Below are 121896 nucleotides of genomic sequence, written 5' to 3' on the forward strand. Positions count from 1 at the left end.
GTTTCTGTACACTACTCCTACAGATTTTATCCAAAAATCACGCAAATCGGTAGACAGTATCTCTACAGTCATGTGATCGACACGTATATGTCCGATTCTCCATATTCCATCCTGATTGGCTACAATTGGCTTCCAAAGTTTGCAGGATTGCCCTGTTTTGAACAAAATGCCTCAAATCATGAACACAGCGTGCAATCTTGGTGAAATTGGGCGTGCACGTTCCCACTATAACAGGGCAATTTGTGTGGCCTGGTGGAGACCTGTGCTCGGAAGAGCACTGCTTCTAGTTAGTTGCACTGTACTTGGTGTCAAAAGGTGCATTGAATGAAAATGTTATTTACAGGGGTGAATTGTGCAGTAGACTGATATAACCACATAGGTCTAGCATCCCTATATGGGTATGTCATTAGTGGCAAACACTAATGGAAAATAGCAATTCTACAAGCTCACAGTGCGATGCATACCGTTACTGTACCAGCTGGATACACTGTGTACAGTACGATTGGAAAATCAGTCAGATTGAAAAAAGGAGAGCTTGTTTTTTTCGCTGTCGACCCAGCACTACAAAACAGACTTACTGTGGCAGGTTCTACACTGCGGACCACTGTCGGTGACTTCATCCATGTCTTCAGCCATCTCTCCCCCAAAGAGATCAGACCGCCCCTGCTGGTTCACTGCGTTTGAGGACTCTTGGCACTGGCTTCTCTTACAGGTGATACAATGATGCTGCGACGCATGCCGTGGAGAGAGAGAAGAATGGGCTTTCCTCGGCACAGTGTGCTTCCTCACCAACACTTTGTTCGGACGCTCGCAGCTTCTGTCCAATCCGCATTCTTCGTCCGAGTCGGCAGCTTCGTCTTCGTATGACTTTGGGCTGTGAGCTTTGCCCCTGGTCGTCGTCCCCTTTGCTATACTCGTACCGCAGCAGGCACACATGAACTTTTTGGAACTCGCCAGCCTCACGTCCCCGGCTCCCTTCACGACATGGCAGGACCTGTCTGTGACTTCTGTGAGCATCCTGCTAGGATACATGTGCTTTGGGAAAAGATCCAAATCTTCAAGGTCGGTGGAGAACATCTCATCCCTTGAGGAGAGCTCATCCAGGGATGGGCTGAGGACGCTCATCCGCTCGTGGGTGGAGGGTGTGCGTAGGTAGGGGTAGTAGTACGGGGACAATGGGGAGGAGAGGCAACCTGATGTGACGGACTTTGGCGGTCGTCCGCGAAGCAGCGGACTGTCATCCAGCAGAGCTCCGCTCGTCAGGACCTTTTCGAAGGGCAGCTTGAGGATTCGGTTCCTTAATTCATCATCCACTTCGTCTGGAGAGCCTGTGCGACCTTCTGCTGCGTTGGAGAACTTGTCTTTGGTCGTCACGCCTTTGCAAGTCTGTTGTTCGGAGGAAGAGCGAGAGAGTGGCTGCCGAGTTGAAGTGTCTGTGTTCCATTTCAAGAGCTCATCGGCGTCACGCCTGCAGATGTCCGTCTCGTCTGGAGAGCCTGTGCGACCTTCTGCTGCGTTGGAGAACTTGTCTTTGGTCGTCACACCTTTGCAAGTCTGTTGTTCGGAAGAAGAGCGAGAGAGTGTCTGCCGAGTTGAAGTGTCTGCGTTCCATTTCAAGAGCTCATCGGCGTCACGCCTGCAGATGTCCGTCTCGTCCGATTGCTTGTCCAGGACTTCTGCTTCGGGTTTTTCGGGAGCATCATGTTGTTGAAACACTTCATTGTCCTCGTGGACAGATGAGCTATCAAGGGGCATGTCCTCCTCTTCAGAGCCCACTGACCAGCAGCCCCGATGGCCCAGATCCTCTAGGCTTCTACGGCTGGATTCTCCATCATAGACCGCTGCGGTGGAGTCACTTAACGTTCCAGTTGGAGACAGCAAATCGCTGCCCTCTCTGGCACCACAGGGGGTACATCCATGTGGGGCACCGTCCTGCTCTTTGTTCCTCTTCTCCTCTTCTGGGGAGAAGATTCTAGAAGACTGGGATGCAACACCTGAGTCGAGCTCCTTCTCGGCTCCGTCCCTCTCACCACCAGTCCCAAGCTTCCCCAAGCATTTGATTAGCTTGGCGATGGCGTCACTGGGGTCAGTTTGAACCTCGGAGCAGGCCATCTCGCGGTGCACATGAGACTGGGGGGTGTATTGATGATCTTGATAATATTGTTGGTGGCGAAACGGTATATCGCCACCCGGAGGCAGGTACTGGAAACGAGGCTCAAACATCCGTCTGTAGTCCATGGGATGCATCTGGCCTTGGGGGAGAACAAACCCCGGGTACTGCATGTATTGGTAGGGGGGTACGTATGGACGTCCAAAGTTATAACCTACACAAGACAAAAGGGTGGAAATTAATAACGAGGTCCTTTTAACAGGCAATTTAATCCATTTTAACCTGAATTCTAGTGCTCTTTTGGGAGGACGCCATGTGAAAATCTGACACAATCTAAAAAAAGACAAACATTTTATTTTATATAGACTGGGAAAGACAAAGGTATTATGGACATTCAGACTTGTTCTACGACTTAGCGGTTTAGTCCAAGATTTTTTTCTTTTTTATAAATTTGTATTCCACAGTCTTGCAGAGACACAGCACCGGTGCAACTAGAACTGCACTCTGACGAGGTGCCAACTTGTGTGCCAGCAGAGCGTGCCATAAAGTGCGCTCACCACTGACATCACCAGGAATGCTGGTCCCACATTGGCAGTTAATGATGACGTTGCAGAAATGCTGGTCCTTGATTGGGCTACGGGCTTAACACACAGACACCTACATACATACCTACATGCGCAGCCGAAAGCAGTAGGCCTACTTGCCCCGTTGCCCGCTCTATTACTAATACTTTCGTGTGGATTAAAAGATATATAATTTAATGTCACCTCCAACTTTTCTCCTGCTCCCAAATACAGCAACTACAGGTGCTGAACAAGAAATATGTACAATGGAAAAGAAGGGACGTTCGCACACTGTTCTGTAGCTCACTATAGAAATTGTTATTAAGGCGACAACGACAACGTTTCGATAAGTGAGCGGACTTCCCTTCTTCTCAACAAGTTTCATACTTACAGTACGTCACTGACGGGCCAGAAAAGAACCTGCTGGTGCAAAGACTGACAGTAACATCTAGGCATAGCAGTAGACCTACCTCCAGGCAGTCCATAGAGATAGGGGTTGAGAGGCATGTTCCACTGCTGGTAGGGGTATGGTTGAGATGGAGGCTGAACGTAGAAGAAAGGTCTGGGATGCTGAGGGCGTTGCTGTCCGTTCCCAGCTGAGTGAGGTTGATCTACAGCGGGCAACCAGTTAGTTTGTCAGAAACAAGTAAGCAAATGCTCACTTCAGTTATGTTTGGCCTTGCATTCAAGACTGATTTATTCCAAACATTGTTACACACCCGCCACTCCGACATGTCTCCATTCCGAAACTAACCCCATCTCTAACCCTTACCCTAAACTTAACCTCTATGGAAGTGTCGCCACTCCGACAATAAGAAGTCAATTTCGGCGTGGCGACATGTCGGAATGGAGAGCGACACCCTAATGCAGCATGTTTTCCACAATAACAGACCAGGCTGTCAGGTCCGATATTCAGATCCAAAACAACTTTACATAACGTTATGCATTTCCATTCTGGTCTTTCTCTGCTAATGTCAAGCATGTGGTGTCAGCCTGCCTAGATGATGGCCTATGTTCCAAACGTTTTTTGTTTGTTTATATACATACTCATACATAACGGGCACGGGGGCACACACACACACACACACACACACACACACACACACACACACACACACACACACACACACACACACACACACACACACACACACACACACACACACACACACACACACACACACACACACACACACACACACACACACACACACACACACACACACACACACACACACACACACACACACACACCGCTGTGCCTGATTCACTGCCTTTTCTGCTATTATTTTATGCTCTTGCTTTTCTTTCTTTTTTGCCTTAGTTAAATTACTTGTTCATTTTCGGTAAGAACTTGTGCTTTATTATTGCTCTGTAAAGCACTTTGAGCTGCATTTCATGTCATGAAAGGTGCTATACAAATAAAGATTATTACCGGTATTACTACTACTAGGCCTACTACTACTACTACTACTAATCAACATCAACCAAGGTGGCTGCTGAAATATCTTCACATGATTAAAATCCCCGTTTAGGCCTATAGAAAACTATAATTATAATTATTTCCAGTTGTATGAGATTTAAAGGAGTGCTTTTACATGTCATGCACTTACAGATTTGTTGATTAAATCACCTGCTTAGAGATACAATTCAGGGACCATGCAGTGTATGTGTGTGTATGTGTATCAGCAAGACATTAGCGTATGATATTATAGAAAACATGAAGTAGTCTGATGTTTGGAATAATAAACAAGTGTTGAATAGAGGTTAGTAATGGTTATCAGTTGAGTCAGGAGGACTTAACATTGTCTAGCCCAGTGTTGATTTTACAAAGTTTTAGGTTAAGTCTATTTTTTTATAAATTACCCATGGGTTATAGCGGTTCTCAACCAGTGGTCCGGGGACCACCAGTGGTCCTTGAGGGTGTTCTAGGTGGTCCCCAGAAAAATGGTGGAGGTGGTAACCAAATGGACCCTTACCACCTTAACGCTTGAGTGTAAAATGAAACCAAATTGGTTTCTTTTTGTGCTCTCAAGAGTTAAATTATTGTTAAACATCTGCCTTAGACCTACTTGATTTACAATAATTGACAATATAGAGAATGTAGAAGATTATTTGACCAACGTTTGCCTGTTATCTCTCATGGCACCATGTCAATACAGCATGGTAATGTGGACAGATTCTTATCCAAAGGTTAACAACATCTTCTAAGTTTTGGGTCTGAGAGGCTAAATCTCATCAAATGGTGATCCATGGCTCAAATGCCAAATAAATAATGGACTTGACATGAAAAAGATTGAAAATACACTGGGCAATATTACAAATAAATAACAGTAGTTTAACATTAATCTGGGGGGATAAAAAATAAACATTCTACATTGGGAAACTTAAGTAAGCATTACCGTCCATCTTCAAGTGCGTGATGAAACTTTCTCGAAATATAGACAAGTAGTTCTTAAAACAATGAGAAGCAATAGCCACCTCAAACACTGAACATTGTTCCCATGTCAGTATGTAATATTGTACACTTCTTTGTATTGTTTGGTTCACACCCGTCTACCTGAACGCCCATCTAATCTGTAATAATGTGTAACACCTGCCTGACCGTTGGTTTTTTGTTTGCCATTCGTCAAGACTTCACGTTTCCTTCCTCGTTTTCTTCGCCAGAGGGCGGTATTTCACTTTTGCAAGAGAAAGACAATCAAGTCAAGTGAGGAACATGGTCAATATAGGATACCCTGGAGCATTGGTTCTCAAACCTTTTCATGTCAAGAACCCCCAAATTGACACTTAGTAGCCCACGGACCCCCATTTGAAAAGATATATAAGAGAACATTTTTACGGCTCTAGCAGTGTTTTCGTATTTCCATTTTTCAATAATACTCCACTACATCTCATAAGCAAATATTGTACTTTCTTCATTTGTATAATTTTATTTTTTTATAATTTGAAATCTTTGGTTAACTACACAACAAACGTGTATCAACCTTTTTCACATCAAGGTCCATTATTTATTCTGCATTTGACCACCATTTGATGAGATTAAGCCTCTCAGACCCAAAACTTACTCTTAATTTATTTTGGTTGTCTTGAATAGCATTTTGTCCACAATTCCATGCTGTATCTAGATAGATGTACCATAGGAAAGATAACAGGCACACGTTGATCAAAATAACAATTCTACATTTTCTAATTGTGTAGACTTCAGATGTTTAACAATAAGTTAACTCTTGAGCATAAAATGAAATCAAACCATGGACCTACAAGTCCATTTGATTTCATTTTACGCTCTTAAGAGTTTAAGATCTATATAAGGATCCATTTGGTTACAAACTCTCCTGGGGACCACCTGGAACCCCCTCAAGGACCAGTTGAGAACCACTGCTCTAGGCCAGGGGTTTTCAACAGGGGGTCCTCCAAATCCTTGTGTGATAGAAACCTTTTATCTCCTTTTTTTATATTAACCACATGAACCCCAGAATCCATATTCTGAGAACTTTAGCCAAAAAATAGCAGATCTACAAGCTCACAACGCCTCGCGTTGTGAGCTTGTAGATCGGCTATTTTCGGCAAAGAGGTTTGGTGTAGAGGGGGAAAAAGAGCAGACTAAGTACAGAGTGAAAGGTCAGGTTTATTAAGTATTGACGGTTCAAGTGGTTAAATATCTTAAAACACAAATTGACATGAATCCAAAATACACTGATTTGCGCTGTCAAACAATGAAACTATATGGAATCTATGAACAGGTTGTGGGGGTCCCTGCTTCATCTCTCTCTCTCAACTAAGGGGTCCTTGGCCTGAAAACGTTGAGAACCCTGCTCTAGACTTTGTAAATTGGTCCCCAGTCAGATCAGTACTTGGACCATTTTTTCCCATCCACATCGCTCCCAATTTCTTGTACCAACACCATTACAAACCAAACCATCAAAAAATAAATAAAGAAAGAAAGAAAACACAACAGGAGTCAGTTTCAGGAACGTTTTTGGTATGTTTTTTTTTTAATAAATTAACGTTCATTCAAAATACAGTGCCAAAGGAATATGATGCAGCCAAACATGCTAGTAAAGTTAACTCATGAAGCACCTGTGCTCATGTGGGTTCTTTTTTTATTATTTCTTTTCTAGTTTTTTTTTTTCCTACTTTGTTTTTTGTTCTTTTAAAAGGTTGGAGGAGGACCCCTCCTCCTCTCACCCACCCACCCACCCACCCACCAAACCCCACCCACTCCACAACTGCTAGTGGTTGCCGGGACGATTTCCATAGCAACAAGCTCTGGGCCAGCCCTCTCTCCTCTCAAGACCCAATCAGCAGCAAAGATTCCTCAAAAAACAAAAAAACACAAAAAAAAACACTCAAAAATCTGATGGGAAAGAGAATTATTTCTACACACAATCACACTACAGTAATGTCTGGAATTAGATTTAAAAAAAAGGGGGAGGGGGGAGAAAAAGAGACTACTAAAAAATAGACTAAAAAATTCCCCTGCCCCCACACTAGAACAGTTGTCTTTTCAACATATGAAAAATATATATATTTAATATTTATATATGTATCTCAGCAGCTTGGGAAAAAAATGCATGAGCGCCCCCCCCCCCCCCACCCCCCAAAAAAGGAAAACAAAGAAAAGAAAAACCAAAACTATGGTATTTGTAATTGAGAGTGGAGTTGTGGTTGTGTGTTGCGTTCTTGCAGAGACAAAGAGCACAAAAATGAACGTAAAAGAAGAGAAAAAGACAGATCGGGAGGCACAAAGCAAAAGGAGGAGAGCTGGCAAAAATCAAAAGAAAGCCATTATGACGCTGGTGATATGGAATGAAGTGTGTAAACTGACAGACGTGTGTAGGGGATGGGACGATAAGCTATATTATCGTTTATTGTGATAAAAAACACTCACGATAATCATATCGTGGAGATTTAATTTATCGTGATATCGTCCTCCGTCATGCACTGGGATCAATTCACCTTTTATTTGCCAAGCTGCATACCATTTAAACCCTCTATAATTGGTAAAAAGTATAATATAATATACGTAGTTGATAGTCTTTTTTTTCACTCTCTACCAAATGTCTTTGCCAAAAAATAGCCGATCGTTGCGACGTGAACTTGTGAGCTTGAACAAATGTTCCGCCCCAGGATGGATGTTGGGGATATTTTGATGATCGCGATAATATCGTAAATCGTGATTTCTTTGGTCACAATCATCGTGACATGACATTTTCATATCGTCCCATCCCTAGACGTGTGGAAGATCTGTGTAGACGTACAGCAATGTCCTCAATGTTCATATTAACTAAGAATGGACCCTCAACTCTTGAGTGTACAAATGGACCCTTCTATTACTTTTGACACTGTTAAAAGGAACACTGTATCTTACACTGTATTCTACTGTGGTTACGACTGTGTCGCTTGCCAAAACAAATCTACAGGCTTTGGCTAGTCTCGCATCGCCAGACAAGAAAATCAGAGATCGATCTCTGCCTACCGACTCATCTGTTGATATCTAAATACAATGGATGGGCTAAAGTGGGTGGAAACCATTCCGGAAAAAAAAAGACAAACGACAGCATAACAGCAGTGGCGGATACAGAACGTGTGTGATGACTGGGCCTGGAAAAATATATTTTAAGCTTAAAGGGCCACTTCACCTCTGGTACAACCAGATCTTATTTTATTGTTGTTTGGGACACAATCAACACAATCCTGAGTTATTCTTTGTGTTCAATCTGTGTTTTGAGATATTTTAGTATTTCAGCTGTGCTAGTGATGCGTTTTGCATATGATGCAGCATGATGATGCAAAATGCATCATATGATGCAAAATGCATCACTAGCACAGCTGAAATACTAACATATCTCAAAACACAGATTGAATACAAAAATTAACTCAGGATTGTGTTGATTGTGTCCCAAACAACAATAAAATAAGATCTAGTTGTCCCAGAGGTGAAATGGCCCTTTAAAGGAGTAGTTCACCCCCAAAATGACTTTTCTTTTGTCTCCATGGCGTGAGTAATCAATAGGGGAAAAAAAACATTTTGGGGGTGAACTACTACTTTTAAAGACTGAATGATGACTATTCTGTTTCTCACAAAAGGAGTTGGATGGATGGAAGGAGAAGTGACAGAGGGGAGGTGCTATAACGGAGTAGGAGAGGGGGGTTAAGTGACTGGACCTGCAGTCACCCCCACGTAGAACCTCCTCTCCCTCGCTTCCGTTTCACCCCTCCTCCGTCCATAAGTTCCTTGAAAAAAATATATAACTCAACCTCCATTCGACTGGTTCTTAGTTAGAGGGGTCACGTATCAGTCTTGGACATCCAAATATGTTTACTCGTCATGTGTAGTATAATGGAGCATGTGGCTCTTTTTTACAGGGTGGCTCTGTAGTGTAGAAGGTTAGCCTTCCGTAAGAGCGTCTAGACCTAATCTCCTAAACTGCTGGACCATCATTTATATACTTTTTGACATAATGGAAGTCAATGACTCAATAGTGCTCATCATATCAGGCTGAAACTGTGACCACATTTGGAGTCATACATCATAGTTATGTCTGATGGGGAGGAAAACATGGTTTCAGGTTGGGTTATTCCACGGTGAATGCGTGGAACCCATTAACTACCAAGTCGGCTCCAAGTCTCTGGGACTGGATCTCCTGGACCCGTCTCACTACATCAGTGAGTAAGAAGAAGCATGCAACGTTATTAGGGTTTTCTGAGTAGATTCATCAAGTCTAGGCTGTCCAAAACTAGAATTTGAAGCAGATGCAGAGTGTGTTTGGATGTGACCTGGGAGAGAGCATCTACTGAACTCTGGATTGGAACTGCCTCGGGTGTTGTTCAGAGTTCATAGAACAAAATGTGATGAGTTGTGGATGGAATCGTACAGACATTCTGGATTACCCAGAGACTATATTTGACAAGGAGATGTTATCAGACCTCACTAAAAGAGTTCTACATTCAGGGCATCAACTGTGTTGGATCTCTGTGCAAGCGTTACTTCTCCACTGCTCATATACCTTATGCCTTAAGATAAGTTCACAGACATGACATGACAGAAGGCGAGTGAATGGTGAAGGTCCATGATGTGATAAAAACGACTGTCGTCACAGGACGGCCACAGGTTGTAAGTGGGTCTTTCCCAGGGCGTGACCGGTGACAGTGAATTACTTATTATTTTCAATAGCCGTCACTTTTTCACATTACGGTAGCACTCATTACATACTGTAGGGGTGGCTTGAGGCGGCACAGAGTTTCTTCTCTAATCTTAAGACTTTGTTCAACCATTTTAACCTTAAGGCATGTCCATACTTTGACCGAAATGTTCGGTGAGTTGTGTTTTCCAACGTGCAAATTCCCAAACTCATTCGGTCTAATGCTTTTCAGAAGTCACGAGTGACGTCATTTTGTAGTCGAACCGGACCTTTTGACCGAAAAGGGCGGTTTCGGTCAAAGTATGGACAGGCCTGTGTCCCTGTTCTGGGGGTGTTCCCCAACTTGTACCAAGCTCAAACGAGTGTAAAGGTCAACAGATGGAAAGAGAAAATGGCCTGAAGTGAGTTCGCTTCACGACAATTCAGTTTGCTCAAATGGTTATGTTATGCTCCACATGACGAGTTAACAGATTCAGATGTCTAAAATCAGCTAAATTACTGTTTAATTAAAAAAAGATTCCCCTACAGCACGTTCATAGCGACCCCCCCCAAACAGGTTGAACCTCATCATCTTTCCAGGAAAAGAACGCCACGCTCTCCCAATAGGAGTTTTTCAACAGTTGTTGACTTAAATATAGAGAGCAGTTAAACCTATTTAGACCTGGAACACCTATTCGTTGCTATCCGGGAACACATTTCTGTAACATTCGCTGTTTCTATATATATATATATATATATATATTAGGGCTGGGATGCGATTAAAAATATTAATCTAATTAATTACAGGCTCTGTGATTAATTAATCACAATTAATCGCATTTTAATCGCACATCGATATTTGACCTGAAAAGCATTTTTTTTAAGGAAAACACATTTTGTTGTATGAGTGAATCAACGGGTGAGTTTCTTAAATCTAAATTTCGCATCCACTGGGCCAAGCAAAGTGCTCTGATCGGCTTCTATTCCCTTTGCGTTTCTTGTCTCTTCTTGGTTGGTGCGTCGCTATGATTGGTATGCCCAAAACTGAAGGTTCTGTGGTGCAAAAACTAACTGCGATTAAAATGCGTTAATTATTTTAATCGCATACATTTTCTGTAATTAATTAATCGCAATTAATCAGTTAAAGTCCCAGCCTTAATATATATATATATATATATATATGTTTTTCCATACAACTTAGGTCAGGACTTAAAAGGCATTTTTAGAATGGGCCTCAGGTCTGAATGAGTTAAGCACTGAAGAGAGAGACAGAGAGGTGCAGTGGACAATGAACCTGCCAGTGGTGAGGCAGAGGGTGACAGAGACATGGATGAGGGTGGGGGATTGGTACAGTTGCCCATCGTCATTCCATGGTGGTTTGTGTGGTTTGTGTGCTTCATAATCATCATCATCCCCACAAATCAGTTGATGTTTAGATTATCACATTGTAGACACAGTATGTTAGAGAGCCTGTTTTAATATCTCATGTGATGTCACATCTGAACAAAATAAGAAAAAAGAAAAGAACAAACAAGAGTTTTTTTTTCTTCAGATTACTAATATTTACTTTTAGTTTTGGAGGGGGGAGAGGGGTTTTATCTCCACAGCGACAGCTGAAACCGCAGTGAAAGAAACTGTAGCCCTGTCGAGCACCTCAAGACCCCTCCGAGAATGCACACAACATGAGACCCTTTTACCAGGCTTAACACAGTACTGATCCATCCTGTAGATGGATAGGGTACCAGGGGGAGGTTCAAGAGCTATACGTGCGGCAGAGACACCATCTCCCCATCCATCTCGAACTCCTCCGCCCCGTCGGGCGAGAAGAGGCACGTGGGCAGCTTCCACGGCGACTCCTCCAGGCAGGAGGGGTAGAGCTTGCCCACAGCGCAGCGGAAGTCCTTGCCCAGGTCCCAGAGCACGCGCTCGGACACAGGCTGCATCAGGTACCAGCGGTCCAGCTCCACGTCGTACTGGTAGATGGCGTACTTGGCGCGCTCGTTCATGTGCGTCTCGCGCATGAAGATACACAGCGAGTTGAGCAGCACCACGGCGCGCACGCACGGGTCCGAGTAGCGCTTGGCGGGGATGTTGGCCGCCAGCCGCCACTCGTTCTTGTTCACGTCGTAGATCTCCACAGTGACGGACGAGCCGTCGACGGTGCTGGTGGGCAGGCGCACGCCCGAGTTGCTGACCACGTGCAGGCCGCCCACGTAGAAGATGAGGTCACCGAACGCTGCCGCCGAGGCAAAGCATCGGCTCGTCTTGCGCATGGCCATCTCCACCCACGTGTCGGCGCGTGGGAAGTAGCAGTACATGAGGTCGTGCGTCATGACGTAGATGCAGTCGTGCGCCGCCACCGACACGCTCCAGTTCCAGGCGAAGGGCAGCGGGCTCATCATGCTCCACTCGTCCCTCTCGCGGTCGTAGCGCTCCACCGTGCGCTTGTTCAGCTCGCCGCCCACGCTGTCGCCGCCGATGGCGTAGATGTAGCCCTCGCAGTGGACCAGTGAGGGCTTGGTGCGCGCACACAGCATGGGCGTCTTGGCCACCCAGGCGTTCTGCTGCGCGTCGAGCCAGAAGAAGCTGTCCACCGAGCGGAACACAGCCTGCAGCTTGGCCCCCGTCTTGCCATGGTGGTTGGCCGTTAGCGTGCTCTTCAGCGGGATCTGCCCGCCGGCGATGTAGACGTCGTTGTCCGGGGTGACCAGCGTGCCGACCTTCTGCAAGTCCCCTGGCGGGTTGCTGAGCTTGTAGACCTTCTCGGCCTGCGGGCTGTAGCACGCCACCGTGTGGGCGTGGCTGATGACGTGGCCGCAGTCGCTGGGGGACTCGGCCGCCGCCTCCACGAAGATGAGCATCTCCTCTTTGGTCATGCCCAGACGGGGCTTGAAGAACTTGGGCATGGACTTGTAGAGGCCTTGCACCACCACCGACTTGTCGTTGGGCGGGAGGCCCTGGAACCAGGCACGCTGCGTCACCTTAAAGAGTAAAGACACACAGTAAAGACACATTACTCTAGTCTTAGCTTCGTTACACTGGCTCCCAGTTGTTTTTAGGATTGATTTAAAAATATTTGAGTTGTTTATAAAGCTCTCTCTGACTGCCTGCCTAGATATGTTCCAAGCTGCCCCCTCAGGTCTTCGAGTGCTGACCTGCTCGATTTGCCTACAATGACAATTAAACAATATGGTGACGCAGCATTCTGCTTCTACGGGCAGACGGCTTGGAATAAACTCCCAACACAGGCAGCGTCTGTGGATAGCTTTAAAGCGCAGCTCAAGACCCATTTCTTCACTCTTGCTTTTAGTTGATTTTAAATCTCTGTACTGTTATTCATGTCCACACTGTCTTGAAAGTTTTTCGTTATTATGGTTACGTTTTAAATGTTTTAAATGTTGTTTTGTGTTTTAACTGTTCTTTTCTGCTTTATTGTCAATCATTGTACCTTTTCTGTTAAGCACTTGCGCTTCACTTTTGCTCAGTATAGCACTTTGAGCTGCATTTCACGTCGATGAAGTTTATTATTATTAGTATTACCTCGGACAGCGCGTCGATGCGGATCTGGCTGAGCACAGAGGACAGGTGCTGCGAGCGCGCCTCCATGTTGTACTCCAGCCACAGCATGGCCGCCTCGCGCACCGTCTCCTCCTTCTCCACGTTGAGGTTGTCGCTGCTCAGCACGTCCACCAGCAGCTCGTGCGAGAGCTGCAGGAAGGCCTCCTGGCGGTAGACGGTGGGGAACTTGTGCTCCACCATGCGCTTGGCGCTCTGCTTCAGCTCGCTGCAGCTGAACAGGTCGCCGAAGCTCAGCAGGCGCACGCAGTTGTCCGCGTTGATCTTCTTCACCAGGTAGTCCCGGCACTGCAGCAGCACGTCCTCCACCTGAGAACGGAGGAAGGAGAGGACAGACAGATGGGTGGTTAAAAAGACAGGATCAGAGAGACAAGCACACAGACAGAAATATGTGTGTTTTGGAGCGGTTGTCTGGGCCCCCAAAAATGTCAAGGCTCTGAAGCGTGGCCTACATCTGGCCTACATCTTCGCACAAATGGGTCAAGGTTTGTTGTACACCCAGTAGTTGGGGCGAATTCGATACTTCCGTGACCGCGAGAGCAAAGGTCCGTTTCTCAGTGGTTTTGTCAACTATGAAAGTTAAATAACAAATTGAGCTCCCATGCCCGCTAAAAACGGCCAACAAAACTATGGTTTAGTGATGAGTCATCACTTTTCACAGTCTTTTGGGGTCCGTCGTAAGTGAATGAGACTGAAAATGACCCTAGCTGTCAAACATTTTCCCCGCATTTTTGAGAGGGACATGGGAGCTCAATCTGTTATTTAACCTTCATAGTTGACAAAACCACTGAGAAAGGAACCTTTGCTCTCGCGGTCACGGAAGTATCGGATTCGCCCCAACTACAGGGTCACATTGGCCAAGCTTTGCGTGACGCTTAATGTAATTAATTCATGAATAGCAAGGCTCACTTCAGACTAGGTGTGATTATTTATTTCTTATAAATAAACCAAGAGTCGGGCACCTGGTGGCCTAGTGGACCGGGCGCATACCATATAGGCATTGCCATTTCGGCATCAATGCCTGTCGGCGTCGCCGGTTCGATTCCCGATCCGCGCGACCTTTGCAGCGTGTCGCTCCCTGTCTCTCCCCCATTTCCTGTCAGTCTACTGTCCTATCCAATAAAGGCAAAAAGCCCAAAAACAAATCTTTAAAAAATAAAAATAAACCAAGAGTCAACACAAAAGAAGCTTCTAATGGATTTTTATGATGGACTAAATCCATTAGTCTGCCCTATATTACACTTAGAGTAATAATAATCATTCATGCTCTTCGGCAACGTATGAATGGTGCTAGGTTGCTAGGAGACGGATACAACCGGAAAATAATGTCAGCCTAACATCTTTCTCTACGTCCGGCTCAATGTTATGACATTTTGAAAAATCCATTCATCTCTGATTCTTTTCCCAGATTGTGTTTTTTGGGTTAGGGCTTTTTTCTACAGACCCTAACTAAATTAACGGACAATCGTAAATACTTCTTTTCTTTTCCAGGTGAAAGAAAAGACCGCATCCGCCCAGCCATGTGTCTTTTGTTTACATCCTTGTCACATGGTGTGTTCTTGTTGCTTAGTACGCCCACAGCGCCCACGGCGCAAATGTTGCCGTTTCCCCGCACGAAACACGCACAGCGTATATTTTGGGGGGTCCCACGCGCCTTTTTGGGTGGGACCTTTACAGTTATGTAAAGACATTTCACACCAGAAATGTAGCACATTGCATATCTTGACTTACACTAATAATGGAGGCAAGATGTTATATAAATGTTAAATAAAAATGCCATTTGGTCAGGAGAAAAAGTAGTATTACCATGCAGTAATGTTGCATTGGTAATATTGTTGACAAATCTTTAATAAAATATACTAACTGCACTTGCTCAGAGTTAGTTAACAATAGACTAGCAAAACAGTCGATCACCAGTGACTTTATGAATGAACATACATCAACATAATCATGTTATTCAAATTGCAAAATAGCTTTACATTGTCAGGTAGGCTATTTACCTTTAAATATTTACCTGTGTCTTTGTTAAACATTGTTAATTGAGCAGCCTAAATAAAACCACCTTTCTGTGCATGATTTGCATGAAGTTGAAAGTATTCAACTCATGTAGGTTTCTATTGCATTCATTAATTGATATATAGATCAAATACGATCTAGTCTGTATATTCATTTATAGAGGCTACAGGCTACTCATTGTTAACAAACCATTAATGTCTTCATATATTCACAGGCGATAAATAACTCGTTCACCTTTAATGTTTTTGACAATACACATAGTCCTCATAATTCCTTCATTCATACTCATTTAGAGATAGAGTGGAACAGGCAGCCCAGTATTCTATTTTCATTATTTTGAATCTTTACTCTAAAGCCCAATCATGGTCAATGTATGCTTCAGTTCATTGTACTACGACCGGTCACAAGTTTTGACATTTCCCGACTTCGCTTAAGTGCAACACCGTCGTATGACGAAGTATAACACGGGCGTCATACACAACAAGCTGTCGCGGGGGCGACCGCAGTTTAATAGTATAATATTATTGATTCACTTGATTAAAACCGTGGTCGCGTCGCGCAGAGGAGAGGAGCGACAACAACATAACAACCATTTCATTCTCACCATCGTGGCTGCTATGACATGTGAATTCACCTCAGCGGAGTGTTTTAAAAGTTTATCTTAATATATTACCTGTTCGACTACTACTCGTTGCACGGCAGCATTGTGGGGGCGACTCCGACGACTCGCACAACACGGCCATTCTCCGTTTATCTTCTTTATAAATTAATCAGATTAATATCGCCGTTTTACAAACCAGGCGGCGATAGCTATGAGATGAGTAGTGTACATGCTGCACGCGCTGAAAACCAAAACAAACTCATGGCATCCGGTTCAATTCTTCTTCTGCCGAAAAAACGAGCATATCTTCTGTTCTAGTGCTCCCCAGCGCCATGCGCCCCATTCACACACCATTCAAGTGGTGCCTGGGAGGAACTACACGGCAGGTTGCAAAAATGTTTTGCCTAGTTTGATGCAAAATGTGTTGTTATACCACGGCGCGCACATCTCCCGAGGTTGCGTAGCAATGAGGGGAAATATCGTACCTGCGTAAAGACACTTAAAATGCGTGCTTTGTACGCAAAATGCGTACAGGTTGGCAGGTCTGGATTAGGCAGCGGTCTGTTATAGAGCGGAGCGGTCTGTTATCCAGAAATAACAGACCGCTGATTTCAGCAACTGACCAATCAGAATCAAGCATTCAAACAAGCCGGATAATAAAGATAAATATAGTTTACTGTTCAACGCGTCGTGGGCACCGGGAGACATCAAAGAGTTTGACGTGTTGGCACGTCGTGGACCTCCTATGAGATAATGGGTCAAATAATGGGCAGAATGATTGGAAGTCATATGGCCCATATCGCCCCAAGGTGAACTGACCTGTAAGAAGCAGGCGGTCTCGTACAGGGGCTCCACGATGCTGTCGTTGATGGCCAGGTTCCCGGTGTAGGCGTAGGTGATGATGACCTGCAGCGTGATGGGGTCCACGTTGTGCAGGTGAACGTGCGTCTGATTGCTTTCGCTGAGGCCGCCCAAGAACATGGCCCTGACGGACGCAAAGACAAAAAGAAGAGTTTTATTCTGTATAGCAAGGGTCTAGCATAGCTCTCGGTCTCAGCAGAACTACATGAAACAGGTTTCCCTACTAAACACAGACCTGTAGCTGCCCCCTCTCTCCGTTTCAAAGAGAGGGCAGCACTCTATCCTTAGAGGGAGGGAGGGAGGAAGAGAGAGAGAGAGAGAGAGAGAGAGGGAGGGAGGGAGGAAGAGAGAGAGGGAGGGAGGAAGAGAGAGAGGGAGGGAGGAAGAGAGAGAGGGAGGGAGGGGTGGTGAGTGAGGAGGAGACGGAAGAGTAACCAGGGGAGTGAAAATAGAGTGGGAGGGTGTGTGTGCTGTTGCCGGATAACAAGGGTGTGTGGGAAAACACTACGGAAGAACTGGAGATGGAAGAGCAGAGGTGGATGATAGAGGAGTACGTTCATTCTTCAGGAAGTTTTTCTATGATTTTTTTTTTAATGAGCAGATCTACTGTAAATGCGTCACAATGAGTCACAGATGCGTTGTGAGGTTGTAGATCGGCTATGTTTACAATTTGTCACAAAGTATATAGGGTTTAAAGTGATTAAGGGGGGGGGCTCTTATCGTGTGCAGATGGAACCCCACACAACACACACACACACTAGGGATGGACATTTGGACACTTTTTGTAAACTTGTATAGACATAAAAAAGGTAGACACCAGATTTCTACTACTGCCTGCTGGGAAGGTCTCCTACTCAAGTACAAGATGAGAAGGGGGTGGAGCTTAGTGATGTATGACATCGTAAAAGTTTTCTGTGATTATACAATAGGTAGAGTTCCAATGAAGCTACCTGATTGGTTGAAATAGCTATCTACGAAAAACGACCGCACTGTGCTTCAAACAAGCATTACACCTGCTTATGAACTCGACTCCGCCTCGTTCCTACAGCAACGCTGTTGTGCCGATAATCATAGTGTTAAAAAAAACCCTGATCATTGTCACTTAGTCGTGGGTGTGGCCCAGCTGATTGGCACCAGGCACACCTGGTGAGCCCATATAGGCTCTGGCAGCAATACAGAGCAAACATTTGCCTGAAGCCACACTATGGGACCCACGGCTGAGTGCTTGATCTGATGCATTATAGTTCCTTTGACATTGTTTTCCTTTGTGTATTTGTTAAGTTTCTTTACAATGGTTTATGTATGCCATTGTTTATTTGAGTTGCTGATTGTTATTTTCTTTGAATTTTATACAGTCAAAATCCTCATCAACATCTTCATTCTCACCCGTCTACAAGTCTACAATAAACAGCTTCAAATGCTAAATGGTCTGGTCCTTATGCTCTAATCAGCATACTGGTGTAGGGGTACATAACTGAACTGTGTAGCCAGTGGTCCCATAGTGTAGGCTAGGTAAAGACATTTTACACATAGTAATGCACACCTTCGCGTGTAATATTGCTTAATTGTATTGACTGAAAATCAGTAACTAATGTCCAATGCTGTAAGCCAACATAAAAGCAGTCTATATTTTACGCTGATATCTTTTGACATATACAAAGTCTTGTAAGTAGAATAGCCCATGGAGGTTGTATGCTCCCTATTATGAATGTTTCAGAGATTGTACATGTTTATTCTTGTGTAACAAATGCATTTAGGGTGGAAATTCTGAATGCTGGAGCCAGGGCCTGGCCTACGGCGCCATACAAGCTAGAACTGGCCCTGCACACATCATCTTATTATGCAACCACCTGCTTACAAAGTGAGGCCCCAGGTTCCTACAGGGGATTCTTCCATAGCAGTACAAGTTTAAGTTGATAAACACACACACACATGCACACAGGGGTGTCGCACCAGATTATGGGCCCTGGGTACAAGGATTCACTGCGGGCCCCTCATGAATGTTCTTCATAGGGGGAGGGTGTTTAACCCATTTAGACTGGGAACACATTATTGCGCATTATTGAGTGCTGAGTGCTTGAGTGCTAACTGAGTGCCACGCTGCGAGCTTATAGATCTATTTTTGAAAAATCGTGAACATTTGTGCAAGTCTTTAAATATTTCAACTTCTTCTAAGGTTTTTTGAAAAACCTATGTTTCTATGTCAGTGGTGCTCAAACTTTTTCATGTGAAGGACCCCCAAAATGATATGTATTTGTCCACGGACCCCCATCTGAAAATATTTAGTTCCAGGGACCCCCCCAGAAGAAAGATTTGAGTTACAAATGTTCACTTAAAAAATATATATGTTACAGTTAGATTGGGTAACTCAGTTAGATCGTGGTAAGAGCACTCGTTTTGTCGTTCACCACACACCCCTACCACCACCTGGATCAATTCACTTTGATAGTCTCATCAGCGCACCTGTGTAATTCTGCGTAATCACCATGAGATGGCGACAACAGCCATTCACTTGTGTAGTCACTGGCGTCACTCGTTTGCGACCCCTCTTTCTTTGTTTATCTACTAGCCTAGACTCAGCTGTGTTTAGCCATTAGCTTACTATGCCTAACTCTAACCCTAACCCTAACCTCCGTGGGGTGAGGCGCTATGATTCCTGCTGGATCAAAGCGACCGCTTGTTCCGCCCTGCGCCGCACGACGAGCGCTCCGGTTCTCGATCTGATTCTCGATCTAGCGGTGACATATATATTGAAAGATTTGCACACATTGTCACGATTTTTCAAAAATAGCAGATCTACAAGCTCGCAGCGCGGCACTCGGTGCTTGTATATCTGCTATTTTTGAGCGGTGGTAAACCGCTCCATAGAGTGGCTGTGCATGTGTCTGTAGCCTTTTTCCTCAGCGTTTTGCCATAGCAAAACGTGTGTGTGTAGCATAGCCTGTATATCCTAGACTCAAATCCTAGTCTGAAGACGTTATGCAAGCACGACCGCTCACTTCACATGTGATTGTGAGCGGTGGGTGTGATTTTTCAATAGCTAAATATAAAATAATTAAGGCCCCTCCACCTTTCCCCCCCTTGTGACGCCCCTGCACACACACACACACACACACACACACACACACACACACACACACACACACACACACACACACACACACACACACACACACACACACACACACACACACACATATTATTCATTATTCATTGCAACTGTAGGAGGTAAGCTGATGATATAACCTGTGAAGTGTACATATGCACTAGACAAGTGACACTCAGACGGCTTGGGGCATAGTTTGACTATTGTGATGATATAATAATAAATAAACGCTGTTAGAAATATACACCATCAACCAGGGAGCCCGATTCATTCATCTTGATATTTGACTTATTGTCCTTTACTCCTCTACCGTTATATTCAAAGTCGTGGACTCTTAGTAAACGTCATGTAAAGCTTGACCAATCCTCAAGCCTAAACCTCACCAAACGTAGAGGATTAGTTCCAGACGGACGGACAGACATACATTGTCGATTAATAGTTTAGTTATAGATACTAGTAAGACACCTCAGGGTGACTTGCGACCTCAGGGTGACATGCGACCTCGCCCGCCATCTGGCCAGTGATGTATATGGGACCAGTTACTCATATGGAGACCCCTTCATGATAGCTATGTTATGTCAAAACATGCCCATATATGGACATTACCAAATATGGGCATTCCCATATTTGGTATATATCCTTAATAATGTCCTTTATATTGACAATATAGGAATCTCCATATATGGGCATAAAACGTATGTTAATTAGTAATGCCAAGCAGGGCCTTGGTGAGTTAGGGCCTTGGTTTGACTTTGATGCCTGTGGATCTCCATATATGGGCATAATGGGGTACCCTAACATTCTTATTTTCGGCCATGGATCAGAAATCTCCATGTACGGGCATAAAAGTTTTTTTTTTCTTTTTCTGGGAATGACCATATATGGACTTTTATACCCTGAGAGATCTCGTAGCTTGTCTGACTGTCAGTACAGGAAGTGATGTCACGCATAAAAGGTTTTTTTCTTTTTCTGGGAATGACCATATATGGACTTTTATACCCTGAGAAATCGCGTAGCTTGTCTGACTGTCAGTACAGGAAGTGATGTCACGTGACATCCTTTTCATGCCCATATACGAGTCATTCTGTACCACATCACTGTGACTCACTGACATCACACTAACATCACTTCCTGTACAGCCAGACAGACAAGCTACAAGGTTTTTCACTTTCAGGGTATAATATGACCTTTGGTCGCAAATAAAGAATCCAATGGGAAAACCCTTGAAATAACACTAATATGGTGATGACGTCATCATCACCATAAAAGCCAATGAGGGACCAGCATTCCTGGTGACGTCACCATCAATAGGTGCGACATGATAAACGTAAAGGGTGATGTCATAATATCGATGCCCGTAGCATATCCAGATGGCCATAGATGGAGACAAACGGGCATTAGGGGTGGCTCGGTATCGACATTTTGTTATCGCGGTAACAGTCTTCCCATTTACCACCGGTATTGCGGTAATTACCGCACCCCCGTATCTATTAATTAAGGTTCGGCGATAAGCCAAAATATTCCAATCATCTGCCCAGAATTTGCCGCTCCACAGCCTGAGTTATACATCCCCGAACAGCACAGCGGGTCTGGCTTGGAAAGGAGCAGATCTACAAGCTCACATCACGTCGCATCCGCAACGCGTTCTGAGCTTGTAGATCTGTGCGCTGTCGGGTTACTATAGTAACGTATGCTACGGGGGCTTTTCAGAGTAGACACAGTACGCTGTGTGTGAACAACAACCACTGTCAACCAGATGAGAGACGTGCAGATTGTGTACCATTGATTTTGTAAACTCACGTCTCAAATCGCATTGATTGAGTGAAAGGTTTGGTTACACACCTCTATTCAGAAAAGCCCCCGACAGGTTTTAGTTACAAGACTTGACACAAAAGGTTGTAAAATCGCAGACGGAGTCAGCAACATGTTGGAAAAAGTAGAAGCTGGTTTCATTTTCGGTTTTAATCCTCGCGGCTTGCGCTCTGTCCGTATGAATAAAAAACACTGCCACAAGGTATGTATAAACATACTTGTGTCGTGTGGATAATGGAGAAAGTTTAACACAGCTGCCTGCTACGAGACTGCTGCTCCATGTGTCCAGTGGGGATTTCTCTGTCTCTGTGACGGCAAAACCGAGGGTCTAGCGTTAGTTTCATTTTCGATGAAAAGGAAACTGATGGCCCATTAAGCTTCCAAACATGTGGTACGCGGCCCAGAGCAGAGCGGCATGGAGCGCATGCGGTCCTTGCTTCTCCCCCGTTTTAAAACTTGCTCGTTCTCAATCAAAAATTGCCTCTTTGTCTTTTTTGACCGCGGTAAGGACCCTGACCGCGGTAGGCCGCGGTATACCGCGGTACGGTACTAACGTCCCCAACCCTAACGGGCATATGTCCGATGAGGATTGATGGATTGATGAGCTTCACATGATATAAGACCAGACTATAAGTGGGCCAATTTCCATGATTGGTCAGGTTTCACTTACTGTAAAACGGGTGAAACCTATGTGAGAAAAACAAGTCTGTTATCGGTTCAAATTTTTAATCAGATTTTTTTTTATATTGTCGGTTAGTTGCCCTTTAGTGCCGTATGTGGATTTTTCCCTATTAGCTTTTTATGTGGACGCCGGCCCGTTAATAAATCTCACCTGAAATAGGAGCTGCAGGTGGCCAGGACCATCTTGTGGCAGGGGAACTCCGAGTCCTCCACCAGCAGGACCACGTCCGTGAGCAGCTTCTGCTCGTAGAAGAACTTGAGCTGCTCCAGCAGAGAGACAGCGTAGTCCGTGTTGACCGGCTGGCGCTCACCTACTTCCGACATGGTCCCGTCCCATGAATCCCGCCCCAGGTTGGACAAAGGTCTGGGCTGCCGGTTAGGAAACCGGACTCACACCCGAGCAGGAAAAGAAAATGTATATTATATATGATGAAGACAAGAAGAAAAGGGGTTTGGGGGAGGGGGGGAAGGAGGGTGGGGGGGTGGAGTGACACCAACACCTCCACTGGTGCAAGTGGAGGCGTTTACAGCTTTCACTAGGGGGTCCAGGGGACCCTAATGAGCCGGCTCCTTTTTTAATGAGCCGGCTCCTTTTTGTAATGATGGGAGGTTAGAAAGAATGGCCGTCTTTCTGTCTTGTCTTGCGTGTTCCTTCCTGGGAGGTGGGCAAAGGTTCTGAAGGTGCCCCTCTGCAGCTGAGAGATCCAGGTGGCGGTTGGTTGGCACTGAGGTTGTCGGTCTGGTTCGCCGGGTTGTCGCGTGCGCCCCCTTGTGTTGAATGGTTGTCTCTGTGAAATGTTTAGGGGGGGGCTGGAGGTAGAGGGACAGCCACTCCGTCTGGTTTGACACCGCTACATCAGTGCATGTCTGCAAAGACAACAGGGACAAAGAGACAACTCAAAACTAAACTCAACAGAAACTGGATGGAAAGTTGACAATCAATTCTCATTCTAAACCCAGTCATTCATTTTCACACACACACACACACACACACACACACACACACACACACACACACACACACACACACACACACACACACACACACACACACACACAGTATGATCAGCTGTGAAAACGGTACCGTTCCTATCCCCAGATTGAGCCTGAGAAGCAGGCTGTGAAATTAAATGTCTGTCTATATACCAACCCCCCCCCTCCAACTCCCCTGCACACTGTGTGTGCTGTCAGATCCCTGCATATCCCCAATCCATTCCTTCTTTCCACATGAGAAAAATGCACCATCAACAATCTTGCGTCTCTCCCCTGACAGGTCACCTGCCCCCCCCCCCCCCCCCCCCCCCCCTCCCCCTCCCTCCATCCTTCACTCTAGAAGACTGCACAGACAGCCAGACGCTGTAGGGTTGCCTTTAGGGGAGCGACTCTGAGCGGAGTAAAAGAGCTTGCACTGCCTGGCAGGCAGAAAAGCTTCATCATGGAGACGGTCAGACACTAGAAGGGTGCATTGGCACTACCCTCACGATTCAATTAGATTACGATTCACCAGGTAACGATTTGATTGGACTCTACGATACATCACACTTTTCTATATTACTGCACAATATCATCAGTCAATACAAGCAGTCATATATGCTGAACAACATTTTATTTCAACGGTCATACAAGGAGATATGGGTCATAATTCATATCATGCCTCTAAGCCTGTCTAAGGTATAAAGCCGGGCATTCCCAGATATGGGCTTAATATTGATGGGCTTAAAAGGGATTCTATTTGTGTGGTTGCCCCAACAGGGCATCATCTGGGAATCAGATGTAGAGGTCAGCTCCATAGTCCATATATGGAGATCCAGTCGTCTCGATATCTAGGGTTTATGACGTCTGACATCATACATACAATCCCTTTTATGCCCATATATGGAGATCCCTGTCTGTAGAACCAACCGTGTGCTGTGAGACGTGTGCAGTTTTATGGGCATATTGGTTGGATCGGCAGTTCAACTGAAAAAAAAATGTTTTGTACAACTGTACATCAGGGATCTCCATAATGTATGGGCATACAAGGGACAAGGACGGAATGTGATGTCACAATGTGATGTCACAGATATCTAGGGTTTGATCTTTGATGAGGTGATGTCACAACAATGTGATGTCATAATGTCAACAATGTGACAACAGCTATAGACTAATATACATTGAAACGTAACAGCAGGTCTACGGATCTACGGACAAGATGTGACGGTTTTCATAGCTGCATTGCTGAATCGATTATTTCTGACACCACTATCAGAGAGTGCCATGTTACAGTATGTGCACTTTGGTGTACCCCACAGTCAAGAGTGGTGGCTGGCAGTGAACCCCCCCCCCCCCCCCCCCCAAACACACACAGGCAGACACTTAAAAGAAAAAAGAAGCCTCCAGTGAAATGTGTCAGTTGTTAATGGGGTACAGAGCAAACCATAAAATGTACCGTTTCCATTTCATCAGACACAAAGGAACACACTTTCGGCTGAATGACTACAGCTCCTCCACTCCTATCCCAAATGACTTCAGCCTTTCTGGCAGGCTGCCACCATACAGTGCCCAAGGCACTTTTACTATCCATACATCCGTAGACGTAAAGTGCTGCAGTTTACAGCAACACCAATAAGGATAATACAAACACTTGCTTCTACAATGTCAGCTATTAAACACAAAGCACCATCTAAATTATACAATCAGGAAAAAACACCTCCCCACTGATGGCACTTAATTTTCGAGAAAGGCAATGTTACCATCATGTGCTTAAACTCTGTTGTACTGAATTATTTTGTACTGACTAAATGCATAATACTGCACATTGACAGCTGTCAACTCAAGACCTGAATAATTTCCACTACTCCGCTGTCTAATTTATAGCATTAGCAGGGGTTGACACTAAGGCCTCAGAGGAACTTGCCCGTCGGGCAAGTACAGGTCATGTTCTACTTGCCCAAAGGTCATGTCCACTTGCCCGAAAAGTAAATCGTCCATTATAAAATGATAGGTAGGGATGCGGTATCGGTACTCGTGGTATCGGTACTCGCCCCGATACCGGCCTAATTTGCGGTATCGGTACTCGTCAGATACTGCTCACAAAGCGCCCGAGTACCCTGTGTGTTCCGCCACTTCGCCTTTCTCTCTCTCTCTTAAAGTATCAAAAGTAAAAATACAAAATGTTTGAGCATAGTAGATCTAGAAGATCATGCACAGTACAGGAATTTCCATGGGCTAAACCTTAAAAAAAAGTGAAATGTGTGGCAGTTGTGCCATGTTCTGGGAAAGCAATGCAATTTAATGTGTTATATACAGCCATAAAGTGAGGAACATCTGATAAAAAAAAAAAACGAAAAAAAAAAAAACAAAAACAAAAAAACGTAATTTAAAGACATTTTGTATTGTTAATTGTACTCGTATCGGTACTCGGTCAGCAAAAAAGTGGTATCGGGACATCCCTAATGATAGGTACGATTTTAATTGCCGCGGCTCAATTTAACAATTATTTCTTTACTTTCTGGGGCTGTGCGATAAAATGTCATACCTCAATACCTCCAAATCCCAAATACCTACATAACTATGATTGAATGTGTTTATGGTTTCACACTTATTATATTTTTAGTGTAGCAACAGTAAAAACAGCACATTCTAGGTAAACGGTGCTCTTATTTTACATTTCACAGACAAGAAGACAGAGCGCTCTGGCCACGTTTAGGTGTTTAGACAGATATCTGGTGGTGTGTTTACTGTTTATAGACGGTTGCGTCCCCTCTCAAATGAGCACTTGCCCGGTCAGGCAACCTGAAAGCCAACTTCACCTGCCCCAAGGGTTTATTTACCTGCCGGGGGCAGGTGGGCAAGCCTTAGTGTCAATGCCTGCATTAGTCTACTATGCTTAGCTTGCTCATTAGCACGCCAACTGGAACGTTAACTGCCTTTAGCCAATCACACAAATTCAGAGAAAAATGTAGCATTTCCAATGCATGAATTTCTTTCCACAGATGCAAAATATGTTTGATCTCAAAAGCGATTTTACCTGAATAAAAGAGTTATTTGTGTTAGTGTCTTACTGTCGTTATCAGCCGAGAACGAGGATGTCTCTAACCACTTTTCAATATGCTAGACCCCTGGGAGATGGACTGAGGTGCAGCTACTTAACACACAACCATGCCTGTGTTACTTATACACCGATTTGTCAGTGCCCGTTATGGAACCCAGAAATGTGTGGTCGAAAGGCGAGTACTCTACTAACTGAGCAAGTCCAACACTTAGGCGCCGTTCACACAAGGCCATTTTCTAGAGAATACGACAAAATAAAATGTCAGATATATTATCCTTTTAGACGACAATAGCGTTTTCGGGGGTTGAAAATGCAACAAAGATTGGAAATCTGTGAAAATCTTTGAAGACGCTCCGCCTCACGCCTCCATGTAAACGGGCAAAAATGGAGGAAACAACGTGTGACCTGAGCCGAGCCACGCTGCACCAAGCCCCCAGAACCACGGTAGAACGTTGAAGCAGCCTTAGCCTGGTGGTCAAACCTGGGAGTGCAGTTAAACGCTACTGCGCGAGTGTATGCTAATGATAATGCTAGTGCTTACCCTAGTGCGCCTGCTCAGTTTTCGAATAGAATGCCTGTGTAACTGAGATGATTATGCTGGTCTAGGATCAGATTAACGGGGGGGAAAGACCTTCTGTGCATAATGCATGTGTGATGTGTAGCTGCTGTCTGGCTGATGAGAAAGCACCAGAGTACAACTATGACAAGCAAACCGAAAATGAATTACCTCTGTAGATAGAAAATAGCCTAAAAGCATTCCTTTCTCCCTGGCTTTTGTTTCAATGTTAATATTATAGATTCCTAGGCAACCAACCAGCAGCATTGGACAATAATGTCTACATTACATGATAAAGTTTACACCTCTGCTCTGACTTCTGACAGTGCCTGTCAATCAGTTCACAGCACACGGCTGCAGACAGTGAGTGAGATTGAGTAGACCTCGCCATATGAAAGGCAGAGGCACGCACAAGGGGCTTTTAATAGCCTAATCATAGGCTAAACGCTCGGGTCTCTCGAAACCTCGGAAATAAGTGCCCGGAATCACCACATGAGGGCGCCCAATGGCCAGAGAATCCACCATAGACATACGCTGTATATGCACAAGCCGTGCGCAGCCATGGCGCGCCTGAACACTTTCCTTTGTGTCATGAACAGGAACAGGATGAAGTTAGCTTGAAGTTAGCTATTGGCTACCAAGCATTTTAGAAGCCCAATTTTCGGCGATTTAGCCGTGATTAAACCTTGCGCACCTCATGGATAGGCATGGAACAGAGAAAATGAGCTCTAAAGATCCTGGATTGCATTGGACGGCAAATATCGGCGGCACGACGCTCTCGCGGGCCGGCGGCCGGCTCGAAAATTTAGCTCGGTGCTTCGGTAAGGCCTCTGGGTGTTTAAATAATTTTATATAAAAAGCCGAACTAGTTCGGGATTGGCACACCGGACGATCAAAAGGCAGAAATAAAGCCGAACTAGTTCGAGATCGGCGCCAGATGAGTTAAGAGAACCACTACCCTATAGGTTGGGTACCGTATTGTTCAAAGTTAAAACAAAAAAATACATAGTTATAAAAAAAATCAAGGACATTTGTTTATTTTTTTTATCGAAAAAGTATCGAATCGTGTCACAAAAATATCGAACCGAACCGTGAATTTTGTGTATCGTTGCACCCCTAATTTATTGGTTCTTGACTGGTGCGTCTCCTGTGTTTAATTTGTCACTGCTGTTGGTGACACTGACACCTGAATTACCCTCTGAGGATCAATAAAGAATTAGCTCAAGTTTTACCCACTGTGTGTCTGTGCCACTTCCCAAAACAGACCAGTGGCAGTGGCCATAACTAAACATGACAAAGCAAAAGAAAAATTGGCCTGTATCTGTGTCATGAAGCTACTTAAATCAAGATTTCCCTTGAAAAGGTTTTAGATTTACTTTGAAGAGACTTTTAGATTATATTCATCAATAATTGCCTTATGTGAAATGCCAATCATTTATACTGAGGATGTTTTGTGCGACCGGCCCAGGCCCTATTTGCTTAGTTTGTTACATTCAGTTGTGTTTATTTTGTATAGGCTATAACTGCAGGTGACAGTTTCACATGGTTTTTAAATTGTCAAATTTTTTACGAACAACAAGCTGATGTATTAATTAAAGAGGTGTAAAAATGGATGGCGATGCAACGGCCGCGCTAAGTGGAGCGTTAGCTTCGCCGTGGAAGTCCAGTTCAGGTGTCACATGGAAAGTGGCGAGCTATCGAAATATGTGACTGCACACAGGTCACATCTTACAGAACACAAGTTTACACAACACAACATAACAGTAACTTACATAAAACCAAACAACCACACATGCATATACCATAATAATAATAATAGTTCTAACAACCACTTATAAGCCCAACTCAAATATAAATTAAATAATTATAGGTGACATTGAGCCATCGTCTCACTTATGTCAACTTTACTTCCTTAGATACAATTTAAAGCCTTAAATATGTAAAGCATTCTGCATTGCCATTGTGTTTGAAATGTGTTATTATAGATATAAAATGATGTTTTCCTCGCCATGAATTTAACATGATTTAAACAGCGACCTCTGGCGTCACATAATTCGACCGGTCACCAATGCTCGTGCGACACCCAACTTCACTTTTAGCTAACGGACTTGCTACGTACATCTGCTAACACACCAAACAACGCCACTTTCGGGTAACAGGGCAGTTAGCCGTTTAATTAATACGCTACAACATCGTTGATTGACGCCGTGATAAAAGTTAATTCCGTTTAATTTGGCAGTAGAAGCGAGGACACCGTTCCACTACACAGTAGAAATATACTAGCTTCGTGGCTAAACAACGTTAGCATCGACACATCAAGGATGCCAAAGTGACGTCATGTCCCACAAGAAATGTGTAGAAGTGTCACGAGGCTATGACGCACATCGATGTCTCAACACAAACTACCACTGACTGACGTGTTTCAAAACAGCATCCCGGTATATGAGTGGCGGAAAAGCGTGTATGCGCATCAAAACAACATCCCGGTTCCAACAATGTCACAAGGGCTGAGCGCTTGTTTTCGGTGGAGATAACGGGGGCGCGCCGGCGTTATATTATAAACACAATCTGATCTAGCTATAATAGCAATCATGACATAGGCTATTTATTATAATCACTAATTCACTATGAAGTGTCTTTAATTATAATTAAAGTAAAAATAGTCAAATAACAAGGACAAATTGTTCTTCCCACATTTTTTTAATTAAGTAAAAGTATCTGCAATTTATAAATACTCAAGTATTTACGAGTAAAAGTCCGGAATTCTACATTTTGTTGTACAAAAGTATAGTATCAGTATAATTTCCACTCTAATAGGTATTTTGGTGTGTTTGCACCCTATGCAGAATGAATGTCCCATTTCAAGTATTAAAATATATAAAAATCATTTGAAAATAGGATATCTACAAGCTCACATTGCGTAGCATCACAACGCATTGTGAGCGAAATGTATAGGGCTAATGTATGTTTTGTAATAATAATCCAAATCTACAAAGTAACTAGTAACTACATCTACAAAGTAACTAGTAACTACATTTTTCAAATAATTATAATGGAATAAAAGTACAATATTTGCTTCTAAGATCAGGTGTAGTGTAGTAGAAGTTAAAGTCGGTGACCCGATTCCGGATAAGCGGTTGAAGATGGATGGATGGGAATTTAATACATATTAAATATTCCAGAAAAATATAAATACCTCAAAATTGTAATTAAGTACAGTACTTAAGTAAAATGTACTTAGCTACTTTACACCACTGTTAACAAAATACAAAATCATTTTAAATTTGATTATTTCAAAAACGAAAAACAAAAATTAAAATTGATTAAAATATATCTTACAAAAATAACAAAACGTAACATTTTCAATTAGACGCCTTTTTTTTTGTATCGGGGAAAATACGTCAAGTGACATCGAAGCGGTCCTGCGCATCACTTCCATCCAATCCTACTACTAGACGCTTAGTTGTTACGTCACCGACTCATCCTCCTCGGGTTCGTCGTCCTACTAGGACCGTTAGCTAGCTGTGTGTATGGCGCTATTAGCTAAAGCTAAAAGATAACGTCAGCCCTGCTGAGCTGAGCCCGTCTGATCAAACACAAGCCACTAGCGTCTCTTACGGTCGTTTTCCCGGTGTGTTCCTCCACACATGGAGTCGCTGCGGAACGGGGTTCGTTGTCAACCACAGAGACACGGTTCAAGCCGTCCAAAAATGATGAATGAAACAGAATGAGACCGTTACTTGGAGAGCGTTTAGAGGCTAGTGAGACTACCGCCTTCGGCTTCCAGAGTTGAACAGCAGCAGGCAACCTTACAGCAGCATCACCAAGAGGCCAAATGAGGATACTGGGCATGCGCAGTATACACGGTTCTTTAAGAATAGGGTACCTTTTCCTTTCCTTTCCATTCCTTTCCTTTCTCCCCTCAGAGAGAGAGATAGAGAGAGAGTTCATACACATATTTCATTTGTGTAGCATATATATATATATATATATTAGTGCTGTTCAACGATTAAATATTTTAATCGCGATTAATCGCATGATTTAGCTAGTTAATCGCGCGATTAATCGCAAATAAGTCATCAGCTTTTATCAGTTCACAATGTAACTTAGAGGGATATCTTTCAAGTCTTTCGTGGCCCTATTAACTTGGGAGTGGAAAAATATGTTGGCTTTATGCGAAAGTATGTTAATCTTTTATTCAAAATCAATTAAAAACACAAATAAATCATAATGGTATTGCATTAAACAGAACAGCTGAACAGTACAAGGATCTGCTTAATTTACTTAATCTGATTACTGTTGTGTCCACCTTTATGCTTTAATTATATTTTATATCAAGAGGGATGGACCTTGTAGCCAAAATAGCCAATATTGTAGACAATGTTTGACCATTTTAGTTAATTACTTGTGAGACAATTAGAGATATTAATACAATAATTAAATTGTCACTTTATAAATGTGCAGATACCCCGTATATGTATGTTGGATTGTTTACTGTTGAGTGAGAAAACAATATTGCACATTAAGCTAATCATCTGGAGACCTCCCCAAATAATAGTTGAGATAATAATGTTGAGAAACAGTGTCCAAAGGCCAAATGGCTATAATATATTAATATGCGATTAATTGCGATTAAAATAATTAATCGCGATTAACATAACGGTGAGTTAATCGCGATTAATTTAGTTAACTCGAACAGCACTAATATATATATATATATATATATATATATATATATATATTTAAATTTGTAGCCGCTTGCAGAAGTTGTAATCCTGGGTGCTACTTTCCCTCTGCCAACCCAAGGAGATCCCTTAACTGAGCTCATGTTTCCTTCTCTGTATGAGTGGGCAAGCCGCTTCTTATCACCTGACAGGGCCAGGGGGAGTTTCCCCCAGTAGGACGTAGCGTGTTATTCCAACCAGTTCTTCCCCTCCATCAGGCGCCTGTAACTGAGATGATTATGCTGGAAAAAGAAATTCTGTGCGTAATGCATGCATGATGCGTAGCTGCTGTCCGGCTGATGAGAAAGCACCAGCATACAACTATGACAAACAAACGGAAAATGACTTACCTCTGGATAGAAAATAGCCTAAAAGCATTCCTTTCTCCCTGGCTTTTGTTTCAATGTTAATATTATAGATTCCTAGGCAACCAACCAGCAGCATTGGACAATAAGTCTACATTACACGATAAAGTTTACACAGGCTACTTATCATCAAAATTAACCATCAAAATGTAATCAGTCTGCGGGACATTTCTCTCTCAAAATAACAACCTTTATGTGTCATTTCTTATCCTGGTAAACATCATGGGTCTGTCTGACAGGTTCAGCCATGCCAGATATCTTTTCTCTTTTGTAAAACAAAACTGTGAGCTCAATCTCATTGTAGGCTATAGCCTATAATATATTCAATAGAAATATATTTTTTATGCCAAAAAAAAAAAAAACCCCGAGTGGCCCGTAACAGTCTACAAGCTTGTATATCTGCTATTTTTCAATAGCTAAAGTATAAAAGAATAGACCGTTTGTCAGCCTTCTGATTGGTCCCTGAGACTCCCTGACTGGCCAACCAGAAAAAAACATTCACTTTTTGCTATCGGGGGTGGAGTTTGTGCAGTGGAGAATGTTGCTTCAGGCTTTCAAAAACTGTCCGCAGTGCGCGACACGGAGATCGGCCGGTACGGTGATAGCGACGGCAAGCGTCAAGCGATCTCGCTCATCATAACGAATAAGCTTCAACAAACTAGTTCACATGTACCTTATCAATGGTCTAAGAGTCACGATTGGGTACATATAATTTAAATGGGCAGAATTACGAAAAGCCAGCCTATTATGTGAGGAGAAACATTCTCTCTGTCCTCTTCCTAGTACCCAAGATGCAATGCGCTTCTCTTTCTATCTCTGATCCAGAGGATTAAACTAATTAAAACATTTATTTTTCGGGGGAAAACTACTGTTTTGCTATGTAATTACTGTACCTTTTTCTTCCCTTTTTATTAATATCACGTAGATGTGTTTTTTGTGGTACTTTATATAGCTGTAATGAGGCTATGAAGGGAAAAAAAATCCCATCCACTTCCACTATAAAAGAATCTGCAAAGAGGATTCTGTCCCACTGGGATTAAACACATTAAAACATATATTTTCGGGTAAACCCCCTGTTTTGCAATGTAACTACTGTACCTTTGTCTTCCCTTTTTATTAATATCACCTAGGTGTTTTTCCTTTGGTACTTTATATAGCTGTAATGAGGCTATGAAGGGAAAAAAAATCCCATCCACTTCCACTATAAAAACAATCTGCCCAGGGTTAATGTCCCATCATAGTAACAGGGCAGAATGGGGCGGGATTTACAAAAGGGTTTATTAAGGCCCCTCCAACTTGGGCCCTGGTAACTCAGTCCCACTCCCCCCCCCCTTGTGACGCCCCTGCCTGTCAGCAGGGAGTGATAGGCAGGAGTAGGACTAAAGCCTCTATCAGAGTCCAAGGTGAAGAGCTATCCACCGCAATTTTTTGGTGGAAAGCTTTCCACCTCAAGTCAGAAAATAAGTGAAGGCCATCATAGTTAGTCACGGTGAAGTCCTATTCACCGTGACTGACTGGTCCAGGTCGACCAATCAGTGAACTGGGTGAAGAGCCGATCTGTCTGATAGTAAAAACAGAGAGATGTGTCGGGACTCGCGGTGGAAAGCTCTTCACCGCGAGGAATGACGTAACGTTGTAGTTTTATGACTCAAAAAGACTACACGTGGGCTGTGGGCTTCCGAAATAAAAAAGTTTGAAAGTCATTCCAGAGGTCCCTTGGTTCATGTGTCCCAAGTTAACGATGCTGCTGCATTGTGTGTGTGTGTGTGTGTGTGTGTGTGTGTGTGTGTGTGTGTGTGTGTGTGTGTGTGTGTGTGTGAGTGACAGCACGTGGGTGTGTTTTTGTCTGGCCATGTGCTGACACCAACCACGGCTCATTGTTGGACTGACCTACATTTAGACACACATCCTCCTCCTGACATCCACAACAACAAGCTTTCCAGCAACACAAAATGTGTGGATGAATGAGTCTCAGTTTTGATTTTTATATATTTTGATTTTTATGCAGCAATATTGTGTGATATCTCAAACTTTCTTCTCAAACGCTTTAAAAGAATCTGTCAAGAAAATATTTTTTTGGAGGTGAATTTTGGATTCACAATTTTACAAAACATTATTTTTTCTTTTTAAATACACATTTAAAACATATTGTCAGTTGACAAAAAACAAACAAACAAATGAAAAACCAGCATGGAAGTAAAATAAAAGCCTCTTCATCTTCATGAGCCTTTCTTGAGCAACATACAGTGAAGCGAATCGGAAATAGCTGTAGGTCAGCTATTTTTGGTGCGAGACACCGTCGTACAATAGAGTATAAATCAGGCTGAAGACAAAGCATGAAAACAATTAAAATATAAAAGATCATGTTTTTACATAATGTGGAAAAACTTTCAATATTTTCAAATCATTAAATAACCAGGGTAGTTTATCATTACAGTGCACTGATGTTAAAGTCTTAAACTGTAAAATATCCATTACATATCCTTTCTTTGTGTTTAATAACCACGTTGGATGGATCAGAGAAAAAAACAGAGTTTATACAGTGCGTACAAAATAGTTTTTGATCTGATAAATTGATATCCAAATTTGTTACTCACTAATATTGTTATCAGCCCCAAATATTCACATCAAAAGATTAGTTCAAAAGACAAATAAAAGATGCCACTTCACCACAGCTGTAGAAAAATGTTCTAGAGTAGACAGAGCGTGCTTTAGCCTAATTATGCTCCGTCGCACGATGGCGTCACACGGTGAAAATAATAGACGTACAAGCTCAAAACATGACGCGGATGTGACACGTTGTGAGATTGTTGGTTTGCCATTTTCGACACGAGACACCATCATCCGACGACGTACGAGGGTGGCTTTATTCAGAACAGAACTGTCAAATAAAAAGGAAGTTGGGGAAGGAAGGTTTCCAGCAAGCACCTCAACATGAGAATTACACAAGATGAACGAGTACACAGAAATTATACAGCATAATATATGTACGTACGACGCAGAAAGAGAATGGTGGCGGCTGATGTGTATGAACACATAAGTTGTCCAAAAGAGGACTTGTTCCAGTGTTCCAAGGAATATATATGAGTTAAAACTATACACAACAAATAAATAAGTTACCTGATACATAAGCTACCTTCAGCATTTACTTTTTTTGTCGTTAAATATCTCCCAAGCCAATCCTATCATATACAGTAGCGTTCTTCTGAGGCATGACAATTCATGCTGGAAAAACGGATTGTTCTTGAAAAAGTGGCTAAGGTCCCACGCCCGTGGTCCTCGACAAATCCTGACACACCGTTCCCCAATTAAAGTAATCTTTGTCTACAACTTAATGGTTGCCGATCCGATCTACCAATTGAGAAACGCTTGTATATACATAATGTACGTAGTAAAAATTCCTTTAATTAGTACTAATTCCTTTAACATTATAAAAGCAGACATTTCAGCATTCAAGTGTGTGTTTGCAATACATCCTAACATTTAGTTGTAGGAATACTTTAAACTTTGTACTGTTGAACTTGCGTGTGCTCCAGTTTGAGCTTAGATCACAGCAGCGATCAGTGGTACTAGAACGCACTAGTGCTGGATCTGCCATAAATATTAACTTCTGACGATGAAATGGAGCCAAACTCCACCAAACTGGGCACATTCTTAGGGTACATTTGAAAGGAAAATTTATGCAAAACCATTGCACTCATTTTTGTGACTTAGTGAAAATGTAAATTGCAACGCACCTGTCAGTTAAAACTCAAGAAGGGGAAAAATCCCTTTACCTAAAATGTGATCAAACCAAAGACTGCTTATAGCTGTACTACTATGTAATGCCCATGTCTGACTAAAGTTTATCAATGAGACGAAAGCATTTTAAGACGATTTTACTACGAGCTCACACCGCTTCGCAGGTGAGAGTTGCGATGCGCTGGGAGCTTGTAGCAATTTTCGGCAAACATCGCTATTGTATGGCAGAGCATACGTTTGAGCATTGGAACGTTACGGCTGTCAGAATTACCTTTGATATGACGATATGACCAATGTTACTGCACAGAAACTTGACCTAGAAGTAGTGTGGGGTACGCAGTATGATGTCATAATTATACGATCCATCCCATAACAGACAGGTCACAAGTTCAATTCCCAGAACACTGCCAACAAAAGTGCCCTCGAGCTCTTAATACACTATACCTCCTCGCTATCGTCTCTCTCTCTGAGTGTAAATCACAGTTGTCTGGGATGGCAAGATAGATGCCTAGCTGTGAATGTAGATCGTGAACATATCCCAGTTTAGTTCAGGTCCTCGTATCCATCTAGGGCTCAACGCTAACACATAGAAAATGCTGGAATTAACATCATGTTTTAAACACAGCAGTGCACTAACAAAGCACACAAACTGCAGGAACGTGTTGCAGAACCAAGAACGACCCAGCCATCGGCAGTACTGAGGAGCGCGTCCGGCGATACCAAGTTTAAACTGCAAACCAGTGACTGACAGCTGCCACGGAAGCCTTTCTTCAGAGACTTGGTTCCTAAACATCGCAGCTTCTCTCCGCACAGATCTGTGATCAGCGCTCTGACGCACCTCAGCTCGGATACGCGACGCATGCGAGAGATAATCGTTATTTAGCCCACATGTTGTTTGGTGTGGGGGGGTTGGTTGAGGGGGGGGTGGGGCGGGGGGAATCAAGCCTTCATATAAACCGTGCTTGGGGTCACAAACCATCCCAGCTCCTGTGTAACTTGCATCCTGTCAGGACTCAGGAGCGAAAGGCAGTAGGGGACGGGAGGAGGAAGGGTGGATATAACCGGAGGAGCAGAGGGGCCAGTTGGACGGGGTTTCTCAGGAAGGGTTTCAGGGGGGGCTAAGGTTTGGTTTGGGAGTCCAGTTCATCAGAGGAGGCGGAGGCGGTGACCGCTGGCGGCTGGGCCAGCGTGGAGAACCAGGACGACATGGCAGACTTAGCGCTGGTCAGAGCCCCGCCCACTGACTGACCTGTGAGTGGTAAGGAAGAGAAGACAAGAACGAGACTGTCTAAAAGAGGTAACGGAGTAATGAAAAAAATATTTTTTAACCAAATTACATGAATTAAAGTATAAAAAAGATATTGAGGCCGGTGTCGTGCACAAAAATAGCTGATCTACACGGTCACAACGTGTTGTAAGCTTGTAGATCAGCTATTTTCAGCCCGAAACCAGGTGTAAAGGCCTTTGCACACTGCTGCGTTTTTTCATCCGAAAATTTTGGAGCACGTAAAAAAATTAATAAATAAATAGACCTCACGTTATGTCAATCACGATTTCACACTGCTGCCCGCTTTTTTTGGACCACGGTTGATTTTAGGATTTCCAAAACGCAACGAAAAAATGCAGCAAAGTGCAACCGGCTTAACTCGGGCTTAAAACACTGCTTTAAGACAGACGCTGCTCCATGCTTACCGACTGCCTTCCCGGTCTGAACCATGCTGCGACTGGTGGTCATCATGGCGTTGCCAAGCTTCTTTCCTCGCTCGCTGTTCTGCACAGAGCTTTAGAAAAAAGGTACATTGATCACAATGACTTTATTGCTTCGAGGGACATTATATCATGATTTACAACAGGGGTCTTCAACGTTTTCAGGCCAAGGACCCCTTATTTGAGAGGGATGAAGCAGGGACCCCCACAACCTTTTCATAGATTCCATATAGTTTCATCGTTTTACAGCACAATCAATCATCAGCGTATTTTGGATTCATGTCAATTTGTGTTTTCAAATATATTTAACCACTTGAACTGTCAATACTTAGTAAACTTGACCTTTCACTCTGTACTTAGTCTGCTCTTTTTCCCTCTATACCAAACCTCTTTGCCGAAAATAGAGAATCTACAAGCTCACAATGCCTTGCAGCGCGAGGCGGTGTGAGCTTGTAGATCTGCTATTTTTGGCTAAGGTTCTCAGAATATGGACGTTAGGGTTCAAGTGGTTAATATAAAAAAGGAGAAAAAAGTTGCTATCACACAAAGATTTTGAGAACTCCCTGTAGTAACTCTGAGGACCGTCTAGGGGCCGCGGACCCCCTGTTGAAGACCCCTGATGGCCTGATCTAGGTTCCAATAAACCAGTGGTTCTCACTTCTCAACCTTCATGGAGCTCCGATTCTGAACCACTAGCATACTGTATGTTGAACAATCGTCAAGGAAGGCCCACCCCACCCCACAACAACATATCTCTAGGTCGTCCTCAGACAACCTAGAGATATATTGTACCGGTATACAGTATATTTAGTATACAAGAAGATATAACACAGTCATTCCTACTGTATTTACTTATGTGTATTGTTACTAATGATCTTAAAGCGCATAAAAAATACAGTTACAACACGTCTTTGAGAGCTTTTATATCTGCTATTTTCGGTGCGTCAAACCCACGTTCAACTAAGTATAAGTCAGGCCACACAAACTCTTGACTGCTGGACTGTGGGACAATTTTGATCCTAGAAAATAAAGAATAAATCTTCTTTTGCTAAATGTTATATAACTGACTAGCAGGCAGCCACAGGTGTTCTATTCACAGATCATCTGATCTGGGACCAGAACAGAAGCAGCAGCAGGGGACTACATTTCAGCTGACAGCTCCACGCAGCCATGTTTCTCCTATATAACAGGGCTTCCCAAAGTGTGTGCCGTGGCACCCTAGGGAGCCGTGATGCCAGTCCAGGCGTGCCGCAGAATAATTTGATAATATTTGGAATTCATCAATATCACTTCAGTAAGTTTAAGCCCTTAGCTTAGACCCTCTATGCTTAGTAAAACAAACCTGATTTGCACTGTACTCGATGAGTTATTTTTCCATCTATTCCAACTCTCTTCACCAAAAACAGCAGATCTACAAGTGGTTAAAAGTCAACTATAAAGTTATTTTCAGTTAGTTCTGATGGAATCGGATATTTCTCAGTGAAATACCGTATCTCAGGTGGAAAGATGTGCATATTTACGTAGCTTAGTATGATAAAATATTCAAAAAAAAATCAAAAAGATGTCCTTGTTTATCTGGCTGGACACACATCTCTGGTGAGCCGACCTTCAGCCGCGAGACTCTGCAGCCTTTGTGCTCCCTGTGTCATGTCCTGGACGGCAAAGCTGTCTAAAACATCCTGTCTACTGACAGACACGGCCAGATGGCATGCCACAGAGACCTGTCAGTCAAAGCTGCTCTGTTGTTGTTGTGCCCTGCTGTTGGCAGCGCCCGCACCCTTTCCACTGGCGGCTGCCAACCTGCTTCGGCTCATAAATGATTGTTCATCTGAGAATAACATTCAGTGTTGTGACTGGCCCGCCGGAACCCATAAGCCCTATGCTGAATGGGATTCCTTTATGACTGGCTGCGGAATTTGTTGTTCTGGGTGGGAGGTCGGACTGTGCAATAAATAGGCTCTGCACTAAACCATTGGTGGCATACCCACTTCAGGTTCATATTCATTCATATTCCCATAGCTTCTGCACAAATAACTTTAAAATATGCAAAGAAATGACTGACATATTTAAGAACTGTATACTTAGCCCATTTAGGACTGATTCTAAAAACGCCTTCTAAATCCTGACCTAAGTTTTCTGGAAAAACTTTAAATATTTATTAAAAAAATCTAAAGAAAAATATGTTCTATATATACTGTACATAGCAACAAGAACCCCAAAAATGGGTTCCGATCTTGAAAGGCATAGTTCCAAAATCCCTGGTCCGATATACATCACTGGCCAGATGGCCTAGACATGGCGCGACCTCGCACCGAGGAGCACCTCCACCAAAACTGTTGGGTTACAGGTTATCCTCCAATCAGGATAGAGTGGGGCCTTCCTCCAATCATGGTCGAGTGGGGACGGGCCTTATGCGCACCAAGGCCTGCCCCCACTTGATCATGATTGGAGGAAGGCCCCTGCCTGTCACCTACATGAAAACTGAAACTTAAGTGAAATCACTTACCCTACCTTTAAGTTTGGGTCTGAGAGGCTAAATCTCGTCAAATGGTGGTCCGTGGCTCAAATGGGCAATAAATAATGGACCTTGATATGAAAAAGGTTGAAAACCACTGTTCTAGTATACTGGTCGGAACATGTGGCCCTCACAAGCACTGTAATACAATACCTATGTAGTGATTAAGGGTCGATATAAACACACAATTATAGCTTATTAGTATCATAATCACAGCACTGGATACCAAAAGACCTTTCCCCTGTGTTACAACTTGACTCTCCCCCTCTGACGTTTCAATTTGACCTGCCCTGACCCATTGATCCTGAAGAATGTTCCTGAACAGAATATAGCTTCAAACAAATGCCATTCGCATTCAATTCTGCCAATACATGCAAGTTTCACTGTCCTGTCACTGAGCAGAGACATGAGGACTGAATAACTCCAACAAGAACTTGGATCATAATAATGTTTCCCTTCATTGGATTACGCTATCATCTCACACTGACTCCTTGATAACCATTCATATCATAATGTTTGAATATTTCTTTCATTTAACCATTCTAATTCATTTTGACTGTAATCATTGAAGTTATGATCATCACTATTTGTGATTTTATCAAAGTTACATGGTAGTTCACTGCATTGGATTCAATGGTTTGTAATAATTGTAAGTTTAATGGGAATAAACATTACTGAACATAATGTTCAGTAAACGTACAGTAAGTGTTATTTGAGCCATAAGCAGAGCATGACATCACCGAACTTCGAAAGAATGGACTCTCTGTAAAAAGTATTTCTGGAACCATGCACGCGTTACGTGAAACACTGCGTCCAGTATACAATGGGGGAAATAAGTATTTGATACACCGCCGATTTAGCAGGTTTGCCCACGTACAAAAAAAAGGATGAATTTTTATCATAGGTAGGTATACTTCAACTATGAGAGACAGAATCCAAAAATAAATTCCAGGAAATCACAAATTTTTAATTAATGAATTTGCATTTCATTGCATGAAATAAGTTTTTGATCACCTACCAATCAGCAAGAATTCTGGCTCTCACAGGACTGTAAAATTGTCTTTAAGAAGCCCTCATATTCTACACTCATTACCTGTATTAATTGCATCCTATTGACCCACGTTTGAAGTTGTTACCTGTATAAAAGACCAAAGAGCTGTCTATGCTCTTTGGTCTTTTATACAGGTAAGGACCCAGGGACAAAATTGTAGACCTGCACAAGGCTGGAATGGGCAACAGGACAATAGGCAAGCGGCTTAGTGAGAAGACAACAACTGTTGACACAATAATTCAAGCATGGAAGAAGCTCAAGATGTCTATCAAGCTCCCTCTGTCTGGGGCTCCATGTAAGATCTTACCTCGTGGGGTATCAATGATCATGAGAAAGATGAGAGATCAGTCCAGAACTACTCGGGAGGACCTGGCCAATGACCTGAAGAGAGCTGGGACCACAGTCTTAAAGATTACGCACTGCAACCGTAGTGTGTTGGTAACTCATGGATCAACCGTTACATATGATCAATAGCTGCTCATGGCGTACTATCATTCACTAACACTAACATTAAAAAGTTAAATTAAATTTCCATTGAATCCAAATTGAATATCAAATTGAACTCTCCATTCTATTAAATGTTGTAAGTCTAGCTTAGGATTTTGTAATTAAAATCATTTATTTGATATAAAACCACTGCAAGTTTGATCATTGATCAGTGTTGAATTATTATATGTCTTGTAGAATAGTGTTTCTCAAAGTGGATTCTAGGGACCCATACAGTCTGTAACTCTGACAGTGTACGGGGTCCATTTGGTGCCATTTGTACACTGTCAGAGTTAAGGGAAGACCCTGAAATGTAAAAGTTTGAGAACCACTGTTGTAGAACATGCAATTTCTCAAAAACATGTTTTTCACACTTTTAGAGCATATCTGTAGTGATAATATGGCCATACCTAACACTGGATGCCAAAAAAAGTGAAAAAGCCCTAAGCCCTGCCCCTAAACAGAAACGTCTTGCGTGATGACGCAAATCAAGGAAATGTTTAATTCACGAGGTCAGAATGACTGACAGGTGTCTGTCAGACGGACTGTTGAATAATTCATTAGTTGGTGACTTTCCCCATGCAACTTTGTAGCCACCTCCACTATGGCCACCTCCTATTCTAGCATTCGGCAATCATGTCGAAGAACAGATGTGTTTTGGGTTGTTCACAGTTTATTCCCCCAAAACAAAACCTCATGGCTGGGTGCTTGCTGGCTGGAATTTATCCACCACAGTATGAGGAGGGTGGTATGTGTGACCACATACCACACATCACATGAAATACTCGCCTCGCCGCCTGCTGCAACTCCTTTGACAGTAAGTAGCCTACCTTTGCAAACTGTGCAAATATGTTTGACTAGACTAGACTAGAGGCAAGAGTACATAGAGCGGTGCACAGGCGTGCGTGCGTGCGTGTGTGTTTGTTTGTGTGTGCCCTTTTCATGCGTTGGCATGTGTGTTTGTTGTTGTTAGCGAATAGGACTACTATTAGCTAATAGCGCAGCTAAACTATATCCATCCATTGTTAACGCAAGGGAGAAATATCCACACAGTTTGTCGTGTGATACATATGTCTGCCAGGCTAGGACTACGCCACAAACATTGTACAATTCATGTGAGCGTGGTGGGTGTGCTTGCGAACGAGATGCATGCATGTACTGTAACTACAAATCAGTAGCACACTCTTTTTCAGAGCGTCAAACATCCAAATCCGAGTAAATGTTAGAAACCTCGTCAATAATGATAGTGTAAATGGTCATAATAGACAACAGATCTATAATTGCTATAACAAAAGACTGTCAGATGTTTCCCTTGTGGTTAGTGCTGTATTTGTGTGCACTTACAGTATTACTGTTACTTATAGCCTATAATGCATTGGTTCTCAAAGTGGGGTCCGGGGACCCCCATGGGTCCTTGAGGGAGTTCCAGGGGGTCCTCAGCTAAATGATAGTTAGGAAACAAAGTCTCTGAGTTAATTTAACATTGAAATAAGTTGAACAATTGACAAGATGCAGACATTTCTAGAATTGCTACTTTGGCAAATAATGAAAATAATATCACATAATGAAAACACTTTTTGGGTTTTGTTTTTTGTTTCTGCATTGACAGTCTTTTTCCCTGTATAGACAATTTGGACACACTGCAGAGGCTGGTTCTGGAGGAGGTGGCAGTCCTGAACCATACCAGCAGCTGAGAGACCAAGTGCCAGTCCCTGAAAACCTTTGAGCTGCTTTTGAGAGGCCCAACATACAGGAAGTTATGGACCTCAAATGGTCTCGTTACACATAGGACACCTAAGCCACACCACCCATCCATCACAGAGGGGTTCTGGAATGGCTGTTCTTAGCTGGTGGAGTGATTTGTGTGGTGACTCAGAATATGAACAAGACTATATGACTTGTAAGTGGCCCTTAGTCACATGAGAAGGAGCAATAACAGGTCTGTGACATCCTTAGATGTCTGGGGCTGCACATCCATCCTGCTTGTATTGTTGATTGCTAATAGTCCCCATGAACTAAAATACAGCAGTATGTTACAGAAAGCCAAAGCCAAAAATAATAATAAAATAAAATAAGGCTTGATTCAATTGTGGTCCATGTAAATGTCTTTTGTACATTATTCATGCAAATGTCCATTGAAGTATTGGTTTTCTCCATAGAGGGTATGAAGTATGTTTATTTTGGAACACTATGGATGCAGTGGTATTTTGCCCTGGGTATGGTTGACCTAAACACATGTTGTGCATTGTGTGGTAGATGCTACAAGTTCAGGAATTTGTGTTATAGAGGTACACAGTACTAGTATCCAGAAATCTTTACGCTTACACTTCATTTGTGTGACTGGTAGGGTATAATGTACCCTATGTTTGGAATATGGTATATAACATGGGGCCATTACTATGCTGGCTTGTGGTGGACATTTTTGTTCAAATTCAATTTTTGCCATGTACATACTAGTGTAGACAAACTCTAGCTGGCCCTAAATTACAATGACACTGTGTGTGTACAAATGGAACCAAATGGACCTGTACAGGTCCATTTAGTTCCATTTGTACACTCCCAGAGTTATGGGGTCCTTGAAAATAAAACATTTGGGAACAACTAGTACCGGACTTCTATGTGCCGTAGTGTCGTAGTAAATCAGTGTCCTACTGTACATAGCCAGAGGCAAACCTGGAGACTGACATTCTGTGATTGGGTCTTATAATCAAAATACTGAACATTATAATGGTGTGTAAAAATGCAATCATAACATTACAATGGAACAGGCCAAGTCTTTGACACATTTGTCAGTGTACCCCTGTATACAACCATATGCCATGTACACTTTGTCAGTGTACCCCTGTATACAACCATATGCCATGTACATCCATGATGCATGCGTACAGCAATGTCTGTAACTATTGCTTATGTACTACTTTATGTTGGGGTGGTGATATGATTACTGAAGAAGTGTCATATAATCCCATGAGAGGTGGACCACTTGGTGGCATGACTGTAAAATACATAGTTATTTCAAATGGTGCTTGGCAATATATAATGAATATTTTTCCATGGTGTTGTTTATGGAATTAAAACTGTAGATGACAAAGCCCAACCAGGAACATGCAACTTGAATTAAATATCTTAACTGCCAAAAAAAAGCAAGTTTTCTGTCATTGTTATTTATTTTAAAAAACATAATCTTGGCATTTAGCATGGAGGCAGGCTTGGCATTTGGAGTGCCCTAGCTCCAGCTGGTGCAAGGGGATGCCCTCAAACATGAGACACGTAACCATGCTTGTTTGTTTTGTTTTCAATAAATGACCCGCCCTGTTTAAATATTTATTTCCTCAATGAGTTATGACCCTCCTACTTTTTGACCATCAAATCAAATTCACCCAAGTGCTTTGTCCCTCCTTTCTGGAGCATTTCAGGAGGAAACGCACCACTATAAGGAAGTGGAGTGAGTGGAAAACTGGCTTCATCTCGACTTTAACTCACACATGTGCGAGGCTATGTCACTGAAAAGAGCATTTCCCTTAAGATTTCATTTCTTAAAATATTGATTTGAATATTTTATTGGTGGTTTTAAAGTAAGGGTTAAATACAAATTAAGCTTGTGGTTGGTCCATAAGTTTAAGTTCATCGTGGCCCTTTTGAATTTTAACTCTTAATTTTGAATGCTCATAAATTCCAAACATTAAATAATTCTATTGATATCCCAATATATTAAACACACACACACACACACACACACACACACACACACACACACACACACACACACACACACACACACACACACACACACACACAATACAGGAGGCAGTCAAGCGTGCAGGCCTACTAGAGACTATAAATAGTTAAGAGCAGAGTATTTATTCATCCTCATGTGAGGCTGGGGGAAGGGCTTCCTTGCCAGCCTCCTCTCTCAAATAAATGTGTAATTTACAACACATTTATTTATTTAATAATATTAGACAACACAGGTCAGGAGGATGGGAATCGAACCCATCTAATACATTTAAAATAATGAATTTATTATTATTATTATTATTATTATGCTATTTCAATATTAAAGTAACTTTGTTTTTTTACGACAAGGGTTCATATTTTGTAATTAGATAAAAGAAAAGATAAGTGTTAAAATGTTCTATCGATTTCAGTGGTTGGGGACATGCATAAGTGGCAAAGTGGCAAATACAAAAAAATACAGAAAATAGCCGATCTAAAAGCTCACAACGCCTCGCAGCACGAGACGTTGTGAGCTTGTAGATTGGCTATTTTCAGCAAAGAGGTTTGGTGTAAAGGGGAAAAAGAGCAGACCAAGTACAGAGTGAAAGGTTAACTTTATCAAATTAAGTATTGACAGTTCAAATGGTGGTTAAATATCCGAAAACGCTAATTGACATGAATCCAAAATACACTGATGATCGTGCTGTCAAACAATGAAACGACAGTATATGGAATCTATGAGAAGGTTGTGGGGGTCCCTGCTTCATCTCTCTCTCAACTAAGGGGTCCTTGGCCTGAAAACGTTGAAGACCCCTGACCTAAAACATCATAATATATATCCATGAATTCAAGTCTCCATGGGTGAGTATTGTAATCGATAAAAACTATGCCAGTTTAATATGAATTTGCCAGGATCATTCCACCTCCCCATCCCCCTTGCAGTGGCCCTGTTATGCTTACCAACCAACACTGTTGTTTTTTTGGCATCGCTACACTCCGTGTTAAACACCCGCCCACTCGCCCTCAACAACAACAACCCAGCTGCTAAACTGGTGAAAGTGTTACTTTCCTGCCCTACATGCATCTCTCTGATAACACTGTTCACTTGGAATACAGGTCATATTCAGCCTCCTACAAAACAGCCTTCCCATCTGTGTGTGTGTGTGTGTGTGTGTGTGTGTGTGTGTGTGTGTGTGTGTCTGTGCATGTGTGTGTGTGTGTGTGCGTGGGAGAATGGGAGGATTTTCAACAACGCTTGGGTCTGTTTGTTTGTTTACTAAGGTGTTACGATAAAGTTCACCGAGGCCGTATTACAAAATAGCGGAGAGGAAACACGAGAGGCTGCCGGTGTCTCGGCCAATTTGGTGCTTCTCAGCGTGCAGAGCCAAGTTAGCAACGAGGGCACCCTCGCACACACACACACACACACACACACACACACACACACACACACACACACACACACACACACACACACACACACACACCCCCCCCCCCCCCCCCCCCCCTACTGGGAGGTGTGAGCTGGGGCGTCACAAGGGGGGGGGGGTAGTGGGACTGAGTTACTAGGGCCCAAGGTGTAGGGACCTTCATTAACACATTGACCGCCATTTTAACATACCTCCGTACTCCCACCTGCCATTCGTCTCCATAGACTTCCATGTAATTGGGTGTGCACGGATCATGCACACCCATGCCTAGATAATGCACCACGTGTGTCCACATTGCTCACAGCTTTCAAACAAAAAAATCCGAATGGAAATCCGTTCAGGCATTCATGAGATAACAGCCACTATGTTTAACAAAGATGGCTGCCAAAATGGCTGCCATGCTTGAAAGATGGGGTTGCTATGGGGGTTAAACATGCAATTTCGCGATTGCTATCATGCCTACTCCATTTTTGGGGGTCAAAAAAAATTTTTGATTTTTTTTTTTTTTTTTTTAATTCTCGGGACTATCGGGCCTGGCGGGGAAAGACATTGGAATAATCTCGGGACTATCGGGCCTGGCAGGGAATGAGTTAAGTCATGAAAATGTGTGCAAATCTTTGAATATATGTATATGCTTCTGGGGGACCCTGGCACTAAATATTTTGAGATGGGGGTCCGTGGCCAAATACATATAATTTTGGGGGTCCTTCACATGAAAAGGTTTGAGCATCACTGACATAGAAGGATTTGAAATATTCAAAGACTTGCACAAGTTTTCAAGATTTTCCAAAAATAGCAGATCTACAAGCTCTATTATTCAATATAGTTAAAGCATTCATGGGGGGCCCGCAGTGAATCCTTGTACCCCCAGGGCCCAGAATTTGGTGCGACCCCTGGGTGTGAGCGTGGTGGTGTAGAAACACTAGAAGTTACAGTCAGGACTAGGGACACTCAGTGTGGACAGACGGGGGGGTCGACTTTCATCTGTACTTCCTGGAATGAAACCAGAGCACCCCCCCCCCTCCCTCACTACACTGAAGGAGACAGCTCTGCTTTTGAGAATGAAGCTCCCTTATAATTAATGGCTTCCCCTAATATGAGACACCTGCCTAGTGGCTGCCTAATATATCAGTTCAGTTCAGTTCAGATCAGTAGGTCACTTCTTCATGTTTTCTACCAAGGTATCCTTGCTAGTGTCCTCTTTTATGCTGTGCTTTGCTGGGGGGGCAGCATCACGGCCGATGACAAAAACCGGATCAATAAATTGATTAAAAAAGGCTGGCTCAGTGATTGGCCTCCCTCAGGATACTTTGGATATCACCATAGCCAAGCGAATGAGGACCACATTGAACACTATTCTTTCCTTCATAGGCCATCCTCTTTATAAGGTATTTAAGGACCTGCGTAGCAACAGGTTTTTGATGCCTATAATCTCTACTGAGAGAATGAAGAGATCCAGAGCTGCCAACCCTCATGCAATGAGCGTGAGACTCACGCAAATGACCCTCTTCTCACGCTCTCACGCCACACATCGTATTTCTCACGCCGTCAAATCACCAGCCGTCACAAAGTGGAAAACTGCATCAACTCAAGTGTCACTGAGACATCCACTTCGGCCGCGATTTGAGCAATTAAAGGGCTTAAAATACTGTATCTGATTCTGAAGTAATGATTAGATGTGTCGCTGTGTGTGCATGAGCGTCTGGTGTGAGGAACGCTGCGTGCACGTTCCTGCGCACATCATTCTCTACAGTAAGATCGACAGGCGACATGAGGATCTACAACATTAATTCAACACGTCCAAAATGCCCATTGCTTACTAGCAGGAAGTTTAAATGAGGAGGGACTTTTGGATGGATGTGCAAAAAGAACAGATCTTCAAGCAAAAGACGTGTTACTTGCAGCTTAATGTAAACATTTATCCATAATTTTCTCATCCTAGTAAAGCCTGATAAAAGTATCAAACTCCCTGTAAAATGCAACAGAATACAGGAAATAACATCTACTCTTTTAAAATGTTTCTGGGGGAGGACCCCCAGACCCCCCACCAAAATGATCCACAGTAGGCTATTAACTACGTTTCTGCCTCAAAATTACATATTCATTATTGAGGGTTAGATTTGGAGAATTAAATAACACCCACCCAGTGCAACATACTGTACCTGGTTGGTGTAATAGTGACTCCAAGGGTCGAGAAAATTATAATAATAAAAAAAATTAATTGTAATATTTGTTGAACATATATATATCATTTTTTATATATTTTTTGCGGCACCAAAGCCCCCCCCCTCGCAAAAAAAGAAAAATCTCACTCTTAGGTTTTCCTGAAAGTTGCAGCCCTGAAAAGATCCTTTGTTCCTTTATTTACTTTATTTATTTATTTGGACGGGACAGTGTATATTAATGAACACTACATATAGCAAAGTAAATATACCGGACTTAGCAAGAATGCTAAATTCCATCCGTAGTCCCACATGAAACACAAAACAAAACATATACCAACAACAATCTTACATCAAGAGAAGACACCTAAAACACGTATACAATTACTATACTATTCCAACAGCAAGAACCCTATATTCGCAAAAAGGACGATTGAAAACTATACTATGTATAGTATAGGGGGCTATACGAATGGGGCTATACGAAGCATTGTTAAAACATTTTGTTGATTCATACAATGAATGCTTGTTAAAAAACCCAATAAACAAAAGTAAAAAAAAAAAGACTATACATGGTCACACGTTTGATTGTCAAGTAACCATTTTTTTAGGTTAAACTTGAAGGATGGAAATGACAAACAGTCTCTTATTAATAGAGGTATGTCATTCCAGATTGAACAGCCCTGGACTGAGAGGGTGTTTTTTCCAAAAGTGTTTGCCCGGTGTGGCACTTCGCAGTCTCCTCTAGCGATTGCCCTCGTATTGAGTCCTCTATCGGGCTTCTTTTTGTTTTGACGAATTCCCTTAGGGGAGGCGGGCATAGACCATTTAGGGTACTAAATGATACTAGCCTGTTTAAATACCTTAAAATTTGCAAAACTCAAGAAATGGTACCTCTGAAGAATATTACAATGGTGATATGAGTGGGGTTTCCTATCAAACACCTTGAGTGCGCTCTTATATAGGTGTTCAATGGGTTTAAGAGTCGTTATACCTGTGCAAGACCAGTTTGTGAAGCAGTACTCAATATGTGATAAAATCATGCATTGGAGATATGTTTTAGCAGCACTAGCTGTCAAGAAGGGTCTGATTTGTTTAAAGTTTTGAAGGTTGAACTTAATTGTGTTTGCAACCTTTTTTACATGTTTTTTAAAGGTTAGGGTTGAGTCTAGTATGACCCCGAGGTACTTTAACTCTGACACAAGTTCAAGTTCCTCCCCACCCAGAAACACATTTGATGACTCCATCACGACTGGTCTTTTGGAAAAAGCCATGCAGACAGTCTTTTTTGCGTTCAGGAGCAGGCATGAATCTGTAAGCCAGCCCTGAACGCTAGTCAGAACAGAAGTTAAAACCGCTGACACCTATGCAAAGCTTTTGCCATGGGTTAGTATGACAGCCTTGTCTGCATACATCTGTATGTGTACATCTTTCCTGCTGCTGTTAGATTCCTTAACGAACACCGCTAGCTTTGTTTTGGGAGGGTGTTATGTTATGTCATTTGTAAAGTCTGTTATTGTCACTTGCTGTGAATAAACCCTTTTGCAAATCCCGCCCCATTCTGCCCTGTTACTATGATGGGACATTAACCCTGGGCAGATTGTTTTTATAGTGGAAGTGGATGGGATTTTTTTTCCCTTCATAGCCTCATTACAGCTATATAAAGTACCAAAGGAAAAATACCTAGGTGATATTAATAAAAAGGGAAGACAAAGGTACAGTAGTTACATTGCAAAACAGGGGATTTACCCGAAAATATATGTTTTAATTTGTTTAATCCCAGTGGGACAGAATCCTCTTTGCAGATTCTTTTATAGTGGTAGTGGATGCGATTTTTTTTCCCTTCATAGCCTCATTACAGCTATATAAAGTACCACAAAAAACACATCTACGTGATATTAATAAAAAGGGAAGAAAAATGTACAGTAATTACATAGCAAAACAGTAGTTTTCCCCCGAAAAATAAATGTTTTAATTAGTTTAATCCTCTGGATCAGAGATAGAAAGAGAAGCGCATTGCATCTTGGGTACTAGGAAGAGGACAGAGAGAATGTTTCTCCTCACATAATAGGCTGGCTTTTCGTAATTCTGCCCATTTAAATTATATGTACCCAATCGTGACTCTTAGACCATTGATAAGGTACATGTGAACTAGTTTGTTGAAGCTTATTCGTTATGATGAGCGAGATCGCTTGACGCTTGCCGTCGCTATCACCGTACCGGCCGATCTCCGTGTCGCGCACTGCGGACAGTTTTTGAAAGGCTGAAGCAACATTCTCCACTGCACAAACTCCACCCCCGATAGCAAAAAGTGAATGTTTTTTTCTGGTTGGCCAGTCAGGGAGTCTCAGGGACCAATCAGAAGGCTGACAAACGGTCTATTGTATGTTATATGTTGTTATTGTTACTTGTGTATTTGTATTCGCTCTGGTGGCAAAACATGTTTCCCCTCGGGGACTAAACTGTCATCATCACGAATACCAGAACGCTCACCCCAAAACACAGTCACCGGTGGAACGGTCTCTACCTGGTATTCCTAAACGTTAACCTTGGAGAATTATGCCTAAATGGTTAAACCTAACCTTATTCCTGACCTTAACCTCAGCAAAACGGTGCCAAAACCTAGTCTTATTTCTAATCTTAGCCTCAGTAAAAACTATGCCAAACCCTAAAATTATTTCTAACCTTATCCACAGTAAAACAAATACGAGAATCCAAGAACCGCCCCACCGAGAGGTCGGCGTGAGGGAAGCGGAAAGAAATGAGGGTGAGCGTGCTTTAAGGCGAGCATTCCAGTTACCATCATCACACCTGGGAAATACGGAATCCGATCCGTTTTTAGGTCGAAAATGTACCGGTTAAAAATGTGCCGGTTACAGTTGGGAGACCATGTAATCACTAGTAAAGAGGTAACCTATTGGGTTGTATTTAATGTATTTCTGGTGAAATGCTTGCACCCCCATGGTTCACTAACATCTCAATCACCAAAACTACAGACCTCTCAAAACAAACTATTAATACCACTACTAGGCCTCACCCCCAAGACTCACCTTCTCCAGATCACTTTGCAAGACAAAGTGCAACATCTCTCAATTGGGTCTAGTCTTTAAAAATACTCAGAGGATCAGTGCCCAAATAGGTATGTCAAACTTCTGTAAATATACAGTGTTCTTTCAATATGTATTGTATTGTATATTTGTATTGTATGTATTATATGTATTACTGAAGAATTGAGTACAATGGCACACAATGGAATCAATGTGCTATCCTTTTAGCATCACCTTTGACCGTTACGGTTAATGGTCTTGTTACTAGTTAATAAAGTATTTAATCAATATAAATAATAATAAAAGAAACTCACTCACTAACGTGCACAGCTTAGCTGTGGCTTCCTAAAAGTGTACTTGTTTTGCTGCATTATTACAAAGTTGACATTAGAGTAATCTGTCTGTCTGTATCAACAACAAATAACCACTAGAGGGCAGCATTGGACTTGTTTTGGTGGGTAACTCATCTACAGTACAGCTAATGTCAAAAAGAGTTTGGGTCATGAGATAGTTCCTTAAAGCAGTGGTTCTAAAATTGTTTAATTTCAAGGGCCCCCAGATTCGTTTAGCCAACCCTCGTAACTCTGAGAGTTAGGGGGGTTGTACAGACATGTAAGATTCCTTTTGGCTCCTAACTATGAATCATTTAGCTCAGGACCCTCTTAAGGACCCCTGCGGGTCCCCACTTTGAGAACCACTGCCTTAAAGAACCCATTTCGAATTCTTACCCACTACATTTTGTGTACATGTTGTGTACTAGATGTCATTTTGAATGTTTCTTTCATCACATGCTCCCCATGAAGCACATTGAGATTCTTTGCTTCTGAAGAACAACAAATAGTTTGAGTTAACAGTTGAAATATTATACTCACTGGGAGAGTCTTAATTTAATAATTAAATATTATACTCACTGGGAGAGTCTTAATTTAATAAATAAATATTATACTCACTGGGAGAGTCTTAATTTAATAAATATTATACTCACTGGGAGAGTCTTAATTTAATAAATATTATACTCACTGGGAGAGTCTTAATTTAATAATTAAATATTATACTCACTGGGAGAGTCTTAATTTAATAAATAAATATTATACTCACTGGGAGAGTCTTAATTTAATAAATATTATACTCACTGGGAGAGTCTTAATTTAATAAATATTATACTCACTGGGAGAGTCTTAATTTAATAAATATTATACTCACTGGGAGAGTCTTAATTTAATAAATATTATACTCACTGGGAGAGTCTTAATTTAATAAATATTATACTCACTGGGAGAGTCTTAATTTCACATCAGCAACGCCGTACTGGCCCTGGAACGGGTGTCTGTAAGAGACCAGATCAACAATTAATCAATCAAACATGTTCCATTATTATGGAAGAAAGCAACAAAAAGTAAAAAAAAGAAAGAAAAATAGTGACACAATGTGACTATTAGAGCTATTATATGTGCTATTTTCCACTATACTTGAAATAGGGCTACATTTATAATGTACTTTTTTCCTTTTCCCTTCCTCGGAATGTAGAGGAGTGAAAGTCATAAGTTCAGGGGTAGAGAAACTGTTATTAGAGCACGAAGGGTTCCCGAAGGGTTCCCAGTTCCCAGGGGTATATCATTGTGTTTATAACGGTAGAGCACCTACCCTGGGGTGATTTCAGCCACCGCGGGGTGCTTGTTGCTGAACCACACGCGGTAGTTATGCGAGATCTTCCACGCGGCGACAAACGGAACGCCGTAATCAGCCAGTAGCCTCTCGTTATCTGAAACAAGAGATGCATTGGAAGCAAGGGTCAAGACAAGCGGTGGAACTAATTCACTCCGATTTTAGTTGATCACATGTAATGATCGAAAAGAAACTTGAGAATCCCCAGATGGAAGATGAGAAGACCATTCTGTTGATACTGGACCTGATCAAAAAGGAGAGCACTTAGTGATGTCTGACCAAGAACATCATCACCATTGGCACATAACATAGAACTGAACAGTGACTGTGAATCCTGTTCACCTTTTGACCTGTCTGTGTGTGTGTGTGTGTGTGTGTGTGTGTGTGTGTGTGTGTGTGTGTGTGTGTGTGTGTGTGTGTGTGTGTGTGTGTGTGTGTCTAACGTAAAGTTTATAGCTCTGACAAATTAATTGAAAAAGACTATGCTTCCTGCTGCCGAATGAACTATTAGCTAAGTGTATGACCAACTGTGGATGAGAGAGAGACAGTGGTTGACAATTCACGCACACATGCACGTATGCATGCACGCACGCAAGAACACAGACACAGGCAAAAATAAACATTCATCATTTTCTGGATTGCTATGGACAGCTTATCCCATAGCACCTGCCGCAGCACTTGCCCTAGCCTTGTAATTTAGGTAGCATGTTATTTAGGCAGTTGCCAGGTTCATTTGTTGATCCGGCATCCTATAGTTTGTATAATTTCAATGTACATAATATTACATTTTATAATGTTTAGAGTACACTGATGATAGGTTCTTGGTTTACCTATGGTGCTAGATTACTAAGACACTACACTGTCTCGATCCAATTGATTACCTTGTGTTTACCTTGCTTACTGTAACAACTATCTATAGCATTATCATGTCTCACAAAATCATAAGGTTACATGTTTAAGCAACAACAATCATCACCGAAGTGGTTAGTAACACTACCTTGTTGCAGGGCAGAGGACAGCAGCGTCTGCAGGTAGAGCGTGAACTGCGCTCGGATCCACTCGTCTCCGCCCTCCCAGCCCGTCCCGTCCAGGAAGACGTCCTCCCGGTTCTCCGTGACGTGTTTGACCAGGTAGTCTGCAAAGCGCAGGTCGGCCGTGGTCAGACTGAGCAGCCTGCGCAGCTCAGGGTCGTGGATCTGTATGCGACCTTCCTCCACCTGCAGGAAAGAAAACACGCACACACCCAGAATTACCACTGAGGGATTACCTCCTATTACTCCTAAACACTGGAATTACCCAGGGGGGGGGGGGGGGGCGGTGGCAGCACTGGCGGATCAATCAATGTAATCTGGGATCAATTACTAATGTAGTGTGGCAAATATCCAACCAACAATACTGCCCTACAAAGCCAGAGCCAAACAATAACTGATAGATGGGTTTAAAAGTGTTTTAACTGGTCAACCAACTGAGATATCGGCATATGTGATATTACACTAATTAGTGTGGTTGCCAGGGCAACCACATTATTACTCTGGGGAATTTTGCAGTTTTTACAACTCTTAGTCTCATTGACTTGAATGGGAAACTCCATATATAGTGAGTAACTTTTAGGTATCTGACCTTTCCCATTGACTTTGAATGGGAAACACCATATATAGTAAGGTAACTTTTAGGTAGCTGACCTTCCCCATTGACTTTGAATGGGAAACACCATATATAGTAAGGTAACTTTTAGGTATCTGACCTTTCCCATTGACTTTGAATGGGAAACACCATATATAGTGAGTAACTTTTAGGTATCTGACCTTTCCCATTGACTTTGAATGGGAAACACCATATATAGTAAGGTAACTCTTAGGAAACTGACCTTTCCAATTGACTTTGAATGGGAAACACCATATATAGTGATGTAAGAGTTATTTTTGTCATCATAATGACATCAGATAAAACCTTAAAATGAGTATATAACTATTTATTATTATTAGTTGTATCATATCATATCAATAGTTGTACTAGATTAGATGAATATTCTATGGCTAGGAAAAATGCGACTACAAGATGCATCAAATCCAAGTCCAAAGTGGATGAAGATTCTAGAGCAAGGAGAAAAGAATATATGAGAAAATATAAAGCTACAAGATGCATCAGCTCCATGTCCAAAGTAAATGAAGACTCTAAGGCAAGGAGAAATGAATATATGAGAAAATATAGAATTAGAAGATGCATCAGTGGACCAATGGAACAAGATCCCCCCAGTGTTGAAGATGAGCAAGATCTACTAAGAAGGAGAAACGAATATATGAGAAAATATAAAGCTACAAGATGCATCAGCTCCATGTCCAAAGTGGATGAAGACTCTAGAGCAAGGAGAAAAGAATATATGAGAAAATATAAAGCTACAAGATGCATCAGCTCCATGTCCAAAGTAAATGAAGACTCTAAGGCAAGGAGAAATGAATATATAAGAAAATATAGAATTAGAAGATGCATCAGTGGACCAATGGAACAAGATCCACCCAGTGTTGAAGATGAGCAAGATCTACTAAGACCTGGACATGACCTAGATAGTTGTTTAGAGGCAGATATGAAAAAAGTGATGAAAGATGAAACCGAAGAACAGTGTATGCTAGAAAAACAGCGTATGCTAGAAGAAATCGCTATAGCAGATTTTCAGGAAGACATTAAATATGGTCCTATTTATGTGTGCACAACTTGCCATCGGGCACTATTCTGGGAATCTGTATACCATTGTCATCGTTCCAAGTTCACACAAAAGCAAAAGTTGGTTGCCGTGTACTTCACAGGCAAATATGTTCATTTGTGTGACGATCAATGTGGAGGCCCGCAAAATTGCACTGTACCAGAAGAAAGACGTCATGAGTGGATATGCAAAAATTGTCACGATACCCTACTGGCTGAAAGAATGCCAGCCTTAGCTGTCGCAAATAATTTAGAGTTATCACCTATCCCCCCAGAGCTGAGCAACCTGAATGTGCTAGAAAGACAACTATTAGCTTTGGCCATACCTTTTGCCAAGATTCTCACACTTCCTAAAGGAAAACAAGGAGCTGTACTTGGTGCTGTGGTGTGTGTGCCATCACAGGTGCAAACCACAATAAACACTTTACCAAGAAGGCTAGACTCATCTGGATTGTACCAAATGAAACTAAAACGCCGTCTGCGGTTCAAATTCTATTAGGTTGTACTGCTGATTCCATAGTAAATTATACTGAGACGGAAACAGATATAATTGACAATATATTTCAAAGAGCATGTAAGACCTATATATTTAGTAATTCGGTCAAGAAAACCACATATAACAATACAGAACGTTTCAGTACCACAGTCTTACATATCCAAGAACATGACAATCTATAATATTAACACCCAATGATTAGATAAGCTACACTTACAATTTATTTATTATGAACTCATAAAGAGGAAAGTAGGTTTTGTATTTATTTTTTATTTTATTTATTTACAGTTTTTCATTTTAATATTTTTTTTTTATTATTTATTTTATTTATTTACATTTTTTTATCTTTAAATTGATTTTTTATTTTTCAATCTCATAAGAAAATACAAATATAAGAACTTTTATTTAAATACCTTTTTTTAAGAACAGTCATTTTTATTTATGGCCACTTGACCATACACATACATTTTTTATTTTAATAGCTACAGTATTGTATTTATTAATTATTTTATTTAGTTATCACCATATATAGTGATGTAAGAGTAAGGTAACTTTTTAGGCAACCACACTCGCAATTTCCCAAATTGCAATTTCTCTAGTTGTATATGTTCTTGGGGTAATTGTTTATCCCCCCAAATCACAAAGACAAATAAGTCAGTGTGTCCAAAAACAAAGTTACTGCACTGTGGCTCTGGAGGGCAGAATAGCCCTCCAACTTTGGAGGGAGGTTCGACTCTAATGTAATTTTACATAATCTTTGAAAGACAAGAGAACATTCATACACAGTAAATGGCCCAAGCAGCTGACAATATAAGTCAAGGAATGTATGTTTATTAAATGAAAGGGTAATAATGTATGTATGACAGTATGTATGTCCAATGCTGTTGGAGACATTTTGGCTGCTTACATTTGTCATAGAAGAACCATTGTTAAAATGTATCATAGCAAATGGCAGATCAATTGCTGTTATAGGACGCACACACGCACGCACACACACACACGACATACTTCAACAATGGCGTCGCTCAGATGCCTCTGTTGCCGGAAGAGGATATTGGTGGCCCCTGCCACAAAGCCACGCACTGCCACATCAGACAGCAGGTGGTGCTGTTGCAGCGCCATGTAGGGTAGGCACAGATAACCCTGAAAGAACAAGAGGGGAATTGTTGATTGATTGAATATTTATTAGGAGTTCACATAGGAAAAGACATGACCGTACAGTTCAGATACAAGGTTTACTAATAGGATTTTTTAAATCCAAGAAAGCACTACGGCTTGTTTACAATGGGGTCCTTTGTACTCAATTCATTGAGAAAGGGTCACCGTCTATAACTGATGAACTAAGTACAGTTACACAATTTTGAGGTACTTTTACTTTACTTTTCAATATACTTCTATTACTTCACAACGCTGTGAGCTTGTAGATCGGCTATTTTTGGTGAATGTTCCCCCCAGAATAGGGATGCTGGGGTTTAAGTAGTTAAACGCAAAACACTTGTATAAAAGATATTTACAGTGGTGACCTGAGCCAAGAATGTTTGAGAACCTCTGGTATACAGTTCCACTGCCATTTACAGCTGAGCTGGAAGAATCTGGGCCACGATGTCAGAGGAGGGATATTACTCTTGGAGACATTTTTGTCATTCTTATCTTTGATTTAACTAAATGTTTTCATTGCTGAAACTTTCCGGAGAGCCAGCAACGGAAAACAAGCGGCAAAAACATCATTGGGGTTTTTCATTGAGGTTATTCAATGCCAATGTAGAATAAACAAAAGACATACGCTGCATTTATACTTGGTTGCGCACGGGTGTTTGTGCAAAGAAAATGGCCAATCTAAAAGGTCACAACACGCTGCAGAGTGACGTGTTGTGGGCTTGTACTGTAGATCAGTTCAGATAAGTCAGGCTGTAGGGAGAGAGAACGGACAGATGGCTGTTACTGTTTGCTTTGGAGATGTTTGCCTTGTCATTTTATGTGTACATTATAAGGTCTATTAACCCATTTAGGCCTAACCTATAGAATAGGGCTAAATCAGAAATTAGCCTACAAAACAAATATGTTGCTACCTACTGTACATGTACTGTAAGCCCCTCCCAAACAGCAAAATGTGTTCCCGGCCTGAATGGGTTTTAATATCCAAAATAAATGTGTCAATATACGAATATTTGATAAGAGGGAGGTTGGGTCATTGTTGTTCCAGTTTCCTCAGCGTTTTGCCATAGCAAATTGTGTGTGCGTAGCATCATGTTTGTCTAGTGATGTCATATGTCTGACTGTCTGTAGCCTTTTTCCTCAGCGTTTTACCATAGCAAAACGTGTGTGTAGCATAGCCTGTACATCCTAGCCTTTTGAAGACGTTATGCAAGCACGACCACCGCTCACTTCACATTGGTTGTGATTTTTACTATTTTTGCCTACAAAAAAAATAAGAAATAAGAATAATATAAGTAAGCAATTTACCCCGAGTGAGAGGACATTATGCTCTCATAATGTCCGCAGTGAGGTTGTTATCGGACGAGGCGCAGCCGAGTCCGATAACACCCTCACTCAGGACATTATGAGAGCATAATGTCCGACCCCGAGTGGTAAATAGCTTTTCTACCACTTTTTCCCGTATACATGAAAGAAAACACATAGTTGTAACTTGCAAGGATCTTAAGTTACAATCATTATTGCCTATAAAACTTCCGCGAGACAGCAGATAGTTCCACAAACAACATCTTCTACTCACCAACAGATGGCGCCAACTCCATACTAATCCATGCGTCTAGCTTACAGCTAAGCTAACGTCAGTTAAAAGCACCGTTCCGGCCGTAAATAGAGGCTGTTCGCTTCCAGAAAGGCATAGGTTCAGAGAAAAGGGGCTTTAAAGTTGGCGGATTGCATTGGATCCAAATAAATCGGCGACGATAGTACGCACGTTAGTAAACATAGGACCGCTGCGACCTTCATTTGTTGGTTGGGGGAAAGGTGTTCCGACTACCTCCTGAAGTCCCCGGATGTACACTGAGGCGCATTGATCTCGGACAAGTCCTCACACACAACTTTGCGGCAGTTGTCCTCTCATAACCTCCGGAATTTAGCCAATCAGAATCCAGTATTTGAACACGTGACTCGAAAAAGTGGTAGAATAATATATAACTAGAGGGTGCAATTGGAAATTGCAAGAGTCGTTGCCGTTAACTCTAATGGGGAGCCAATTAGAGAGGGGGAAAAGGATGACATCACGATAGCAAGGTATCTTGATGTCTGATTGGGTGAAGGGTTACATCAGATGATGAGGAAAAGCGACAAGAGCAATAGTTTGCACCAGGGCAGGAAGCCATGAAGGTCATGGCCCCTCAGTTTGGCCTTGTGTCCCTCAAACCAATGGCATGACCTGAGGCCACAGTGGCCTTAATGCCCCCAGCTGACTGTACCACTTTCTCCTCTGTCTCTTTCTTGTCAATATGTAAACAGTAGACACTGGTGTCTCTTTCTTGTCATGTAGACACCAGTGTCTTTTATTGAGATTCTGAAATCTTAACTCCCCCGAATCCCCATCTTTAAACCAATCCAGTGACTTTGATTGGTGCAGGGCTGAGCATGGATCAGATTGTAAATACCATCATTTATCCATTTCACTGTAGATTAGGTTATCATCCCTAACCCTTAAATTCAACAAATTCTTTCAATGGACCAAAATCTTGTTTTATTTCCTGGCCTTCTTGCCCTAGCTTTTGGCCTTTGTGCCCTCAAAAAATGGACAACACCAAAGGCCAAGTGGCCACGCCCCTAAAATGATGGGCCTGGTCTGCACTAATAACATGTTATGACCTCCTCCTCCCCCCACTGGAGGAGCGTTACCTTGGTGAAGATGGCGAGGGGCAGGCCGTACTGGTCCTCCTCCAGCCCTGACACCAGCCCCTGGGAGACCCCGCCTGCAGACTGGGGCTGCACCGTGATGGGGACGCTCTGCTGCTCGCCGCCGCTGTCAAACGGGTCCGGGTGCTCGCCTCCCTCCCTCCTCTCGGCGGTCGACTCTTTGGCTCCGGCGGCGTCCTCCAGGACGCCGGGGTCCAACGTCTCCCAGTCGCTCTCCGAGGACTCCGGGGAACCGCGGGACGGAGGCTTGAGGAGGAGGCTGTCGTTCTCCTCCCCCATGGGCGCTGCTGCAGGAGGTTGGCCTGTCACAATTATTACATAATCCCCCACAGCCTTTTTTCATAGATTCCATATAGTGTCATCGTTTGACAGCACAATCGTCTGTGTATTTTGGATTAATGTCAATTTGTGTTTTAAGATATTTTACCACTTGAACCGTCAATACTTATAAAACTTGACCTTTCACTCTGTACTTAGCCTGCTCTTTTCCCCCTCTACACCGAAGCTCTTTGCTGAAAATAGCCGATCTACAAGCTCGTAGATCTGCTATTTCACTAGGGTTCAAGTGGTCAATATAAAAAAGGAGGAAAAAGGGTTTCTATCACACAAAGATTTGGAGGACCCCCTGTAGTAACTCTAGAAGTCCCGGACCCCCTGTTGAAGACCCCTGGTCTAATCGCAATTATTTGAGGTAATCACAATTATTCAGTGTAATCGTCATAATGTTGAGAATTTCATATAGTTTCAAACACTTTCAAAAAGCAGAAGCTCACAACGCATCGCGATGAGGTGTGAACTTGTAGATCGTCTATTTCCACTATAAATGAATAAAGAATAAAGTTATTAAATATGCCAGTCATTCCTTTGTATAATAGGTTATTTGTCATATCTGCCCTGTGCAACTTCAAAGCCAAACAGAAATGTAATTTTTATTCATATGCTCCAGTGTTCAGCGACAAAAAGACAATTAAATCGTTAATCGCAATTATTTGTGTGACAATTAATCGCCACGTAAAATGCTGTAGTCGTGACAGCCCTAGCCCTAACTCAAATTGACTAAAATCATAGAGAAAATGTACTTTTGTATATTTAAATACTTTATCTGACGTTTTTGAATCTCGCCCCTGACAAATACCACATTACAATCACAAAAGCGAAACAAAAACCAATAAAAACCAAACCCTCACCACCGTCTTGTACACCTTCCCTTTCAATCTTGCTGATACTTTCCTATCACACGTCACACCTGACACTTTCGTTTTCTCCTCCCGTTCCAATCTGCTCGCTCGTTTCTTCACCTCTTGTCCACACTCTCCATTGCTCTGGAATGTTGACCCTGAGTACTTAAAGTCCTCCACCTTCTTTACCTCTACTCCCTGTAACCTCACTGTTACACTTTGGTTCCTCTCATTCACATACGTATTCTCTAGGGGTGTAACGATATAGTAACTGAATCGAAAAATCGATTTTGATTTGCAATGATCTACTATATCGTACCGTTTTGGCTTTGTATCGTTTTAAAATGCGGTAATCGGTATTGAATCGTTTTGCCATGCAAATAATTGATTGTATGGAAACTAAGTATTTGTGCCTTGTATTTAGCAAGGGAAAATGAAAAAGAGGGGTCTAATTACCTTTCTATTCCATATAGCTACTCTTTCTTGGTCTATCGATAAATGTGTGTAATCTCTGTGTTCATGTCAAGGTGGGTTTGTCCTAGGGGTGGGCGATATGGAAAAATACAATATCACAATATTTTCCCAAGCTGTATCACGATACACGATTTTATCACGATTCTTTTTCACGTTGGTTTTTATGGTTCATTTTCAAGTTACTTGACAAAAACTAGACTCTCTGGGTTCCTTTTGCGAGGTCTATTACAAGTATGTAACTCTGACAGTATACAAATGAAACCAAATAGACCCGTTTCATTTGTATACTGTCAGAGTTAAGTGGAGACCTTGACATTTTAAAGTTTGAGAACTACTGATTTAGACCAAAATGAAGGTTTAAATTGAATTCTGCAATGAATCGCTGTATTAACGATTAAACAGTTGTTTTTACAAGGCTCCCTCAATTGTATCACGATATATACAATATCTCTGAAAAGTCATATCGTGGAGAAATTTTATCGTCTCTTTAACGATAATTATCACCATATCGCCCACCCCTAGTTTGTCCATATGTGTTGAAATATTATGTCCATGTATTTGCTATTTAAAATCATTGAATCGAATCGTATCGTATCGCCATGAATGAACCAATATCGTCCATGTATCGTATCGTTAACCATGTATCGTGATGCATATCGTATCACTGTTAAAATCTATCGTTACACCCCTAGTATTCTGTCTTTCTGCGGCTAAACTTCATTCCTCTCTATTCTCCACCTCTCTCGATGTTCCTCTACCTGCTCACTGCTCTCACCACAGATCACAAAGTCATCTGCAAACATCACGGTCCATGGGGATTCCTGTCTAATCTCATCTGTCAGTATGTCCATCACCATAGCAAATAATACGGGTCTCAGTGCTGACCCACTTTCACATTGAACTCCTCTGTCACACACATAGCTCACCACTGTCTTACAAGGTCCATACTCCATATATCTTGCACCACTCGGACATACCTCTCGGTCAGAGTTAAGTGGAGACCTTGACATTTTAAAGTTTGAGAACTACTGATTTAGACCAAAATGAAGGTTTAAATTGAATTCTGCAATGAATCGCTGTATTAACGATTAAACAGGAGTTTTTACAAGGCTCCCTCAATTGTATCACAATATATACAATATCTCTGAAAAGTCATATCGTGGAGAAATTTTATCGTCTCTTTAACGATAATTATCACCATATCGCCCACCCCTAGTTTGTCCATATGTGTTGAAATATTATGTCCATGTATTTGCTATTTAAAATCATTGAATCGAATCGTATCGTATCGCCATGAATGAACCAATATCGTCCATGTATCGTATCGTTAACCATGTATCGTGATGCATATCGTATCACTGTTAAAATCTATCGTTACACCCCTAGTATTCTGTCTTTCTGCGGCTAAACTTCATTCCTCTCTATTCTCCACCTCTCTCGATGTTCCTCTACCTGCTCACTGCTCTCACCACAGATCACAAAGTCATCTGCAAACATCACGGTCCATGGGGATTCCTGTCTAATCTCATCTGTCAGTATGTCCATCACCATAGCAAATAATACGGGTCTCAGTGCTGACCCACTTTCACATTGAACTCCTCTGTCACACACATAGCTCACCACTGTCTTACAAGGTCCATACTCCATATATCTTGCACCACTCGGACATACCTCTCGGTCAGAGTTAAGTGGAGACCTTGACATTTTAAAGTTTGAGAACTACTGATTTAGACCAAAATGAAGGTTTAAATTGAATTCTGCAATGAATCGCTGTATTAACGATTAAACAGGAGTTTTTACAAGGCTCCCTCAATTGTATCACGATATATACAATATCTCTGAAAAGTCATATCGTGGAGAAATTTTATCGTCTCTTTAACGATAATTATCACCATATCGCCCACCCCTAGTTTGTCCATATGTGTTGAAATATTATGTCCATGTATTTGCTATTTAAAATCATTGAATCGAATCGTATCGTATCGCCATGAATGAACCAATATCGTCCATGTATCGTATCGTTAACCATGTATCGTGATGCATATCGTATCACTGTTAAAATCTATCGTTACACCCCTAGTATTCTGTCTTTCTGCGGCTAAACTTCATTCCTCTCTATTCTCCACCTCTCTCGATGTTCCTCTACCTGCTCACTGCTCTCACCACAGATCACAAAGTCATCTGCAAACATCACGGTCCATGGGGATTCCTGTCTAATCTCATCTGTCAGTATGTCCATCACCATAGCAAATAATACGGGTCTCAGTGCTGACCCACTTTCACATTGAACTCCTCTGTCACACACATAGCTCACCACTGTCTTACAAGGTCCATACTCCATATATCTTGCACCACTCGGACATACCTCTCGGTCAGAGTTAAGTGGAGACCTTGACATTTTAAAGTTTGAGAACTACTGATTTAGACCAAAATGAAGGTTTAAATTGAATTCTGCAATGAATCGCTGTATTAACGATTAAACAGGAGTTTTTACAAGGCTCCCTCAATTGTATCACGATATATACAATATCTCTGAAAAGTCATATCGTGGAGAAATTTTATCGTCTCTTTAACGATAATTATCACCATATCGCCCACCCCTAGTTTGTCCATATGTGTTGAAATATTATGTCCATGTATTTGCTATTTAAAATCATTGAATCGAATCGTATCGTATCGCCATGAATGAACCAATATCGTCCATGTATCGTATCGTTAACCATGTATCGTGATGCATATCGTATCACTGTTAAAATCTATCGTTACACCCCTAGTATTCTGTCTTTCTGCGGCTAAACTTCATTCCTCTCTATTCTCCACCTCTCTCGATGTTCCTCTACCTGCTCACTGCTCTCACCACAGATCACAAAGTCATCTGCAAACATCACGGTCCATGGGGATTCCTGTCTAATCTCATCTGTCAGTATGTCCATCACCATAGCAAATAATACGGGTCTCAGTGCTGACCCACTTTCACATTGAACTCCTCTGTCACACACATAGCTCACCACTGTCTTACAAGGTCCATACTCCATATATCTTGCACCACTCGGACATACCTCTCGGTCACTCCAGGCTTCCTCATACAATACTACAGTTCCTCTCTCGGCACCCTTATCATATGCTTTCTCTAGATCCCTGGTTCTCAACCTGTTGGTCGGGACCCCCAGGGGGTCCGCAAATTATTTTGGGGGTCCCCAGGTGATTAACTTAATGTGCAACGTTGTTTTCTCAGTAAACAAACCAACATAAAGTGTTAAGTGTATAGAGGGTATCTACACATTTCTAAAGTGACAATTTAAGGACTTTTTAATACCTCTAAAATGACAAATTAAACATTGGCCAAATTGTCAAATATTAGAAGCAGAAATTGTGAAAATAGACGATCTACATGCTTGTGAGCGTGTAGATCTGCTATTTTCACAATAGAACCGTGTTATACAAAATGTAATGCCTCAACTCTTAGTGCTCGTAGGGTGGTGGGGTGTCCCCAGTTAAAACATGATTATTTTGGGGGTCGCTGCCTGAAAACGTTGAGAACCACTGATCTAACTGGAAATCCAATTTTGGTTGTAGCAATGTCATGTGGATTCGGTCTGTAATAACCTTGTGCTGTGGTGGTCCACGACGATGGGGGGGTGGCCTTCTCCACAACCTTTGCCGGCGACCCCTGGAGGGTCTCCTGGCCCCCCTCCCCCAGCAGCTCTACGGGGGCCCCGTCGATGTCGGTGACGGAGACAGAGATGAACTCCTCGGCCCCCGGCGTGGTGCTGTCAGCCAGGCTCACAATGACCTCCTCTGACACGCTGCCCCGCGGCCGGTAGTGGGACGAGTCTGCCAGGCCGTGTTCTATCATACCTGGAGAGAGAGAGAGAGAGAGACAACCACGCTATATGTGTTACTGACACTAGGGGGTAGTGCGACAGTTAACCCATTTAGGCCTAGAATTATTGAATGCTTTAACCAGTGAAAAATAGCAGATATACAAGCTCACAGCGCGGCACTCGGTGCCGCGCTGCGAGCTTGTAGATCTGCTATTTTTGAAAAAGTCGTGAAAATGTGTGCAAATCTTTGAATATATTGTATTTTCAAAGCGAACGTTTGTAACTCAAATTTTGCTTCTGGGTGGTCCCTGGAACTAGATATTTTGAAATGGGGGTCCGTGGCCAAATAAATATCATTTTGGGGGTCCTTCACATGAAAAGGTTTGAGCACCACTGACACAGTAGTCTCTCAAGAACAGACTAACTGAGCTCCAGTTAAGTGAAAAGGACCTTTTCTTTGACGATGGCTGGCCAGATTGCTGACATAGAAACATAGGTTTTTTCCAAAAATCTTAGAAGGATTCAAAAGACACTTATAGAATCGGGTCAAAATTCTAATTTTCACGATTTTTCTAAAATAGCAGATCTACAAGCTCGCAGCGCTGCACTTGGTGCCGCGCTGTGAGCTTGTATATCTGCAATTTTTAATATATTTAAAGCACAAAATATTGCGTCATAATGTGTTCAGGCCTAAATGGGTTAATCGATAGAGTTAATTTAATCAATTATAAAACATAATCAATGATCGATCATTTAACCCATTAGACCTGAGGGCAATTACTATTCGACTAATCGAAAACGTTACAAACAGAAGATATCATAAGCCATGTTTCCATAAACTTATTCGAATTAGGGAAGCGAATTATCAGAAATGCGCTTTAAGACAAAGCGAATTTAGCCCGTTTCCATTAAACAGGTGAAATGCGATTCTTGGGAGATCCTGCCTGGGTCCGTCTGACCGACCTGCTGGAAACACTTCCCGCGGGCTTGCACACAGTGCACACTGCACAGAGCTGGGATGGGGCTGAATCTTTCAGACAGAGAGACGTGAGGGCACTGCTGTGACTCGCTGCACACGCATCCCGATTCCCGACCCAGAGCCAGTCGCGACGCACCGCCGCGGAGAAAGTGCGGCCGGCGGGAGCACAGAGCAAGCGACCCCGGCCGAGGGGTATCCCCGAGCCGAGGCGGCCGCCCCGCCGCCCGGTTGAGTCCTCCGGGCAGACTGCATCCTGCAGCGCCGCAGAAGCGAGCTGCTGTGTGCTTGTACGGACACTTTTGACACGCGCAACACGGTGTGATGACGAAGGGTCACTCCGTGTATAACAACCGGTTTGTTTTGTAGCTGTACAATGGACGTTAATTAAGCGGCGGGGGAAAGTGTTATAGGAGGACGATATGGACCAGAACGTCATATTTTATTCGCATTTATTGTCTGACCCGTTTCCATTCACTTAAGCGCATTTAGTTTATTCGATAAAGACTCAAAATCCTCCTCCTCCAAGCGGATATTTTTTTTTGCGGATAATGAAAGTTTATTCGCATTTTGAAGTGTTTCCATAAAAATATTGTGCGAATAAGCCGTTAATGCGCAAAAAGTAGCTTTATGGAAACGCCACTATAGTTACAGCCCTAACTGACACACAGACCTATGATCAACTGAACCTCTTTCAACCTGCCATCCATATTTTGGGCATGTCATTATAGAATATCTTCACATATTTTAATTTCAATGAAGCTTGTAGATCCACTTTTGCCATTATCTAGTAAACTGTATCACAGCAGTATTATTACACCAATAGTAAACCGTTTTACTGTATTACTGCATTAATACTTTACTGCAAAGGTCTGTAGTCAACTGAGTGAACTCATTTTGACAATGTTGTTGAGACAAAAAGTAAAAGAAAATCTTTGCCAACGGAACTGCGTTCGATTGCCACACACACACACACACACACACACACACACACACACACACACACACACACACACACACACACACACACACACACACACACACACACACACACACACACACACACACACACACACACACACACACACACACACACACACACACACACCAAGCTATCGGTTGCACTTACATTCGCAAAGATATTCTCTGTCTGTCAAACAGTGTCTCACTGTCTCAGTACAGACAGAACAGACAAATTGATGGATTTATTGATTATTGATTATACCAGAGATAGGGTCTAGAGATATGCATCTTTGTGAGGGTTCTACTGACCTGGGAACAGTGATAAAACTGTCATGAGAGCTCCCACTAATCTGTTGACTGGAGACACATAAAACAAGACCTGGGGAGAGACGCAAAAGAAACACACTTCAGCTCACTTCTCACACACACACACACACACACACACACACACACACACACACACACACACACACACACACACACACACACACACACACACACACACACACACACACACACACACACACACACACACACACGCATTATTAAAGTTGAATCCTAGATTTGATCCTACCTTCTTCTCCAGTAGAATGAGTTTGAAGAGGATGAGAATCTTGAAGGAAATGAAAGCAGAGAATTATATTAATCTGACAAGACGTAAAAAAAGTGACAAATACAGACACTGCTACTTATGATAAACCAGGGTGAAAAGTAACTCATTCCTCTCGTTACTGTAACTGAATAGCATTTTCATGTATTTGCACATTTCTGAGAGAGCTACTGTCACCAAATGATTTTCTCTCATAACACATCGTAGTGAGCTTGACTGGTTAATACTGACATGGTTTTACAGTCAGGATGGATCATTATAGGCGTACATACTGTAACCAAATAACTGATACTGAGAGTAGTCTACAGAATAACATACTTTTAACAACGTAGTTTTCAACATACTGTAAGTAATTGTACTTTTAGTAATACTTAAGGAGTAAACCTTAAATCAATACTTATACTTGAGTAGAAAATTCCAGTAGTCTTACATTTTATAAATTGGCTATAAAGTACTTTGTTAGTGGTGTCCTGTCTGTCTGTTGGTCTTGCTATATTTCAGTTCCTTAAAGTTTAATTTCTACATACAATATTGTAACTGTCCTGCTTTGAACATATTAAAACAGACGATGAGATATTTCTACCTTGTGTCGAAAGTGCAGTATTAAATCTCTGGGTGACAGTCCTGAGGAGAGACATGGAACAGATCAGGTCATGATCAAACATACAAGGCAACAACAACAGTCAGTGACATTTCAGGAAACAAGTTCAGGAAACAAGTATTTGTACTTGTTTTTCTCCCAATTTATCGTCCCCACACAATTCTGTGTTGCCACTGCTCTTGTACCTCCCTACTCGCTCACCTGCCAGTGAGGAGCCCCGTTAAACATTCCCCACTGAGAGGTGCCACCCCAGACTGAAGGAATATGTATGTATAAGATGCTCAGTGTTGTGTAAACCAGCGATTCATAACCTGTGGGGTCCCAAATAATTGGCAAAACACTATAATGTTAATGACAATATAACATTAACATAGAAAAAACTAAAAGTCACTGTATTTTTTCTTTGAAACCTTTAAAAATGATTTACAACTTAAACTACTATACTACTGTATATCCCTGCAAGACCCGAATTAATTTCTACTGGCCAAAAAAAAAAAAAAAAAAAAAATCATAATGGTGTTGTAGGAGTCCTAATCACAGGAAAATGTAATTTAAAAATAATAATAATGTTTTTGTAAGGTTTTATAGCCATAAATCATAAATCATGCTCTAATTTGCATTTTGGGGATATTTTTCACAATATTATATGCACGTGTTCTAGAGATTCTAATGATCACGGAAAAAAATATTACAGGCATTTTACTTATGTTTTAGTGCGTAATAGCTTTGGTTAAAAAGTGAGATGTTGTTCGTCCAGACGCTGGAATTTCAACTTCTCTGGGATGTGTGAATGTCAGCCCCTGTGGGGGGTATTTATATGCAAATATCGTGGCCAATGGCATTGTAATACTAAACAATAGTATTTAATGGTGATGTTAATGTGAAAAAAGAACAGGAAAACTAATTATAACATTTTTTAAAAAATTATTTAAAACATGTTGCCAAAAAGCAACGCTGTGCCTTGCAGGGATATACTGGGTTGTACCAAGCCAGAAAATGTCCAGAACAATGGATAGATTGATCATTAAAATAAGCTAGCTCTGAAAATGCATGCAGCCCCACTCATCCCTTTAACAAGTTGGGTGCCAAGGCCACAAGAGGGCGCCAAAGTGCCAGACATTCCCCCACAGACCACTGCTGTTACATACGGGGACCCACGCAGCAGTCAGTTTTCATTTCACGTTGACTAGTGGAATGAAAGTGACCCGCATGAAGAGCGCTACAAGATGGCTATAGGCTAACACTCATTTTAGAAGCCCGATTTGGGGCTATTAACTCATTTAGTGCCACCCCTTTCACCACTAGAGGGCGCCCAGTGGCCATAGAAAATCCCATAGAGATATGCTGGTATATGCAGAAGCCCTGCAGCCATGACTTGCCTGAACACTTTCCTTTGTGCATGTACAGGAAGAGGATGAAGTTAGCTTGAAGTTAGCTATTGGCTACCAAGCATTTTAGAAGCCTTATTTTCGTCAACTTAGCCATGATTAAACCTTGCACACCTCATGCATGGGAAAAAAACAGAGAAGAATGAGCTCTAAAAAATCCAATGCAATCCTGGATTGCATTGGAGTGGATTTGTGCAGTTTGTTCACAGCTTTCAAACAAAAAAATCCGATTGGAAATCCGTTCAGGCATTCTTGAGATAATCACCATTATGTTTTACATGTTATGTAAACAAACATGGCTGCCCTGTATGTTAGATGGGGTTGTATGGGGGTGGAACATGCAAAATCGCGATTGAAATCATGTTCACTAGATTTGATGGGGTCCAAAAAAAAAAATTTCAAAAAAATATTTTTCAAATTTTTTTTTTTTTTTTTATATCCCGAACTAGTTCGGGATAGGCACTCTGGGATGCGATAATATATCCCGAACTAATTCGGGATAGGCACTCAATGAGTTAAGCCACAAAAAAAACTTTTTGGCTTCCATAGGAACACAGTTCAGAGAAAATGAGCTCTAAAGATGTGAGAATGTATTGGATTCGGCGGCGCGATTCGGCGGCGTTACCCTCTCACGGGCCGTGTAAACAGAGCACGGTCTGGCGGCCTGGATGAAAATTTAGACGGAGGCTTCGGCGAGGCCTCCGATTAATTAATTCATTTTATTAAAAAAGCCGGACTAGTTCGGGATCGGCACCCCGGAATACGTCGCGCCGCAGACAGCATAGATGGAGTAAAAATTGGGGGGCTCTAAACTTTGCATCTGGCCATTTTCAATGGAATAAATCGTCGGACCACGTAGAATGGCTCGTTGGAAAGCGTAGGACGAGCCAGGACCACCCACGTCTCTACAAGCAGCTCAGGGTAAGTAAAATAGCAAAAAAAATATTGTATTGTACTGAAGAAAAGCTGAACTTGTTCGGGATCGGCACAAGAAGGGTTAAGACCACTTAAAGGGATAGTTCACCTCCAAAATGATTGTTCTTCCTATCGATTACTCACCCCATGGAGACTAGAATAAGGATATTTATTGTTTTGTGTCACATTCCCAAGCTAATAATTTGAGGAGAATCTTTGTGTCTCCATAGGGATCAAAGCAGGTTCTTTGTGTCTCCATAGGGAACCACTGCTGGGCATCAAATTATTGGCTTAGTAATGCGACAAAAACAAGAAATATCCATGAATTCGGGGATATTTGGGGGTGAGTAATCGATAGGAAAAAAAATATTTTCAAGATTTTCAAGTGGACCCCCCTGATGGAGTGAAAGGGTTGTGAAGTGCTTGGTGTAGATCATACATGGGCAACTGGCGGCCCGGGGGACACATGCGGCCCTCACCTTCACTTAATGTGGCCCGCAGGTTAATACTGGAATACTGATATATTTTTGATTTCAGCTGTTACAATTCCAAACATGACCTGCTTTAATTCCGTCAGTCTATATTAGTAGCTTAATGACTAGTATAGTAGTAATAAAATGTATTTTTTTTATGTCCAATGTATTTGTATTTAGGTTCATACATGAATATATAACTAAATGCGTTTGAAATTAAATCAAATTGTTACATACAAAAGAATAAAAAATAATTAAGGATTCCAATTCAAAAGAAGCAAAAATAGCCGATCTACAAGCTCAAAACGCATCACAGCGCGATGCGTTTTGAGCTTGTAGATCTGCTATTTTTGCTTCTTTTGTATGAGTTACTAGAATGACAAAGTAGGACGTAGCAATATGCAATGTGGCCCTCTGGAGTGAAGGTGGAAATATAGTGGCCCTCGCCATCATCAAAGTTGCCCACCCCTGGTGTAGACAGATCAAATGGAAGCCATCCTCACCTAGGTAAAGTTGTGATCCCTCCAGAGTCAACCCCCGTAGGGAGCCGTTCATGTGGTCGTACAGTTCCTATGGAAACAGAGGACCAAGCAGGAAGTGAGAACAGTAAGGAGAAAAAAAGGAACATAGTTTTTTTTTCTGAGCCGTGAGAGAGGTTCTTCTCACCTTTAAAATGGAGATCTGAGAGAAGTCTTTCTCTTCAAAGTAGGCGTGTGTGATGAGCTGGAGTTTAGCTTGAAGGAGGCCATATAGAGGCTGTAAATGAAGACCAACACAGTCAGGATCGAAGCTCATACGTGTCTCTGTGTGTGTGTGTGTGTGTGTGTGTGTGTGTGTGTGTGTGTGTGTGTGTATACAATATACATTATACATTTTAAAACAAACAAACACATCTAAGAAATTCCATAAAAAAATAAACATAAAAAGTAGTGAAAATAGCCAAACTACAAGCTCGCAACACAGCGTAAAGCAACCCGTTGTGAGCTTGTGGATCTGCTATTTTCACTAGTTTGGCAAACATCTAATCTCTTTTGAGTCTCGACCTGAATAGTTTGGGAACCACTGGTTTCAGGTGTCTGCAGACTGTGTGATGTTGGTCGTCTTAAGACCGTTCCAGAAGAACGTTCAAATTGTGGTTCAAAAGGTCAGGAACAATGCTTTGCCATCTTGGGTTGTTCAGTGTCACAAGATTTAGAATCACACATGCCACCAACCTGACTGTCAAGTTGTGTCAACAGACTCCTATTCTTATTTCACTGGTTGCACAATAAATGTACAGATTAAGTAGCTGTCCTGTGGTAACATGTAGACACAAAGCAGCAAGCTAGTGTGCATTAAATTGTTTATGTCTTGCTTGGCAACAGTCCAGTCTGACAACTATTTGTGAGCCAAATGTTTAAATATACAAACAAATCATTATTTGCTGTCGCTTATTGCTGTTAAATAAATGGTGCTTGTTGAGTTGTTGTATACAAGCAACATCATGCTCAAAGAGGTCATGCTGTGGCTGAGTGCCAAGCATACTGTAACCACAGCCATCCTGATATTCAGTACAACCGCACTCCACCTTGTAGGATATTGCTTAAATATCTTAATCTCAAATATCTCTCACACTGTTGTGAAATTCTCCACTTGTCCTCCACTACTGGGACAATGTGAGCTTGAACTAATAGTTCACAGAGATATTTGCCTAATGAAGACCTAAAGGGTTGAAACGCTTAGAGGTACGTTTTTGGAGCATGCAAACAATGTGCAGATGTTTTCAGCCAGTGGCGTAAACTAACTAACTACATTTGTTAGTTAGGACTCTCAATACCTCTACTCCATCTCAGTCAGAGGGAAATATTGTACCTTTACAATTATTTGAAAACTTTAGTTACTAGTTACTTTGTAGATTTAGATTATTATTACAAATACATTAACCACTTCAGCCCTATACCCTATATACATTTCTGCCAATTGAAAATAGCCCATCTACAAGCTCACAATGCGTTGCGATGCAACACATTGTGAGCTTGTAGATCTGCTAATTTGAAAAATATTTTAATACATTTTATAAATTTGAAAACGTGTGAAATGGGACATTCTGTATAATAAGTACTTTCTACTTTTGGTACATTTTGATACCAAGACTTTTGTACTTTTACTCAAGTACATTTAAATGAATTCCGGATTTTTACTCATAACATAGTATTTCTACATTGCAGTATTGATACTTTACTTGAAGGGGTCATGACATAAAAAATAAAAATAAAACATTTTGTGGCTTTTTTTGTTTCCTGACCTCAATTACACCAAAAAAATAAAAAAACATTCAACATTCAGTGGTTTTTATGTAATCTGTAGTTTTTGGAATAATTAGGCTCAGAAAAGTGAGTTAATTTTCCTCTGGACGTACGCATCATCATCCAGGGGAGGGTGTGGTTGTAGGGGAGGGTGTATCACCTTTGGTGTTACTTTCCACTGTGTTTGTTTCGTTCCAATGCACCATTTACCATTTCAGTTGTTGCGTACACCCTCACCTACAACCACATCCTGATGATGATGTGTACGTCCAGAGGCAAATGAACCCACTTTCTGAGCCTAATTATTCCAATAACTACAGATTACAGAAAAACCACTGAATGTTGAATGTTAATTTTTTTGGGGGTGTAATTGAGGTCAAGAAACATAAAAAAAGCCACAAAAAATATATATATATTTTAATTTTTTGATGCCATGACCCCTTTAAGTGAAAAATGTGAGTACTTTTTTCCACCACTGTTCTTAGCTTGAACTAATAGCAGGGTTCCCACTTCCCACACATCTTTACCAATTAATTTCCAAAACGTTTCCAGAATATTTAACCCGATTTCCAGGACTATATAACAATAATTCAGCTCAATAACGAGTCGCTTACTCCTATGTGCAATGCCCAAAGACAGGCAGTGTATGCCAGTGGTTCTCAACCTTTTTTCAGGCCGTGACCCCAGAAATAATCATATTTTAACTGGGGACCCGGCACCCTGACGAGCACTAAGAGTAGAGGAATTTTGTATAACACGGTTTTATTGTGAAAATAGCCGATCTACATGCTCACAACGTGAGCATGTAGATCTGCTATTTTCACAATTTCTGCCTCTAATATTTGACAGTTTGGCCAATGTTTAATGTCCTTTCAGAGGTATTCACAAAATCAATAACCAAAGACAATGCATAGCTATTTTTTCCAGGACCTTCCAGGACCCTTGATCAATTCCAAAACCTTTCCAGAAATGGAAACATATCTTTATAATTTCAAAATATTTCCAGGAATTTCATGACCGTGGGAACCCTGCAATAGTCACTGTAAAAGGCCAACGCACGCAAACATGGTCCTCCCTGACCCCTCCATGTGACTCACCAATCGACTGAGGACACACACGCTCTTCTGCACCGTCTCCCTGGTAACGTCTGCCAGACGCACCTTCAGGCTCTGGAGGAGAAGGAAGGGGAATACAAGCCATCATGAGGACAGCGTGTGTGACTCACGCAGTCTTTGAACAAGGCAATTTTGTTTGTACAACACAAATATCAAGGCAAACAAGGCAATTCAATGTCCTTTACACAAAACACCAAACAAAGGAAACACATTTATAGTATTACATTAGGATGCAATAACCAAAAGAAGTAAAAATTAAAATAACAACTACAATGTGCAGAAAAGAAAGATAGAGGCAGCAGACCAGCAGTTTTCAGGGCGTATATATATAATGTATATACTCTAAAGACGAGACTCATGTCTGATGTCTAATATCTTCAGGCAGGACTACTATGCAACATTACTTTATGAGCAGCAGTAGTATTGCTAATATTATTGTTACACTAGACCTTACCCGTTCGAATATATGTGCTGCAAAATATGTGCAGAGTGTGGGTTATGGGGAAAGTAACTGTAACTGCATGGTGCGTGCGTGAGAATATGTGGGAGCATCATAATGTAAGGAGCAGCCCATGGAGGAGTGTATATTTATGATTGATACAAATAATTTAACAGCAAAATTAGGTGAATAGAAGTATGAGGATGTATTTGCTCCACATAATTTTTCTATACCCGTTGGAAGATGAGACACACATCACCCGTTGCATGCGTGACCCATGCAGAGAGAGAGAGAGAGAGAGAGAGAGAGAGAGAGAGAGAGAGAGAGAGAGATAGAGAGAGAGACTGCAACATTCCTAACTGTGAGAGAGGTGTGTGTGGGCCCGGGGCTACAGATCCCATGGCCTGGAGGAACGGACCGTAACCCTGACAACAGGCTGTAGAGCTGTAGAGTGAAGAAACGCTAATAAATAGCTAGAATTTGGGACAAATGAAATTCGGGCTCCGTCACCATGTGTATAATGCTAATGGCCAATGCCATGTTAAATTTGAGATCAGTCGCTGAAGCGAGTGAATAGATAATGCATTTTGTGACTGACCTCCTACTGACTGACTGCTCTCCCTAATTATAGTATGGATGAATCATATGCCCTATTTTATACTTTGGCGTATAACGGAAATAGACGATCTACATTCTCACGCGCCTTTTTTGGTGCCTAATGACATGCCCAAAATAGGGACATTAGGTTTAAAGTGGTTCGATATATTATCATTAATATATTACTAAAGCTTTGGTATGATAAAACACAATATACAGTATATGACACGCAAGACAAGGAAAGCATTGGTTTGGGTACCGACCTTGGCTTCTATCTGTCGGTAGCAGGACACACCGTACACACACTTCATGTCTTCAGTCCGAGGGGGAAGGTGGAAATACACAGTGTCTAAAAAAAAACCACATCAATTAAAAAAACAAGACATTATGATCTGATGATCATCAAATAGAATCAACAGAATCTTTAATACGAAAGATGCATTAGCTGTAGAGCTGAGATCATGATTTCCTACTGTCTGTCTCTCCTACACTGTCTCCCTCTCAGCTTTGCTACCGTCTGTCACTCCTACAGTGTCCTTCATTAATGTCCTACTGTCTGTCTCTCTACTGTACGTTGACTACTGTCCGTCACTCTCACACTGTCGTCCTCTCAGATTTCCTACTGTCTGTCTCAATGAATTACGATGCAATTGCAAACAAGAGCATTGCAAACATTCTAATCAGATACAGTACACTGTCTTAAACAACAGAGCTGCTGTTTAATTTAAGCATGGTTAAACGGAGCACCACAACTAACATACTTAGACTTTTATTAGAGAATTGAATGTGGAAAGAAGGATGACTATTAAAGACCGGAATATGTGCACACAGACGTGCGCGCCGCCGCCAAGGTCCATTAAAGACAGGAACGGCCCCACACAGACTCATCACTAACAGCCTGTAGAGCGGAAATGGAGCACAGACCCATCGGGTTGAGGATATTGGTAGAGTGGTTTGTAACGTGGTTACAGTCTCCTATGGATGCTACGTACATGCAGCTACCAGACCCAAGGATATTATGCAATTATTATTATTTCTCTTACACAAATCTATTACTATTTGCTAATTTCTAATTTTCTTCTGGTCTTTTCAATACAATAGCAAAGGGGTCTTCAACGTTTTCAGGCCAAGGACCCCTTCGTTGAGAGAGAGATGAAGCAGGGACCCCCACAACCTTCTCAGAGATTCCATATAGTTCCATTATTTGACAGCACAAAGCAGTGTATTTTAGATTCAGGTCAATTTGTGATTTAACCACTTGAACTGTCAATACTTAACTCATTTAGTGCCCCTGAAATTAACGGATTATAAAGTCCACGATGCCACCTTCAGGCTGGCATCACCGCCGTTATCTTATTTTGAAGGCCAGAAGTCCACCACGCAATCACTTCCGGTCTGACGTCATCGGATCGTGCGCCGGAACCGATCGTTCTCCACGTGGAGTTGTGTAATGGCCGACCGGAGCTTTTATCATTGTGTAACATAAGCGAGCATCTGCCTCCATCCTAGCTTCTAAAGTGTAGTTTTGAGATAATGGACATTAACAGTGATGTAACTAGGTTTTCAATGTAATGGGTCCCGGGACCCACAGGTGGTCATTCAAATGGGTCCCAGAAAAGTTTTATGAGTCCTCAATATAAAGTTTACGCGCGCAAAATTGGGTCGGACGTCGGTGGAATCAAAACATTGACGTTTCTATCGCCTGTTTAAGACTTTCTACGTGGATTTTATTTGTGTTAACGTAGGGTAAAGTAGGATGCTTTCACCCATGAACAATGGTGGTGTCTGTGGATAATTTTTTTTTCTTTTACCGCGATGCGGTAAATTATTTTAACATGGACTCCAATGGAGGCGCATCCCCGGGACCCCAGGACCATGACATGAATGAGTCCCTGGGTGACTTGAATGAGTTTTTGATGCGGGATGCGCACGTAATGACATCACTGCATTAAAGATGAGATCCCCTGTCCACCTCAATGTTATGGATGGGACTATTTTGTGCTCGTGGAGCCGTGATGATGCTAAATCAGTGACGGATTTCGTCTCCGGACCCGCGGCCATTCTTCTCGGTAATGTACTCGCCGTTACAGTAATATATTACTTTTCCCGAGTATACTCGGGATTGGCACTGCAGGTACTCGAGTACTTTTCACGAGTATTCTCGGGATTGGCACTAGATGAGTTAATAAAGTTGACCTTTCACTGTGTAGGCTGCTCTTTTTCCCCTCTACACCATGTAATACCTCTTAGCCAAAAATAGCCAATCTACAAGCTCACAATACCTCGCAGAATAATGGGACGCTAGGGTTCGCGGGGTTAATATAAAAAAGGAGAAAAAGGTTTCTATCACACAAAGATTTGGAGGACCCCCTGTAGTAACTCTGAGGACCCCCTAGGGGTCCCGGACCCCCTGTTGAAGACCCCTGCAGTAGCAAATTAATGAAATCTCTTTTTTTAATCAATTCCCTTACAAAGATCCTGTATTTCCTTCTCTCTTTTTTACTTGTCCTCTGCATCATGATTCAAATTGCAATTTAATTGTCACCAGTTTGAAACGATTTTAATTGATTTACTATATATCGTTACATGCCTATTTGCAATACTGCAAAATTTGGAGTCCGCGGCATTTGACTTGACTTCATTTAAAGTCAAGATCTACAGCAGATAACGTCATTGATATGCACAGCAGATGTACAGTACAAGCCAAGCTTGTAGATCTGCTATATTGCTCTTCGCCATATGACCAATTATAATGTTAGAATACAATCATTATAATATATTAATTATATAGGACTTAAATACCACAGTTAAGAGCTACTACTAAATATCTGTGTGTGACTATTACCAATAGTAAAAAAAAAAAGATAATATCACAACACAACCAGTGTGAAGTAAGCAGTGCTTTACACCTACTTACCAGGTGTTGCCAAATACTGCTAATTAAAGATCAAAACAGGCTACTGCTGTCTCTCTCCCTCTCTAATGTAATTCGTTTATGACATACAAACATCCAGACAAACAAGCACACAAAGTCAGATGCCAGAAGTGGCTAGCATCAGCGCTTAATAAATACAGCGAGAAGTATGGCTATTAAACCCCCTGTTCTTGTACAGCTGCCAGCCTCCCATGCTCTCGCGATCTCTAAGCAGACATGCTCCTTGTTCCTGTCACTGCCTGACTGTCTCTTAAAACAACCGCACTGCAGGGGGAGGGACCTGTTGTCGCTTTTATGAGTCAGATTATAGTAGACACAGTGTGTGGACTGCATGCGTCAAGCAGCCTTCAGTCCAGGCTCCACACGACTGCAGTGATGGGAACACATTAGCAGTGGTGTAAAGTAACTAAGTACATTTACTCAAGTACTGTACTTAAGTGCAATTTTTAGGTATTTTTACTTTACTGGAGTATTTCCAATTTCAGTACTTTAACTTCTACTCCAGTACATTTCAGAGGCAAATATTGGACTTTTACTCCACTACAATTATTTTAAAACTTTAGTTACTAGTTACTTTGTAGATTTTTACTAGTATTAAAAAACATACATTAACTACTTATTTGAAGATAGCTGATCTACAAGCTCACAACGCCTCGTATTGTGATTGTGAAACTCATGTTTCCTCTCCTTTCCACATGGGTTATCTTCAGAACATTGTTTCAGATCCACTTAAATTACATCCATCATCAATCACATTATTACGTAGCCTAGAGCAGTGGTTCCCAAGCTCGAGACCCAAAAGAGAAATCAGATGTTTGCCCGGGACCCAAACTAGTGAAAATAGCAGATCTACAAGCACACAACGTGTCGCTTTGTGCTGCGTTGTGAGCTTGTAGATTGGCTATTTTCAATACTTCTGCATTATTATTATTTATTTATTTATGGAGGATTTTAGATTTGTTTGTAACCCATTTTTTGGGAAACAGTGGGAGTGCAGTTGGATTCTCTTAGCACCGCAAATCTATCTTCTTGTTCTAGGGAGATAAAACTGGGAAAGATTTTATAGCATCACAGTTGTCTTTTCCTATAATAGCTCTTGTGGACTGTTCTGATATTTATGGGAGGGGGCCACTGGAGGAAAACAGGACAGGGTCAATCACATACAGTAAACATCACATCTTTGTCGAATACTATACTGTTCCTACTGTCATATCCACTGGAAATCTAAATGTAAACAATTATTGTCTTTATCTGGCCTTTTTATTTGTCTACATTATCAATTCCATACTAGGGTTACTGTGTGATGTGACCCCAGGTCAGTACTGACTTATACCACAGGACAGTCACATGGACGCCGACTGTGACAGAAACAACATTCCAGCAAGTGACAGATCCAAAAGCACTGTATTCTTAAACCAGATTTATACTCATTTGCACGCTGGTGCCATGAACCAAAAATAGCCGATCTACAAGCCCACACCGTATTGCTACTGGGATACGTTGTTAGCTTATAGATCGCTATTTCCCTAGGCTGTGTCTTATATGTTCAAACACGGACACGGTTTCAATTGTAACCCTTGACTTTAACTGTCTAGGAGTTAATTTTAGACTGAAAGGGTCAACCACACAAGCCTGTCAGTGCACTGACTGTAGTCAAGCCCTTTACTCAACGTAAATAATGTTCACATCTATCTCAGGTTCTTAGTTGTATTTGTTAAATCACCAAAATTATTTCTATTCATGAAAAAAGTCAGAAGTATGAATGTATGCATTGCTATATCACAATAAACACTGAAAGAGCAAGGCGTTTTTACCGATAGCTGAAATTCATGCAAAATAAGAGCTGAACACATGTGAACACACATTAACGTCACATTTGAATGTACAATTGTACGTGTACACTCGGAAGCACATGCTTCACAAACACGGATTGCATGTGAGGCACATGCAATGGGGGGGTGGGGGTAGCATGGATGTAGTGCAAAAATATATATTTTGACATGTTAATCACAGAAGAATCTTTAAGGCCAGTGAGTTTCAGGTGGAAACATTTTTAACTTCTAGCTTTTTCTTTCAAATGAAAATGTAAAACGGGTCAAAATGACCCGAACAGAACTTAAGGGTTAACCACCTCAGCCCAATATAGATTTCAGGATTGATACTTTTACTTAAGTAATAATAGATGTGGTACGTTTCCCAGCAGTGATCATCAGTAGCAGTGTTTGTACCTTCTTGGTAGTTGTGGGCTCCGTCAGGAAGGCACAGGAAAGGCAGGTACTTCCACTCCTCTGGAACAGAGTTACTGTCATGACCCTCATCTGGAAGGAGAGGTGGGTATGAGTACTCCACCTGAGAAGGAAAAACATAACCACAATTTAGAAAGGTTTTCAAAAGTCAAATGCAGGCCACAGACACTCGCACGCACACATTTGAATTAGTGTGATTTCTATAGGCCAGTGGTTCTGAACCTTTTCAGCCCGCGACCCCCAACATAATCATATTTTAATTGGGTGGGGCCCCCCACCCCAATTTTTTCAATTTCTGCCTCTAATATTTGACAATTTGGCCAATGTTTAATTTGTCATTTCAGAGTATTAAAAGAGTCCTTCAATTGTCACATTAGAAATGTGCTATACACTTAAATGTTATGTTGATGTGTTTACTATTGAGTGAGAAAACAGTGTTGCACATTAAGTTAATCATCTGGGGACCCCCTCAAAATAATTTGGGGACCCCTCTGGCCTCTGGGGGTCCCAAACCACAGGTTGAGAACCACTGCTATAGGCAACACAATATATTGTATTCGGTCACACAATATGTTTTGTAAAGGTTTTGAGTGATGTTATCCGGGTTGTTATCATGGACATTGTATTTGTCCAATTAGACACGATTGGTCATGCTTCGCTCAATCTGGGAACCCATCATCAAAGAAAGGGCGACACCCACTCGGTCTGTCTCGTAGCCATCATTGACTCTGTCTCGAGAGATTGTGCTTCACTTGACATCACAATATTGTTCGTTGTTAACCTTTTTCAGATCTCTGATTAGACGATATAATGTCCAATCAGACAGGAGTGACATTGCGATATCGATATACCCTAATAGTCGAATGTTTGGACACAGCTTCTATTCAATGTGTGTGAGAAGCTGTGTGCAAACTTTTGACTGGTAGGGTAAATGGTTCCCAGCGGATTCCTCGTGCAACCATTCCTGCAATTTCCCAGAATTATTTGAATCCACAAATTATAATTAATTTACAGGGAAACAAATGTGTAACAGGGTTGATAGTTCATATAGGCACCTAGGGATACATTACACATGGCACCATCTCCTCCTCCACACAGACAAGCTGCCCATAACTGCTGAAAGAGAGCAATATTTAGTGAGTTGTTTGGCCTTGCTCTTTTTCATGCCAGTGATTGTTAGGCCACTCGTGGTCAGTTTATATACATGGCACAGGCTTCCAAAAATGAGTATAGAGAATCTAAATCAGTACTCAAAGACTGTTATGATTCTAAGTAAGTGTGCGCGCGCGCGCACACACACACACACACACACACACACACACACACACACACACACACACACACACACACACACACACACACACACACACACACACACACACACACACACACACACACACACACACACACACACACACACACACACACACACACACACACACACACACACACACACACACCCCTCTTATACGTTAGCCTGATGACATCATGATAAGAGAAGTTGCGCGTAAGCATTAGTAAAGGAAGTAACAGTGAAGCATTAGACCACAGACTAAACCACAGAGCTCCATTTCTCCCCCAGGAGTTGTTGAGAGCTTCTCGTTTTTCCAGTATTTCCAAATCCATTCTCTGTCTCGCCAGCACAGCTTGCCCTATTTATCATCATGTCACTTTTTATTGATACAATGTATTCATTTATTTCAGGAATTGTGAGCTTTATATAGACAGGACATAGAGGAGGGCAGAGGGTGGATGAGGGTGGGTGACGTGTAAACACACAGGTTTAGAGCCCGGAATCTACATGGTTGGTTTCCTAAACAAGTTCAATCTAAACCTAGGTCTAATTCACTTTATGCAAACTAAACCTAGGCATAATGCTCTGATTCAAACTAAACCTACTTCTAATTGTCTGATTCAAACTAAATCTAGGCATAACAACGCTCTGATTCAAACTAAACCTACTGTAGGTCTAAAGGCCCATTCCCACTGGGCCAGATAACAGATATCTGGAGATATTTCTCCAGATATTTTTCCATGCAAAGTGGATGGTAGATACAGATTAAAAAAAAAGTCTACCACAGATATTTGCCACAGATACTTTTATCTGTGGCAATTATTTTTGTATCTGTATCTACCATCCACTTTGCATGGAAAAATATCTGGAGAAATATCTGCAGATATCTGTTATCTGGCCCAGTGGGAATGGGCCTTAATGCTCTGATCGATGAGAAGAAACACGGATGAGATGGTAAAACGGATGAGATGGTAATGTGAATATACTGTAGGCACTTTAGGCTTGGATCAGCTTTTTTCCATACCTTCATAATTCCCTGACATTTCATTGTATATTGTATGTGTAAAAAATAAAATAAATACTGAGCTAGATGGAGATGTCATTGTAGCATGCCATGTGTGACATTGTCTAACTTACCATGCTGTGTGTCTAATATGCAATTAGCCTACTTACTTAAGACAACTCATGGTGGGTTTTAAATACTTATGGCCCTTAGAAAAATGGATGAATAGGAAATAAGCGCCCTTCTTCCATGGATTCAGCACACCTTGCTGGAGGAACTGATGACACTGTCTGCCCAGGCCATAGGTTCAACACAACAGCTCAATACAGACTCTCTGTATCAGTTTTAACAGAAATAGGAGCATCTCTATTTTTACGATATTGAAAATCATACCTTCGGGACTTCTAAATACCTTGGCATGCCGTACTACCTTGATACCGCCCAAGCCCAGAGCTGCCACGTTGAACATTAGAATACAGTGAAAGCGGATGAGACAGGCCAGTGAATGTGAGATGTTGAACGTGGCCACAGATGACACAGTTCTCTGCTCCCACAACTAATCATGTGACTCTGAGGACTCGACTCAAGAAACAATAGCCAGGCTCATGCTTAATTTACGCTTAAGTCGTACCGTACGATGGTGTCGGGCAACGAAAATAGCAGATTGACCATCTCACAGCGTGTCACAGATGAGACGCGTTGTGTGAGCTTGTAGATCGGCTAATTTCGTCACGTGCCACCACCGCCATAAGACAAAGTATAAATTGTGCTTAATGTTTCCAAGCTCTCAACAGTCCCAAGCTCTTGTATCATGCCTAAAACAATAAGCATTCTTATCTTTTTAGATGTGTTAGGGGAAAAAACTGCTGAATAGGAAGTAGTGTAGGGCAGCTATCCAGGAGTCCTGAGTTGGTGTGGGCTAGTTCGTACACTCACATCACATTGCATTGTTCAGAGATTGTTTTGATAGAGGCTCAGCAAAATGAGCTGTTTTTATTAATTAGATTTGTTTTGTTTCATTAACTTGGATTTTTTGTGGATGGCCTATATCATATTGGTATCATATTGTCGATGTCAGTTGGAAATCTTGAATGTGCAAAACGTTTACTTTTCAGGAAGTGGTCAAATTAACCTGTGTTCCAATGGATCCATTTAGTTATTATTTAGTCACAACAAGCTTGTTAATAATTTACACTGGTCCAATATTTATAAAAAACAGACACACATTCACTTTCACTTATAATTGTTTTTCTAACGTGTTGTGGGCTTGTAGATCAGCTATTTTTGGTAATTTTGTGTGAGATTACTTTAAGAAAGAAAACAAAAAGTTGAAATATGGAGATACAAGGATTCTGCCTAATTCAAGTTCCCAAAGGATTGTAACTGTTTAAATGATCTTTCATGCTATACAGCAGGGGTCCTCAAATACAAATCTTGAAGGTCCACAAATATTTTTTTGAAACAGGCCCGGGTCCGGGGAAAAAATAAAACAATTAATATATATATATATATATATATATATATATATATATATATATATATATATATATATTAAAATATATTTATATTCGGTTATTTTTATTATGTCGGTCAATCTTAAATAGTAGGCTAAGATACAAAAAAGTACCAACCAGGGGTTGACACCATGGTCTCAGAGGCACTTGTCCGTCTGGAAAGTACAGGTCATGTTCTACTTGCCCTCAGGTCATGACCACTTGCCCTCATTATTGTTCATCTTACATAATTAGGGATCCCTTTCTTATTTTTTTACAATGGCTGATGTGTTTTTTTTTTTTTTGTAGTAGTAGTTTGTTGATACAGTAATAACCTCGCCCACCAGGCTTCATGCAGTAATGGTCTTTTCCCGTTTCTTTCTTTATTAAAAGGGTCCTTAAATTATGACTTCACTGTCATCTGGGCTGGGGACTCCTCCAAAATCATTTGGGGGCATTACTTGATTGAAGAGAAACAACCCATTAAAGCAGGGAGAACAGAATGTTCAATGGAGCAGAGATATTTTGCGCTAGTGCTCTGGTTTCTTTTAACAAACTGGGATAATCTTCGAATAATTTATGCTTGTGTCGCAACGTGAATATCGATATGAAAACAAGGTGTCGCGCGTCAGAGACAGGGGAGCACACACTGAACGCGGACGGCTGCGTAGCATCGCATCGTGGTATCGACGCACGTTGTGCCGCACGGTAAAAAGAACCATGGGAGAACAACATCCATGCAGAAAGAGAGGCAGCCGTCACGGGCCGTCGGGCCGTTGCACGTCGCGACAAACTCTGGAGATAAGATTACAATCCTGCAAACGTATTCACGTTGATGATGTTTAGCGTGAATGAAACCCCACTGATTTATAACTAGTTGCATTGTTGGTGGCTGCTGCTGTTGCTGCTGCTCCGAAAACATCTGCGGTCTGTAGCAACCATAGTAGCAACAGCCTATCAGCGCATCGTTTTCAAAGACATGACAGCCCATAATACTTTGTTGCCAGGCATCAGCCAATCACCGTGTCGTTGTCTCTCTCTCTCTCTCTCTCTCACACACACACTCAGCGCATGCAATGAAAGTGAATGAATACGAGAAGTGGAAACAAAAACGTGGAGATGTTTTTCCACTTTTTTTTTCTTTTTTTTTTTTTTAACTATAATTCGTCCTGGGTCCGGTCGGCGGTGCCTCGCGGTCCGGACATGGACCGCGGTCCGCCTATTGAGGACCCCTGCTATACAGTATAGGGGAGTCTGTCATGTCAGAATACGGTCTCTACAACCTCCTAGATCAGGGGTCTTCAACGTTTTTCAGGTCAAGTTGAGAGAGATGAAGCAGGGACCCTTTCATAGATTCCATATAGTTTCATCGTTTGACAGCACAATCATCATTGTATTCTGGATTCATGTCAATGTGTGTTTTCAGATATTTAATCACTTGAACTGTCAATACTTAATAAACTTGACCTTTCACTCTGTACTTAGTCTGCTCTTTTTCCCCTCTACACCAACCTCTTTGCCAAAAATAGACGATCTACAAGCTTTCAACTGTATGCATATAATATCAACACATGTCTCACCTCAGACAGAATGTCTGTCATACATATATGCTATGTGTACTGTAGTTATATAAGGGGATATATAAGACTCTCCTTGGGGGGGGGGGCTGTGAAGGATAGGCAGTAGTAGGGGACAGAGACACAGAGAGAGAGGGAGAGATATTTCATTGCAAGCCCAGGAACCCAATCTTGCAATACCTCACAGGAGGCCATTGGCAGCTATCGGATATCGTCCGTCACTGGAGGGGAACCAGACGACTATTACCTGAACCTAAGAGCCAATGATGATAGCCACTCCAACGCCAGCAAACTGCTCCACAGGGATCATATTCGAGACATATTTGGGTCCACATATTATAAAATACGTCTTCACTGAAGATTAGGGCTTTTCCACTTTATTTACAGTGGAGAGGATATGTGTGGTTGTCACCAAACTACCCTTTGGGGCTGCTAAGCTAGTAAAGTCACTGGGAACTCCTAAATAATATCACTTTTATCTCGGACAAAGAACAACAGCTGTGCTTCAAGAAGCATTGAAAGCCACTGAAACACAGTCTCTTCCATCTGTTAACAACAGAGACAGGTGGAGAGCTGCAACAAAGGGAGGACTGTGTCTTTTGTGTTGCTTTGGGGACAAGAGATGAAGATAAAACTGAACTGACGATATCCTGCATGATTCAGTAACAAATACAGTTCAAACCACATGAACTATTGCATTCCTATTTTTGGCATGTCACTATTGATGAAGATATTCAAAAGTGTTAGAAGATCTAATGTGAGCTTGTATGCAGCCATTTTTGCTACTTGTCGTATGACGAAATAGGGCTAATATAGGGCCTACATCCATAGGATGTGAAGGCCTTATGTTCCCTCAGCCTTACTTCTCTCGGGGTTGGCAAATAACCGAAAATATATCAAAACCGATATTTAGAGCCAATAGCCCACTTAATCTTGTTCGTGTCAGTTAATCGAATAATCGCAAAGAAGGTTTTTAAATTATGTTTATTTTTTCCCCTTTTCTTCTTATACTGTATATAAACAAATCGACAAAAAAAAGAAAAAAACAAAAACATATATATATATATATATAAAAGAATCGACTAAATCAATTAGTATGATTGACCTGTACTTCATTGTCCAATGGTGGCGCTAGCAGATCTGCTACTTTCACACATTTTATTTGCTTTTAATAATCGTTCATTAATCACATTCGAGACAAAAGTTTCAAATAGTTATGATGTTGATTTGATGTTAAATTACCCAGCCCTCGCTGAGGGGACATACTGTAGGATTGATGGAACACAGACACACTCTAGGATATAAACACATGCAATAAACATGCACACACACACTTTCCCTAATTACCAGGGGTGTACACACTGCCATTGTCTCTGTCATTATATCTGTTCGGTTCTGCTTCACTGGACAGGGACACACTTTATAGTTAAACTATAAGCCTGGGAAAGCAGCTTTACAGCCACAATTACACAGTAAATGTCAACTTTTTTTTCTCCAATGGCTGGCTGTATATTAATTAAGGCCACTAGGCCAGTGAAAACAAACAACTGATCATGGGCTTTTCGGAGCATAGCAGTACAGTGACTGATCCAGACCAGTGCTTCACAAACGCCCCCATAACTCTGAGTAAGGGTCTTTTTGGTTTCATGTGGCCCCTCTCAGAGTGACAGACCTGTAAAGGTCCATTTTAGAACGCCCTCAAGGAACCCTGAGCATCCATGGACCGCACTTTGAGACCCACTGATTAAGACAAATGTTGATTGTTTGATTCATATGTCTTTACTGTACAAGAGGCCAATAAAACAACACTTTATTAATATAATATCTATTACACTCTTAAAAGTGCTGGGTTATTTATTTAAACACCTTGCTGGGTTGATTTTGCTGGGTCATACTTCTGGGTTATTTGGTATACTGTAAACACACTGGTAGGTTGTTCATATTGGGTCAAAGGGGTTATTGGGGCTTCAAATGCAGTTGAACGCCTGGCTGGGTTATTTTTAACCCAGAGGTTGGTTTATTAATTTTCCCGCTTCTGGCCACCTGTTATGCAAAGCATGCTGGGAATCATTTTTCTAGGTTTCCAGGGACATTTTCTAAGCTTTCGGGAGCTAAAAATGCTAAATGTTTCATATCCATGTGTCTGCCTCGGCAAGCTGACTGACTGTCATATGTCAGAATTAGATTTTTCAGTATTTGGTTGGGTTATTTTTCAACCCAGCAGTTTTAAGTGTGTACATAAGCGTTATTCTATGAAGTCTTCACATTCAGGATAAAGAGCAAGCTCGTGTTTCTGATCAAAACAATGTGCTTCATGGTGAATATCATGGGGAATTGGGGATATGAAAAAAGCATCTCCTTACATAATGGAGTGAGAGTGAGTGGACTCAGGGAAATATCTTGTGTGCACACATTAGCGTGCCAGGTTGTATGTGTTGTCTAATGTAGGTGTGTGTGTGCTGTGCACACAACGTGCACAAGAAACTACAACAATTATCTCCTCCCAGTACACTCTTCTTTGGTGTCATCATGAGAGCAAATAATGAATGACTATTAATGTTTTGCAGTCATGACTGTGCCATGTCACATTGGCCTTGGACCAAGACTGTCATAGATCTTTCGATGAATTGAGTACACAGGACTCCAAAGGAAACAAGCCATAGGCTTTCTGAGAAAAATCCCTTTAGCAGAGCTTGCTTTGTATTGTACTGTACTTCCCTGTACCTGTCTCTGCAAACTGTTAAAGTATTCATTGATTGATTGAATATACATTTGCATAGGAAAAGCAGAGCACAGTGCAGTTCAGATACAAGGTCTACTAATAGGAAAGCTCAATGGTTTGTTTACATTGGGGTCCTTTTGTTCAATCACTCAATTCATTTGTATTGATGCTTTCTAATGATCTCACCTATATGACAGATATGTTATGATCCTTCATCAAAAATAAGCCATCCTCCTCGGTTGTGTGACAATGAAATAAAGATACCCATGTTGTATTTACAGCTCGTGTGCAATGGCCTATATGGCTGAAGTGATCAGTGATCACAGAAACCACAATTCAAGTTTCAAGTTATGCTGTGAATAAAATATTATCTTAAGAGTTTCAGCGACTGTTTTGAAAATGGGCGCAGACAGACAGCACAGCAGACCAACCATTACATTAGATCTCCACCTACCTGACAGCCTTTCTTATGGTGGAACCCAACCACGACTATGTGCAGAACCGGACCGACACTGCTGCACGTTGGCTCCTCTTCTTTACCATGAGCCTCCATGGCAGAGAGATATGGGGGATGATTTGTAGATCAGGTGTTTATATCTGGTGTGTGTTTCACTTTAGATCAGATGTGTTGTGGTGAATCCGCAGCCAGGAACACAATCAAACGCGACTGGACGTCTCTTCCGCTTCGTCCGCCTTCCGCGCACGGGGTAAATAATTTTGCCTTAAACACAAGGCAGTGAAGGCACACTGACTGTTTGCTGTGGGTGGCGCACTGTGTGCCGTGTTGAAAAGTGTCAACAAACGATTTCCCCTAAAAATCATAAAAAATAATAAAATGTCAAAAATCTACAAGCTAGAAATTAGTATTGTGAATGTGTGCCTTTGTGTGGTGAAGACATAGTCTACTGGGATAGTTATTGAACACTGTTCGGTGTAAAAATATATACATGATATAATTGTTTAAAAATATTTAGCCATGTAATTGTTTAATCGTTTTCAAACCTATCGGAGGGAATTATGGATGTCTTTATTGTTTTTTTAAGGCAATAAAAAATACCCTACGTCCACTGTCATTGAAGTGGGAAAAAAATACAAACCATAAGCAGTGCTCTTCCGAGCACAGGTCTCCGCCAGGTCAGGTAGGTTATCGTGGGTCAGTGGGTGGCCTCCTGGTGGCACTATAGACGGGTTTCTTGTTTACAAACATTGAGACTAAATGCACAGGTGACTGTATCATGTAATCAGTCCGTCCAATCCCCAAACCTGTTGTTTTGGGGAGCGCTGGTTAAGCCTGGTTTCATTGGCTAATTTTGGTACCGAATCAAACATGACGTGGACCAGAAACCCGTCTATAATAGGCAAAGTGAGGGTGCCATGTCATCTAGCCTCGTAAACCAGACTCCTCATTTAGATTTTACTAGGCTATGTCATCTGCGGCCTGTCATGATTTGAGGCATTTTGTTCCTAAAATATGTTTTGCTAAAATCAACCTGCTGGTGGCGCTATAACAGGCCAATGTGAAAAGGGTGGCATTTATATTGGGAAAATTGCACGGAAATCGCAAGCTGCGTTTATGATTTGAGGCATTTTGTCAAAAGGGATATATGAAAAATGTGAAAGATCTGTTTCGTTTAATGACTATTAGAGATACTGTGTACTGATTTGCGTAATTTTGAATTGGCATCCAGGGAGTGTGTGCAGTTTGGCAGCGACCAGGGCCAACGGTGCCGGAGATTAGCTGGTAACAGACGGATGGACGGACGGACGCACGGACATACAGGGTGCAAAACATAGTCTCCCCATGCCTTTCGGCCAGGCGGAGAATAAAAGGAACATGGTGTGAAGTGTGAACTCTGAAGTCATGTAAAGTATACATGATTTAAACATGCTTGAACAGTTGACAAACTTGACATACGCATTTCATACCAACAAATCCCAAGTGGGGAGCCCATTTTAGAAAGCTTTCTCAAAGATTGACTTGGGGGAAATTAAACAAATGGAATAACAGCTGATAACAGTAGTCCTTGGCTAGCCTTGATTAATCGAATACTAACTTTGCCTAAAGAGATCATGAAAAAGCTACTCAATCACTAACAAGTAATTACTGTAGTTACTTTCCACTGCAAACTTTAAAAACTGTTTCCCCCTTTTGTTACATTCCCTGAGGCAGGTTATAACAAGTGGGATTGCCGTGATATATATTAATAGAAAATAAATGTACTTTCTTTTTATTGTAAAAAATGCAGAAGAATAAATATTATATGATGTAACAAATTAACTATGGCTGAAACTGAGAGCACTGCTACCCTCTGCTGGTCAGTAGAGTTAACTTCTGCATCCAAACCTACTGTTCAGTTCAGTAACAGACAACTTTTAATACGGACATATTTTCAGCAATGGTCCTTGCAGTATTAGTATAGTTATGTTTGTCCCTTAAAAACTAGCGGCACAACTGTTTCCAACATGTTTTTTTATTTATTTATTCTGCATTACTTTTCAACAACAAAATTCCCTGTAAACATTACAAAAATCAGCACCTTTGTGATCAGAGGATAATAATGGTCCTGGTTCAAAGTTGGGGAGGATTGACAAAGGCGGAGGGCTTGAATGACAACTACATGACTGTCAGGTGAATAACTATAGGTCATAAGTCATATGAAAGTATTGTATCAATCAAGGCTAGTGAAGAATAAACTTGACAAGGCAGGGATATTCAATCGTGGTCCTCTGAGACCCTGGTACTGCTGGTTTTCCATCCTATCTGATGCTTCCAAGTCATTCTCGCTGGTTAATCAGTCAACCAGTGAACCACATGAGCCCTATTAGCGTGCCTATTCTGGGCATCTCACAATAAGACGAAAATTGGAAAATAGGATCTACAAAAGCTCACAATGCGTTGCGATGCATGTGGCATTTTAGATATGCCATTTTAATGTACAACAATGTATATAGGGTTTAAGTGGTTTAACAAACGGGTAGATGGTGAAAACCAGCAGTGGTGCGTGTGCACAGGACTAGAGCTGAGCATCACTGCTGCAGAGGACTGGAGATCAAGAGCAACACCTCAGCATCAAAGAGGGGAGAGAGAGTGATGAAAAGAGGAAGTTCTACTTAATGTAAAGGCTGGTAATTATTGCTTCAAGTCAGGCAGATCTGCTCTTAAGAATCTGCCGTTTTCTGCAAGCACCAGGGTTCACAACAAAAGATAACAAAAGGTATGACAATATGATTGTTGTTAAATGATCCGTTTAAACAAAAAGAGACATGAATGACGGAGGAATGCTCAGAAACTATTAGACAGATCATATTTGATTGGACATCACGTGGAATAGGCAGTACAGTAAAAACATCTTGTTTTTCTAGAATATAATCACCATCCATGCTCTGAGCATTGTTTTTACTAGTCTAGAAACAACTGAAGCACCAGCAGGCCTGCACAAAAAATAAAATAAAGAGATAAACACCTCAGTCTTAAGAGCACCTCGACAGACGGGAGGTCGTCGACATACTTTTCAAACGGATTGAACACCCAAAACAAATATTACAATACAGGGCCAGTCAAATGAGGTCTCCACTGGGGAGTTGGCTGGTAGTTTTATCACCCCCCTCGCCCCAACAAAGAAAAAGCAGAATACTTTGTCATGCAGACATTGATGAAGAAGTTTAGAATACAGTCATCTTTAATCAGACACTCGGGAGGGGGCGGGAGGGCTTCTACAAATAGACTATTCAGTGTTCTGTCAAGGACTCAAGGCACAGCAGGAAGTATGACAGTCCAGGAAACCACTGTCACACTGTGATTACAGACGTTTTCTCAGTCCACCAGTACAGTGCTGCACTCATACTGGCCTTACTGGGGAGAGTTCTACTCGAGGGCGAGGCCTGACTATAGACAAATCTACAGAGCGGCAATCATAACTGCGGTGTCAAGCGGCCCCACTTTACGCGGCAGCACTCTGTGGATTCATTTATACAAATTAGTTGATTTACCATTGGATACTGGGGAATTGGGATGTGTTGCTTTCGTGTTTGGCAAGGGCATTCTTTGCCACCCTTTTCGAGAGCAGATAGGTCAGAGATATTGGCTGTTTGGGGTGTTTATGGACAGTGAAAGCATGCCTCCAAAAAGCACTTAGAACTGACCCGAGAACCATAAAAAAGTCTAGTGTACCAGACCAGTACAAGTACAGCACGGTATCATATTAGTGCGATAAACCAGACACACAAACAGATGACATGTTATCAGTGAGGAGACATTCAGTGGAAAAAGTCAAACAGGATCCCCGTGGTTTTGGTTGCTTGTGGTAGGGCTGGGCGATATGGACAAAATCAATTATCACAATAATTTTTACCCTCTAATTACTCTTTTTACCCTGTCAATTTTGTAATAAAAAATCAAACCTCGGTTCGAAGTGGAGCGGTGAATCTGTGTGTGTGTGTGTGTGTGTGTGTTTGTGTTTGTGCCTGCACAACAGCGCCCCTCCTTTAACTTGTGTGGCCACTCAAGGTATTGCCAGGCTACAGACATACCCAGCCAGCCAGCCAGCCACATAGCCAGCCAGCCAGCCAGCCACAGACATACCTGTCTATTGGGAGCGCTTTCACCTCTCCAAAAATGATAAATGAAAAAAAATAAAAATAAAATGATTAAAACCAGGGAAGGACCATATCACAATAATACAATATCCAACATCTTAGACATCCATTGTTCTTACATCACAATATCGTTCTAATATCGATATTATTGCCCAGCCCTAGTGTGTGGTGAAGACCGTGCCTCCTCAATGAGAAGTAGTATTTGTCAGGGCAGGAAACTAACTCTCGTCCACTGGCATGGGCGCGACGTCACACAAAATATCCCCTCTAGCCGACTATATCAATTAGTTGTTGTGGAAGACAGAAAGGAATCAAATGAAGCACTTTTTTAACCTGGTGTTTTGTGCATGTCATTATAGGGGAAGATTTCCCCAGATAGCAAAAATGGCTAATCTATAAAGCTCACATTGCATCATCACACCATGACGCATGGTGGGAGCATAAAATCTAACTAAATAAGGTATAAAATAAGGTAAAGAAAACATAATAAATCCTGTTCTACCTAACATAGAAGTAGTGGCACCACCCATGAAGACTAGCAAAAATTATAAAATATCAGCCACTTTTACAAGTTTAGTGGCAGAGTAAAACTCAGCAGCCGCAGAAACTCAAGTCAAGTGGCTACTAACAGACTAAGACCAACCGACCAAACACTGGTTAACTGCACAGCAACAGCAAAAGACTGCAGCCACACAGACCAACTACATTCATTTGGACCAAGTCAATTTCCTGCCCTGTTGGTTCATGGAAGTGCTGGCTTTGTGTCCATTTCAAATTAGCACCCAAAAGCAAGGTAGGCGTGTGCGCGTGTGTGTGTGTGTGTGTGTGTGTGTGTGTGTGTGTGTGTGTGTGTGTGTGGGCAGCAACAAAGCAGGACCGCTTCCGCTTAATCTCAGAATATGTGAATCTACCAGTAGATGGTATGAGCTGTCATAAGTTCCGATATATATTCCTAAGATTGTGCATAAGACTGGTGGAGGCTTCCACAAGCCAGAGAGGACAGTGGGCAGAGAAGTAGGGTATTCATTTACAGGGGGAAATAAAACCATACAAAGTAATATGGATATTCGAGGGATCTGCCCGACAGCAGCGATCTAGTCTCTGCGACTCCATCACAACACATCACGGCACCAGTTTTGGGTCCTGACACAACGGATGAGAAAGAGCCCACTAAAGAATCAAGGCCAGGCCTCCGTTTTACAATTAAATTTGGTCGGTCCTGCTCTGCGGCCCTTGCTCTATGAAAAGTGACTGGGCACTCTGCTGTTGTGTGGTTCATGCCGTACACAACAATATGTTAAGCACACAGTTTGTACAGGGGCTGCGGAGTACACTGGATTTATTTTATATCTGGGCATTTACATTTTTTTCTTGGAGTGCATTACCTGACGGTTCATGGGGTGTTCTTTATATATTCTTTTAATTCAATATTGCCCAGTGAAAACTAACTGTTGGAATTGTCAGTGCTCTTCAGATTTTGTTATAAAAAAAAGAAAAGAACAAAAGAACAAAATAAAAACAAACACTTAAAACGTAAAGCGATTCACAGGAGGCAGGCAGTGATCACCCTATGTGCACAGTGCGCACGCCCCCACCATCTCGTACAATTCAGCTGGCAAAGTCTTAGTCTCAGGTCCCATCGCCCTATCTCTGGCCACCCAGAGCACTGAAGAGCATCCCTTGAGGGGCGCTCGCTGGCCTACTGGTCTAGGTACAAAACACATAAGCAGCATTGCCACACAGGCATTGATGCCTAACAGCGTCGCCGGTTTGATTCCCGATCCGGACGACCTTTGCCGCATGTCCCTCCCCATCTCTCCCCCCATTTCCTGTCAGTCTGCTGTCCTATCCAATAAAGGCATAAAAGCCCCAAAAACGAATCTATAAAAAAGAAGAGCATCCATGAATCATAAATCTAAACGAATCTTTAAAAAAGAAGAGCATCCATGAATCATAAATCTATCTGTCAGGTAATGGACTCCAAAGGCAATGCGAACCAAAGATGGAAAGAGTATGTGTGTGTGTGTATGTTCAATGAAAAAAGCTGGTGAAATGCTGGTCCCTGGAACTGCCAGTTTCCCCCCAAAAAACTGTCTAGTTTCCTTTAGCCGCCAGAACGTGGATTTTTATCCATTCTTCTCCTCATACAGAAAAGTAGCATCAAAAGTTGAGTTTGCACCGTTACAGTTGTAAACACCAAGGAAAGATTTTATAACCATAGAAAAAACTGAGTGTGTCGGTAGAAAAAGCACAAACAGGAAAAACTGGAAGAGAAAATTCCTGAAGGATCGCAATTTTGACGAGTCCTTGTTATTCCTGAACTGATGTATATGTGTGTGTGTGTGTGTGTGTGTGTGTGTGTGTGTGTGTGTGTGTGTGTGTGTGTGCGTGTGCGTGTGTGTGTGTGTGTGTGAGAGTGTGTGTGTGTGCGTGTGTGTGTGTAAGGCCTTTGAATAGTAGTAGGAGTTAGAAGTGAGAATCAGGCCATCTCCTGCTCCCTTTCAATCCCTACGTACTTCAGAGCGTCTGCCTGGCTGTACCTGTTGGCAGCAAAAATCACAAAATTAATTTGATATTGATTGTGTGCAACCAGGGTGACCGTCATACATGTGAACTTATTCTCTGCCCAAAACATTTTTTGGGGATGTCCCACATCGCCAATCCTATCTTTCACGGTGTAGTTCTATCTGGTGTAAAAAAATAAAAAATAATAAATCACATTCTCACCGGAACACATGACGTCATCGAAAACATTAAAAAAATATTCACGGAAACAACCTTTTATCGGCTTCCTGGTTTTAGCTCGGCGTTTGTCAAAACAGTGCATTTTCAATCGGCCATAACAAAAGAATCAATCCAAACTTTTTTCCCCTTTTTTTCTCTCTCTCTCGTGATCAATCAGAAATCGATCAAAAAATTTAAAAATAGTGAATGAGTTAATGGAGCCTGACTAATGCCAGATCTTTGGGTCAGTCTGATGCCAATCCCGATTATGGAGTGCCCTAGACAACAGATTATCGTTAAAATAAAATAAAATAAAATAAATTGAAAAACTGCAGAAATGTTCTTGATTAAAGTTTATATTTATACATTTAACTAGAATTGATTTTATTTAACCACTTAAAAAAACCTTATTGTTTAACCAAGAGAGATGCATACAGTTACATACAGTATGTCATGAATGTGTTAAAGCGTGCTCAGAGTTGACTGACCTGTAGTCAAAGAAGAGTTCCTCTCCAGTCTGGATAGCTCTCTTAGCAAAGATCCCTATTCTGTGATCTCCATTCACCATCATCACTACACAGCAGAGAATACGTAGTAAACGTATTAACACCATTCATTATTAGTGTAACACAATTATGTAGGAATACTATAGAGACAAACTAACTGATTGGTCCCTTTACCGGTTGTGAATTCAGCGCAAGCGGCGAGGAGTCCAAATAATTAGTCCAAAGTTAAGCACCAATACGAACAATAGCACACTTAATTCAATGCTGTGACACAAATTTAACACAGCAGTTTACATTTCCACTAGCAAATCTTCATGTTAGTGGAAAGAAATGTCAACAGTGCTGGATTTATTCTAGAAGCTGCAATAAATCTGTGCCATCTTTCATATTAGCTCATGATGTCCTTTGCTCTTTATGGCGGTAAGCGACCGTTGTGAACAGGATCTACCTCCATTTTCGGGTTTCAATCCAAGTATTTCATTGTCCGACGTGCTCCAAAAAAAAAAGAGGGTTTACAAGCTCACTGCGAGCTTGTTGATCCTCTAGTTTAGTTATTTATGTTATGCCCAAATTACAAGTGTACAAAACCTGAATAGACATTCAAGTTAGACATTTCTGATCATTTCCAGGGTATGGCCAAAAGGATTCTTGTTTGCTTAATAATCATGTTATTACTATACATGACTATTATTGATAACATATATATTTGTAAGCAAAGACTCGCTGTATTCAGGTTAGTTGTTTCATGGCCCCATAATATCCAAAATTATGTTCAGTATCTCACCTTTTGCATAGCAGTTGGGGTTCACAGAATGGTTGGCGAAGCGAATCTTGTTGCCTTTTCTTGTGGCATCGACAACAAAGTCTGAGGAGAAGAGATCGGCACGTAAATATCACCTCTGAACAATTCTGTGGATTTACCTGGTGCTGTAGATTTTTCCATAGTTCAATAATATCAGGATAGATAGGTTATCAACTGTGTGTGTGTGTGTGTGTGTGTGTGTGTGTGTGTGTGTGTGTGTGTGTGTGTGTGTGTGTTACCATTGTTGAGATTGAAGAGGAAGCTGCACATATATTTGTCATAGACCTTCCCTCTGCGGTCCGCCTCATCCTGAGAGATAATCTGATCAAACGAAAACGTTACAAACGTTAATCAACAACTTCAATTACAAGTGAGTACCACCAGTAGAGTATCAGCTAGGCATGCCACGATTCACTCAACTCAGGATACGATTCAAGGTTCATGATTTCACGATTTTTTCCACAGAAATTCTTTTCCACAGAAATTACAGATTTTATTTTTTTTAATTATTATTTCTCCCTCCCCCCAATCAATCTCATATGTACTAAATTATCATAACATTAACTACATTGCAAAAGTAGCACACATTTCATGTAAAAGTACTTAATGTCTGTGCTTTCTTGTTGTTTAGAACCTTGCTACTAGGTTTAACATGCCATCTTAGAATAGATGTAGACCTATTTCACAGTGCAGAAACATAATTGCCTTCCTTGATGTGTGCCAACGAGCCAACGAGCAACTCCACTGCAGAGGAGTCTGTGCTCTGCAGTGCACTGAACTCTCCCTCTCCAAGAGATATTGAATATGATGGAATATGATTAAGGATTACTGTGATTATGGTAAGCTCACATTTCATATCAGACACACCATAATTCATTGCCCCCCTCAAAAAAAATATTTCTTTAAAAAAAAAAAAAAAAAAAAAAGTGATTCGAATCGATTTTTTTCATGAATCGTGACATGCCTAGTATCAGCTGAATCCTACCTCTCCACAGTACTCAGAGATAAACTCATTCTTCTGAACAGACTCCTTGATAAAGATTCCCCATCCAGCAACATCTGATGGAGCCAGGAGCAAGTGCTGAGAGAAAGAGAGAGGGAGAGAAGAGATGGATGGATGTTTACGTCATATTGTGTGTGTGTGTGTGTGTGTGTGTGTGTGTGTGTGTGTGTGTGTGTTGATTTCGCCGACAAATTATGACGAAAAATGTTTGTCGACTACCTTTTTTCACTGGTGAAAACGGAATAAAAACTACAATGACTAAACCTAAGACTAGATACATTGACAATTTCTTCAACAAATAAAAACTAGACTAAAATGTTAGGGAGGGACTAGTGGAGAAGAGATCCAGTAGTACCAAAAGACAAGCCATTTTATGTTTGGTTGCGCTTGAATGTTGCAATCTACAAGCTCATCGGCATGCAACCAAGTGTAAAATCAGGAATTACGACGCCATCAAGGCCTGCCAAAATAAATTTTAGTCTACAAAATCAAATGTTGGATTCAGTCGACTGAAATCTTATGATATTTATTCAACTAAAACTTTTCAGATGACTAAAATGTGACTAAAACTAAATGGAATTGTATTCAAAAGACTAGACTAAGATTAACTAAATCAAAATGTGCTGTCAAAATAAACACTGGTGTGTGTGCGAGCGTACCTTCTTGGCTCCTCTCTGTATAGAGCAGTTCTTACAGGAGACGTTCTTGCTGTCCCAGTGCTCTGCAGCTCCACAGGTCAGACAGAGGTCAGGGTCACACTCCCTGACCGCCAGGTAACACGGACACTGCTTGGTGTTGCACTGAGCCTTACACCTGCAGCCCGGGAAGCGGTTCTGACCTGTATACACACACATATACAACAATCAGTGGTGGAAAGGGTACTCGAATTTTTTACTCATGTAAAAAGCATCAATACTGCAATATAGAAATAAGTCCGGAATTCAAAATGTTGACAAAAATATTGGGCTCAAAATATACTTAAGGTACAAAGTACTCATTATTCAGAATGTCCCATTTCACAAGTTTAAGCAAAAGTACCTCAGAATTGTACTAAGTACGGTAAATGTACTTAGTTACTTTACACCACTGTTTATTTCCATCACTTGGACTGGCATCAGGCCTGTCGTACAGATTTTTGGGAGGGGGGTCAAGATCAAAGACCTGGGCCCGCCCTCCACGTGGGCCCCCCTCAGTCATTTGCCCGCGCTAAAAATGCGGGTTTTTCATGGGAAATTATTCATTTTTAAAGTAAAAAAAAAACTGTTAAAAACAGTTCTACACGGCGGCAGAACCGTTTAGGCTTAATATAATAGGGTTATATAAAGCATGATGTCTTAATCTTACCTTGGGAGAAAGTTCTTTCACAGTCACTCAAATATTTCCTACACAAACTAGACTGCTCCCGAGTCCCGTTCAACGGGGGCCCCCCCACAACAGCCTACCCTTTGCCCCCCCCCCCCCCCCCCCTATGGGCGGCCCTGACTGGCATAATATTATATCAAACTTATGTAGATTACTGCCAAGGCTTTTTCCTATTGTTTTCACAAGATTTTCGGGGGCTCCAATTAGCCAGTAGCTATGCTCCTCCCAAAAAGCTGTTGTCCAATGCTAGCTTAGAATAACTTCCTGCTTGCCAAGGTTTGCCTTGGCAACAGCCTTGGCAAGCTGCCGGTTGCTAAGCTAGCATTGGACAAAAGCTTTTTCGGGAGGGGCATAGCTACTGGCTAATTACACACCATGTGTCCATTATGTACACAGAAGGTCAAGGGAGACAAACGTATTTTCTTTCACGCGGAAAAGAAAAAAATACAACTGTGATTATCCGTGCGTAAGAAAACCAACGCGTGATGGGGGAAAATAATCCGAGATCTATCCATTTTTCTGCAGTCATGCAAGTGAATGGACGGTAGGATATCCTGACTGACTACATTATTTCGCGAGGCATCATGGGAAACCGAGTCTTTTTTATCACTCCTGCCCACGGTAGAGCGCTGGCTATTGTTTACAACAGTAACATGCTAAGACCTTCTTGGGCGTCTTAGGCACTCAATATGTTAATGCCCTACTTCTATCTACAAGCTCACAACGTGTCACATTGCGGTCAACATATACATTAAAAGACCCGTGTGTGTGTGTTCTTACACTCAGAGCTGCACTGGCAGAACTTCTCACAGAAGTTCTGGGCAGTGACGCAGGGGCAGGAGGAATCACACGGCTGCCTGGGGTGGTCACATGGCTGGTAATTATACACATGATTGGATGAACCATCTACAAGAAAGGGGGGAGAAATAAAGTATGGTTGTTAAGTTAGGCGGCATTCACACAGGCACATTTTATTACGATTAAAACGAATCCTCTAACGTATTGTCGGAAAATACACAACGTTTGGGCATGTGTGAAGATGCATCCGTATTCTTTTTCGAATCAAAGAAACGAATGCAAATCCACAAAAAAACGGTGGTTTCGATTCGCTACAGCAAACGCTTCACTGTTGGTGTGAATCCATCCGTCTCAAATACAGGCAATGAAACATTGTGGTAGGCTATATAGAGCCATGTGCGGGTTAAATCCATAGTTATTTATAAAAGGTTAAATCCCCCTCCAGACCGTCCGCTCTCATTAGATTTCTGACCATTCTGGTCGCCTCCTCCCCTCATTGATTTAATTTCTGATCACCGCTCCCTCGATCACACATGGTGTAGGTCTCTATTATTTGTGAGGAGTTGCTCACAGTTAGATAAAAGGAAAGTGCCACTGGTGTCACTTGTATATCATATATAGGCTATTAAGCCTAATATAATCTAGGCCGATGTGTGGGTCTCTCGCCCTTGCTCGCGCGCTCTCTCTCTCTCGCTCGCTGTGCCAAATCATGTCCAAATGGAGACGCTTTATGCGCGGAGCGCAGAGAGGGAGCCAGCGGAGGGCAAAACGAGGGGCAGAGAGAGAGAGAGAGAGAGAGAGAGAGAGAGAGACATTGACGTTCTACTCTTCGTAGATATTCATATCTCGCTAAAGTATTTTCTGTCTGGTTTATTGCTGGTAGATTTTGCGAGTCCCTCCGGCTGCCGCTGGTTTTATTTTTTGATCGCCCGTTTACGACCGTAGATAAATAGGCTAACGCCTGCGCCGCAATTTTGCGGCGGTCCTGCGGTTACATTGTGAGTTGAACTTGAAGAATTAATAAACACAGGGAGATGGAGGAGGCATTATTATGCAGCTTGGATACATACATGTCCCATGGACAGACGTGGATGATTCCTTGTTTCAGATGACAAAGTGCAGTGCGAGCGCAAACGTATCAATTAAATATGCAAGAATGTAGCAACTTCACCCCTCCCATTCGCAAGACTAAACCGAATTATATTATGAGAATGTGGCCTTAGTAAGGGTGAGTCTGCATGTAGCTTTTAATTCCAAACAATAACTGGTTTCACAAAAAAATTATTCATTCCTACCACAGCCACGGCTATGTATAGAAGGAAAGGACACACGTTTCTAGGCATGTAACGATATTTCATAAATTGATTAAAACTGATGAGTGATTTGAAACATGATGCAAATAGCAGAGGACGCGTAAGAAAAGAGAAGACAATACAGGATCTTTGTAAGAGAATTGATTGTTTTCAGTCATTTTCTACTGTATAGAAAAGAGGACAAGAGAAGAAAATTAAAAGAGAAAGAAAATACACGGACTTGTCTGGAAAGTTTGCGTGTTTAAAAGAATCATGAAAAATCGTTTAGTGAACTAGTATCTTGATTTGAATCGCATTGTGAGTGAATCGTTACATACCTGCCTAGTCATTGTCAGTCATTTCTTAAGTATATTGTATAAGTTACTTCTGCCACATCTGCCGTGCCCTATGCAGTTTTTGCTTACCTAAAGGCCTAAACATTATAGTATATGAATGAATGAATGAATGATTTTATTTTCGTGTCTGGCTGCCTTTCGCAGCCCATCCCTTACGGGATTATTCAGACACAATTTACATGACAGTTTTCCAGTGCCAACATGCTGACACACAAATTAATAAATTAACAAAATAAAGTAATACTGCATAGTATACTGTATACTTCAGATCAAAAGTACAGGGTACATCAATATTCAATTATTCTGAACGTGAGTGGAGGGCGAGAGAGAGAGAGAGAGAGAGGCACAAAGTATATGTTCCAATGTTCAAGGCCAAAAACTAAAAGATTTAATCATTAATCACAATATTTGTATGACAATTCCTGGCCAAGTTAAATGTCACGATGGCGACAGCTCAGTACAGGAAGTACTGTAGCAGTGAGCTTAGGGCTGTCACGATTATGACATTTGACATGACGATTATTTGTCCCTCAAATAATTGCGATTAACGTTTTAATTGTGTTTTTGTCAATTACAATTACATTTCTGTTTGGCTTTTAGGCTTTTAAGTTGCACATGGTAGATATGACACATAACCTAAATATACAGAGAAATTACTGACATATTTGACAACTTTATACTTAAAAAAGAACATTGATAGTGGAAATAGCCGATCTACAAGCTCACAACGCGTCGCGATGCGACGCGTTGTGAGCTTGTAGATCTGCTATTTCCACTATTTATGACTCTTTTTAAATATGTGAACGTTTTTCAACATGGAAACGATTATGATGATTATGAAAAATAATCGCGATTATGTCAAATAATCACGATTAGACGATTATGTAATAATTGTGACAGCCCTAAGTGAGCTCTGACCTTTCTTCAGCTGGATCTTCCTGCAGTGCGTGGCCCAGAGGCGGTGTTTCCTCTTCTTCTTCCTGGGGGGCGTGTCCTCGTCCTCGGTGGGAACGCGGGCGATGATGCTGGACTCCTTCACCCTGAACTCATACACCTGTCAAGGGGAAGATCAACATGGAATGGAGTCTGATGGAATGTATTATTGGTCAGTTCTTATCGATTAAGACCTGAGGCCGATTCTACAAATGCCTTCTAAATCGGTTTTCTGAAAAACGTACGTTGCTACACATGCATAGCAGTGGTTCTCAAACTTTTAGCAGGGCAAGGAACCCCAAAATTATTTGTATTTAGCCACCGCCCCTCAATTTTTTTTTTTCCGGGGACGCCCAAGAGCAAAGATTTGAGTGTTTGCTTGAAAAATCTATATATTCAAAGATTTGCACAAATTGTCACGATTTTTAAAAAAAAATAGCAGATCTACATGCTCGTAGATTACGAAGTGGCATCGAACTGGGTTCAATCCCCGCCAAAAATGTACGCACCACTCGTCACTGTCAGCCAGCAATTTAGTTCAAGGATACAAAGGCAACATAGTGTGCTAAAGGAATAGGAAATCCTATTTTGTGTTGTTTTCAGGTCAATAAGATACATATAAAGACATTATGTTGTTTTTTACTTCTTGAGAAGAAATGGGCAGATACTAATATAATTATATTGTTATATTTAGTCCATCCATAAGCACAAGAAGTGCATCACTTTTCTGAAATCCGCTCATTCTGATGATGAGTGGTGCCATAAATTAATTCCAGCAGTACCGGTACGTATTTTAAAACAGCAAGATAATATCGGCATTAGAAGCACCACCCATGTGTGTCGGTCTTGCAAAAATAAATAAATAAGAATCCACACCACACCAGGAGCTCATTAAGTAATTTCCAGTCCCAACAAAATACTCAGTGATTGTTGATAACAGCTCTTCTTCAATCATTATAAGCATAGCATCCTTAAATCCTTATGCAGAGATTAAATGTGGATGTATAATTGCCAGAAACTTTGTTTAGTTTTCTTTTGCGACAGATCTCCTCTCCACTCTCTCATGTGAAGCAAAATGACATGAGGTGTTTTTTCCCCCTTGAGCACAATAATTGAAGGCATAAAATAAAGGTATTTTTTCCCTTGAAAATAATGAAAGGCAGAAAATACTGTAATGTGTCTGAATCATTTTTACTTTAATTTACTTAAAACAATACTTATACCTGTACCAAAACCGGCTTCTGAAACAATCCAAATTCTTTGACATATTACAACTTTTTTATGCAAATAGTTACTTTTCCTAGTAACTAGTTACTTTTACAATAGAGTAATTCAGTTACTAACTCAGTTACTTTTTTGGAGAAGTAACTAGTAACTATAACTAATTAATTCCTTTTTATAGTAATTTGCCCAACACTGATTGGGAGAACCTTGCACTGAGATCTGTGCAGGCATTCAGTACCATTTGAAAGCAATCTGATAATAATAAGATATATCCTATACCCACAAATCACACAATATCCACACACATACACAAAAACACGATTTAGTGTTTGATTCCAGACGGTGCCCACCTGTCTGCATGTCTTTGTTCCTATGAGCCTGGCGATGGCACAGTAGTTGTCGTAATACGTTCCTATGAGGACTCTGAATAGTGAGGCTTCAGCGCCACTCCAGTCCACCGCCTCAGCTTCACAGTTCAGCTTCAACTTCACTGGAGTCTGGCAGCGCGAGTTCCCTTCTGAACACACACACACACACACACACACACACACACACACACACACACACACACACACACACACACACACACACACACACACACACACACACACACACACACACACACACACACACACACACACACACACACATACACAGAAAGACAGGAGAGGGATTATAGTTACATACAGACATCTGATGATAAGAAATTGTTAATCCTGGGCCGTGGCCCAGAGGGTCCAGCGGTCGAGGCACGTAGACAAATAAGCCGTTAGAGTATTTCACACTACACAAGTGTCTTTCTTGAAATCGGCTGTCATAATATCGTTGTGGTTTTCACACTATGAGATTGATCACCGACAAGGGATCACACACTGCCGGATATTTCACCAGGATGCGACCCGAGACATATGGCCATTATTAGCCAACATTTCACGAAAACGTGAAAGGCTCCCGTGGCCGTGATATGTGCGTGCAGCGAGGCATGACACAAATGATTTTCATTCTCTCTCTTTATCTCTCTCCGTGCACGCGCGCGCACACACACACACAGAGGGAGAGAGAGAGATGCTCGGGACGGGAAGGGATCGCCGAGCGCAATTATCGCAGCCAGATCATCTCGCAGTGCCTTTCACACACAACTAGTCCCGATCTTGCGGCCAAAGCCCGATCTTGTGGCAGATCGGCGGTTTTGTCTCCAAAAATGATGTTTTAGCAAATTCAACAAAGAAAGGCCGGAACCAGGGCGGGACAAGGCAGAAAGAGCCTGCTGGTTGGTCAGTCAGGGACTAATCAGAAGGCTGACAAAGGGTGAATTGCGGCCGAATATCGGAGTATCAAGGACGCGCATGACTGTCAGAGTTACAGACCTGCAAGGGTCCTTGTGGAACCCGCTGAAGGAACCCTTAGGGGTCCCTGGACCACTGTTCAAGATTTGTTTAGTTTACACACCGTTATCGGTGTGACACTTGAGTACAATGCTGTGTGTGTGCGCGCGCTTGCGTGTACCTGAGCTGCTGGTGTTGTCATCTTTCTTGTCATCGTCGTCCTTGTCATCTCTGTCCTTGTCATCCCCGTCGTCATCCTTGCCTCCCTCCTGGTCGCTGTCTGTGTCTTTGGTCTCCGAGGAGACCGTGGTGGGGGTGCTGGGGCGGCTGTTGCCGTTGCTGTTGGGTTGCCGGCCGCGCCGACGACCTGCGCTGCGCTTCGACGGCGTCTTGGGTCGCTCAGCCGCCATGTCCTCGGGGTACTCTCTCACTATCCCATCCTGACCAATCAGAGCTCAGGGTTTTTAACTTCTCTTTTTTTCACTCATTCTCTGCCATCGGATTTCGTTTTTTCCTCCCAAAATGTGCAGACTAAATAAAGGCCTTTACATTTCAAAAAATGGACAATAAATGAACACATGGTGTCTCTATGACCTCATGCATACTGGGTCCGAATTTGTCCACATTCGGACAATATGGTGCGCTTTTTCCTGTGCAGAAGATTGGACCTTGTGAGTAAAGGCCTTTACTTGTACAATATGGTGTACAATATGGTGTTATGGTTACAAACCTGGAGCAGGTACATGTAGCATTCCATACCACATGGTTTGCTGTCCACCAGGTTCTCTTGGTTCTTACGTTTGTACGTGTTGGGAGTGGCGTGGAACGCTGCAGGAGAGAGAGAGGCAGAGGACCATTCAACAACAGAGAACACAGAAACATCTGGCCTTAAAAGTCCTTACACACTGGCAGTAGGGCTGGGATTTTTTTTAACACAAGTTCAATCATACATACAATGTTGCAAACATATTGTTGTAGTGTACAAAATCTTTCCAACGTAGATAAAAGTGAATGAATGAAGCATCAAGTTAATAGTTTGACGTTAAACATTCACAGCCGGATTTTCAGTTCAATCGTCACACTCAGTGACACACTCGCCCCATTAACAACTCTTTTACTGCCAAAGATACTCGTCAAATCGTCTACAGCGAAAAGGTCGAGTCACTGGTCAAAGCCTAATTTCAGTGGTTTATGATAGAGGGCGCTGGTCTGCATTCTGAATGATCCCAGCATCACCGAAGAAGAGCACTGCCAAAAATCACATGATCTCAACAAAACCAAGATGGTTTTAAATAAATAGATATCAATTTTCACTGCTTGCTTTGTGCTGCTTTTTAGGGAAAACAAGCCACGTTATACTGGCTATAACTCCGCAACGGATTATCGCGACCAGACCCCCCCCCCCCCCATTTTAACTCATTTAACGCTGATCCCGAGTATACTCGTGAAAAATACTCGAGTATTTAGAGTGCCGATCCCGAGTATACTCGCGTAAAATACTGTATATAGAGTAACGCCGGCACCCTTACCAAACGGTCCGTTGGAAAGTCCTGGCACGATTGGACTCGCCGATTCATCATCATCACGGATCCACGTGCACAAAATAGTAATCCCTTAACATGGAGGCCGACGGTGGATCTCATCTTTAATGTCCATTTTCTCCAAACAACACTTTTAAAGCCAAGGATGGCATTAGATTCTCGCTACAATAACGTAATAACAAAGGCAACGATCGGCCATTTTAGCAACGGCATGGGGTGCCGATCGCTTCCGTTGAATGACGTCATGACGTCAAACCGGAAGTGTTTACGCAATGGCCTTCTGGCCTTCAAAATAAGAGAATGGCAGCGTATGGAGCCTGCGAGAGGCACGCTGGACATTTAACCCGTTCATGTCTGGAACACTAAATGGGTTAACAGACCTGTGTGTGTCTTTTGAGACCACCCACATATAATAATATTCTATGATTTACCAAAGGTACGTGAAGACAGTTACAGACTATGTTTTAATTCTGGCAAAGAGTTGAAATATAACTTTCTCTCATTCTCCTTTCTCTTCCCTCTCATTGTGTTTTTCCTTCCCTCTCATCTCTAATAGGAATATTTGATCTGGTTAAGAACAGACAGCAGGTCTGACAGGAAGTCATTTAACACTCATTCATCTACAGCAGAACAATGAGTGTACTAATCAGGAAGGAAGGAGCTAGGGAGCAGACTGTGTGTGTGTGTGTGTGTGTGTGTGTGTGTGTACTAACGGTGCAAGAAGCAGTCGTATTTGAAGCAGCGTCTGCAGAACAGCGTGTGGAAGGAGTGCAGACTCTGCTCCCTCTGAACGGAGCGTGCGTTGGGGCCGTCGATGTTGGGCGTGCACTCCGGCGGCAGAGCCCCTGGGAGTTGAGGTTCAGTCAACTCCTTGTACCTGATACACACACATAAATCAAACATTACAGATAGATAGATATAGATAGATATAGGTGCGGCAGTTTGATCCCAGGCTTCCCCAGAGTTAGTGTCGAAGTGTCCTTGAGCAAGACTCTTAACCCCTAATAGCTCTCGATGTGAGGGTTGGTGCCTTACATGGTTTCCTCCGCCATCGTTGTGTGAATGTGTGTGAATGGGTGAATGTAATGCACAATCTATGTAAAAGCAATTTGGATAAAAAGCGCTATATAAATGCACCATTTACCATTTACAGAGGTTTCGGCTATCGCGTTGTGTCACGTGGTGAGCTTTTAGATCGGCAAAGATAATTGGTATAAAGCAAAAACTAGTCACTTGTATATAGAGCCTTGAGGTACTTCGGTCAACCAAGGACAGGGTTTAAGTGGTTAAATGGTTATTTGCTGTAGTAGTGATGTAATGCCCATCTGGCTGTACTCCATCTGAGAATGTATATATTTCTGAAGGGATCACTGCCGACCCTCGCTGCTGTCAGCATGCTGTATAGACCGTTTTCCCGAGCGCTCCCCTGTACAGAGCGCCGCCGCCATTGCCACGGTGTAAACAGCAGCCAGTGGTGGAGTAGAAGTAAAATTATTGGAAATGGGAAATACTCAACTAAAGTACAAATACTACAAATTGTACATAAGTACAGTACTTAAAGTGGGCGTGTCACGAAAAAACAAGGTAAATCTTTGAAAAAAAGAAATTGTTGATGATAAAACAGGACTGGCGGAAGTGCGGAACTGTGGAAGGCACTCTGCCCCCTGTAGTGGGAAAGAGGGAGTCCCGCCAGTCCAGCGCCAGTCCCGCATCTGATTGGCCTACCGAGCGTCCCATTCTGTGAGCGTACTTCAGAATTCCAGAAGCTTGCCAGTCCTCTTTTACCAACGCCCCAGAGCGGAGGAGGCATCTACCTTTATATGTCTATGGTGTTAGCGGCACTTTAAGTAAATGTAGGCTGCAAGTTACTTTACACTACTGTTTACACCACAGATAATGGCGGCGGCGACCTCTACAGGGTGTCGCTCAGGAAATCGGTCTTTTTTTTAGGCTTGGAGCTTATTTTAATCTACAGTACATCTATATGGTAGAGTATGTTAATACAGTATAACTGAAGCAAACATGGAAAAACTATTTCCATGAACAAAACATACCGCACACTGCTCATGCTCAGCAGGCTGTTCTTTATATTTAAATTGACAAACTTGCTGGTCCCAATGGACCTTCACAATCTTGATGAAGGTCCAGTGGGACCGAATCATCTGTCAATTTTAATAGAAAACAGCCTGCTGGTTGACCGGTCGCACTGCCTGAAGCTCATAATCTCCCCAAGCCAAGAAGTGGCTGTGCAGTTGATGTCTGGTCTCCCGTTTGGGGATTGAGGTTTGAATCCCAGGTGTTATAGTTGCAACCAGGGCGTCTCAAGTGGGATTGAGTTACTAGGGCCCAAGGTATAATGATATGATAGTTACCTACTCCTCCCGCGGGGGAAATTCGGGTATCGCAGCCCAACCCAGCTGCTTTTTTTTCAGCTTAACCCAGCTGAACCCTATGAGGCAGCCCACAAGGAGCGCGAGGGGGGGAGCAGTGATAGCTGGAGCGGGGGATCGTACCTGCGACCTGTGGGGTCTCCGGAGTCTAGGTATGGACAGTGGACACTAACCACTCAGCCATCACTGCTAGGTGGAGGGGGCCTTAACTATTTTATACTTTAGCTATTGAAAAATAGCAGATATACAAGCTCACAGCGCAGCACTGAGTGCCACACTGCGAGCTTGTAGATCTACTATTTTTGAAAATGTTTGAAAAATGTGTGCAAATCTTTGACTTTGAATATATGTATTTTTTAAGCGAACATTTGTAACAAAAATTTTGCTTCTGGGGGATCCCTGGAACTAAATATTTTGAGATGGGGGTCCGCGATGTGAACTTGTATATCTGCTATTTTTCAATATATATATATATTTTTTTAATAATAATTTTTATCCCACGATTTTGCAACCCATTTTCACCCAGTGCCAATTGCCTATGTAATCCTGGTCTCTGCTCTCCCTCTGCCGAGCCTGGGGAGACAACGGACAGACCTCATTCTTCCTTCAATGCATGCGTAGCCCAAGTTGTTTCATTTCACCTGAAAGAGGTGATTTCCCCGGGATGGACGTAGCGCGTGGAAGGAACACGTTATTCCAACCAGTTCTTTTCCCCTCCATCAGGCGCCCCGGTTGGCCAGGGGGAGGCATTATTGAGACCAGGATTACTGCATGTTTTTGTGAGGGTACCTACGCTAGGAGACACGGGGAGAACATGCAAACTCCACACAGAAAGGCCCCATCGCCAACCCCACCTAGGGTGTGGGCGCTGATGACGCGGAGGGAGGAACACGCCCCCAGCACCCACAGCGTCCCCCGGCGGGAATCGAACCCAGGACCTTCTAGCTGTGAGGCGAAGCGCTAACCACTGCGCCACCGTGCTATTTTTCAATAGTTAAATCACAAAATAACGCAGTGAATCCTTGTACCCAGGGCCCAGAATTTGGTGCGACACCCCTGGTTGCAACTCCCTTCGTCGGGAGAGGCATAGTTACAGATCGTTTTAAGATTTTCACACAAAAAATGTTGATAGAGAACCAGGAAGAGACGGAGAGCGAAAGACAGAGAGCGAGAGACACTCACTTCTCTTTGAGTTCCTCTGTAGAGCCCTTGTCGGGGAACATAGACGAGATGGCTTCAAATATCTTGTCTGAAGGAAGCTTCTTGGAACCGTCACTGGTGCTTCCACCTGCGGTTAACACACACACACACACACACACACACACACACACACACACACACACACACACACACACACACACACACACACACACACACACACACACACACACACACACACACACACACACACACACACACACACACACACACACACACACACACACACACACACACACACACACACACACACACACACACGTATTACTTTCAACATACATCTGCTGCTTGTGTGTGCTTGTGCTTAGTCTCAGCAACAATGTTAAAACCGGATTGGACACTAGATGCGCTACGCAGCCATCTTGTAGCTCATTGCAATTAGCTTTCTCCATTGGGAGACATGAGGCAATCATGAAAATATATTTCATGAACAAAAGATCCCGCACTCTGCTCTTGCTCAGCTGCTCATCTTTATTTCACTTGACAGACGTTTCGGTCCCACTGGACCTTCTTCAAGAGTGTGAAAGACACTCTTGAAGAAGGTCCAGGGGGGATGTGCGAATATTTCCCTTACATCCATTGGGAGACATAAAACCTAGCTTCAATAATTAATTAATTCAGTGATCAGGATGCAATGTTTTCACAACTTCTACTTAACTTTCTTTCAAAACATATTTTTTATGAAATTTCTAAGATTTTTGTTCATGAATTTCTTTTTTTGAAATACTGTAATAATAATAATAATAGGTTTAGGTTTATTAGTCACATGCATATCCATACAGGTACAGACATACAATGAAATGCTTGTGCCAGGAGCACTCTCAGCCTTATTACACACAAAAACATCAACCCACAACAACAACAAGACAACAACAAGTCACCCAAGACAACCCAAAAACAACAAAAACCATACAGTGTAACAGTGTACAGTTTAAAAACTGCGTACAGTACACATGACTACCTAGGTCTCGCTTTCATCTCTTCGTTAAGCAACCTGATTGCTTGAGCATAAAAACTATTACTGAGACGGGTGGTGTGCGATGAGATGCTCTGATAACGTTTTTTGGATGGGAGGAGATAGAACAGGGAATGGGCGGGATGACTGCTGTCCTTTAAGATGTTCTCTGTCTTTTTCTTACAGCGTGTGTTATAGATTTTGTGTAGCTGTGGTAATTCTGTGCCAATGATTTTGGCAGCTCTCTTCACAATTCTCTGTAACTGTTTACTGTCTTGAACAGTCACGTTACCAAACCACACTGTGATGCATCCTGTCAAAACACTTTCTATGGTACAGCGATAGAAATTTACAAGAGCCTTGGTGCTCAGGCCAAATCTCCTGAGGCGCCTCAGAAAGTACAATCGCTGCTGCGCTTTCTTAAGGATACCTTTGCTGTTTAGAGACCATGTGAGTGAGTTTGTTATGTGAACACCCAGGAATTTGAAACTGTCCACTATGTCTACAGGTGAACCATTTATGGTTAAGGGACTGTGATTGACTTTAGAATTCCTAAAGTCAACGATGATCTCTTTTGTTTTACTAACATTTAGAGAGAGATTGTTATTCTGGCACCATAGGGTTAGCTCTTCAATTTCCCTCCTATAGGCCCTCTCATCATCGTTGGATATTAGTCCTATAACCGTGGTGTCATCTGCAAACTTGAGAATAGAATTATTGCCACACCTGGCAACACAATCATAGGTGAACAGACTATACAACAAGGGACTGAGGCAGCAGCCCTGGGGCGCTCCAGTCCTGGTCAATATCTTAGATGAATGCTTGTTCCCTATTCGTACAGATTGTGGCCTGCCTGTCAAAAAGTCAAACAGCCAGTTGCAGATACTACTGCCAAGACCAAGACCCCTGAGTTTCAACACAAGCTTAGATGGTACAATCGTGTTAAAGGCAGAGCTATAATCTATGAAGAGTAGTCTGACATAAGAGTTCTTTTTCTCCAGATGTTTCAAGGCAATGTGTAGTGCGAGAGAAATAGCATCATCGACTGATCTATTAGCACAGTATGCAAACTGTAGTGGATCAGTATTGGCAGGGATAATGTGCGTTATATGTGATATAACCATTTTTTCCAGACACTTCATAAGAACAGAGGTCAGAGCCACAGGGCGATAATCATTAAGACAGGCGACAGGTTTTTTCTTTGCTATGGGTACAATTATGGTTTCCTTGAAACACAACGGTACCACACACAATGACAGGGACATATTAAAAATGTCAGTAAAGACCCCCGAAAGCTGGTCGTAACACAGCTTAAGGACACGTGAGGCTATCCCGTCAGGGCCGGCCGCCTTATGAGTCCCAACGCTTTTGAAAGTTTTACTCACATCTCGTTGTGTCACCTGCAGCTCCACCGCACCGGGTGTTCCCCGCACCGGTGTGACTGGGTCCGTGTTGTGAGTTTCAAAGCGGGCGAAAAAGTTATTCAATTCGTCCGGTAGAGAGTCCGAGGTGTTAATAACAGCCGGCTTCGGTTTGTAATCCGTAATCGCCTGCAGCCCTCTCCACATACGCCGTGCGTCACAGCCACTGTAGTTGTTCTCCAGTTTGTCCCTATATTGTCTCTTAGCGTCTCTGATCGCCTTTCTCAGGTCGTATCTGGATTTTTTATAGCGTTCCTCGTCCCCAGATTGAAAGGCGGCTCGGCGCTCTCTCAACTTCAGACGAGTGTCATAGTTCATCCACGGCTTCTCGTTGGGATAGGAGCGAACGGTTCGCGCTGGGATGCAATTATCCACACAGAATTTAATACCGGTAATAATAAAATGTAGGGATATTTACTGTTTGGAAGCTGTTTGGAAGCTGGGTGTGATAGCAATAAACAGTGGAAAGCCATCATGCGAGCGCTATTTTTCGGTGAAAAATGCCAGCCTTGGGATCAAAATCTCTTTTTTCAAGTAAATGAAGGCTGTTTATTGGCAGACCAATGGATTTCTATGGAGGATTAGTCAACGTCTTATGTAAACAACCTGCCGCCATGAGCGATCACCAGTGGACAGCCCAGACGTACAGTAAGTCATAATAGTTTTACTGTATGTACAGTAAGAGTGACGAGCTGCCTCGTCAACGGTGCCATGGGTATTAACCCTTTCATTGACGAGCTGACATGTCAACGGCAGCATAAGTGTTAATCTGATGATATGATATCCCAGAACAAGTGGTAACCTTTTATTTATTTTTAATCTTGCGAGCGGTGGGGCATTATGCTAAATTGTTTTTTTTTTTTTTTTTTATCGCTCGAAAATTATTTTGTTTACATCTGTCTTTTATAATGCCGGAGATGTCTCCACAGAGTTTTGTCCCAAATGGGCTGACGTAAAAATGCTAGACCGCAACTCCCGGCTCAGAGCTACCGTGTGCTATTTTCCTTTTCTTCACCTCTACGACCTCTATGAAAAAACGAAAAAGCTCTAGACCGGAATTCTACTTTAATGTGTGTGATAATACAGTGTGCATACAGTGTGTGTGTGTGTGTGTGTGTGCGTACTCTGGTTGCCGATGATGTGGTGTTCATCAGAGGTGTGGTCCTCCATCTTGTCTGTCATCTTAAAGTCTGCCTCCTCATCCTCGTCTTCATCCTCGTTGTCGCTGTACTGAGTCAGAGCGCTCACCAACTCTACAAAGATCTCATCGTTGATGAACCCACACTCTGATTCACACACACACAAGTAAAGCTGTGTCATTTCTTTGCAAACTGGTGGCATTAAAATAGATATAAGAGAGAGACCGTGGAACAAGACACAGAAAGAAATATGGAGGGAGACATGAAAAACTGGGTGATATGAGAGACAGAGAGGGAGATTTGAGAGAGAAGGGGATATAAAAATGCAGTATGAAACAGAGATATGAGACAGAAAGAGATACAGTATGAGAGAGAGGGGGAGGGTGGGTTATATGAGAAACAGATATGAGAGATCTATGAGAGCGAGAGAAAGAGATGAGAAAGAGAGCATTTCTTACCTCTGTCTCCATGAACTTTGCCATCATAGTTCTTGATGAGTTCCTCTATGAAGGTTCCATCCTGGTCTAAGATCTCATCTCCCATGTAGGGAATGTTATGAAGAACCGTCTCATCCTCCACCTGACGGACACACACGCGCGCGCGCGCAGATGCCAGTCTTTATGAGTAAGGCAACGCAAATGTGGGGTAGGCAACCCGCGGGGGTGGGGGGGGGAATGAAGGGTACAATGCCTTGAGTAGCCTATCGGGGGATGACATTCAAGAGGAGGGGGCTTCCACTTAACCCTTTCAAAGCCACGGGGAGCCCCTTAATGTTAAAATCGTACTATATCGGACTTCCTAGGGGGGAGGGGCAGCCAATCGTACTTTCCCGTATTTACCGAAATAAATGATTTTCATCCGAAAATCGGCGATCGTCTAACCTTCCCTAGTCACCACTCGTGCATTGATAGCTCATGGCTGGGCTGACATGAAGCAGAAGTGATGTCATTGGCCTTTCCTTTTCCAAGGCATATTCCCCCATTCGGTTACTGTCTGTACCCTGGTGCTTCTACAGCAGCCATGCTAGGGGCTATGCTAGCGAAAATTTTCAGTTCTGCTTTTGAGTCACACATGGATTATTTGCGGGGACATTTACGAGAAGGGATCGCGCACGCGAAACGCACGGGGAGATCGATGATCGGCCAAAACCCCCATTCTATCCCAACGGAGAACCAGATAATCACGGTGAGCTAATGACCTGGGGGGGAAAAAAAAGAAAAAACAACGGCGCTGTCCAAGAAGGAGTGGCGGCGGGCTCATGTTTATAAACATAATATTATGTCTCAGATCACAATACAATAATAGAAATTTTACGGCTAATCTACCAACCACCATTCTATTTCGGACGGCAAAGTGTTAAAGGGCTGCAGTTATCTATTATGTTCTTAGCAATTATTTGATACTAGAGGGTCGCGGCCCTTCGGGCCGCTCACATCTAGGCCGCTCACATCTAGTTAAAAAAAAAAAAAAAAAAAAATGAAAAAAAAAAAAGTAAAAAAAAAAAAAAAAAAAAAGTTAAAAAAAAAATAAAAAGTTAAAAAAATAAAAAAAAAAAAAAAAAATTTTTGGGGGGGGAACTATTGTGGCGGAACTATTGTGCCGCAGCACGTTTCCGGTCGGACATATTTGACCGCCGGACGCACTTCTCGGCAGGGCTGCGCTCTCTAGGGGCTGTGTGTGTGTGTGTGTGTTCTGGCTACGCCCCCCTCGGTTGAAATTGGATCCGCCGGTCCCATAGCTGGGAAAACGAGCCAATCACCGGTCACCATGGCAACGGGGGGCCAATGATAGAGTTATGGGCGGTATTATTCCCTACGTTCTCCCTACATCTGATCTAGCTATGAGTTGAAGTGGAGGCGAAATGGGCGTGAATGGGCTTGGAAGTGGGATGCGGCTCTAAGAGGAATGTAAATAGTAGATAATATTTAGTTTTTTTCTACGTATGGATATCAACAAATTGATGTGAGAAGGGTATTTTTTTATAATCAAAGCGTGTGGGCGCATGCCACTTCAAAAGTGGTGGAATGAAAAAACACTTGTCACAAAGTCACCTCAGACGACATCTGCACCCACGCACTCAAATGAGTGTTATTGTGTAATAAGCACAGGAATAGAAAGCTTTCCATTCATTGTGTGTAGCAAGGATGTCAAGTCTGTGTCGCAGTCAGAGCTGCAAGTAATCAATGCATCGATGGTGTGTGACACCAGGCAGAGCCCTGTGTCTATAGCAACCACCGTCATCAGCTCCATCAGCTATCAGTGGACGGTAAATATGTACATTTACTTGAGTACTGTATGTACTTCTACACTCTTTTTATTTTGTTTTTTACAAACATGACTTTCCCACAGCTACATTTCAAATACACATAATGCATTTGACTTGATTGAATTTCCAGGAAGGGACTGTTGGGACCCAAACTTAGAAAACTATATTATGAATATCCACTTTATAAGCCTTATTCAAAATATAGTGAAAATAGTTGGTCTGGACAAGCTCAACCATTTCAGACATTTTCCATGTTTTTTTAATGTTCATTATTTCAGAAAACAGGGGGGGGGCTGTATTCACTCTACACTTTATGCACTTTAGCCAAATCTACAAGATCACTAAGTGCTGTGTGGTAAGCCAAATGTTTGCTCCCAAAATGTGGGCAAACAGATTGACAAGAAAGATCATTACAGTGGGTGTGTGTGTGTGTGTGCGCGCCTACCATGAAGTTCTGCTGTAACGGTGACCAGGAGTACATAACAGGAACTGAGGCCACAGCGTTCAGCGTCTTCAGCGGAATCACCTGCTTGGAAAACTCTGAGAATCCACTGTCCACAGTACACTACAGACAGACCAACACAGTTGCACAAACATAAAACCTGTTTTAATGACCACTAGACCTTACCCGTACAAAGATATGTGCTCCAAAATATGTGTGGGTTGTGGGGAAAGTTACTGTAACTGGTGCGTGCGTGAGAATATGTGGGAGCATCATAATGTAAGGAGCAGCCCATGGAGGAGTGTATTTATGATTTCCATACCCGTTGGAAGATGAGCCGGTGCATGCATGACCCATGCGAGAGAGAGAGAATGTGTCTCTTCACTGCAACATTCCTAACTGTGAGAGAGGTGTGTGTGGGGCTATGGGATCCCATGGCCTGGAGGAACAGACCGTAACCCTGACAACAGGCTGAGCTGAACAGGCTGTGCTGTACAGAAGTGGTGAAGAAACGCTTGAATTTGGGAAAAATGAAAATCGGGCTCCGTCAGCGTCTGTATAATGCTAATGGCCAATGCCATGTGAAAATTGGGATCAGTTGCTGAAGAGATAAAGGTGGAAATGCATTGTGACTGACCTACTGACTGACTGACTGACCTCTCTCTCTAATTATATAATGGATTGACATTGCTGTGTGTGTGCGTGTGTGCGCGCGCGCGTGCGTGCGTGCGTGCGTGCGTGCGCGTGTGTGTGCATGTGTGTGTGCATGTGTTTAATATAGCGACAGTGCTGACCTCTCTGGTTCCTCGCAAGGAGCTGACTGACGTCATGATGTGAACGGGCTGGATTCTCCTGGTCTTCCACTCCTGGTTCAAGATGTCCGTGCTCTCCAAGATCTTCTGCCGGTTGGTGTTGAACATACTCTGAAACATAAACACAACAACATCAGGAGAGGAGGGGGTAGAGAGTGAGAAAGAAGAAATGAGTAATAAGAGAAGTAAGAGGAGAGAATGAGACAAAGTTGAGATGAGGGAAGAGAAGACAGATTGCGATGACAGAAGGAGGAGATGAGGAAAGAGGAGATAAAGAGAGAAGATAGAAAGAGGAAAGTAAAGGTGGAGGAGGGGAGCGTGAAGCAGATGAAACAAGAAAGGAGAGAGAGAGAATGAAAGAGGAGAGTGGTAACCATGTTATGTGCAAAACAGAGCATCTCAAATTCAAATCCAAGACAGAAAGAGAGGACAGTGTGAATGGAGGAAAGAATAGAAACAAGAGAAAAAAAATAAAGGAAATGGGAAAGGAAAGATAAACAGGAGAAAGCAAAGGAGAGGGAAAAAGAGGAGAGAAAGAGATGGAGGATACCATAGTATATGTAAAAGTAGTGTTTCTCAAGTACATAGATGAACCACTTCTAACAAGTAATGGACCGTAATGAAAGTAAAATAGGGAATACTTTTGGCATAATACCAAATAATCAAAAGCGTTCCGGCAGTTTATATATATATATATATATATATATATATATATATATATATTATTTTTTTTACATTTTTGGTACCATTGCCGTCATATTGTGAACTGGTTTGTATTTATTAATCTTTCCAATTATTGTACCATTGTTGTCATGGCTGTGACTCTGTTGTGTCTAACCTTGTCTACCCCCTCCGTTTCCGCCTCGCTTCCCTAATGTCCCTCCCTCATCACATGAATATTGCAAAGAGCAGTGATGCAGTAGTCAGTTAAACTAGTTTATAATCGTCTATCTGTCTAAGCCAATCACACTTTGTTGTTTTCTTTGGCGTTTAATAATTTTCAAGGAGCATTCACAACGGACGGAGGCAAGGCAGTTTTATTTGTATAGCACATTTTGACAACAAGGCAATTCAATGTGCATCACACAGAACATCAAGCAATAGGAAGTGAAACACAATTATGCAATGACATCAGGATGCAGAGAGACCAACAAAAGAAGTGCAAAATAACAGGAAAGAAACAGCTCAATGTTTACAATGACAAAAATAATCACATCATTTGAATCGCGGGAAAACAGCCACTGTTTGTCAGTCATGTTATGAATGCGGAGTGTGTGTTAGCTTGTTTTGATAGACGAGAGGCTGGGGTGACCGTTCGTGCTGAGTGTAGGCAGTACACAGACCCATGGTTCTGGCTCATGTTCCAAACTCAAAGGCAATCAGCTGTTTGGTCATTGTAAACATTGAGCTGTTGTTTTTCTCTTTCTTTTCAAATCTTTTTTATTAAAGCACAGTGTCATAATGAGGCAGGTACACATATTGATGACACCCCAAGTCCCATTCCCATCACAGTAATCATTGGTACACATTAGCACGAGCCTGAGGCCATCACGGTACATACAAATTTAGTACAAAGAAGAGAGACCCTGCCCATGAAAGACAATAAAAGAAAACATTTTATCCCCTCCATATACCCAATTTAGTTAAGCCAATTCCCCCATTCCCCATGCTCTACGCTAGACCCATCCCTGCTAATCCCCATAGTACCCATTGGGAGGGTGAAGAAGCTGTTGTTTTTCTATGATTTCAAAATGGATTTGCCCCGACCAGGATTACGGGGACATAACATGCAAACTCCACACAGAAAGGCCCTTTCGCGAACCCCACCTAGGGTATGGGCACTGATCACACGGAGGAGAGAACACGCCCCAAGAGTCCCCGGCTAGAATCAAACCCAGGCTGCGAGGCGACAGCTTTACCATGCCCCTTGTTGCCTACAGATTGTTGTCTACATGGATTTGTTGTCTAGTACAACGTATCTCACAATGTCCGACACGTTGTGAGCTTTTAGATTGAATATTTTCCACCGGACGTTCAAAAGGTGGTGGTTAGAATCAATTTAAATGTGTGTCTCAGCCAGGTTACCCACCTTGACCTCATCAGCCCGTCTGAAGCGTTTGAGCTGCCTGAGCCTCATATACTCTGACTTGACCCTCCTCTTCCAGCAGCTGGGCCCCTTCTCTGAACGCTTCCCTGTCAGCACCATGTTCGCCCTGAGGATACACAAAGAGGGGTGTCAGAAAGATGGGTGCATGGATGGACAGGACACACAGTTAATTTAACTTGGAGAGAGTGCAAATGTAAGCAAACCCTTCAGTTACATACATTTGTACCCTTGCAGAGTAAGTTACAAATGGACAGAGCATTTGCCTGTTTAGAATCTCTGCCGCTCCAGCGTCAGCAAATTATAAAGTATAAAGGCAGGTAAACAAATAAACAAATATATATATATAAATCATCTCGATCTGTCACTACACTATGTCACTCAGAGAAGATAGTGGCAGTGCAGACTCACTGAAATTTCTCGTTTTGCAGAGGCTAACCAATGCCAGTTGCCAGATTCATAATTTGGTGATTCTAGCCCACCAATTACAGATAATGGTGAAACAATGGCCAATATATACAGTATACAGTATATATCAACTACGGCTGGGAAATATATCGAAACATTAATATAATGAATATCAACATGCAAGGTATACATATCGACGAAGACGGCTTGAAATTAGGTATTTATGTATGTGTCAAATTAATTAACTGACACACTATGCATGCACGTAGCACATGCAAAAAAGCAGTCCATCTGTAACCAGGTGTGGTTACATGTACATGTATTTCAATAAAACCATTGTTGGAAAATGGAAATAAGGCATTTAATTTCTTTATTTTATGTGTACTGTGCAGTGTACATGCATGGATATGCTATTCATTATCTGGGTAAGGTATGCAGTGGACCAAAAGCAGAAAA

At 42.1% G+C, this 121896-nt stretch overlaps 3 protein-coding genes across 6 annotated transcripts; all 3 read right to left on the reverse strand.

The window, feature by feature from the left end:
• Positions 1–11261: 11261 nt before the first annotated feature.
• Positions 11262–30819, reverse strand: kbtbd2 (kelch repeat and BTB (POZ) domain containing 2). Its single transcript, XM_080751522.1, has 5 exons — positions 30661–30819; positions 22605–23320; positions 16813–16978; positions 13341–13685; positions 11262–12781 (listed from the first exon to the last, which is right to left on the reverse strand). Exons 2-5 carry the CDS (start codon positions 22775–22777, stop codon positions 11561–11563), a joined length of 1905 nt encoding a protein of 634 aa, XP_080607648.1. The 5' UTR covers positions 22778–23320; positions 30661–30819; the 3' UTR covers positions 11262–11560.
• Positions 30820–34143: 3324 nt separating this feature from the next.
• Positions 34144–90395, reverse strand: avl9 (AVL9 homolog (S. cerevisiase)). Of its 4 annotated transcripts, none has more exons than XM_080751861.1 (17): positions 90278–90395; positions 81717–81837; positions 76817–76902; positions 75500–75571; positions 72784–72873; positions 72621–72687; positions 69324–69364; positions 68705–68743; positions 68440–68509; positions 65974–66225; positions 60698–60999; positions 57857–57991; positions 54650–54869; positions 53632–53749; positions 53261–53314; positions 37565–37653; positions 34144–37121 (listed from the first exon to the last, which is right to left on the reverse strand). In XM_080751861.1, exons 1-17 carry the CDS (start codon positions 90374–90376, stop codon positions 36991–36993), a joined length of 1986 nt encoding a protein of 661 aa, XP_080607987.1. In that variant the 5' UTR covers positions 90377–90395; the 3' UTR covers positions 34144–36990. The 4 variants fall into 4 exon arrangements, with proteins under 4 accessions (XP_080607987.1, XP_080607986.1, XP_080607985.1 ...); XM_080751860.1 differs by having other exon boundaries at positions 60698–61002; XM_080751859.1 differs by having other exon boundaries at positions 60698–61017.
• A 6503-nt stretch (positions 90396–96898) lies between these two features.
• ezh2 (enhancer of zeste 2 polycomb repressive complex 2 subunit) lies at positions 96899–121137 on the reverse strand (the record flags this gene model as incomplete). The annotated part of the gene is made up of 18 exons (XM_080752323.1): positions 121018–121137; positions 118911–119039; positions 118120–118239; positions 115867–115987; positions 115394–115555; positions 111858–111963; positions 108999–109162; positions 107475–107572; positions 106926–107184; positions 105770–105936; positions 104181–104316; positions 101597–101722; positions 100114–100292; positions 99437–99532; positions 98691–98772; positions 98434–98514; positions 97632–97716; positions 96899–96959 (listed from the first exon to the last, which is right to left on the reverse strand). Exons 1-18 carry the CDS (start codon positions 121132–121134, stop codon positions 96899–96901), a joined length of 2289 nt encoding a protein of 762 aa, XP_080608449.1. The 5' UTR covers positions 121135–121137.
• Positions 121138–121896: the final 759 nt, after the last annotated feature.

The sequence above is a fragment of the Nannobrachium achirus genome (assembly GCF_963921795.1).
Source record: "Nannobrachium achirus genome assembly, chromosome: 21".
In the NCBI taxonomy this organism is placed as follows: Eukaryota; Metazoa; Chordata; class Actinopteri; order Myctophiformes; family Myctophidae; genus Nannobrachium; species Nannobrachium achirus.

Coding starts and splice junctions, on each gene's coding strand:
- avl9 (XM_080751859.1), bottom strand. CDS start 90,376: ATGGAGGCTCATGGTAAAGAAGAGGAGCCAACGTGCAGCAGTGTCGGT. Junction 75,572..76,816: donor ACCGACAGATAGAAGCCAAG/GTCGGTACCCAA, acceptor CTTCTCCTCCAG/AGCCTGAAGGTGCGTCTGGC. Junction 53,750..54,649: donor GTCCTCTGCCCTGCAACAAG/GTAGTGTTACTA, acceptor CTCTTGTTTCAG/ATAACGAGAGGCTACTGGCT.
- kbtbd2 (XM_080751522.1), bottom strand. CDS start 22,777: ATGTCGGAAGTAGGTGAGCGCCAGCCGGTCAACACGGACTACGCTGTC. Junction 16,979..22,604: donor ACCTGCAGCTCCTATTTCAG/GTGAGATTTATT, acceptor TGCGTCCGTCAG/GGCCATGTTCTTGGGCGGCC. Junction 13,686..16,812: donor AGACCGCCTGCTTCTTACAG/GTCAGTTCACCT, acceptor CTCCGTTCTCAG/GTGGAGGACGTGCTGCTGCA.